Source organism: Sus scrofa, chromosome 1 (genome assembly GCF_054392235.1).
Source record: "Sus scrofa isolate SSC_HxYL_T2T_F1_AM1 chromosome 1, Sscrofa_HxYL_maternal_Yorkshire_Landrace_v2.0, whole genome shotgun sequence".
Lineage (NCBI taxonomy): Eukaryota > Metazoa > Chordata > Mammalia > Artiodactyla > Suidae > Sus > Sus scrofa.
Genome location: NC_139383.1, coordinates 156702670 through 156824565, shown reverse-complemented (window position 1 = coordinate 156824565; position 121896 = coordinate 156702670). Strand labels below are relative to the sequence as shown.

The following is a 121896-nucleotide window of genomic DNA, read 5'->3' as shown; positions in this document are numbered from 1 at the left end:
TAAAACAAAACAGCCCTCCAACATACATCTCAAAGTTAGAACTATTATTAGAAACTAAATCAGGCCAAAGTGAACTATAGTTTATCACTGGAGAAAAGCAGCCATTTGAAAAGGGTCATGAGAGGAAAAAATTTTTTAGGGGGGTGGTCATGTGGCTCACAGGTTATATCTGCTTCTGGAAAAAGCAATACCCTGGGTGTGTGTGTTGGGGGGGGGGGCAGCGGGCCTGCAGGATAGAGCAGAGGACACCTTTTGATTAGCAGCAGAGTTGCAAAAATGGACACTCCTGCGGCCCTCCTCCTTTCCTGCTCCACTCCCCCTACTTGCATGATCCTCGGTTTCACACAGGGGCCTTGGCCATCATTCTCTTGCTATCCAGATACTGGTTTCCTGGGGTGCCAAGACCCTGGGGAAGTTAGAACCAACAGCTAGGAGAAAGAAGATGGATAGGGCTGGTGCTCAGCCGGGCCTGGCTTGTATACCTTCTTTGCTGCAGAGCTGCTCTCTGCCTTGGCCTTGGGTTTACCCCCCACCCGCTCTTCCTATTTTCGCTCAACTCGTGAAAGCTTTGGAGTCACTCACGGATGACTGGCAGGCCACCTGTGCGCACAGGCGTTTGTACGGTGTTTCAGGAAGTTGAAGGACTAAACAGAACGCGTTACAAAAAAGGAGGTTGCCAGTTAGGCACCAGACTGCAAGTAAAAGGCCGCGCGTACACGTGGCCAGGCGTGAGCGGCAGCACCGGTTCCATATGTAAAGGCGACAGCGTTGTGGGTTCTTAGGAGCCTCGCATTTTCCTGACCCTTTTGGGCATCTTTAACTGTGGGGGCTGGAAAACGGTGTTTTCTGTGTTCATTGCTCTTCTGCAGCTGGTTGGGGAATCCAGTGCTCCTTGGATAGCGAGCCCTGCTACCAGGGAATTCCTCTCCGGGCCCAGGCTGCCGGGCTCCGGCAGGACGTGCGCGCTGCAAACTAGGCAGCAGCCCAGTCGGGCGGATCCGCTCCTAGAAGGGGCCTGGCCGGCAGGAGGCCCCTTTAGGCACCTTCAGTAGGAGTGGGGCAGCGTCAGCAGCTCATTGGGACGCAGGTATTGATCTTTGCGCCTGTTTGCGGGTGAGGCAAGCGAGCCCGCCTCCCCCGGACCGGGGTCGGGGCAGCGCGCTTCACGAAGAGCTCCCAGCGGGGCGAGTCTGCCGGAGGCGGGGAGGGGGGTTGTCGACCGCCGGCTGTCATGCCCCAGCTCCTGCCCACCCGGCTCGGGCCGCAGGGGCGCTCAGGCCCCGGGGCGGACGGAAGTGGCCAGTCTCCGTGTGCCCCCCCCACGCCCCCGCCTCCGGCGCACGTCTATCCCCCCCACCCCAGCGCAGACTCAGGGGGCGGGGCGCACTCTAGGGTCTCGCTCGCAGTGGGGCTGCCGACCCCAAGAGCCGCCTGGGGGTCCCCGGGCGCGGGTGGGAAGGGCTTGCCCAGAGCCGGGACACTAGTGAGAGGCGTGCGCTCGGGCTGGCGGGGAGAGTTTATTTAAAACTCGGAAGCCGGCGACCGGCGAGCGGCTTGTTTATGTAAACCCGGAAACAGCGGGGGGAGGGGCGCGGCGGGGGAGGGCCGGGGGGAGGGGCGCGGGCGGGAGTCACGTTACCCGAGGACGCGCGGCCGAGCGCAGGGCGCAGCCGAGCCCGGGGCGGCGCGACCACAGGTGCCCGCGGCCGGGGACCCGACTCTGGACCCCGACCGGACCTCAACCCAGATCCTGACCCCGACCCCACGCCGGGGTCCTGGCCGGGGACCCCGACCCCATCCCGGACCCCAACCTGGGATCCTGGCCCGGGACCCCTGCCCGGAACTCTGACCCCAATACCGGATCTCTACCCCGACCCCCATACTAGACCCCAACCTGACCCAACCCGGGACCCCGACCACGCCCTGAGCCCAGACTCCGGAGCTCACCCGACTCCAGCCCAGAGCCCGACCCGGGACCCGGACCAGGTACCGGATCCCCGCCAAGACTTAAGACCCTGAATCCAACCCTGAACTTGACCTGGGACCCCTGCCCTAGGTTTCGGATCCCAACCCTCTACCCCGACCCTAGCCCCCTGACCTCGGACTCCGACCCCGACCCTGACCTCCTGACCCTCGACCCCGACCCACCATGACGGGGCTGGAGGAGGACCAGGAGTTCGACTTTGATTTCCTCTTCGAGTTTAACCAGAGCGACGAGGGCGCCGCCGCCGCCGGGGCCACCGCAGGTGGGTCCGCGCGAGGCGGGGGCGCAGGGACTGGGGGCGCGGGGGTCGGGCGGGTAGGTTCCGGGTGGGGAGGGGCCGGCCTGGAGGCGCGCCGGGCCCCTGCCCCTCTGCCCGGGGCGCACCCCCTCTCCCGTCCCCACACCTCCGCGGCACCCAGGTCCGCGGCCCCGGGGTCGGGGCAGCGCCCAAAGTCTCCCCACCGCCCTACCCTTCGCCGGATTAAAACAGGTCAGGTTGAGGGGCGAGTGGGAGTGGTGGGGGAGGCCCCCTTGGGGTCGGCCCCCCCAGCCATGTAGGAAGACTCAGGGCTGCACTAGAGCGGAGTCCTGACCACATTCCCGCAGGAGGGGCCTTCTCTTTAGGGTGGGGTGTTGCTCAAGCCAAAGGATAGAGTGTGTCTGGCCCATGAGGCCCCCAAGACTTCCCCCTCTTGCTCCCCGTGTCCTCAGGGCAAAGCCTCTCTCCATCAAGAGATGGTACAGTGGAGCTAGCCTCTGAGACCTTGGACCCCCAAGGGTGCCACACTGTTCTTTCTTTAATTTTCTCTTCTCTGTCAAAAAATAAAAGTTCCCCTAAACAAACAACAGATAAAGGACTCCTCCGGCCCCCCAGGGTGCAGGCTTTTGAAAAAGAAAGAACCATTGAGCAATCACCCCCACTTTCACCGGAAGACTCAGTCTGGGCCTGCGGCCACCGGCCACCCCGAGTGAGTGAAGGGGACCAGGAGCCCCCTCCTTGCAGCCTGGCTCTCCCCACACCTGTCTCTTCTGTCCCTTGTGGGCCTCCTTTTTGTTTCTGTCTTCAAGATCTTCTCTCTGTCCCTCCCCACGTGGCGGTGAAATGGTGAAGCTGAGCCCAGCACACTTGGCACCGGCAGGCGCCCGTTTCTGCAGTGACTGTATAATATTTTCCATATCATTCACCGCCCTTCTTTTAAAAGTGTAATGTCTTGCTTGTTTATAAAAAAATAAATGTTCCAACCAGGCTAAGGCTGCCTGAACCCGTGCCCCCCCAGTGTCTTCCTTTTCCTCTTCCTTGGCTGTGCGTCTCCAGGCCTTTGGGTCAGTGGGGACCATGGTGGCGAGGGTGGGAGAGAAAAGCAGTTGTCTGAACAGATCTGGGGCCGGAAGTGGAGGCCTTCTGCACTTGCTCGGGACTGGCTATCTGTGGCAGATCCCGGCTTCCGGACTTGTTTACACCAAAAGACTTTCTCCCTTGGTATCCAGCCCCCTTTTCAGTCCATTCAGCAAATGTCTTTGAGAGAGGCGCGAGGGGGACGTGTGACTGACTCCTGACCTCTTCGTTGTGTGGAATCAGCCCCCGTCCTGGATCCTCCAGGGCACTGCCACCCTGCAAGGCCAGCCAGCCTGGTTCTGTGCCTGGGACAGACCAGGCGGGGGGAAGGCCTCCCTGTGTCTCCTGGATATCTGCTCCCCGACCGCCAGTTGAGTGACTTTCTCAAGGTGCATTTTCAGCATCTTTGCCAACTCTATGCCCCCACCCAAGCTCCCAGGGATCACAGTGGCATTACCCCTGTGGGAAGGCCTCCGGGGCACCGGCACCTGGGCCCAGCAGTCACCAGGCTTGGGGAACGGGAAGCCTCGGAAGCTGGAGGGAGCTTGGGGAGAGGTGGGAAGCCCCTTGTTGTAGTGTTAGAAAGAAGTTGACAGAAACCATTCCTTTTAACTTTTTTTTTCTTTTTTTTTTTGAGACACGCATTCTTTTTTGGTTTTTCCTTAGAGAAGTTGTAGATTCGCGGCAGAAGTGAGAGGGAGGTACAGAGATTGCCCATGTGCCTCTCCCCCGACAGGCACAGGCTCCCCCACTATCAGCATCCCCACCAGGTGGGACATTTGTTACAGTCAGTGACCTGCACGGACACCTCATCATCTCCCAGAGTCTAGCTTACATGAGCGTCACTCTGCGTGCTGTGCGTGCTGTACGTTCTGTGTTCTGTGGGTTTGGACAACTGCATAGTGATGGTATCCACCATTAACAGTCTCCTATGGAGAATTCTCACTGTCCTAAGAGTCCTTTTTACCACCCACCGCAGCCCCTGATGCCACTGGTCTGTTCTCTGTGTTCATAGTTTTGTTTTTTTTCCAGAATGTCCTATAGTTGGAATAACATAGTAGGCAGCCTCTTCAGACAGGCCTTTTCCACTTGGTGGCGTGCATTTAAGTTTCCTCCGTGTCTTTTCAGGGTTTGATGGCTCCAGCGCTATACTATTCCCGTGTTTGGATGGACCATGGCTTATTTTTCCATCCATTTACCAAAGGATATCTTGGTTGCTTCTGAGTTTTGGCAATTATGAATAAAGTACTTCTTGTTTTTATTAATTATTACATTACATTGTAGTTATTAATTATTCAGTTAATGATTACATTGTTATATTAAATTTAGCTCTTAATAGGTGGCAGAAATGGCTTCACATTCTTTCTGGAATGAGGTTGGATATAAATAAATGAATGAATGACTAATTCTGAGATCGATTGTGAAGCGAGGTAACAGAGCTTTAGCGATTATACTGAACCCAGAATGGGTGCTTTGTCAAAAGGACACAGCCAGCCCTGACCACAGGGGTCACGAGTCTTTCTGAGTCTGCAAGTGGCATCCTCTCAACTGTCACCCTGTCCCTTGTGCCACCTCTTGCTCTTGTGCCACCTCTTGCTCTTGTGCCACCTCTTGCTCCTCCCCAGCATTCAAGGGAGCAGCCAGGCCCTGGAATTCTTAATTTCCAAAGCGCTCAGCAGGTGCAGATAGACAGCCACCATTTGTTGGAAGAAAGAAAAGAGAATTTTTAGAATAACCTGCCCTGCTCCATGCCTGCCGTCTCCACCTGGCCTGGCCCCTCTGGAGAGCAGCCTACAAGGCCTGCAGTTTCTCTCCAAACTCAGGAAATAGCTGCTCTGCTGTCAGCTGGGAGGCGGGCGTGGCCCTGCTTCCCGCCCCGGGCTCCTGTTTTCTAAGTTATTTTGGCTGCCCCAGGCTGCCAGGACTGTCGCCGTGGCAACTCAGGAGGAAACCGGCCCGGCCTCTGGGCCTCCTGGAGTCTCCTCCCACAGTGGGCCACCTCCCAGGCCTCCACCACGCAGGTCCCTCACTGCCATCCAGGGTGGCCTTTCCTGGGTAAGGAGTGAAAGGAGATGTCCTCGGAGAAAATGAAGATCTGGAGGAGTTTTTTTTTCAGCAGCGGCCGTGGTGATGGTCAGGAGAGCCTGTGGTGGGCGAGGTCCTGCCCCACACGCACAGGCTGCCTCCCTGGGGAGGCGAGGAGGCATCACCTTTGCCTTTAGGACAAGTGGCTGTGTCTTGAACACGAGCAGCCCCGCATCTCCCATTCACCCCCAAGTTTCAGAGATGCTCCCACAGTGGTAGTTCAGTAGCAGAGGGCACTTTAGTTCTGGATTGTGTTTTTCAGAGGAGGATCTCGGGTGGTAACAGACAGCCTGGCTGTTTTTAATTCCTTAAAACAGGGAATGAATGTGACCTAGACTGAGATTCTGGCCGTCGGGGCCTGTGCCCAGAGGAGGTGCGGGCGCTGGGCATCAGGAAGCCCTTGTGAGGACAGGCTGCTTGTGTGCTGCCCAGTGAGACCTTTCTGTTTGCCTTTGGAAATCTTCTCCCTGGCAGAAGGCTGGGTGACCATTGCCCTCAAAGCTGTGTCTGTCTGTCACCACAGGCCTGCCTGGCTGCCCCCCCAACTCCCCATGGGCTACCTCCCGCCCTCGCTCAGTAAACAGCTCCCAACAGAAAGGTCCTGGAGTTGAGTGTCTTTGGTTTTGCTTGGTTTTGTTTTGTTTTGTTTCCACTACCTGTGAAATTGTAATCTCGCCCTCTCATCGTGCCCGTTGCCCTGCGGGGAGGTCTGCCAGGCGTTTGGAGGCTGGGCCTGGCCGTCAGGCTTCTTCAGTTCTATTTCTAGCTCTGTGTCCTGCGGTTCAACCCCAGCAAATGCTGAAGGGGATGTTCCTTAAAATGAAAAACAAAAGTGGCTGTGAGTTTCCCTCTCAGAGCCTGGGGAAGATGGGAGGGGCAGGCAGGGCACAACGATTCCTGTTAGGAAACGTGCGTGGACAGGCGTCCGTGGGTACAGAGTGGCAGTGCAGGAGCTTGCTGCCCAGGAAGGGTGGCGGGTTCCCGCCGTCAGTGAGGGTGTTCTGAGCAGTCAGATTGTGCAGAGTCGCAGTTGGCCTTAGTGGAAGGACACAGACAGGCTTTTTGGGCTGCTGCTCAGAAATAGTACCATTGTATGGTTCTAGAGTAAATTATTTTTCTGAAGAAGAGAAGATCCTTGTGACAACTCTGGCTTGTTGGATGTGCTGAGGGTTGAGTGTGCGGTGGGTGCCTGACTAGCAAGGGCGGATCACCTTGTCTCTTGGCTACCAGGCACCCACTCCCACACTGGTCCGTCCAGCTCTGCGCCAGCACCTGCCTCTTAGGGTGGGTGGGGGCAGGGAGGCGGGTGGTTCTCAGAGATGAGCTTCCCCTTCGTGGCTTTCCACTGTATGAACACGGCTCCGACTCCCTCTGGGTGCCCACCTGCGCTGTGAGCTAATGAACCTCCTTGGCAGGCAGCCAGGCTCCTGAGGCCCAGGCAGAAAGTGACTATAATGGGTGCTGAGGTCTTTAGTGGCTCCTGACATGACGGGAATCAGCCTGAACATCTCAGGATGGTTAAGAAAGTTACTGAAAAGATTTTCATTCCGTGTAAATGTAATCCCTTTGAATTGTTAAATATTCAGATTTGAATATGGTTTAGGTGGGAAATAAAACCAGCTGGAATGGAAGCTGGGAGGGAGGTGGGAGAGAGCGTCCCCCAGGCAGAAGGCCTAGTGTGACCGGCTCTGGGCTTGGCCCCTGCCTGCATGTGTTTTTGTCCCAAAAGGGGAACTTTATTGTCAGACTCTGGCTGAGTGTTCACAATGAAGTTCAGGCATTTGAGGCTTTTACTGCGTAATTTATATAATTAAGGAAAACTCCTGCTTATGTGGGTCTTTTTTTGTGTTTTAATAAAGTCATTGTTTTTCTTTTCCTCATGGAATCATGATTATCGACAGACTTTGGTTTAAATAGAGTCTCCTCTTAGAATGTTCTGGGGGTCAGCAGGCCCTGTGCTGCCCCCTTCCCAGTCTCTTCCTCAGGGCCAGGCACTCTTGGACCACCCCCCACCCCCCCACCTCCAAGGGAGGTGACTGAGTCCTGAGGGCAGGTAGAGGAGCCCCAAGACTCTCTGCTAATTGCTAGGATTTTTTTAAAATTCCTGGAATTACCTTCCGGCCAACAGATGGTATCTTAGCTGTGGGATCAGCTCTGTCTCTTAAAATAAATTACAGGTTTGCATCATTTTCCTTAGCTGGGCGGGAAGTGTGGGGATCTGACCATTAAACCCCCTCCAAGTTCCCCCCAGCCTCCGGGTGCTGGGTGGGGGTTGGCCTGGGAGGCTCATTGGGCCCACAGACACCTTGGCCAGGGCTTTGTGGTACAGTTTCTGTGTTTCTCGCCAGCCTCACGCCTGGGCATCTTGCCTGGAGCTGGTGACTTGTCTTTGTAATGAAATTCATTCCTTCTTAAATGCTGGATGATCTTTGCACCTTGCACTGGGAAAAGAGCTGTAAACACGTGGCCATGGGAGAGAGGGTGCAGGCCTGGAAAATGGTCACTCTGCCCAGGGGCTTGGGGCCTCTTCTCTCTGGGGGTCCCTGCCCCCTGGACACGGCCGCCTAGTGGACAGAGTGGAAGGAGGCGCTGGTGCTCATGCTACATGGCTGCTAGCCTGGGCACTTCATCCGAGGCACTGTGGGCCTTTGTCAGTGGGTCCCAGAGAGCGGCATCCAGGCTGGGAAGGGGCCAGGGAGTCCCTGTGGTGACCAGGGGTGCGCATGTGACTGTGGTACTGGCAAAGGTGGTGCCCATGTGTGGGGTGGGGGGCTGGGGGGAGCCCCACCCTCGCTGTGGTGTAGCAGGAATGCTAGAGGGGTGTGATGGCACCGGCACCTGTGTTGTGGCGCTGGCACCCGCGTTAGCAGAAACTGTCTGAAGAAGCACAGGTTCCCAGATGCCTGGATGCTGGGAAGATGTGGGCGAGTGTCTCTAATTTACACTGAGTGGGGACAAGTCACACATGACGAAGCTGTTTGTCAAAAAGTGTCACCACTGAGCTCCCACCCCATATGCGTGTAACACGGCTTAGCGATCCCGCAGTGCTCTTCAAATCTAAACAACAGGCTGATGCTGGACATGCCCCAGTGCAGTCTGCCTCTGGTTGCACTGGTTGGTACCTGACTTCTTACCTGAAGCCACACAGGTGCTGGGATCCCTGTTTTTTGTTTTCTGTGTTTGTCTTTTTGCCTTTTCTGGGGCTGCTCCCGCAGCATATGGAGGTTCCCAGGCTAGGGGTTTAATCGGAGCTATAGCTGCCGGCCTACACCACAGCCACAGCAACTCAGGATCTGAGCCACATCTGTGATCTACACCATAGCTCACGGCAATGCCAGATCCTTAACCTGCAACCTCATGGTTCCTAGTCAGATTCGTTAACCACTGAGCCATGATGGGAACTCCTGTTTTCTGTGTTTTAAACAGCGGTTCTGGTTAGAACGGGGTGGAGAGTGTTGGGCCAGCCATGAAAAAGCCTGTGATGTCATCAATGTAACACTGATGCTGAGGCCAGGAGGCCTTGGTTCCACAGAGGCGTACCTGCTCAAAGTACTACTATGTAGGACGTGTCCCACAGTGGCTGAGGGGAGGGTGATTCCATGTGGACACTGTGCAGCCCCTGAGGGTCCTGTCTTGTGGGCAGACCCTCACTGAGGCCCCATCTGCCCACTGCCCCGACCCTCTGTGTCCACACAGCTTTGTGGACGAGGGCCTCTGGAGCCAGCCCAGTGCCTGCTTGCCTGGATGCGGGAAGTGCTGAAGGCAGGGGTGTCCACACCTGTCCCAAGGGTCACTGCATGGTGGTGGGGCTCTCCTGGGGCCTAGGCTGCCTGGCCTGCTCTCCCCGAGCCACCTCCTTGAGAAATCTTGAGGTCTGTTCTGGAAGTCCCTTTCTAGGGTTATAAAATTCCTGTCTGATTTTTTTCAAAGATTGTAATCTGATTTTTAATGCTCGAATATGGTTTTCGTGTTAAAAGTGTCAGTGAGCCTGTGAGGGTGTTGGTGTGGCGGAGGACGCCTCGGTCCCCAGGCAGGCTGGGCTTGACCTTGGGGTCTGGCCTGCGGAGGCAGAGGCTGCCCCTCGCTCTCCTGTGCATGGGTGCGGTTTGGGGGTGAGGCAGGTTTGCATGGGGACGCGTGAGCCCACCACCTGAGCTGTTGGTTTCCTCAGCTGGAGTCTAGTTTTCTCTTCCTTGTCACGGCTCAGTCTCTCCCTGGGCTGTTGAGGATCTGTACCGATTCTGAGCATCTGGAGCACTGATGCTTTTGCTCCAAAAGCCCGCCCACCTGCAGCAGTGGGGTGAGGGCAGGGCCTGAGGGCTCTCTGTGGGCCGCCCATTTGGGGACTAACAAACAGAGTTTTAATGGGGCGGCGGCGGGAGGTGGCGGATTTAGAGTGTAAACGCCGGAACTTCCTGATAGCAAGGCTTGTAAGAGACTGGGTGACCAGAGGGAGGTTGGCATTTCTGAAATAAGCAACAGTGGAAATAGATTTGCGGAATTGGGGAGCTGGACCGTTTCTGTTAGTAAACACGAAGGAGTTTGAACCTGCACTTGGAGGCCCTTGATTTTCTGGGGTCCATCCAGGCGAGTTTCTGAAGCACAGCACAGCGGAAGGGCCACACTGGCCTGGGGTAAAATATCCCCAGGCTGGTGCACTTGACCCAGGAGGTGGGTGTAGGGTTCCCAGGAGCAGCTTCCATTATTCAGAGGCCTTGGGAGACTTACCTCAAGGCATACGGTAACGAGCTACCAACATGTTATAAAGTCTATTCAAATCTGAAATGGAAGTAGTCTGGCTTTCCTGTTAAAAATTACTAATTATGCTAATAATGATTTTTAAAAAATATTTAACTGAGGCTGTAATTAATATGTAATGATTTGAATATGGCTGTGCATCAATATCATCCATTTTTGTTTTTTTTTTTTTTTTTTGGCTGCAGGGAGCAGCAGCTTGATGTAGGATCTCAGTTCCCAGACCAGGCAGGGGTTGAACCTGCGCTGCAACAGTGAAGGCACCAAGTCCTAACCACTAGGCCACCAGGGGACTCCCTGCCTGGTTTCTTTTTAAAGAAGGATTCTTAGGTCATGAGCCAGAATTAGAATTTACATGAGAGAGACCCCAGAATCCATATTTTCATCCAGTCTTTGAGATGTTTTCTTTGTAGCTGGTGATCAGTCTGTTAAAATGTCTTTTTAAGTGTCCAGGTCCCAGGGTCAAAACCCACCTACCTATTCAGTGAACAAAGTGGGGTGCAGGGCTCAGCTTTCATGTCAGCTGTGAACCCCAGTAGACCAAGGCAGGCAAAAGTTCCTGCCCACACAGAACTCAGTTTCTCCTTGTGAAAGATGACGTGGACATGATGAGTGTTAAGGAGAAAGACACGCAGGGTAGGGGCCATACGTTGGGTTGGGAAGGCAGGTCTTTTTTTTTTTTTTTGTCTTTTCTAGGGCCGCACTCGCAGCATAAGGAAGTTCCCAGGCTACGGGTCTAATCAGAGCTATAGCTGCTGGCCTACACCAGAGCTACAGCAATGCGGGATCCGAGCCGCGTCTGCAACCTATGCCACAGCTCACAGCAATGCCGGATCCTTAACCCACTGAGTGAGGCCAGGGGTCGAACCCGCAACCTCATGGTTCCTAGTCAGATTCGTTAACCACTGAGCCATGATGGGAACTCTGAGGCAGGTTTTGAGTGAAGAGCAGAGGGAGGTTAGGGGACGGAGGTGTAAGTCTTTGGGGGAAGGGCAGTTGGGCAGTGGTGCAGGTCTGAGTGTGAGGCTGTGTGGTACAGAGGCCCCGTCGGCCAGGCCAATGCTCAGCTGCTCCTCCACCAGGTGGCACGAGCTGCAGGGTCTAGGGCCAGGCTACACTGATCCGGGCTCCCCAGGTTTGAGGGCTGAACTTTCCATGACTAGCCCCTCATCCACCTTCTCCTTTTTCCTTCCAGAACGCTACAGTTATGCCACCACCGGCATCAGTTCTGCTCTGCCCCTCCCCACGGCACCGCCCACGCTGCCAGCTCCATGCCACGACCAGCAGGCCTCGGCTGCTGGGATCTCAGCTGTTGGGTCAGCAGGTCACCCTGCGGGGTACGCAGGCGCCGTGGACGGCGGGCCCTCGGGCTATTTCCTCCCCTCCGGTGGTGTCAGGCCCAACGGGGCCCCCGCCCTGGAGAGCCCTCGCATTGAGATCACATCCTACCTGGGGCTGCACCACAACAACGGCCAGTTCTTCCATGATGTGGCTGTGGAAGACGTTCTTCCCAACCCCAGACGCTCCCCGTCCACGGCCACCTTGAGTCTTCCCAACCTGGAGGCCTACCGAGACCCCTCATGCCTGAGCCCAGCCAGCAGCCTGTCGTCCCGTAGCTGCAACTCCGAGGCCTCGTCCTACGAGTCCAGCTTCTCATACCCGTACGCGTCCCCGCAGACATCCCCGTGGCAGTCTCCCTGCGTGTCCCCCAAGACCACGGACCCTGAGGAGGGCTTTCCCCGTGGCCTGGGGGCCTGCAGCCTGCTGGGGTCCCCGCGGCACTCACCGTCCACCTCGCCCCGCACCAGTGTTACCGAGGAGAGCTGGTTGGGGGCCCGCACGTCCAGGCCCTCGTCCCCCTGCAACAAGAGGAAGTACGGTCTCAACGGCCGGCAACTGTCCTGCTCCCCGCATGCCTCGCCCACACCTTCCCCGCACAGCTCGCCGAGGGTCAGCGTCACCGACGACACTTGGCTGGGCAACACCACGCAGTACACGAGCTCTGCCATCGTGGCAGCCATCAATGCCCTGAGCACCGACAGCAGCCTGGACCTGGGCGATGGTGTCCCCGTCAAGGCCCGCAAGACCGCCCTGGACCACTCACCCTCACTGGCGCTCAAGGTGGAGCCGGCAGCCGAGGACCTGGGGGCCACGCCGCCCACATCCGACTTCCCACCTGAGGAGTTTCCGCCCTTCCAGCACATCCGCAAGGGCGCCTTCTGCGACCAGTACCTGTCGGTGCCGCAGCACCCATACCCGTGGGCCAGGCCACGGTCCCCGACGCCCTATGCCAGGTGAGCTGGTTAGCGGTCCCGGGTGGGCCAGTTCCCTAGAGGCCAGGGCCTGGCTGCCCATCCTGGGGTCCCTAGGAGCCCTACCCTGGCTCTGCCTTCCCAGCCTGTGTCCCCTCTGTCCACCTCTCATGAGGCCTGACCTGGACCTCATCTCAGATCCTCTTTTTAAAAGGCCCCTTCCCCAGATGCAGTCATTCTGAGGTGCTGGGGTCTGGACTTTGGGGACAGGAGCCAGCCCCTAACAGGGGTGTACAGACACGTGCAGTTTCTGCTTTGTTTTCTGTAGAACCAGGCGACCGCTGCTGTTTGTGTTCTTGCCTCCCCCACGTACCCACCCCCTTCTCGCACCTAATTGCTGTCACTGCGTTGGTACAGATGGGGCCTGGCTCTGCAATTCCCTGGAGCAGCCAGCCCGCTCCCCGCACCAGCCCCGCTGGCGTTTGGAAACAACACAGCCGCCTCCTCCCAGGAGACTCGCCGGCTGCCTGGCGGGGAGCGCCAGCGCGTCCGGACCCGTGTCTCAGGCTGTTGATTTTTCTTTTTAACGGCACTGGGGCTGCTGGTGCTCCATTGGGTCCACTTACTCAGCCCAGGGTTTTTATTTTTAACTGAACAGCTTTTCCAACAGGTGGGCCACTAATGACCCCGGCAGAGTGCTTTCTGCTCCAGGGTTTTATCCGGCCTTCCCGGGAGGTGTGCACTGGGCCGTGGGCTGTGGCCGCCTCCCGGGAAGGGGCGTGAGACGGGCACACCTGCTTGGCCCATGGAGTCGGGTACTCATGGCTTCATGCCGTTTCTCCTGTTCACTTAGTGTTGGCGGCCCTTCTGGAGGCTGGAGTCGGGTGTGGGGCCGCCGTCTCCCCACTCGCACCCCGCAACAAAAGGGATGCCGGTCAGTAAAGTTATTCTGCTCAGACCTTCTTTATCCGCGGATGAGAATGCATGATGTGGTTGGAGCTGTAAGTGGATAATTTAGTTCTAGGTGCTGAATGAACACGACTAAACCTTTTTGGGAGTTTGTGGCAAAGAATGAATATGAGAGACGACAGTTTCACACTGAATGCTTCCTTTCTCCTGGTATATTTAAGGGCCGAGAGTAGAGAAAAAGCAAGAATTATCAGTGATTTTTCTTGCCTGGCTTTAGGATGTGTCCACATAAAAGTTTCAAAAGCTGCTAAAGTCAAAGTGACTCTCCAAACAAATGCATCTTAAAACCTGGATTTCATTCATAAATGTGTGCCTTTAAAAAGTCCATTTGGAGGCATTTAACAACATGAGAACTGCTTATTTACGCAAGCTGTACTTTCTTTATCACTTTTATTTAAATAAGAGAACATTTGAGAGGAAACCCTCTCAGGCACACAGATTCCCACGCTGTCATTTTCACGGACCGTGATGAGATCTCATGAACTCACACCAGGGCAGTGTGATGTTGTGACTAGAGGCTGAAGGTGACTCTAGCATAAGGGTCTGTAAGGAAGTCCCAAGTTTAGGCAAACCCTGTGTCTCCAGGAGCTGCTGTGACAAAACACCACCGACAGGACAGCTTAGGCAGCAGACCTTTATCCCTCACACTTCTGGGGCTTGGGGTCCGCCATCCAGCGCTGGTGTTTGGTGCTCCCAAGGCCTCTGTGTGGCTGTAGATGCCACCCTTTCCCATGTCTCTTCACGTCATCTGCCTCTGTGTCCACGTGTCCTCTGTTTGCAAGGGCACCAGTCCTTGGACCAGGGCAGCTGGTGTCCTTGCCTTAACTTGATGGCCCCTGTAAGAACCCCACATGCAAGCATGGTGGCCTCCTGAGGTCTGGGTTTAGGACTCCAGCCTGTGACACCCAGTGATAGATGAGGTGGCTTTATCAAGTCCCCAGGACCTCTTCCCTTGAGACCCCCTTGGCAGTGGGAGCCTGCAGGCTCACAGGTATTTCTGCAGGTTGTTCTCTGCATGTACGAGGCCTGGAAGTGGGGCTGCGTCCCTGGCTTTGCACGGGTGTCTTGGCAACAATTTCACAGCCTGTCTCAGAGCCTGGAGTGCAGTGTGGTACTCCCAGCCCCCCAGGTAAACACAGACACAACTCATGAGGCCATCCCTCCAGGGCTTGTGGTCAGCTTTTCCCACGTTTTGATTCCACATCAAAATGTTTCCTGGTCTCTTGAGATATGTTTCTGTGGGATCCCTTTAGCTGGTGATGGGGGCAGCTAGAGGCTGCAGTGGAAGAGGGAGGTCAGGCTGCTCTCTCTGCGGGGATGGTGACCACACTTCCTGCCACGAGTGTCCCATTGTGCTGGGGAAGTTGGGGGCCCGAACAGGGGTGTCCATGCGACCTTGGGCTACGCAGCTGAAGTGCCAGGTCCGGGCTGGGGGATTTCGCAGGACAGGTCCTCTGCCCTCCCGTGCAGCACCTCTGGGCATTTGTGCTTCTGTCATGCCATGCAGGGGCATCTGCCCAGGGAACCTGGTGTGGGCTCAGTGCCCGCTGATGTCTTCCGCCTGTACAGCGCGTGTGGCACACCCTCTGGGCTCAGCGTTCTGACAGCCCCTGGCTCGAAGAGTGATGCTGAATCTTGGCCATGGAAGAAGTTGTTCGTGAAACCAGCAACGTGTTGGGTAGAAGTTCATAGTTAGATGAATTTAGATTTACGTTAGAGCTTAATGGAATGGCACTTCTGTTCTTAAAGCTTGGGAAACGCAGAGAAATTGCAGGGGACCCTCTGGAGTCCCCATAAGGAATCTGGATTTTCAGTGCTCGCTGTTTCCACGTCAACCAGGCCATGAGTCTCTTTGGAAGGGAGAGGGTTTTCCCCCTCACTTTCTGCCGATGAGTGGAACTAACTCCGCTAACGATGGTAGGTGGCGAGCGGCTGTCAGCCTTGGCGGTGAAAGGTGACAGTGGGCGAGCTCAGCTCTCTTTGGATTGTTTCCAGATGGTGGCTTTCAGAGGACTTTATTCTGTCCCCAAGGAGCTGGAGTTTAAATGGCTATTGTTGACTGGAACGTCCTCAAGTGTCCGTTGCTCACCCAGGCTCCTTGCTATGTGTTCAGTGAACTTCTTTCTTTAGAAGAAGCTTGTAGAAAGGTTCAACTTTTGAGGTCTGATGTCTTTAGCTGTTTGTGCCCCGTGTAATCACAGAAATTTCCCCTAAAGAGGCAAAGTGACATGAGGCATGCGGACTTAACGGGAAACTGCTTTTGGAAAGGCAGGGCATTTTAAGGTGAGTCTTTTGTAACAGCAGCAGCACACTCATCGAGTTAAATTCCTATAAAGGATACTTTGATGTTTAGATTTGAGTACTTAAAAAGGTGGCCTTTCTAAGGGGCAGGACCAGCATGATGAACAGATTTACTGGGACCCTGTTTGGTTCAGCCCTGAGGGGTTCCACGGCCAAATCAGTGTTTTTCAGACGTCGTTTCTTTGAGTTTTTTGGCTACAATTGATTTAAAGTAATATCCATAATTTTTATGCCATACAGAAGTGTTAGCTTCCAAAAATCTAACAAAACTACTGCTGACTATGATCGCATTTTAAAATCTTCTCCAAATATTTCTGAGTTTATCCCGATTTGGAATAGGATTCAATAAAGCTGTAGGCTGGTAATCAATGTGCCCGCATGACCTCCCCAGAGTTTCCCACTAATCCACTGGGCAGCCCCAGCTTCCGCCTGGCCCTGGCCCCAACCCTAGCCCAGCCCTGGCCCAGCCTAGTCCAGCCCCAGCCCCAACCCTGCTCAACCCTGGCCCAGCCCCAGTCCAGCCCTGGCTCAGCCCCACCCCAAACCTAGCTCAGCCCCAACCCAACCCTGGCACAGTCCCAGCCCCAATCCCAACCCTGGCCCAGCCCAGCCCATCTGCACTCATGGTTTCCATTGGGCCAGCACACTAGGGGTACAGGACCCATTGCATCTGGGTTATTTTCCCCTTTTTTGACCTGGCAAAGGACGTCCTCTGAAGATCACAAAAGTAAGCCCACTGACAATGAGCTTTAAAAAAGAAGACAGTTTGTGGGGAGGTCTCTGCACGGCTCCCTGAGCACTTATGGGACCTGGGCTCAGCATCAGGCCACGTGTCCCACCCTGTTGGTAATGGGCAAAACTGGTCTCACACCTTTGATTAGCCGCTCCCAGAAGCCCCAACAAGTTTTCCTCCAATCAGGGCCCTGCTGTGGGGGCTGGGCGGGGGGGGGGTGGTCAGGGGAGCCTGGAACCTTTTTGTAGCAGCTGGCCTGCCCCTGGGGGTGGTGGGGGCTGACTTTTGCTACAACCCCTGAGAGGCTTCTGCAGGTGAATCTGCTGTTTGCGGGCAGGACCCAGGGGCTGTATTTTTGCTGGTTGCCCCTCTTTGCTGTAGGAGCACATGGTCCAGACCCAAACCCTTCACTCCATGCAGAATAGGCACTTTCTGGTTCCCCAGGATTCACCGCTGACCCTGGAAAAGATGCTCTGAGTACTGACTTTCGCCTTGAAAGCTGAGCCAGGTGGTTCCAGCTAAGACGTGTGGGTTTGTGGCAGAGGGAGAGACTTCTGCCCACCTTTGCAGCCCTGTCCCTGAGCCGTGTGGGGAGCTCTCGGCCTGTGTTTCTCTCTTTGATGTTATTCTGCGAATTCTATTATTAGCATGAAAAGGAGAAAGAGGAACTCAAGTACTTTTGTGTTCCTGGAGAGGATAATATAATTTGAATCTTTGTGGCTTTACACATAGATTTTTAAGTTGAGCCACAGAGATGTGAAATGTTGGCTGATCTCGTAGGATGATCCAAATGCCAGAAAAGTTATGGCTCCAAGGCTAGTCCGCCTTGGGCTGGTCCTGCTCACACCCACCTGTCCCTCCAAGTGCGTGTGGGGGCAGGGCTGTGCTCAAGCATCTGGTCCCAGGGCCCAGAGTCTCACTGGGTCTCCAATCTTGAGATCTCCCAGCTGGGGGGGCGGGGGTGCGGAAGTCCAGTGACGACACACACCACTGACCACAGACAAAACAGAGGTGATTTCTGCTGAGACGTTTCCTCTGAGGAGGGTGTGGGGCATGCGCGTCAGGGACCCACATGCACCTGCAGCAACCTGGGCTGGGCCGGCTGGGAGCAAGGGAATGGTCCTGCCTTGGGTTGAAGTTAATTGGGAGGCAGGGATTGTCCACATGTAAACTAGGCTTCCTGTGAAAATTAACGGGCCCTTATTTGCCAATTGTTTCCTGGGTTCTTGAGCAAAAGTGTATTTATAGGTCATGATAGGGTTTGCTTTTTTTTTGGCCGAGGCTTAGGCGTGCAGAAGTTCCCGGGGTGTCGTACCTGAGCCGCTGTGGTGACAACACCGGATCCTTAACCTGCTGTGCCGCCAGAGAACTCTTAGAAGATATTTTAGAAGCATTTGTTTAAAAAGCAAACTCTGGAGTTCCCTGATGGGACAGTGGGTTAAGGATCCAGCATTGTCACTGCTGTGGCGCAGGTTCAGCCCTTGGCTCTGAAACTTCCACAGGTGGCAGTTGCAGCCAAAAGGCCAAAGAAGAAAAAAAAACATCTTCCAGCATTGAGCTGGTTTTTGGTGAAATAAGCAACTCCACTGTTGTTTTTCCCCTGAGACTTAACCATCCAGCTTGGTCTGAGCTCCAAGTGCCCACCTGGCACGGCCCCGCCCTCCCAACAGGAGGGGAGGCGCCCACCCGGCACACCCCGCCCCCCAACCAGGCACGGCCACGCCCACCGACCCAGCACAGCCCTGCCACACCCTGAGCTCAGAACTGTCATGGGCGTTGGTTCTGCGTCATGCTCCCCGTGCTCTTTGTGGTAGCAGTTGTGTGTTTGTCTCTCTAGCTGCATGCTTTTATCGGCTTGTTGAGGTGGACAGTCCAGTTCTTTCCTTGCACAGGCTGCTCGTAGGTGTAAGTGGGCTGCTCCCTGGAGCTGAGTGTTTGTCCTCAGCGGTAGGATGACACAGTGGCCTGGTCCACTGAGAAGGCCCTCGCCTGTGGAAATGCAGATTTTCTTCTGACCATGGTTCCCCGCAGGTGAACGTGGCCTCCTGTGGGGCAACCACACCGTGACAAGGCCCAGAGCTCTGCAGGGCTGTTGGCACGCGCTGTGGCCTTAAAGCCTCAGGGTCCCTCCCCAGGGACCTGGGCCCGGAACTCTGCTGTGGGAGGCAGCCTGGGGGTGTGCTGCTTTATAGGAGGGGGAACGAAGGCACCTGGCGTTTCCTAGACACAGAGTGAAAGAGCAAGAGGCTGTGAGGTCTCCATTCCCCGGGCTGGGGGCGCAAGGGGTCACTGCAGGCTCTGAGGCCAGGAGGACCCAGCAGCAGCCTTGAGAGCCTTGTTGCAAGGGGCACATTGCAGGGGCGGGACATGCACCTGTAGGTGGCACTGAGGTCCCACCATTTTACTTCACGTTGATGTTATGAGGAGGGGGCAAGGCAGCAGGTGGCAGGGAAGCTTGTGGAGGAAAGGGGGTGGTGGCTGCTGTCACTCTCGGGCGGTGTCCAGGGGCCACAGTGGTGAGGGGCAGAGCCCGCTGGCTGTACCTGTTGGGCCCGCGGTCTCCTGGCTGAGGGTGGGCTTGGCACAGGTGTCAGAATCTGAGCTTGGTTTCAGCGAGACCCTCACCAGGGTTCTGAGTCCACAAGGAGCAGTGCAGCTGGTTCACAAAATTCCTATAGTTGATTTGAAAACACCTGTGTTTGTCACATCCTGAACCACTGAAGTCTGGTTTAAACTTAGAATTTGGAAACAGAGTCTACCTTTTAATGACGGTCTGGGTTTTCCTGTGGTTCCCATTTTAAAACTGAGCAGATTAAGGCTGAACTCTGGGAGCTGCTCCTGACATTCTGGCAGCTCTGTGGGTAGAAGCCAACCTGGGGTGTTGGTTTCGAGGCTTACTTCTGCCTCATCCTACGTTAACTTGGAGATTCCGAGTTTCTTGGTTTTTATAAGCAAGTGTTGTCAGGTATAGTCTGATTGTCCTCTTCCTAAAACTCTATCTCTGTGGTGACTGATTAGCAGCAGGCTCTGGCAGCATCTAAGAAGACATTTGGGGAGTTCCCATTGTGGCTCAGTGATTAACGAATCTGACTGGTTCGATCCCTGGCCTTGCTCAGTGGGTTAGGGATCCGGCATTGCCGTGAGCTGTGGTGTAGGTTGCAGACTCGGCTCAGATCCTACGTTGCTGTGGCTCTGGCATAGGCCGATGGCTACAGCTCCGATTCGGCCCCTAGCCTGGGAACCTCCATATGCCGTGGGTGCAGCCCTAGAAAAGACAAAAAAACAAAACGAAAAAAACCAAACAAAAAAAAGAAGGCATTTGGTGCCAAGAATCACAGTCAAAACATGCTAAAATCCATTTTCTGTAACAAGAGGGTCATTGGGGCTGCAGAGGGACCATCAGTGCTCTATACCCACAGGGGTCTTCACCTAGTAAACATTCCTCCACCCACCCACCCACCCATCCATCTATCCACCCATCCACCCACGCATCCATCCACCTATCTGTCCACCCATCCATCTGTCCATTCATCCATCTTTCCATTATTCATCCATCCATGTACCCATCCATCCATCTATTCAACATCCATCCATCCATCTGTCCACCCATCCATCCATGTCTCTATCCAGCATCCATCCGTCCACCCGCCCACCCATCCATCAATCTTTCTATCATTCATCCATCAATCCATCCATCCATCTACCCACCCACCTCTCCCTTCCTCCCTCTTTCCTTCCATCTGAGGGGCATCTGACAGGCATAGGCCTTTCCCCAGGTCCTTTGTTCTACTCGCTGAGGGTAACATGCCTCAGACATTTGTCCAGACAGTTCTGGTCCCCGGGGACAGGGACTGGGTGCAGATGCAGTTGTCTAGTCTTGGATCAGGAGGGGAAGCCCCAGCAGTTTGAGAAGTTCCTCCGAAGTCATTTCTTTCCCATCTCAGCTGGGTTTCTGGACAGGAGCTCTTTCTGAGTTGCCTTCATTGTGAATTGTGGGGACGCTGGGGGTCCTTTCTCAGGAGAGGTCCTAGGAGGAGGAGGGCCCACTTTCCTGGAGAACAGTTGACCGCCTGTGTCAGAAGGGTGCCCTCTGTGATGCTGCCCTTGTGCAGCTGGGGGTGGGGGCACCTGGGTGCTATCAGCTCTGGGTGGGGGGGCTGGGCCTGTCTGCCCAGAAGCCCTGGAGGCTGCTTGGCTCCGCATCCCAGGTGCAGGGCCTGAGAGGCTGATGTGAAACTGGCTTGTTGTGGGGGGGGGTGCAGATTGAGGATGACAGGGTTCCCACAGAGCAGGAAGGAGGTCTCTGCCACCTTGGCAGGTGTTCTCTCCACACCCTGTGTGGTAGAGCCGCTGAAAGTGGTGAATTCTTATCAAATTCTTTAATCTGTCATTTAGAAAGGAATCTCTCCATGATGGTCTTGCTGTTCTTATTCTGAAAGTTCCAGGTTTTTGACCGAGTTTGGATTGAATTCCTGACCAGACCAGGCCTGGCCGAGCCTCCCGGAGCAGGGGCAGGGGTGAGCAGGTGCCCCCCCACACACTGAACATGCACCAGGCCCTCCACCCCACCCGTGCCCCCTGAGTCCCTAGGGCACAGGGACAAGTTGCGGACAAGTCAGGGAAATTTGGGGCTGAGGCGGCAGCAAGAAGTGGTCTACCTCCAGGGTAGCTAGGACGGGGCATCCTGGAGGGTCTGCAGGCTCTCTGCCTGCACAGCCCCCCTGCCACACACACCCAGGACGGCGGGTGGCAGGCAGGCAGGAGTCTTCCTAGAGCGGATGCCTCGCTGCCTCCATGCATTTTACAGCCTGGTTCTGTCCCTTGTTCCCTGTTCACCCACCAACGTCTCTGTCTCCGTCAAAGCACATTTCTCTTCCCTGGGTGTGGTCAGGGTGCCTCCTCCAGACCACTGTCCCACCCCTACAGCAGCTTCTGTCCCTGAGTCCTGCTTGGGCATCTGGAGTGACAGTGCAGAGGAGGTGGTTCCTGCCACCCGAGACTCCCAGATGTGCGTCCCGCGGAGGCTGGTCCCCTGCCGTTCCTTCCAGACTCTCATCAGAAGTAAATGTTGACTCCAAGGCTTCCAGCTCATCCCCGAGAGCTGGGAGGGGACACCTGGAGGCCAGATGGCCCCCCATTATGGGGTTGCTGACACCAGGTGGGCAGGGACGCCACCCACGGCCCTTCACACCCCTGGGGGTCATCAGCAGAGAAATGCGGCTTCGCCCCGGGGCACACCCACCTGTCCTCCCCAAAGGCCAGGGCCGCCCTCCAGGAAGGTCGACCTCTCTCGTGTGGGAGGGACTTTCTCACCGGAGCCCTGCCAGAGCGTGTCAGGGGGCACGGGAGGAGCGTGGGTGGACGCGGTGTGTGGTCCGGCGCAGCCTCCGCCCGCAGGAGCCTTTGGGGCCCAGAGACCTGCTTAATGACATAGGGGAGACTGAGCTGATAACCTTTCTTCAGATTAGAGGAGGAAAAAAACCCAAAACAAAGCAACTTGCAGTTAGGAGGCCCTGGTCACCGACCCTGGGAAAACGTGGCGATGTCCCCCCTCCAAGGTCCGCTGTTTTAGAAACAGGAGTCCCTAGAGCCTTCAACGGTTTTCTCCTTGGTGATAAGTCCGCCTGGGGCTTAGCTCTCAGAAAGCTCAACATCGAAGGGACTCCACCCAAACCTTCTGAACAGAAGCTCCCTCACCCTGGGGTCTCCGTGTAAGGAGGTGTCACAGACGAGGGCTGTTCTGAAACTCTGGTCCGTGGCCACCTGGGTGGTGGGCTGTGCTGGGCGCTGGTTTTCAGATGTTGGACGAACACAGCCTTTCTGGGAGAGGGTTCCAGAGGGGCCCTCGGGCTTGGGTGAAGCCCCTTTACAGAAGTCCCCGAGCTCACCAGGGTGGGAACAGAGGGTGAAGAAGTTGATTGGGGGTCACAACTAATGTCCTTCACTGTGAAATATTTTTTAATGTGGATAAACAAAGAGAAAAATGATTCCCTGACAGCTCCCTCCCTGAAAGATCACCGTGCACTTTTTTCAGTGCACTTTTCTAGGATTTGGTCTCTCAGTCTGTGTTTCAGAAAAAAAGCCGAGAGACGAGTCATGGGCCCCCATGTCCACCCCTAACTCAACTGAGTAACTCGTGGTTCCCCCACCACTCCTGCCCCTGTTAGTTTGCAGTAAATCCTAGACCTCTGATAATCTTATCCACTGATGCTCAGTCTGTATCTTTCAAAGATAGGGGCTCATTTTTAGAAACCTATCATGATGGTATCTAGACACCATACTAGATAGCAAAAATTGATTTAAAATAATTTCTTAATATCCCAGGCAGGTGTTCAGATTCCCTGACCCGCCTTTTCTCCCAGGCTGTCCAGTTCGGGTCCGTGCCCACGGTCTGGCCCGGTGCATGGATCACTCTTCCCTGTGCTCAGCTGTAAGGCAGCTCAGTGGGTCCTAGGCTGGGTCATCAGGCACATCCTCTGTCTCTGGTTTTCCCATTGTCTTGAGTCGGTGTGGAATCAGGGCCCTGCTGGGCTCTGGGTCTGAGCTTGGCCTGGCAGTGACTGTGCTTCCTGGAAGGCTGGTCTCTGGTGCTCGTGGTGGCAGATGCAGTGGTTTGGGGAGTCCTGGGGTGAGCAGGTCTGGCTGAGCCCTGCCCCACTGGTGCCTTGGAGCCCATGGAGGGGTCCAGACCGAAGTGAGACCTTCTGGGATGAGCACAGCTGCGACCTCGGGTTTGAATCACTGTGAAGGTCCCTGGTCCCTGCCTCTTCCACGGCCAGCTGTGCTCTGGCTGGGAGGCTGGCGGGTTGGTGGTGCTCCTGGTGCCAGCTCAGGCTTGGCGTCCTGTTGGAAGGTGTTGGGTGGTGCCAAAGACAGAGCTGCTGTCTGACAGGCCCTCTCTGGCGCCACGTCTGCTGAAGGGAGGGGGCTGTGGGTGAAATCCTTTGTGTGACCAATGGACACGCAGGTGAAGCACCAGGAGGGCATCCCGGTGGCCAGCTGGAAGAGGCACACCTTGTGGTCATCCGCACCAGGTGGGGAGAAGCGGAGTTTCTGGATCCCAGGGTGCGGGTGGTCCCCAGGCTGTGAGCTAAGGTTAAAAAAGGCCTGGCTTCACTCTTCATTGCGCCCACCCTCTGAGCCCAGGTTGGGTGATAGTAGCAACGTGAGGGATGGAAGCAGCAGGCTGTTGGCACTGACGGCACCAGCCATGCTCCATGTGGGCATCTGGGCCGTGTGACGTGGCTTCCTGGCCTCCTGTTCAGTCAGGAGCCCTGGGAACATCCTTGGGTCCTTATGTTGCAGTTAAAAAACCTTCTATTTGCAGGAATCCCAAGTTCACAGGCAGTTGCAGAGAGAACCATGTCCCATTAAGCCAGCATCCCCCACGCTGACCAGTTCCGTGATGGCCCCTGTCACGCCTGGAGCTGACCTGTATTCCACACGTGTTGCATCCGTGGTCCCGAGAGGAGTGAGGCCTGGAGGGCGGGTCATGTCCTGGTCTTGCTGTGGTGTTTTCATCACCCCCATTTCACAAGTGAGAACCTCTTAGGGATTCAGGAAAACGCATGATTTTCCATCAGCCACCAAGGTCCTGTCTGGACCAGCGTCTTCAGTCTCCGCCAGCCCAGCACCCTGTTTCTTGGTCATTGAATCTTGACCTGCCGCCTGCAGATTCTGGGCTCTGCAGACCAAGGCTGCCCTAGGCAGCCCTGCGCCCAGGACGGCGTTGTAGTCCTCGAGCACATGCTGGTCTGATCGTGATTTATGAGTCATCCCTTCATGTGAGGTGTACAAGACCCACGCCCCGCTATTTATGAAACCAGCAGCTTTCCCTTTGCAGGTGGATTGTAACAGGCAGGCCCAGGGAACAGAGCAAATGCCCTCTGCCGCAGTTGACGATATCAGGGACAGTGACCATCACCCCGAGTGGCCTTTGGAGACCCTGAAAGAGTAGGCTCTTGGTTGGGGTCAGGGGCCTGGGGTCCCACGTTGTCTTAGTCGAATACGTGCAGGAGGTTGCAGGACCCGGAGAGGCCTGGAGACTTTCAGAGGTGGTACCACTGGGGGCTCAGTGTTTATTTGAGTTGTTTGTTACTGTGTAATTGGGGCTTGTTCCAGAGTTACAGGAAGATGCAGCCTAGAGACCCTTAGGTGGGGGTGTTGGCAAGGCTGTGCGGGGGCCTGACTTTGGGGAGGCATTGGGAGCCTGGGCTGTTTGAGCTCTTTGACGGAGGCTGCAAGTCTGGCCAAGGAAATGACCAGAAAGGCCACCAGGGTCTCAGACCTGCTCACTCACATCTCTGGTATTGATAGTGGCCATGGATTGGGGAAAACCCACAGAACACTGATCAGCCATCATGGGACAGGATGGGATGCTGAGAGCAAAAATATGCCAGATGTTGCCAATATGCTACAATGTTCAAAGTGAGATCTTTAACAAAAGCCAGGGTACCACATTATATATCTTACTTTGTTAAGCTGTATCCCTTTTGTGTAAAAATTCCTGAAGACGTACGCCCGGTAGTGGAGATAATTTGTGTGGATGACTGAGGTGTGTGTGTAATTAATGTAATAGAGCCCCTGCTGTTTGTACAGATCAACTGGAGCTTAGATACGAATTTAACTACCTGTTTTCTCGGTTGCACTGACTGCGACTTTTAAACAAAATCAAGTTGGAGGTGAGTTTAAAGGTCTCCATTATCTTTAGCAGGCAGAGCCCAGCAGCCAGGCCAAGGCTGAGAGAAACTTCTGGTCGTGGTCACTGTCCGGCTCCTGTGTGGGCCGGTCCTGACCTGAGGACAGGAGGGTTGGGACAGCACAGCCCTGAGGCCACTGTCCTCATAGCAGAAGTGGCTGCGTCCTGGAACATTCCTTCCAGTCTTAGGTCTTTGCTCTGAATCAGACACGCGTTTACATTTTTTGTGGTGCTGCCCAATTCATGCTGAACATTTCCAACCCCAAACGATAATTTTAATTGTCTCTACTCCAGTATTTATTGTGTGATCTGTTCCAACTTGAAGCTGCACACGCGGCATTGCGAGAGCAGCTTGTATCTGTGGTCTGTCCTTGCGTCCTCGCGTGCAGAGGGCTCTGGCGTGCCTGCCCTTCCCCCTTCTCTTTCATCTCTCACCCTTTCTCTTTTTAATTTCCTGGAAGTCAGATGAACCTAACTTTTTGCTTGATTTCTGTTTCTTTTCTATTATAGCGAGGGACGGTCTGTACTTAGGTCAGCAGTAGATATAAGGTAACAGAGAAGCATATTTTGGATAATCCAAAGTGGGTGGGTGTGTGTTCCCCTCCGGGAGGGTATGTTTGGATCTGGGCAGTGGTCTGGGGGACCAGGAACAGCCCTCTGAGGCTGTTACTTACCCGAGGGCTGACCTCGTGCTCCCAGCCTTGGCTCACCGGCCCCAGTTCTGGCGGTGTTACCCGAATGAGTGACGCTGATCACCATATCCAGGAAATGCCTCTGACCGCCACAGCCCAGGAAACTGCTGCACGCATCGTGGCGCTTCCTCCATCAGGAAACCACTCCATTGCTGTTGGCGGCGCCCAGAGGCCACCTGGCAGCCCGTGCCCGCATGTCCCTTGTCTGTGCAGGGAGCCCTGCGGCCTCAGCACACACACGTATTTGTCCCATTCTTACTGGTCACGTTCTCTCGCGTTTCCCAAGGCTGTGTCTAGTGAGAACCAGGGGCATCTGGGTGAAATGGAACCAAATGTAAACAGCCACGGAGAGCCCTGTCTTGTCCTCTTGCCTCCTGAGAAACCTGGGTTTTGACTGGCTGTTGAACAGAGGATTTTCAAGTGACAGTGGCTTCTGGAATCCATAGACGGTCTAGAGGAGGGGCCTCCCACGCTGACGGCAGCTTTAGAGCCCAGCAGAGTGGGCCCTGGGCTAGGGAACCCTCTCCAGCTGCCCCCGCTGCCCATTGCAGGCGCTGGTCTCCCTGGCCTCCAGCGTTAGACACTCAGGCCTGTCTCATCATATGTGCAGCGTCACTTTTCTGGCCGCATCCACACCGTTGGCACCTGACGTGCCAGACTGGGATTGAGCACTCGGGCCACTGGGCAGGTTGGCCAGGTGGTGTCCAGGCCAGCGGTGTCCCTCTGGCCCCCTAGGACTTGATGGCGGGATGTGGGGGTGTCTAGCCTCCCAGGCACTCAGCACTGCCAGGTGAGTGCTCTTGAGTGGAGTGTGGCAGGTGAGCTTGCTCAGGAGTAAACGCCCTCACGCTACCCTCCTGTTACTCCAGGAGCCACAAGTCCTTTCAAGGTGTGTTCTGGACATTTTGTGTTTTTAGAAATTACAGATTTGATCAATCCAAGCTGAATCCTGGACTTTTTATTTTTAAACATATATTTTTATTTTAAAAAATGTAAATTTTATTTTATCCATTTTTTTTTTTTTGGTTTTAAAAATAGTCACTGGTTTGTAGTCTGAGCTGAGGTGAGCAGCTTGGACATTTTGGGGAAGCAGTGGGGGTCTCCTTCCAGGTTGGACCCCACAAGCCCCCATCCCTGTGTCTGAGCCTCTACTTCAGCCACACCTGCCCTTCTCAGCCACCTGTCCCAAAGCAGCCTCCAGAACTCACGTTGTCTCTGCTCCATGTGTGGAAACTGAAATGTGTCAGCAGCAGGCAGAGTGAGTGACAGGGTAGCTGGGGCCTAGATGGAGTGTGGAGGGTGAGGCCAGGGACTCCTGTCCACCTCTGGGGGTATCCTCACGCTGCCCCGACCCTGCACCCTCCCGGCTGGGCCCTGTACACTTGGGGTCTCAGATGCCTCTCAGGTCTGACGAGCAGCAACTCTGTTCATCAGGTCCTGCATCCGAGAGGGGACGGGAGGGGACCTTCAGCTTTGGGACCAAGACCCTGCACCCCCCAACCCCCAGCCCTCCAACAGGCTCTGTTGCAGGAGGGCTGAGGGTGGACCAGCCCCAAGCCCCGTGGGAATGTGGTGGCTGCCAGGTACAGACTATGGCTTTTGGGGTCAATCTTTTCTCTTTCTAAAGGGCAGGGCCTGGAGCTGGTTCTGTAGGGGGAGCGGAGCCTCTGGAGTCATGCAGACCCCCGTTTCCTTACCTGGACAAGGAGGCTCTGGGTGCCATAAGGAATCTGAGCCCCCATGGCCCTCAGGCCAGGCGTGGCTCAGGCTGCTCACTCCCTGCCTCCCTCACCAGCTTCGAGGCAGCAAACTACTCACAAACCACCCACGGCCAGCCCCTTGATTTGCTGATCTCCGGCTGCAGCTCATTGACACCCTGGGTGGGTGGTAGTCGATTTGTCCTGCACAAATGGTGGGACTTAGGGGCTGCACCATGCCTGTCAGTTAAGTCCTGCCTCCCCACTAGACTGGCACCCAGTTCCTATGCCACGTTGATTCTGCTGTGATTTTAGAAAGAGCTTTAATTCTGGAACCTCTCTTATTGGGGAGGTTAAATAATTTATAGGCCTGTCTTGAAAGAAGAAAAATATTCTAAGGTTGCGTGTGGGAAATGTTTCTATCTTATTTGAGAACCTTGTCGTGAAGACCTGACAAGGCTCTGGGAAGACATCACGGTCAAGTAGCCACTGGCTTTGCGAAGACTTTAAACCACGTGTCAGTACGTTACCTTTATTGATGGGGATTTCAGGCCCAGGCCAGTGAAGTGTGCCCTGCTCATCACCGCCCCAGGATTACCAGGCGGGGCTGTGCTCTGTGGAAAGCCCTGGGCTTGAGGCTAACTCTCCTTGTGTCCCATTACAGCCCGTCTCTCCCTGCCCTGGACTGGCAGCTGCCGTCACACTCAGGACCCTACGAGCTGAGGATCGAGGTGCAGCCCAAGTCCCACCACAGAGCTCATTACGAGACAGAGGGGAGCCGCGGGGCTGTGAAGGCATCGGCCGGAGGACACCCCAGCGTGCAGGTACCATTTGCTCTGAGTCCCAGGCGTGTCCGAGATGCAGGGGCAGCTGCTGGTGCTGGTTTGGTCCATGCAGCAGCAGCCGACAGCGCCTTTCATTTTCTGTCTTTCCAAAAAAAAAGAAAATCCCCCTCCTAACCTGTTTGGCTAAACTTTTCACATGCACTTAGGTCCTAGTTTTCTGCTCAGGGCATGTCAGGCAGCAAAAAGGTGCATGTCTCTGTGACTTACAGACCAGGGGGAGTTCTTGGGCCTGAGGCCAAGTGGACATGATTCCTCTTCAGTGGAGCAGCTCTGGGGGAGCAGGAGACACCCTGCAGATGGCCGGGGTGACCCATGCATCCTGGAGGCTGTAGGAGGGCTCCCCTGGATGCTGTCGGGGCTGGAGGCTGGGCCCCTGGGGTGACCCCAGTACAGCCTGGCCATTGCTTTGTCCACACGGACACTCCCTTTGTCCCCATGTGTCCCCGAGCAGATGTGTTAGACTCAGAAGAGACAGGAAGAGGGAGAAGAAAAGCTAAGGAGATGCCCTGGGCCACCTTGAGGGGCCACCTTGCTGTCCGGATGGCAGCCAGTGGGCAGCGGGCGGGGGGAAGCTACTGTCCCTATGGCTTAGTAGATTTGACCATGGTGCTGCTTTATGTTAAGGTGTCCTGGAATAGGAAAATTTTAAAACATACGGCCTTGAAATAAAGGTATGTTAGAGGACCATTTCTGTGATAAATCTGAAAAAATAAATGTTAAGGTTTATCAGAACTGAAGAGAGAAGCTTCTGCTGAGAAGATGGGAGGTCAGCTTTGCTGTTGACAGTCGTGCCCTCAACTTCTCATCCAGCTGTCTTGTACCTCATCCTCCGCTCCAGCCGCAGACATTCCAGGGGCCATACCGTGTGCCCCGTGATGCACACGCCCTGCTCCTGTCCTGGGGAGGGGACAGCGAGGGCTTAGGTCATTCAGCTCAGTGGTTGGTCAGGGCTCCAAGGAGGAGGGTACAAGGTATATGCTGGGGTGGCTGGGCCTCTCTAGCCCTGCGGGGACTGGAGCCCACAGCCTCCTCTGCCCTGACCGTGCCCGGCCTCCCGGCTCCCAGAGAGGGATGAACAGCAAGAGTGTGCAGCGCTACTCGGCCATGTTAAGCTTTGTCCAAAGCAAAGTCCATCAGCGGTGCTGCCTCCAGTGTTTTCAGAGGGTGATTTGAGGGACCCTGTTCTTTTCTCTCTGGAGTCTTGGACCCTCTGAGGCCATGGTTCCCAAGGTGTGGCCGCTGGCCTGCAGTGGTAACCTCTCCGGGCACTCTCGAGAGATGCAGTTCTCTGGGCCACCTGCCCCACTGGGTCCAGAGCTGGGACCCACCTGGCAGTGTTGTGGGGGTTGGCGGGTGGGGAAGGTGTCCTGAGGCAGAGAGACCCCTGACCACTGAAGCACAGTGCAGGCGAGGGTCCTGCATTCCACTGTCCTGCCTTGCAGCCCCCTGGGGCTTCAACGTGTTCACAGCTGCTGTCCAGGCTGTGCCTGCCCGCCAGAGCTTGTCACCCTGTCCTACCCAAGAAGTAAATGAGACCTCCCGGGCTGGCTGTCCTGCGGGCCCAGCATTGGGTCACAATCACCTCATCCTGCCCGACCCTGGGATGTGGCCTGTGACGGTCCCGAAGGCCATGAGACCTCTGGGCTGTGTGTGTTAATAGAGAATTTCTCCCTGGTCCCTGCCCCCCACCCCCAATAACCTGGGCTCCAAGCCTGTTATTTAGAGGGTGGTGCAAGCGGAAGGCGAGGCAGCAGGGCACCTTGTGTTTGCATTTTATTCCATTTAGATAAATAAAAATAACGCTTGCGAGGGCAGGAGGGCACAGAGACAAATGGCCGTCTGCCAACGCGACAATCAGGGACAGGGTGTTTGCGGGGTGACGCTGGGTGGTTTTGTGGCCTTGTGCTCATGCCAATTAATACCCACTTGGTCAACTGCTTGACTGTGGCGATGCAGAAGGCGCCTCATCAGCGCACAGCGCCGCTTGCCGCTTCAGGGAGAGCGGGCGGATAATGCCTGCACTTAGCTGAACTGCATTTAAGTCCCTTCCCGCTAGGTTTTCACTGAATGAAAGGGCCTTGTTGCTGAATGGAAAAGACATTACACAGGTGAGGAAATCGGCTGTTAAGTAAGGAGCAATGAAAATAAAGCAGCAGAGAAATAATGGCTGAACGCCCCCATTTCTTGTGAATTATGCCGGTCAGGGGTGCTGGTGCAGGGGCCACATGCCACTTGGAACACTTCTGTGGATATGCAGAGCCCAGAGCTGCTGCTCTGACTGGGAACCATCCCCAAGGAGCTGTGGGCTGGAGCTCGGGCCCACCGTCTGTGGGACATCCTGAGCCCACCCTGCAGGTCACGGCTCGTGTATCCACCTCTACCGTCCAAGTGTTTTGAGCACTGGGCGGTGTGAGCCTGTCAGTTTAGATGATACAGAGTTGAGCTGCTTTGGTGACATTATGACACTAGAAAGAGCACTTAAAATATTTTAAGAATAAATCCTTGAGTGTTATTTCATGAATATTATTTCAAGTTAAATGGTGGCAGAAGGAGAGAGGCTGGTTCTGGGTTTAAACAGGATGGACACCCTTCCCCCCACCGTAAACTGAAAGCAGGAGGAAACCAGGCCCAACAGAAACGTCACCCCATCAGCTTCTGTCCCACGAGAGAAATTAGTAATGGAGAGTTTTCTGATCTCTGTGCGGAAAAGTGAATCTATGTGCGAGTGTGAGGTAAGCAGTTAAAAAGGGGCTTTTGGGGTTTGTTTTCTTTTTCGGTTAGTGGACCACAAATTGGATAAAAATAGAATTTGCACATAATTATAAAACAAATGAAAACAGAAAACTCTCAGTTGCCGCGAAAGCGCAGTGACCACAAAGTGTTATTCTGAGTTATTTCAGCACATCCTCCGTGGCAGTGGCCCCTCCCCCGCAGCCTCAGAGGCCCCTGCCCCAGGCTGAGCCACGCGGGGTGGGGAGGGGGGAACAGTCGCTCCCACTGGCTGGTTGGTCTGTGGCCAGTTTGCAGAGGGCACCCAGGCCTCCTGTTCAGGGCTGCTGTTATGTGGAGTGTGGCTGGACCAAGGAGCTTCCACTGCCCTCGCAGGACAGCCTGCTCGTCGACTTGCTTCTGTGTCCCCAGGGTTTGCCTCGAAGTCAGAGGCTGCAGCCTTACAGGATGAAGGCCCCCGGCAGCGCCTAGCGTGGCTCAATGCGTTTCTCCAGCAACCGAGATGTAGTGGGGGACTGCCCTACAAGGCCCCTTACTGAGTCCAGAGACTCAGCGAAGCGCATTCCCTTCTTTCTGGGCAGAATAAGACTGAAATTTTAGATTAGGAAAAGACTTCTGTGTTCGCATGGTCTCGGCCCGTTTTCATTTGAGGACACAGATGTACGTGCCTTGCCCGGTGTCATACAGGGGCTGGTGCTGTGGGCGTTTCAGACCCTATGCACCACCAAGTGCTCTTTCCGTGGCTCTGCAGAGTCCTGGTGGGACTGTCTTGCAGGTTCTGACTGTGTCCCTGTGACTGCAATGAGCCCAAGGGCCAGGGGTCCACACTGGCCTCTGCTGACTTAGTTTTGATGGGAGCATCCAGGAGAGGAGTGTGGGTTTCCCTGAACCTAAACAGCCTGCCTTTTTCTCTGTTGACAAAGGACTTAGACACGCAGCGCTCTCTCCTGGAGGTGGGTTTCTATCCAGGGACAGGGCAGGATGTCCCGGCTCCCCACGGCCCAGGGCCCCTCTCTCCCGCACTGTCACTGCCATCACTGCACTGTGTGTCTGTGTAAATCCACAGGCTTGCTGGGTTAAGAGGCAGGAGCCCAGTGCTTTCTCTGCCCGTTTGTGCCCTTGCATGGTGTGGGGGAACAAATTGACGGGGAGCCATCAGCGGCTGCGCCGAGGTCCTCCTGTTCCTCCTGAGGTTCATACCACCTGTCCCGCAGGATGACCGCAGGGCCCCAGGCCCGCCTCTGCCCCTGTGAGCGTGGGTCTGCTTGCGGATAAGGGTCTCTGGGTGCTGAGGCCTCCCTACTTGTGTGAGAGCTGGGTGTTCTGGGGAAGACCAGGGGGCCCCTTCCATCCTGCCTCGCACCCCACCACGCTCACACTGCACTGTGTCTGCATGCCCACTGCCGTGCACTGAGTGTGGACGGCAGGCTTAGCTAGTTCCCTCTCTCTATCCTGAGTTTGGGGGCAAGGAGAGAGGTCCCCCACCCACCCTGGGGGGAAGCAAAGGGAATTGTGGGCACACATGGAATTACTTCTGCAGTATTTTCACTGATAAACCCGGGTTTTGTCCCCGAGGGAGTTGCTGGGCTCTGGGCACTGCCTTCCTCGTCAGAGAAGACCGAAGCTCAGGGAGGCCACCTGGCCCCATTTGCTCCAGTTTCCTGATTGCTTTCTCGCTGTGCCCGTCTCGCTGTCACCCTCTCGGGCCCTTGTGTGGCCCGGGTCATCCCTCGTCCCGCCCTCTGCACTGCCCCTGAGGAGAGCTCACATGAGCTCCTGGCGGGTGATCCTCCAGACAGCTCTCCAGGAAGGTCCCCAGCTCTGGCCACCCCACAGGGGCTGGAGGACGACCTGGGGGACGTCAGTGGTCTCTGACCCAGGGGTCAAAGGATTAAGCTCTGTTTACCTAGTTACTAATATAACTGGCCGGATAGCATCTGCCGTCAGTCAGGAGGCCAGGCCTGCGTGAATAATTCATAGGCTGCTGAAACAGGAAACGCGGTGGAGGTCTTGTCAGTTCCTGAACAGCAGTTTAGGTTTGTAATTTGTGTTCTGGTCAGTTATGAGTGGCCAGTGTCAGTCCCGTTTGGCCAGGTGACCCACGGGGGGACATGAGGACCACCGTGGCCCAGGGGAGGGTCCGGCCTGGGCCACGCTCTGTGTGGTGCAGGGGCTTCTGGGGTTGGCCTTTAGGCTCAAGTCTGCCTCCATAGACAAGAACAGACATTCTCCTATCACATAAGACACTGGAGAGCTGACACCAGGAAACAGTCATTTCTTTCAGATCAATAAAGCCAGCCAGCTCAGCTGTTATCATCACTTTTCACTTCATGTAGTGCAGAATGGGGTTACAGAGCGTCAGTATTTCAAGAAACAGGCTTCCTGGGGGTGTCATAACACCGTGGACGAATAGCAGCTCTTCCTTTTATCTGGTTCCACAGCATGTTTTGTTTTACCCAGAGCCCCGCTCCATGTTTTTTGTACTTGATTTATCCTAAGTAGGCATCTCTTTCCACTCTTGAAACAGGATCATTAACCTAGATGCCAAGGTTAGATGCTTCTGGAAGAAATTATGATTTGAGGGCCAACCTACTGAGGCCCAGTGGGCAGCTCAGTGGCAGACCACCTGCTCTGCCCTGGGAATGGTCACTCCCTCTGTGGGAATTAAAACGCAGGTCTGACCCCAAACCAGACCCTGGCCACCCTGCCACCAAATGCTGCCACCCTGCCCGCGGGCACATTAACCTTTCAGAGGTCTACGGGCAGTGGGCACCTGCTGCTCCTCTTTAGCAGCCTCCAGGCAGGCAGCCGCCTCCTTCCTGGCTGCGTACACAGACTGGGCAGTCGGTTCTTCTGTGGACGCTCCTGCACTGAGGGAGCAGTCACTGTCAGGCTGCCTTTTCTGGGGTTCCCATGACACAGTTGGGATACATAGAAGTGCAGGGCACAGAACCTGGGACAAGTGAGGGGCTTGAAGCCAAGCAAAGAGGTGCCCATGTGCATGTGGTCTCGGGCATGGTGTTTAGTGCAGTTGCTGCTCTCTGCTGACACACGCAAAGTCACGTTATCTCAGGTTCGTAACATTGACTTCTAAACACTTGTCTTAGAGCTTCTCTGTCCAGCAGAACTGAGGACGGTGCGGTTTGGTTTCCTTGCAGCCAACACATTCTCTCAGAGTCAGGTCTGCTGAGAGGCTCAGCAGTGGAAACCCTTTCAAAGCAATGAAGGGCATCGTCAGTCTCCAGAAATCTAATTGGAAAGCTTTGGTTTCTGTGATCCAGGCAGCAGAAATTCTAGAATAAAAAGTCATCTCGGGCACAGACCCTCTGATGCTTGTCCCTAGTCCTGCCGTGCCTTCTGTGTCATTCCAGGTGGTTTTCTATCAGGTCCTTTGCAGGCAGAGCCACTTCCCAGGCAGTCAGTACAGACCCATGTTAGCTTCACCCCTATTCCGTCTCAGCTGTCAGAAGACTCTCATTCGGCACAGGTGGGGTAGAGGTTGGTGCTGGACCATGTAACTGGAGAAGATGGTGAGAAGTAACTGTCTGTAATGAAAATGACCAAACAGGGAACCCCGTGTCCCTGGCGGCCCTCCGCTCTGACCAGGGCTCCGTGGTCTCCCTGGCATCATGCCCACGGGAGGCTGAGTCATAGATGCCCAGGGCCAGGTTGGGGTTGGATCTGGTGGGAAATCCCTGCTCTGTTTGCTTCAAGGCCAGGCCTCCCTCCTGCAGGCAGCCCCCAGTCTGTGTTCCCGCAGAGCCTGGTCCCCGGTTTGCAGCCGCCTATCCCCAGAGGGTCCTTTGGGTGTGGCCTCCCTGGAGCACTGCCCAGCATGGGTACGTGGGGGAGGTGGGGCCACTGAACAGTATTGCTCCTTGTGGGCAGAAAGGACGAGGGCAGCGGAGGCCACACTGGCCTGAGCTGTGGGCCCAGCACCTGCATCCGGGTCACAGGTGGACAGACCCAGGTGGGAACCCGGTGTCCGGGTCCTCCTGACACTCCACCTTTGAGGGGGCTCTGGGCTGGAGAGGTGCTAGCTTCCAAACTTGCTGCTGTGTCACTGCTCCTTGAGCGCTGACCTCACCTGGCGTGGACACCCCGCCTGCACACTCCATGGTCAGGTAGTGGGTCTCTCAGAGCACGCATCCAATCCCCCTCTCCGTCTCAGGAAGATGCTGGGCTCAGTCCTGTGGGCAGAGCCATTTGCTCCATGTCAGCAGAGGTGGCCAGCTCATCCCTGCTATGGGCCAGGCCAAATGGTGGCCTTCCCCTCGGCGGCAGCAGTAGGTGCCAAGGTAGAGGCTGGCCTGACAGCAGGCTGACGACTGTTGTGTGGACATGTGGGCATCTGGCAGGCAGTGACCAGGTGCCAAGCAGGAGCCTGTGTAAGGTCTGCAGAGCCCTCGGCCCTCCTATGTCCACTGGTGGCAAATGCCAAGGGCCAGGCATGGCTACCTTCGTCCACCCCCATACCCTGGGGATCAGCCACTTCCCCCTTCCGTCATGCGGTTTTTATAGTTGAGCCCATTAAGGCTGACTGGAGGAAGGAGGGTCAGAAGCATAGTGTCCGGCGTGGCCTGTCCTGGCATTGAGAGCCTCCCTCCTGGGCCGTGGGGGCAGTGCCCCCGTGGGTGTTTGCAGTGAGGACGTAGAGGCTGCCAGTAGAACAGACGAAGCTCACAGTACAGTCTCTTAAATCCGGTGTTGGGAAAATCTGGGTTGAAAACTGTAAAACCAGCTTGTGAACTGGATTTTTCCTTCCTGCGTAGTTCTTTTGGGTATTGTGTAAAGATGCAGATTTTACCTCTGGGTTAAAGGCCTAATTTCCCTTTACATTGCTTGCTGCGGCACATATGAGGATTGCCTTGCTTGCTAGGTGTGCGTTTAGACCAGCTCACACCTCAGTTGACAGTCTTTCCCCTCAATTAACTAACTGGTCCTTCATTTGTGCGATGCTCTTTCCACGGTGTGTGCGCCTGCGTGGCTGGGATTTCAGCGTTGAGTAAGTTTGGCCTCAATCATTCCCATCACCTGTCATGTTGCCCTGTAAGTGCTGAGGTAAGCATAGGAGCTAAAAACAAACATTTTTATGTGTAGAAAACTCGTTGGCTCTTACACCTTGAGAACGGAATAATACATTTTGTTTAGTTTAGGCTGAAGCAAAGAGAGTTCATTGTTATGACAGGTAATTTTATAAATATTATTTTGACAGATAACTATAATGTGCCAGAGGCAGAAACCGATGCAGTGGAACGTGTGAAGTATTTAAATGGCTTTTCTTAAAATGAACTTCACATTTTAAATAATAGATGTTTACCTCCCAGGTTAAACCTTAACTATGCCTATTTTCACTGAAATGGCATGTTTTTAAAAGGGCAGAGTTATACCCACAACCCACTGCCTCTTACCTGCCATCAGAGCAGTGCCCCAGTGTGAGTCCTGTGGGATTTTAAATTGTCATTTTCAAGTCTCCCGCCCCCAGTGGCCGCGTGTGGCCCTGGGGCTGCCTCCTGACACCAGGGACTCACTGTAGCCACAGGAGGTCTTGGTCAAAGGCCTATTTACATATCCCTGCATTCAGTGTCACAGAAGGGAATCCTGAGAGGCAAAACTTGTTTCTGGTTTATTTTTACATTTCCTGTTAGAAAAATGTGTGCTGCGTCCTGCGTCGGGGACAGGTTCCTTAGGAAGTTGGTTAAATTGGGCAAAGACTGGACTCACGCTCTGCAGCCAGGAAGAGGGGCAGTGTTTTCCCACCTAACTGAATGCTGTTTGTGTAGACACTTGTGCTCACAGAAACAAGCTTTTCAGTTCAAACAGGAAAGGCATTTTGTTTCTGCAGCATTAAGCCCTATCAGTAGGACCCACCGTGAAGTGAGTGTCAGGAGCTGGCTCTGTGCCTTGGGGGTGGGAGAGGCCCTGTGGTAGCCTCATAGACTTGACGGGCCAGGAGGACAGCGAGTAGACAGCGAGGGTCTCTCGTTAGACTTGGTGCTGCTGTGAGCTCTCTGCTACCCATGCTCAGGGTTCGGTGGCAGGCCTCAGACGAGCTCCAGTCCCCTGTGTGCATGCCCGTCAGACACACCTCTAATACACGCCTGCCAGATAGCTGTGGATCAGGACGAAAGTGCGTGTATTTCAGTAGGAAAAGGCCACTTTGAAGATCACGGCCATAGATGCTTGGGGCCGTGTCACAGACAGAAAACGATTTAAAAAAAAAAAAAAAAGGGAACCTAATGCAGGACAATCCTGCTGCAAGCCAGGAAATCAAATCTTCCTGTCCAGGTAGGACATTCCAGAGTGATCTGGTGTGTGTGCGTGTCTGCACGTGCTGCGTGTGTGGGTGTGTGTAGACAGCCTGTGCACACCATCCTGTGTGCAGCTTCTCCGTGTCCCCATAGCCTCACAGGTGAGGTTCGGAACCCCCGGTAGCCGCTCCACAGCCTGTGGTGGATCCAGCTGTTAAAATTCATCGGTGCCACAGGATGATCCCCGCAGGCATCTGCAGACACTGTCGTCTAGGACAAGCTCGTGTGGGCATCGCAGAGCTGCTGGAGGTTCACTAGAGGGCTGCAGTCCGGCTGTGTTGGTCCTGGGCTTTGTGGTATACTGTCCTGTGTTCATGAGTGTGACATCGTACAGACTTTGTCAGCCAGGAGACGGGGCCAGATTGAAAGAGCCACTGACTCTCCAGGGCCTTAATGAGGCGCTGCCACAGATTCCCAGTCTGGCCTGGCCCTCGGCCCCATCAGCGGACTGACGCCCAAGCACATCCGTCCTAAGTGGGTGGCGGGCGGGCCCTGGCGCTCCCCACGCTGAGTGCGTGTGAATCTCTTGTGAACGATCTGTCATTGTTTGGGATTCTTTTCTGAGTACTCAAAATTTTAAAGTGACTTCACTTCTTAATTAAGTGAAGTCATCTCAGTAGCTGAGTCTTTTGTCAGCGCGGATTTGATGAACAGTTTGCAGCTGATTAGAACCACACTTGAAGCAGCAGGCGCTTGCTTCTCGGTGTTAATACATTCGTAGGTTAGGTCCCCATTTTCAGTCTCAAAGGAGATATTGTAGCATTTACAGGATCAATGTTGGGTTGAGAGCGGTCCTGTTGATGGCATAGGAAGTCTCAGGTTTTTGATGCAGGTGGGGGATGGGAACGCAGGACCCCTGGCTGCAGAGACTCCCAGTGAAACGGTCCTTTAGGACCAGCTCCCTCCTCCCAGACCTGCCGAGGTCCGCCCTCAGTCACTGTCCAGCAGAGAGAGGACCGTTCCTCCTCCATGCATGTCTAGGGGAGGCTGGGCGCAGGGCCACGAGCATCCACGATGTTTGAACGTCCCACCCAGTCCCGCAAGCGGCCTTTTTAGCTCAGAGGCAGCAGCTCTGGATTCCTGCTGCTGTGGCCTGTGGCCGAGGGGTAGTGACCGAGGGTCATAGGTTGGTGCCCTGGGAGTGAGCAGGGCAGGCTTTTCTCTTCAGCTGTGTTAGCGCCAGCTAGGTGCCACATGGGGCCCACAGGAGCTGATGAAAACCGTGGTGCTTCCATGTCCCTCAAACTCGACACCAAGGCTGCAGTCTGTGCCGGGAAAGTGTCATCGTGCCCCATCCCCACAGGCCTCAGTGGGTTGCCCTCGCAGAGCGCTTCGCCCCCACCCTGTTCTGGGGCCAGAGTTGCCTGTAAGTTCCTGGTGATCCAGGGGGTGCTGTGATGTGGCCCTCAGGGCACCTTCCCCTGGGTGGAGGCAGGGGCTAGATGGTGGGGTGGGGCCAGGACTCATGACAGGGGTAGGGGCGGGAAAGGGCCCCCTGTAGGGCACTTCTTTGGTGGCATCTACCAGTGACTTTTGGTGGCTTCTACTTGTCTGTGGTGCTGGGCAGGGCTCCCTACCCCCAGAATCCTGAGGGGCAGTGGAGGTCTGGGTCTGCAGGTGGCCTTGCTCTGGTTCACAGGGACCAGTCGGGCAGTGTCCTTGGTGACCGTTACCGAACTGCCTGGGCCCCACTTGCTATCTGTCATCAAAGCTGCTAGAATTAGTCCCGGCAGGAGCAGCACAACTGAGCTGACTGGGCCCTTCTGCTTGGTCAGGCCTCAAGCAGGTGGTCCTGTTGGGGGTCACCAGGTCCTGTGGGAGATGGGCCTGAGCCTCCCCCTGAGCTGCGTCCTGCCCTGGAGACTTGGATCTGCCCGTTGAGCATAGTCTGCCGTAATCTGGATGGAAAAGGCGACTGCAGTGTGGCTCTAAGAAGGTCTCACTGGTAGAGTGGCGGCTGGGGGCACAAAGGGAGGTGAGGAGAGGGGGCAGCAGGTCGCTGGCTGCTCCCGACCTCCAGCCTCAGTGTCTGCCCCGAGGGCAGCCAGAACCCAAAAGGCTTCTGTGTCTGGGGCCCAAGCCTCATTGGATTTCGTGCCCTATACAGAACATGCACGATGGGCACAGCCACGCACAGCTTCTGTTGGGTTTGACGCTGGTGGCAGATGGCCACGACCTGGGAGCTTCACGCAGCAGGTCCAGGCGCATGTGGACAGGCACCAGGGAAGCCTGCGCCAAGGCAGAGAAGGAAGTGGAGCCCTCTCGGCATGTATCTGACTGAATTCATTAGGAGAGGGCTTGTGCAGAGGGGGCCCTGGAGTGAGTGTCCTCCTCACCAGCTGCTTGTGTCGCATGCAAGGGAGCAAAGGGAGTTGGAGAGAGAGGCAGCGGCAAGAGAAGCTGGCTTGGGGGGGAGACGCAGGTCACTGTCTTATCCTGGGTGCTGGGAGTGGCGGTCCTGGCCGAGCACTGGCATGTGTGCATGTGCGAGTGTGCACTGCACGTGCATGCGTGTTCCAAGCAGAGGCACCAGGACTTTGGGGCATGAGGCTTGCTCCTCGTCCCCAGGTGTCAGGCCGTGCCTTTTCCCTCCTGAACCAAACTCTGCTAGAAAGTGCCGTCAGTCCAGGTCCATGCGGGCTCAGGGGCTGGGCTTCTCTCTCCACAGCTGCACGGCTACGTGGAGAGCGAGCCGCTCACCCTGCAGTTGTTCATCGGGACGGCAGACGACCGGCTACTGAGGCCGCACGCCTTCTACCAAGTGCACCGGATCACTGGGAAGACCGTGTCCACCACCAGCCACGAGGCCGTCCTCTCCAACACCAAGGTCCTGGAAATCCCGCTTCTGCCGGAAAATAACATGCGCGCAATGTAAGCCACCGGCCGTGTGGCCTCAGGGCTTGGGGGCTGGGGGATTCCTAAGCGGGGGGGGGGGGGGGGGGTCCCTGAATGCCTGCGTCTCTCCATGTTTCCACAGCTCAGGGGCCCTGGGTGCCCTTGGCTTAACACCTGAATAAGCTACAAATACTTATGGCAACAGATTTGTCTCTTTCTAGGGTTTCAGCTGCTTAAAATAAGTATCTCAGCTCACAGCTGTCAGTGCCTCCTCCATGCGTACCTGGCACCCATTTCTTTATCTTTTTAATTTAATTTTTTTTTTTTTTTTTGGTCTTTTTAGGTTTGCACCCACAGCATATGGAAGTTCCCAGGCTAGGGGTCGAATCCGAGTTGTAGCTGCTGGTCTGTGCCACAGCCACAGCCACACCAGATCTGAGCCAAGTCTGTGACCTACACCACTGCACATGGCAATGCCAGATCCTTAACCCGGGGCAGGGATCAAACCTGCATCCTCATGGATACCAGTTAGATTTGTTACCTCTGTGCCAGAATGGGAACTCTGACACCCATTTATTTCTGAATGCACTGTAAAAATTAGAGGAATGGTTAAAGCGAAGACATTGAAACACTGAAGAGAACAGTATGTCTGGGTAGTACTTTCACTGAGAGGGTTTCTGCCGTTGCTGACGTGACCCCCTGGACATGAGGGTCGGATCTGACCCCTTGGTTTACAGGTGGATTGATTCACAATCTGCAGACCCACCTTGCCACACCCAAGCAGGGCCTGTGCTGGTGGCTTCATAAGCGACTCTGACGTGCCTCGGGTGTCATCCTGAGCTGTGAATGCAGCAGAGAAAGGGAGCAGGGTTGTCCTACAGGACTTACCTTCCCCTGGGAGCTTCTGGGGGTGGGGCCAGCTCCTAAACGCCGCGTGTGGATCATTCACACAGGAGTGGGTGGGGGCTTGGGGCCACAGCAGTGGGAGTGTCACCATGGGGCGGGTGCTGTAGCTGAGGGCTGAGTGTGCAAGGAGGCAGCCCTTGCAAAGGCCCTGAGGAAGGTATGAGTTCAGGGTGTCCATGGGGCAGGGAGGAGCCCAGGTAGCTGGCTGTCATGGGTGAAGGAGAGGGTCTGGGCAGTAAGGACGCAGGGCCTCATTGTGTAGGGCTGTGTGTGGGGTTTTGATATGTTATTTGTAACTCAAATCCTCTACATCCGAAACAAAGGGGACACTTTCTCTGTGTGTTGTCTTTTCATGGTTTTGGGGGACTTCATCCTAAACTCTTGCGTTTGCTTCAAGAGCTGTAATCAGAGTTTACCAAGAACCAGGATGTCGGCAGATGCTTTGAGAGAACCTGCCGCTTCCTTCAGCAGCGGCAGCTGTGACCTCAGTGACTGCATTTGCTCCACCAGAGTGCTTTCCAGGAGGGCAGGCCCCGTCCTGCACCCCCTCTCCCGCCCCTCCTCCCCTGCTGGCCTCCAGAGCAAGACTTGCTGGGCCTGCACTGGAGTGTGGTCCCGATCTGCAGACACTCAGGCATCAGTGCCACCTCAGTTCTTTAGCTTCTGATGGAAGGGCTGGTTTCCATCCAGTGATTCACACCTGATGGTTCTGCTAGAATCTGGGGTTAAACAGTAGTTTAACTTAGTAACTGAAATGAAGTTTAATTTAGTAGCTTAAATGAAGTTAAATGAAGTCATATGATGCCCTAGAAACCCCAGGATCCTGAATGAAGGGGAACCTGCCAGAATCCTAAGTGAGGGGGTTTCTGGGTGCCACCTGGAGCCCTGGCCGGTCTTGCTGTCCAAGTCCTTCAGCTCTGCGTCCTGCTCCAGTACAACCACATGTGCCCAGAGCAGTGAAGGGACAGGGGCTGCCAGGACCCTGAGTGTGCGGGTGGCTTCCGCCAGACCTGCCTGAGACCAGGGCGCGTGCCATCCAGGCTGGCTTGGCTGCTGCTGCTTCGCCCACTCACTTGATGGGTGGATGTCGGGCTGATCCTGCCTTTGGCTGGTGCCACAGAGCCTTCAGTGAGCACTTGTCTGGGTGGCAGGGGTTTGGCCGTGGGGACCAAGGAAAAGCATTATGCTTATTTTCGGCAGCATTGACTGTGCTGGGATCCTGAAGCTCCGAAACTCTGACATTGAGCTTCGCAAAGGGGAGACGGACATTGGGCGGAAGAACACCAGAGTGAGGCTGGTCTTCCGCGTCCACATCCCGCAGCCCAACGGCCGGACACTGTCGCTGCAGGTGGCCTCCAACCCCATCGAGTGCTGTGAGTACCACCCTCTCCCACCAGTCTCCCAGGCAACCCTTGGCGTTTCCTTTTCTAGTCACACCTTTGCTTTTCCTGTGTGCAGCCTTGTGAACTGTGCCTGTCCCACTAAACACATACTTCGCAGAAATACCCGTCTTCACCAGGACAAGCCCCCAGCTCTGTGCATTGGTGCAGGGTCTGCTTCTGACTCCTGGCACCTGCAGGAGGGAATAAAAAGGAAAGAAAGTTTGTCCTGAACACCTACGTACTTGCATTGATCCATTTGAGTTAATCCCCTCATGTTTCAGGACACTTGAGAAAATGGCATGTTGGCATTAAGGTCCTTTGGGTGGAACGGGCCTAAGTTTATAAGGCTGCACCTAACTTGGCTCCTGTCTCTGGAGGCCCGGTTTTCACTGCTCTCTTTGCGCATGGACGGGTCTGGTGATTTGATGCTTCTGCCTCGGGCCTGACCGCTAGTCTCCCCCAGGCGCTCGACTGGCCAAGGCCTGGGGGCAGCTCCCTCTTGCCACGACTTTGCTTATTTGTGAGTGGATTAGGCGACTGGTGCAGCTGCAGGTGGACCCCAAGCCCCCTGCAGCAGCCCTTGCTTCCCTGTGGCCCTCCTTACCTGTCTTGGGCACCTGAGTCAGCGGGCTGTCCACTGGTCACTGTCCATCTAGGGCTCTTCCAGCCGCCCCTTGTCCTTCTCTCATCTTAGAGGCCCCACCTCAGGCATGGGCATCTCTGAAAACTCCCCCGCCCACCTCTCTGGGTGGCACGTCCTGCTTTGGCTCCTTTGCCTCTGACCCACACGTCCTTCAGACCTTGGTTTCAGCCTTTCCTCCCCACAGCCCTTCTCTGCCTCACTGGTCCCTCCTTCCTGCTCTGGACCCTCACGTCTAGGCTCTAGACGCCCATCCCCAGGCCATGGGGGCTGAGTAGGCAGCTCCACCTTTCTACCTGCGAGATGGGGGGACCCTCACTCTGTGTCCCCTGGTCATGGGGTGACCTGTGAGGATCCCTGGAACACAGCCAGCCTGCAGGAAAGCCGACCTCATCATCCACCATGCAGATTTCTGCTGCCTCCTTCATCCGTGTCCTCTGCCTGTGTCCCCACCCCCAGCTCCCGAGCCAGATCCAGCTGCAGATGGGCCACGAGTCCCAATTCTCTTGTCCCTTCATGCCAGCCTCCAGAGACCCTGGCCCAGCCCCCAGGGTGTCCTAATTGCCCTCCCCCCCCCAAACTCCGTGGGCTCTGGCTTCACACAGGATGTGCCAGGTGCCCGGTCACCAGCAGGACTCCCTGTAGCTTCCCCAGGCCCTTTGCACAGATGTTCACCCCCACAGAGCATGTTCACCCACACAGAGGCTCACACGTGCAGGGTCACTGAGAGACTAGCTTTTTCTACGTGGATGAGTCAGAAGCGTGACTTGCCTTCACGTGTTGCTCTAACCTGGAATGACATTGTTAAGGCACGGGTGGCATGTGCACTTCTGTCCTGTGTGCGAGAAATGGGCCACATGCTCACCCAGGAGCTTTTAGAAAGTGCAGGTTTCTGATGCACCAGCCGCCCAGGCGGTTGAGCAGCTGAGGGGCTGGGGGTCTCACGCTCATGTTCCTGTCCCTACAGCCCAGCGCTCAGCCCAGGAGCTGCCCCTCGTGGAGAAGCAGAGCGCAGCCAGTTGCCCAGTCCTGGGCGGGAAGAGGATGGTCCTGACTGGCCACAACTTCCTGCAGGACTCCAAGGTCGTTTTCGTGGAGAAAGCACCAGGTATTATTTTTTAAAAAAAAACCTACATCAAGTTTGCTGTTTGGACCCTGGTGGGATATGGGTGCAGGCCATGGGTGCTGTGCTTAGTCCTCGGGGCCACCCACAGTGCACCAGGGCTGCGAGAGGCTGCGGGTGTGGGTGGCCAAGCTCCATCTGCCGTGAGTGTCCGTCTTGGGATCCTGCTGCCCGGCCTCCCCGGGTGGTCGCGATTCTCGTGTCTCAGAACCACAGACTATTAGAGGCAGGCGTCCAGGTGCAGAGTGGCCACAGTAGCCGCAGGGACTCCCTTTCCACACCCCAGCCCGCTTCAGCCCTCATCCTCATCGGCGCCCAGGCAGACCCTCTTATTCTGTCGGTGGCCATGCCCCCAGGCCCCCAGCCACTCTGCACATGTGCCTGGTCTGAAGCAGAAGGGTCCCTGTTCTCTGGTCTCTGAGGAACCGGGACACCCGCCGAACCTTTGTGTTGTGCTGCAGGATAGATGCAGGGGTGGGGTGGCTCCCTCCTGCCAGTGGATGCCTCGCTGTGCCACATGGGTGACAAGGCGGAGTGTGTGGCCCTTCTTCTCTGTCAGGCTCTGGGGTTTGTTTTTGGAGCTGGTTCCTTGCGGGGAGCTGGCTGGGGTGTGGCCCGAGGCCTGCGGGGTGCCATCTCTCCTGGATAGGATGTTGCTACCCACCCAGGAGGCGGGGGTGGGGGTGGGGTGCCTGCAGGGGCTGGTCTGGAGGCCTGTTTGTCACCTGCCCTTTTCCCAGCCAGAAGCCCCCTCGAGAAGGGCAGCACAGAATGCATGCTGATCACCGAAAACTGGAGGCACTCAGCCTCCATAATGGGATCTTGATTTTGTATAGTTTGCGGAAACAAGTATTTCAATCAAAATGGGTTTAAAAGTCTTTGACATTTAACTTGTCCTGCCTATACAATCATGCACGTGATTGGAAACTATGCTTTAGATGGTGGAGAAAACGGGACCAAGTGGGTGTTGAGGGAACGCTCCTCTGTGGAGGAGGTGAATTTTAAAATGATTTAACCTTTTGTGCTTTAAATGTGTGTCCACACCAGTGGAGGGCGGCCGGCCCTGCTCTGAGCCTCCTCACTGAGGACCACTGAGACGTCTGTGACAGAACAGCCGGTTCCCCTCCCTGTCTCACCAAGCAGATGTCTGGGTCATCCTGTGCTGTTTCCTCAACCAGTAGCCTTGATCTTGATCTTGACCTTGGTGCCATGACCTGTCAGTGGCCATGCCCCCAGGCCCCCAGCCACTCCATGCCTGTGCCTGGTCTGAAGGGGAGGGGTCCCTGTCCTCTGGTGCCAGGACTGGATGCTCAGCTTGTGGGCACCCACAGGGCTCCTTCGTCGGGTGGCTTCCCACTGCCTGGCCAAGGGGTCTTCACAGGGAGGTCAGCCACCTGCCTGCAGGTGGGAGCTGGTTCACGGATGTCTGACTCTCATCCTCACTGCAGGCTGAGTGCCACTGTCATGCGCTGTCTCGGCAGGGCCTGTCGTCAGCCCATTCCCTCCTGCAGCCACTCCGAGTCTTGCCCTGTGTGGTGCTCCCACGTCTAGGTAACAAGCAGTGCCTTGTGACAAGTGGGACGCAAACATTACAGCTGTGCGTCCCAGTGACTTCACGTTTGCTTTTAAACAAGGCTGTTAGCACACTTGTGCACACATACGTGCTGGCCGTGCGTTTCCCAGAGGAGGGAGTGGATTCCATACATTTTTTTTCTTTCTTCGCGTTGATTCTTGGCCGCGCTCATACCACCAATGCTTCTTGATGAGTGTTCTGTCAATTGGCTTCCCCTGGTTGATTTTTGGAGAAGCCACTGAAATCAGTTTAGATGAAAAGCAGCATTGTCCTCTTGGTTCCAAGGCGGCTGCCTGCTCTTGGTGGCAATGGGGCTGGTGAGATTCTCATTTCCAGAGCCACTGGATGTGGCCCTGGCCCTCGGCAGAAAGGCTGTCCGGCCGTTGCAGGAGGAGCTGGACGGCAGCAGCTGGGAGCGTTGCCCTCCAGTGCTTGGCGAGTTGGACATCCCCTCATAAGTGAAGGAACTTTCTGGAACTGCCCTGTGGTTTTTCTCAGGTCTTTTGCTGTCTCCAGCAAGAGGCCCCAATGTTGAGCCAGCCCTTCCTTCAAGGTCGACTTGTGGCTTCCCTGTCACATGACATTTCTGACAGTGCACGTCTTTGCATGGAGACCAGGACATGCTCACACCGACAGGGTCTCTGGTCAGCAGCAGGACGCCATGGCAGAGGCCACATGCAGGAAGTGAAATGCTGCCCCTGCCCTGTCTCCTGCTAATGAGCCGGGGTCTCTTCAGATCTGTGTCTGACGGACACACTTTCACACGCGTGTGAGTGTTTGAAACAGCCCGACATATACGTGAAAACACAGAGAAAGCACCCATGTGGAGACGATCTCACTTTTCTGGAGACAGGAGAGAAGGAGGTTTCAGAGCTTTTGTTGCCATAAACATTACCAAGTTCTTGATGCTCCATTTTGCCGTCCCTCTCCGTTCTGTGCAGTTCTTAGAAATTGTGACTCCTGCTTTGGCTTCATTTGCTGCACGATAAACCTCACCAGAACTGGGGCTTCACCAAACAGCACTTTGTTTGCTGGCAATTACGTGTGGCTGGACACCGTGGTTACTGCCTGAGCTGAGGAGTCAGCTGGGGTTGGGCGGTGGTCTCCCTGTATGCAGACCCCTGCCCCCTAAGGCCTCCTGGTCAAGGTGATGGGTGTCCTTCATGGGTGCCAGGCCTTCTCCAGGCCCAGACTGGAAGGGAGCCCCCACCGCACTCCGGGCTCAGGCCCCCCGCCCGCCCAGACTCAGGAATAGAGCCCCACGGTGTAAACATGAAGGTACAGCAAGGTCAGGGTGACCAGCCACCACAGGACTAAACCACTTCCCTGTCAAACCTCTTCAAACCCCTTACTAAGGCCCCAAACCCAACTTGGCCAGACCCCAGCCCCAAACCCAACACAAGATCTCAGCCCCAAACCCAGTACAGCCAGACCCCAACTTGCCTGTGCCGCCGCCCCAGTGGGATCCCCATCTTTGCCCGTCTGTGGGCTGTGCTGGCTTGTCCCTCTACTGCAAGCTGGTCCCCATGCCCTGGCCAGTCACACATGATGGTGCAGTGGCTTCTGCGTGTGGCTGCTGTGAGCACACGCCTGTACCTCCTCTGGGCACCGTGCAGGGGTGCAGGGCCTTGGAGGCTGTGCCTTGACCCTGAGGGGCCATGGTGGGTGCACCCTCTGCTCTGAGCCACTTCTGCTGGTCCCGGGGGCCCTGAGGGCCAGAGTGTGGGGTGTGGGTCATGAGGATGGAGGAGGCAACCGAGAGGTGCCTCCCAGGCCCAATCCCCTGACAGGCTGCGACCCGGCCTCCACACTGCGCCTCAGCCAGCGCTACCTGCCCACCGCACATGCGTCTTCCCAGGCAGCCCCATGCCATTGTGGTACCTGTGTCCATGCCAGCTGTGCTGGGTCTTGATGTCTAGCCTGTAGGCTCATAGGCATCTGGGAAGGGGGTGCAGACCCACACCTGTGGCTAAGCACTGTGGCCAAGCACCTGAGTGACCTGGGACCCAGAGAACGGGCATCTGGCCCCTTAACGTAGGGTCTTTCCTGTAGGAGGCCCTGGTTGGTTCAGTTCTGGCCCTTGGCAGGGCTGCTGTTGGACCAGTGCAGCTGGTGCGGTGTAGTTGCTTTCTTTTCCTGGGAAGACGGCCTGCAGGCTCTGGCGCCTCCACCCCTGCCCTGCGAGGGCTGGAAACCAGTGAGTCTCGGGAGGACCCTGGGCCTCCCTCGGCGGGGACCCCGCTGGGCCCAGCCCCACCCGCAGGCCCGGCTGTGGAAGCCTCCTGGTGGGTGTGGTGGGGAAGCCTTTCCGATGACTCACACGGCAGGGAATTCCCTGATGATTTGGAATATTTTTACTTCTGGGCTTGTGCACAATTTCCTTCTGAGAAGCCCGGCGAGCGCCTGATAAGGCTGGAACACAAGGGCCCATTCAGGGCCCACGGCTTCCTCTCCTGCTAGAGGCTGAATTGCGCACAGCGATGAGGATGAAGACGCCCGGGCCAAATGGCCTCCGTCTGAGGCCAGGAGTCGGCAGTCAGCAGGCACTGCTGGTGCTGTGAAGCTGGGACCCCTTTGGATGACGGGGCGGTGGTATCAGCTGCCCTCCATGGGTATCCCAGCTGCACTGAACGGGGCCACCTGTGCGTTCCTAAGTGGACACTAGCCTTCAAGAGACTGCACCTGATTTGAGACCCCCCAAGGCCTGCCCCTGGCAGTGAATCAACCACAGAACAAAGACCTCTGGAAACGAGTCAGGACTCCCCCCCACCCCCCCGCCCCCACCACCACCATCAGGGCCAGGGCCCTTTGCTCTGTGTTTATTTGCATCTCGGCATTGCAGTGGGCTGTGAGCCTGTGCAAGAAGCTGAGCCCGGGCACTCATAGATGTATGTGCTGCACACAGTGGGGCCGCATGACTGTCCAGCCCCCAGGAGATGCTACAACAGGGGCTGGTGTCCCACAGACCCAGAGGCAAAGACCCATTCCTGAGGTGTATGCCCTTGGCCCATACGCCCCACTACCCACTTCATGCCTGCCTTTCCCTTGGCTTCTGTTGCCAGGGGGCCGGTCTGGTCTCTGGCCTCTCCTGGAGGGCAGAGGGCGGTGCAGTGGAAACTGGGTGATGCCAGGGGACCCTGGTCCCTCGTGGGCCTGTCTTCCCTCCAGCACTTGCGCACCCCTTCCCTTCTGACAGGAAGGCCTGTTTCCTCCATCAACAGGCAGAGACAAGACAGCTTCTGGGTTTTGCACCAACAGTTTAGGTTTTAACACTAAGGCTGTTTGGGGTGAGAGGGACAGTGATGGCTCTGTCGTAAGAAAATCTGTTGTTTTTAAATCTTACCAAGGACGTGGGAGACGTGGTTGCAGGAGGAGTAAATTTGATTTCCTCCGACAAGTGGGGACAGGTGTGGCCTGGCAGTGAGTCCCAGGCAGGTCCCAGCCATGCGGCACAGGTGCCGGCGTCCAATGGCGTGCATGTTGCACGGGCACCAGGACCCACCTGCAGCTTGAGTCAGGGTGCTTCGTGCACACAAGTCCTGAGTTCCCAGGGCTCGGAAAGTTCGCTGCTTTGCAGAACTCTCACTGCCTTGGAGGGCAGGGGGTGTCCTTTGCGCTTCCTGTTGTTTTCCTGAAGGAGAGATGCCCTGGGCTGGGTTGCATCACTGAGTGGGTCTATCTGGTGGAGAACGTGTGCGGGGCCCTCGCCGGCCCCAGAGGCTGGTGTGGTCCTGGCACATTCCCCCTCCCTGTGACTCACATTTCCTCTCTGCTCCACCCTTGCCCCTGGCGGCCAGTGCTGTGAGGGAGAAAAAGGAGATTTTGTCTAACTTATTTATAACTTAGGGTTTGTAACATACAGACGTTTCTTCTCTGAAAACAGAGAATAAGCAAAAGCTAAGCACATCTAGCTGTGATGGTTTGTGTGGGGAGCCTACTTTACAGAGATGCAGAGGAAGGAGGCCTTTGTAGGGAACTGACATCTATTAATTCAGAATAACTTCAAGTCCAGTCCGCAATCAGCGCGTCTGCCAGAGGGGCTTCTCTACACCAAGAACCCAGCTCCCATCACTCCCAGTGAGAGCAGTGAGGGGGTTCCAGGCCTTGCCTCCCACGAGGGCCTGGCTGGGGACAATAAACCCTTTCTTTCACAGGCACTACAGCCTTTTCATTTTTTCAAACATGCAGACGGCCACGGGGGAAGTTTAAAAATACCTTGTGTTGTGCATTTCTGTACCTGACGTGGCGAGGAGTGGTCACAGAGGGGGCTTTTCCATTCACCCAGCAGTTCCCCAAGCAGGGGCAGGACCCAGGGCTCCCAGGTCCTCCCCGTTAGAATAACTCGTCTCCAACACACATGGGTACGGCCCAGCCTCTCAGTGTATGCACTGCAGGCTGCCCTCAAACCTGGGTCCACGTCCCAAGATGGCCCCTTCTTCCTGGGGCTGTTTGTGTTCCTCCTCAGCTGCGACCCCTTGGAGACTTGCGTGTGGGGACACCCTTCTGGGGCTAAGAGTTGGGGTGCTCACTGCCACGTGCCCTGCCAGGTATCTGGCTCCTGGCTGGGCTTTGAGCTTCTCCCCCAGGGGTCTGGCATCTGCTCTCCAGCCAGTCAAGCACAGCAGGCATCCCACTTGTGCCAGTTGATGGCAGGGCTACTGGGCAGGTCTGGGCCCTCTCTGCAGAGGGATCCTGTCCTGAGGCCTGTCTGCCTGTGTCCAGACTCAGTCTTGGTGTGGCACCAGTCAGGACAGAGTAACGGACTTCTCGAACCCCTTTCTTGCAGACGGCCACCACATCTGGGAAATGGAGGCGAAAACCGACGGAGACCTGTGCAAGCCGGTGAGTGAGGGCCGGACGTGTGGCCGCGGGGCAGAGGGTGGACATGTGGCTGTGGGGGTTGTGGTGGGGCTCTCCACTTGAAGGGGTCCTGGCCTGAGGCATGAGGCTCTCGTTTGTGAAAATGAACCACTAATACAAACACCAGAGTAGGAGAGTGAGGAGCAGAAATGGCCACGAAACACTTGCTGAAAAAAGTTGCTCTTGGAACCACAGGCTGCCCTCGTCTGCCCGGGGCCTGCTGTCCCCGGCTGTCAGTGTCACCAGGGCCCCACGCAGCCTGCTGCTCTGAGCATTGGAGCGCAGTACCCTGTCCAGGCACGTCCTCACCACTGGCCAGGACCCGCTTATTCCATTTCCCGGTAGCCGGGGCACCCGCAGGGCTGCACGCGCCCCGCTTTGGCAGCTCAGGGCCTGCTCATGCCCATCCTTATACTCAGCCTCCCGGGCCTGCTTGCTCACACATAGCGCTGCCCAAGAGACAGCAGTTTTCAGGAGGTAGTGCTTGTCTGAGAGGGTATAGCGGCTCCCGCTTTCTCCCAATTATTAACACAGCGCACTTTTGTCCGCCCCATGCGTTCTGCCCACGTCTTTGTCTTTTAAGTGGGTTCCGTCTTGCTTTTCATCCACTCTGACAGTCTCTGTCTTGTGACTGGGGTATTGAGACTGATGGCGTTGAAGGAGATTCTTGACAGGCTGGATCAACGCCACCGTGCGTGCGGTCCTCCGTAGCCTCAGGAAGGCAGTAGGAGCTCAGTAACATTGTGCGCCACAGCTCGCAAGTGAGGTTTTGAAGGAATTCACAGCTCTTCCAGGCTTTGTAGTGCATGCCATGACCGCTGATGGCTCCTCTCCTGGGATGTTCACGCACTTAGTTCTTTCTCAGGCCACTTGTGTGAATAGGGAACCCTGGGCCGTGGGCCTTGCTGGAACCATCCAGGTGATCTCTGCCTGGGCTGGAGGGATAGGTGTTGGGAAGGGGCCTGGGCCGGCCCACCCTCTGCACAGGTGGCTCCTCAGAAAGGAGCATCTTTTACCTGTGACCTAGGTGTCCTTTTCCAAGAGCTGATCCATTAGCTGGAAGCCTTTCCAAGTGTGTCGGAGGAAGAAATCCCTGCCCTCCAGGCATGTCCAGGCCTCTAACCTCATGTTCGGGTCTCCTCCAGGGTCCAGCAGCTCTGCTTCCATGCGGGGACTGCTGGCCCAGCAGGCCGTTAACCAGAGAGCCAGCCCTTGGGTTTGCATGACAGACACCGGCCACCACCACCGCCCATCCTCCACTGCCCCTTCTGTACTGGTCACCCCAAAATGTGGGGCCTCTGCTCCCCCCCCAGCCCTGAGCAGCCGCCCACCTCTTCTTCCTAGGCAGGAAGGAGAAGCCTGCAGAAACTTCATCTTTAGGCATCGAAATAATTGTGCCGGGTTTGCATGTTCAGATTTTCTGTCATTGAGTTTTCATTTTAACTCTGAATAGTGTACGTTTTAAAGAAAGCTTAATGGTTAATAGTTGCACATTCAAAAAGAAACATAATGTGATGAATGATGTACTTTAAGTTTACAATTACGTCTTTCTTATCTCTTAAGTGAAGCTTACTTTTGTATATACTTTTGTAATGATAAAGGAATGCCACATGCATTGTGAAAATTTGGAAGGTAAAACAAATTATAAAAAAGAAAACCAGTAGTGTAATTTCACCACTTAGATGTTACCACCACTAACGTTTGGGCATATTTCCTCCCATTCTTTTTCTGTTGTGGGTGCATGTGCATATCTACATATGCACAAACACACATATGCATACATTATGTTGTGTATGTTTTTAAAACGAGCTGGGATTGTGCGTATGTTTATATACTTTATGAGCAGTTTAGACAATGGATTTTCTTCGAGCAAGTCACGTGGGTGTATTGAGGGCCACTTGTAATCCTTGCTCTTTTCCTAAAGTGACAGATTTGCCAGTCACTGCACTTTCCTGCCACCACCCTCCCTGTGTATTTAAGTACTTGTGCCCTCACGGGCTAGTACTTTGTCACATAATTTCATAATTTGTTTAGAGAATTGAAGCATATCCATCTGTGCCCCCATCAAAACACAACCCTGCCCGATGCGCCTCCCTGCTGGGCACGCTGCCCACCCCGCTGGGCACCTCGCAGCTCCCTCCGTGCTGCTGCTCCTATTGCCCGTGCTGCGTCCCACCTCCATTCTTGGTCTCAGCTAAGCAGGACCTGCTCCTTTCTGTCTCTTCTCCTACTTTCTTCTGAGATTAGGCTCCTTTCACTGTGGACTCACGTGTCCCGACTTTGTTGAGCACCTGCTGTGTGCCAGCACCAGCATTACCCGGCTGTCTCTCTCCATGTAGTTGAAGCCTCAGGAAACAAGTCCTGCGGCAGTGTCTTCCTCTTCCCTGTGCAAATGGTGAAACCCAGATGCAGAGTGTCAAGCAGGGTAGAAACCCAGACCGTATGACCCCAAGCCCGGCTCCTGAACACGGCCACGTTGCTGGGGTGCAGACTCCGCAGAGATGCAGCACCAGGGGGGTCTGGCTGGGCACACTCTCACCCTCAGGTCACCCATCTGTGCCCTGTTGGCGTCATCTCCTTGGGGTGACTTTGCTCAGGCAGATGAACTGTGTGCCGTGGCTTTTTCTAAGAGGAGTTATTAAACAACGGTGGAGCTGGGGGCCGCAGCCAGGTCTGCTGCCCTGGCCCTGCCCTCCCAGTGCCAGCAGAAGGCTTTTCCCTTTGCTGAATTTCCCCTTGGTTTCCTGCTCTAACATTCTTAGGACTTTATTATGAACAGAGTTTGGTCGATTTTACTGTTAAACTAGGTAACAAGCTAATTAACAGGAAAAGTGATGCCATGGATTTCCTTACACATTTTCCCTAGTTGTTCACTGAAATCATCTGACAGAAAACATTGATGAAAACCTTTAGATGTGAAATCTGCCCCCTGCCCCCCCATAAAGCCCACCTCTCTGCTTCTGACTTCAGAGCTAGGCCATGAGGACCGGCCCCGGGCTGTCCTGGGCCCTCACCAGGCATCTCAGCCTGTCTCCTTCTCCTACGGCAACTTGTTCTTATATCTGTACATGAAAGGGCACAGTTCTGTGAAATTGTTGCTGACTTTTAATTTAAAACATAGAAGGGTGAAGTTCCCATTGCGGCTCAGCGGAAACGAATCTGGCTAGCATCCATGAGGACGCAGGTTTGATCCCTGGCCTCACTAAGTGGGTTAAGGATCCAGTGTTGCCATGAGCTGTGGCATAGGCCGGCGGCTACAGCTCTGATTCGACCCCTAGCCTGGGACCCTCCACGTGCCACAGGTGTGACCTTAAAAAGATTAAAAAAAAAAAAAAAAAGAAAGGGTGGCAGCAACTTCCATGACCTGTGCTGTTTGACCGGGGCCTGAAAGTCTACTCCTCCCAAGTCCACTGGGCCCGGCTCCCCTGTCCTCTTCAGTTGGAGGGGCTGTGACACAGCCCCTGTCCCCAGCAAGCACTTCCCCCGAGTCTTTGTTTCCAGTGGCCTGCAGGTCGGTGACTGTGGAGTTTGTCAGCCTCCTAAAGGTCGTGATCTGGTTTGGGGGAGAAGGTATGGGGTCTTGTGGAGACCCCTGCCTGGGAGCCCATCCACTCATCACTGGCCTCTCTCCCAGACTGGGTTGGGGGCATCTTTGGAGAGGCTCCACCTCCTCCCTGCATGCAGCACCCAGCTCCCCCCGGCTCTGGATGTGCGGAGTCAGAGGCCTTCCTCCCCGCCAGCTGCTGGTCAGGCGAGGCGTGCCTGCTGAGCGTCCCCCACTGCTGGAGGGCCCCATGCTCATGCAGGGGGCTCTGCGTGTGACTCTCACAGTCTCCCTTCTGTCTGCCACTTCCGCACTAGAATTCCTTGGTGGTCGAGATCCCGCCTTTCCGCAACCAGAGAATCACCAGCCCCGTCCAGGTCAACTTCTACGTGTGCAACGGGAAGAGAAAGAGGAGCCAGTACCAGCATTTCACCTACCTGCCTGCCAACGGTAACGCTCTCTTTCTAACCTTAAGCGCCGCGAACGGACCCGTGGGGTGCTTTTCTTAAAAGACGCTGTCGCTGTAAAGCAATGCGGTCGTGCTCTGCGCTTCAGCTGTTACCGTCCTGTTGGCAAGATCATCTGTTCCTTTCCCCAAAGGGAAGCTTCGGTGTATTTTTCTTTATCCCTGTTGGGGTGGGGACTGCACTTGGGGATGACCCTGACCATTTGCTGGCTGTCTGCAGCTGTGCAGTGGCCAGGGAGGGAACGTGCAGCCCTCTGGGCCCAGCAGCTGAGGTGGCCTTGGTGTGAACTTGGACTCTGCAGGTGTTTTAAGTGGAGAAACAAATACTTATAATTATTTTGCAGGTGCCTTTAGAAATAAACCCTTGCTGTTAAGCCTGAAGGCTGGTGGCTGATGTGTCATTAACTAACGTGAACGATTTCTGTACTCAAGCTCACGCCCGGCAAGATGCTCTTCATTGAGTAATTATGTCTCCTCTTGACTGGCAGGCTTTCGCTCCCAAACCCCTTTGTGGGACAAAAAGCACCACATAGAGACGGTCCGCTTACGCTAAGAGGGGCTTCTTGTCCTCAGAAAGGCCTCTTTGCCCTTCAGCTTTGTAGGTGTTTCTTAAGGAAAACGCCAGTGTTTGTTGCTTCACCGGGAACTGGTAGGTGTGCTCAGATCTGGTGCCTGTGGGTCCCCATCACCTCCTCTGGGCAGGCAGGGGACGTGTCGGGACAGGGCCACGTCCTGAGTTAGTTGTGTTGTGTGTGAGCGCAGCTGCGCCCACAGTCTGGTTACCCTGTAGCTTTTGTTGTAAAACTGAAGAGATTCACATAATCTCTGAGGCAAGTCCTACACTAAGAACTAATTGCAAGAGCAGCCAGGTTCTTACCTTTGTAAAATCAAGTTATTTTCAAAGGCTTCAGTTTTCTCTGTTAACAGCAGACTAGGTGATAGAAAGCCCCAGAAAACCCACAAAGGTATCAGACAGTTAGAATTAACTGTTTTTCGGGTGTACTCTAATCATAACTCTAGGTTTTGAATAATGTGGTTTTGTTGTAAAGTCACCATGGCGTGAGCGCGTACATGGACAGAACTGCAGCCGGGCCCATGGCCGCAGCCCGTTGGCAGGAGTCCTCCCCCTCCTGCTCCGAGGCTCCTCCTCGACTTGCGTGATCTGTACCATGCACCTCGAGAACTCTCCCCTTTCTTCAGAAAGGGCTGTGTACCATACAAAAGGAAATAATCAGGCTTTATTTGAACATGTAATGATCATGTCCTAATTAAAATGCAAGCACGGTGGACTGAAAATTGAATGTTTTAAAGACCCGGGGCTTATAGAGAAAAACACGCTTCCTGACGCAGTTTAGAAAGTGGCTCTAACCTGGTTTTCTACAGTTCCTGCTCCAATCTTTCCTCACACTCACACTGACCCCCAGCGTCAGGGGGAGAAGGACCGGTGCTGGAGCCATGCCCACCTTTCAGGTGGGGGGACCAGAGCCCCCAGACACATCACCGAGGTCGTGGGTGGGACTCTCCAAGGGCCGCTGTCCCCCTCCCCACAACCGTCCCCCAAGGGTCTGCTCGCCCCCTGTGCTCTGGATGACCCCCGACTCCTCTCCCAGCTCCACCGCATACCCTGTCGCCCGTCTCCGTGCAGTCCGGTGTAGTGGCCCAGCTCTCCCACCAGGAGAAGTTTGCGCAGCCCCCAGGCTGAGGCGTCCACACCGCCCTCCCAGGTGGCCGCGCCCATTGGACTCTGAGCTCCTGAGATGGGGCCCCAGTGGTCCTGACCCCGTTCCTCCATGGGAGCTGTCCTCATGTAGCTTAAAAAATAAATGAGTGAATGAAAAACCGGAACTTGAGTTTCCAGTTTTAGGTTTGGTGTTTTTTCTCGCCGTCTTTACCGCCTCTTCAGCTTTGGTTCTTCATCTTCGCTGGTCTGAGCAGGTGGTGTGGCTTCAGGGCGGGTGGGAAGGGCCCCTCCTTGGTCGCCTTCCCACATCTTGTCTCAGCTCCATTGTCACCTGCCTCCAATGTTTCAAGTTAAATGTTGATTGTTCAGCCTAGAAGAAAGTCCTGCACAGGAGCTTCTGGGCTCTCGTGGCCAAAGTCGTGGCTGCTGGTCTGCACGGGGCCTGGGACAAATCAGTTCCTTTCCCACTCAGGGGCCCGTGTTTGAGGGGGGAGTTTCCGGTTGCATGTAGGACCCCTGAGTGAGCAGCACGGCAGACTGGAAGTTCCTTGCCCCACCCCCCCCCACCCCCCACCAGCCACCAAGGGGCAAACCATCAAGACATTTGGGGCGATTCCAGCAGAGCTGCAAACAGCCATGTGCAGCCCAGGAAAGTTTTCCTGTGGTTCTCGCTTGTCACTCTCTTGGTTTAACCTGCTAACGCAATCTGAAGGAAGAACGTCCCATCTCTCCAGTGGCAATGACGAGCTGTCACAACAGGGACGCCGCCTGAACAGTTGCATTCCAAGACTTCCAGCACAGCAGCTGCGGTTAGACAGCTGGCAGCCTGAGCTGTGGGAGCGGCTCCCGGGTTTGGAGGAGGATGGCCGTCACTCCAGCTGTGTCCCCAGGCTCATGTTCCTAATGCTGCCCAGTGCCCTGTGGACAAGCAAGGCAGGGGTGGGAGGGCACATACCCACTTCTGACTCCAGATTCATGTAGCAAAGCCAGTGTGTTCTTAAAGTGAGGAAACAAGGTGTGGCCAACGGGTCTGTCTCTGCTCCTGAGATGCGGTGAACTATTCCCAGCAGAGCCTTTGTTGGCACCTGGGCCCCTGCCCACCTGTAGCTGTCGGCTGTGAGGGTCCTGGAGCCTGGCCGGGATTGGCCAAGGAAGCCCTGGGGACATGTGTCCGCCCACATGCTGGATCCAGCTTAGCTTAGCCAGGTGGCTGGCGTCAGTGTACAGAGCCCATGTCAGCCCAGCAGCCTCATCTCCAAAGCAGGTTTACCTCTTCCATTGAGCAACTGGCTTGCTTAGTCCCAAGTTCTTTGAGTTGCAATTTAATTCCAGTGTCATTATCTTCCCTCTGTCAACATCCATGCTTGATGGCCACTAGGAAGCTCCTCACTCTGCACCTGCCCGCAGCCCTTGGCCCACACACTGCCTGGCTCCCCTGAGCCAGGCCTGCCTGGATGCCCACGTGCCCATGCCCCCCATCTCGTGGATGAAAGACAAGGCCCTACGAAGTCAGCCACTGACCCCAGACAAACCACAACAACGCAGAGTGGCTGAGAGTAACGTGGAGGCAGGTCCTGTGCAGACCCTCCTGTGTGTCCAGGACACCCCTTCCATTCTGCTTTTTGAAAACGGGGGAGCCCCACTTCCCAGCCCCCCACGTGGGGCAGCAGCAGTGCTATGGCCTTAACTACAGGGAGCAGCACCTCTATTCTTGAGAAGTGTGCCTTTGCGCCCACGAGTATGTGCGTGTGTGTGCTGTGCACGTGCCCGTGCGAGCGTGCTGCATGTGTGCACAGAAGTGTGTGCACGTATGCTCAAGGGTTCACATGTATGGTGAATGTGCCCGTGTGTGTGGTGAGTGTGTATGCGTGTGTGCTCAGCATGAGGCACCTCCACACATCCTCGCTCAGAGCCTGCTGAAGCCATGGCTTCCGAGAACATTGTCGTCTGTGCCGTCCCGTGTCTTTCCACCCACGCAGGCCACACGCGGATGAGTTTTCTCACCTCCGTGCTGTGGCAGGAGCTGGGGAGGAGCAGGGGAGGATTCAGATGAGCCAGTGTCCACACCTGGGCCCCGGGCCCGAGCCTCACCTGGTCCCACAGCCCCCATGTATGTCCTGCACCCCCCAGAAGGATACCTGTGAGCGTCTGTTAGATCCACCTGTTGTCGTTCCCTTTTTGCAGTTGCCTGTACCTTGTACAACTAGATCAAGATCAATAAGGTGAGGGTGAAGGAACAACCGGCCTCCATGGTCCAGCTCCTCACGGCGTGTCTGGTCTGCACTCACCCATCTTGCGTCAGGTGTCCAGACTTAGGGGTGGGAGAGCCCCAGGCATGGGGCCGGGGGGGTGGGGGGCAGTGGAAACGCCCTCCCCTCTAACGGCCCACCTGGCGCCACACGACAACACCCACCTGGGATCCCCCGACCCAACCTTGGATCTGCAGGGAGAAGGTTGGAACAGAGATGAAAGAGGGAGCGAGTCATGGGTCTGAGCTGGCGGCAAAGAGCAAGAATGCGGTGCCCTTTCCACACCCCAGGCCTCCCTCTCAGAAACCACGGCAGCCCCCAAAACAATGGCACAATGAGTCAGGGGTGAGGCTGGACCCCTGAGAAGTCTGGGCACAGTCTCTTGACTCCCCTCCCCCTGGGTACCCTGGGCCCAGGGCTTGCTCAGCTGGTGGTCACACTGCAAGGCTCCGTGGCCTCCCAGCAAGTCACAGCCCTGGATGCACAGCTGCTTGGACACAAAGCACATGAGGGCAAGTCGTATACTCTTCAGATGCAGTTTGGGTGAATTGGGTGAAACCACAGCGATGCGTCCGTGGGCCTGCGTAATCTGTTCTGCCTGTGCTCGGCTACTAGCCTGAGCTGGGAGAGTCACATCCCCGCATAGGGCATCCGTACCAGCCGGCTGGCACCACAGATGGGGAGGCCATTCCCCTCACTCCCATGAGTGCCTACATTGGAGCCGGCCCATCACTTCACCACCTGAGAACCCTCTGCCACGTTGCCTCTGGTCCACCGGACACTTCTACAAAGGCTGCCAGCCCCTCCCCTTAGGGCTGCAGTGGGGCCCTGCCGTAATGCGCCCATGCCATGTCGTCAGGCTGGGCCAGTGTTGCCGTCACAACGGAGCTGAGGTCTCAGCAGAGCCTGTGCTGTTACAGCTGGATGTCCCCTCCTGGAGCCCAGAGCCTCGGCACCTGGACACCTGAAGGCTGACGCTGCATGGGGAAGACAGAACTTTTCCCCCATGGAAGAAATGCCATCCCTGTCCCATCACGCAATTTATGGCTCTGTGAGGCCCCTCGTCCACTGAGCCAGCCACCCCACCTGTGCCCTCTCAGCTCTGGCCATGGACAGAGTGGTTCAGGTGGCTGAGGTCACCACGCTTCCCGTCTCGTTGTTGAGCACATGCCCTGAGGTTGTCGCTGCTGGTGTTTATGTCTGCGGCTTGAGTGTCACGTCAAACAAAGGTCGGAATGATCCTCTTCTGCATAGGACGTACCCAGAGCTAGAACGGTTGAGGCTGTAAGCGAGGCCCTGCCATCCAGTGGGCTCAGCGCTCATGATATCCCCAGACGTCACTGCAGGGGTGCCCAAGGTGGGTGCCCAGACACCACACCCAAGTCTCGAAGCAGGAGGCAGGTCAGGTGCTGGCAGCGCCAGGCTGGGGGCAGCCTCCTCCTCCTGCTCCCGTCGCCCTTTCCTCACTGCGTCCCCCAGGACCTCCCCCTCTTAAACCCTTAGCTTCCTGGTGTCAGGGCCCCGCCGACCTCCCTGAGCCCGAGTCCTCTCCTCGTGGCCCATCTCCAGTCACACTGGGGGCAGGGCTTCAAGCCCCGCACTTGGGGATTGGTTCATCCACAGCAGTGCCCTGGGCTCCACTTTGCCCTGCGCCAACCCCAGGCCTCTGAGTGGGAAGAGGGGACCCGCGGCTACTGCTCTGACTTCTCCACTTTCCGTCTCTTAGGTAGGGGTCACTTCAGGAACGCAGGCCTGGCAGTCGCAGATGGGTCTCAGGGCCTCGCCCAGTGGGTGCCTGCGGGGCTCCGACTCTGTTCCCACCTGAGGGCTGTGGACACCCCCTCGCCCCAGGTGTGGCCGCGTCTACCTGTGTGCGCAGGAGATTTGCCCCTTGTTCAGAAGGACATCTGCTTTCTCGCTGCGGCTTCGGGTGGGCCTGCTTTTCTGTGTTCATTGCCTCTTTATTTCTCCTCCGTCTGTGTCTGGATGCGGTGCTAGTACTAGTCTGTAAGACACTGCACTCTGGGGACACAGAGTTGCTTGGTGTGCCAGTTGTGTGAGGTGAATAAAGTGGTTGGGTTCACGAGGTGCTGATGCTCCAGGACTTAGTCCCAACATCTTCCAGCTGCCTTCCCAGGGTTGGAGGCCTGGCCCAGATGACGCTTATGGCTGCACCACTGGGCCTCACCCTTCCGATTATGGGGGACCCCGGCTCCCCCTTTCCTGTGTGGGTCTCTCTCCCGGCGCAATCCCAGGGCCCAGGTCTGCTCTCGGGTCCACACCCTCTGCCTGGGTCAGGGCCCATCCTGGAACTGCCCTGCCTGGTTCAGAGTCGCTGGGGTCCATCCACCTCTGGCCCTGGTTGAGCAGAGCCCCTTGGCACATAGGGTGGGCATCATCTGGGTGAAGCGCACACAAGTTCTCTCCCCAAGGGAGCCTGTCGAGGTGGCCTTGTGCAGACAACTTCGGAAGCGAGGATCAGGCCCACCGCGTGGGGGCAGGGGATGGGGACAGGGGTTGCAAAGATAGGGAGGATGTCTGGGCTGAGGAGGCCCAGCTGGGCAGGTCACCCAGAGGTCATTCTGCCCGCACAGTACCCCGAGGCTGGGAGGGTAGAGTCCGGTCTGCTGTGACTCCTGCCCCATTTTGGCAGGAACTCTGGGAAAGGTGACTCTCCCCTCGAGACATTGGCTGGGTAGGCCCACAGAGGTCCCGCAAGACAGTTTTGCCGAGACTTTCCCAGAAGGAAACCCCAGGGCGACGTGGGAGTTAACGCCGGTATCACCGGGTGGCTTTAAACCGGTTGCAAATGACAGGCGCTGAAGTGGCCGGCCTCCCCCGCTTGCGCCTCCACTCTGCTAGCCTCCCAGGCCGCTGAGCATGGCCTGGGCCGCTCGCTCTGGCCCCTCGTGGCAGGTAAATCACGCCCGCTGGCATTTCCCGGCAGCTGTGCTTGCGGCTGCACCTCTAAAGTCGGCAGAGCAGACAGGGCAAGAGTTTTTACAGAGCTCAGGGGACCCTTTACGAAAGAGGCGAGTTGGCCCTTGTGCTGGAAACCCAGTGCAGTGCAGAGAATCCCACTAGGGTTTTAATTTAATCTGCCAGACACATACATTTCTTTAAGATCGTGAACTCTGAGTGTTAGCACGCTAATTCAGAATTTAACCTTTGCCGTTCTGGACACCAGGTTCTGCATAGCATCTTTCAAATGGGAAGGACTTCTGTTCCACCAGGGAATGTTGGTTTGTCGGGGCCGTTGTTAGCAGCATCTGTGCCCCGTCAGGAAGCCCTGCCTCTCAGAGGTGGGGTCTTCCAGGTGCTGCCTTGTCCACTGTCATCTGTGGATGGTTCTGGTGGGAGCTGCATCCTGGAGGCCCAGACTTTCTGCCCCAGAGAGCAGGGCTGCTTCTGGGAGAGGCTGTCTTGCTCACGGAGCTTCAGCATCAAAGATGATGGCTGCCTTCAGACACTGGGCTTTGCGCATTTTCTGTTACACACGAGGGCACCATCTCAGTCATGGCTTCCTGGGCCCATTTTCCCCGCCGCTGCCTGTGGTTGGGGGCCATGTGGGGGCTACACACAGAACTTGGGCCTGGCGGGACCCTCTCCCGGAGGTGGGCTTGGTGCAGGTGGCTCCCAGGCTAGGATGCAGGAAATCTGGTCTCAGGTGTACAGATCACAGAGGGAGTGCCTTAACTTCACAGGGGCCACCAGATGAGCCACAAGTGCTTCTGCACAAGCTCTCTGCTGGGGGCTCAGACTGGCCATGCTCCCTGTGCTGAGTGCATGCTCCTCCCCTGGAGCCTGCAGTCACTGCGACAGGACCCATTCGGATGGGGGTCCCCACACCCCTCACAGGAGGAAGGTGGGCCTCTTCCAGACCCTGCCCTGGTAGGCACGTGCCTCCAGGAACTCATGTGGCTGTGCCGGGAACCTGGCCCATGGGTGTTGCCCTGACAAGTGATCCATGCAGAAATCAAATGCCACCCTGAGGACCCCTGGCTCGTGTCGGTGTCCTGCCTGCGGCCATTGGTATTCCCCCAGAATGCAGTCCTACTAGAACCCGAGCTCTCAGGCAGAGCCCTGGCCAGCGGTGCTCTCGAGAAAAAATCCCTTCCTTGGTGAGGACCACAATGTGGCGTGGGCACCAGGGCAGCCAGGCCAGGCACACACACCTCCCCGACTGTTCATGGGGCTCTGGGGAGTCAGCCCGGCTGATGGAACCTGCCCCCCCACGGGATACCTGGTGTGAGGACACCCTGTGCACTCTCCGTAGGCGTGCCTGGCCCCAGCCGGGCTGGACTCGTCCTGTCCAAGAACAAGGGGACACCTGGGCTCTGGGCCATGAGGCGGCATATGTCCTCCAGTGCAGGCCCCAGTGACGTTGCGGCAGAGCTGAGCCTCAGCAGGTGACAGAGAGGGGCTCTGTCTGCGAAAGGCAGGGCTGCTTCCCTTCCTACTTTCCAGCCATCCATGGCGCCTGGGAATCCTGGTGCCTCCCTGCTCAGAGCAAGGAGGACACGTCAGCAGCGGGAGGACTGATTGGGAACAGGGACGACAGAAGTAAAGAAAGCAGTTCTGCTGGGAATCCCTGCAGGCTGAAAGCTCAGGACCTGGAGGTTCTAGCAGGTTTCGTGCTCTTGCATCAGTTGGAGGGTCCCTGGGTCCCCACCACCAGCTGCCGTGCTGCCCAGGCCCTGCAGGCGTGCTTCAGGAGGGCCCACATGGGTTGTCTGCAGGCATCCCCGGCCCTAACAGGGAACAGATGTGCCTCCTTGCCAGCATGAGACCTTTGTTAAAGCAAAGCAGCTTTCGAAAGAGTCTTTATTTATCTAAGGGGGAGACCACGGCCACATGAAGGCCCACAGGCTGGGCTTAAGGAGGGGCGTTCCCTCCACATGGCAGCCCTGCCACCAGGAGTCCACAGCACACACCCACAGAGAGGAGGAAACGTGGGCAGGAGGGTCTGAGGGCAGCTCATCACCCACCCTGTCCTTCACAGCAGCACTGCTGTCGTGAACTTAGACGTGCTCTCGTTATCACTCTCAGAATTTGACCACCAAGGTGTGTCGTGTGAGTGGGCGTGGGAGGCAGACCCAGCGAGAACACATAGGACATCGGCGGGGGCAGGAAGGGTACGTAGTCGACATGGAGCCTAAGGCCCTATAGAGACCGCAAGGCGCACCTGCTCCTCTTCCTCCTGACATGCCTGGAGGAGAGTCAAAAGGGACCCCATCCCCTCACCCGCCCCCAGTCAGGCTCTCTGCACCTCACTCCCTAGCGAGGGCAGACAGGAGAGCGTTCTGAAAGCATTTCAGGAGCTTCCGAACGTGCCCAGAGCGGATCTCGGGGTTGTGCTGTTTCCAGTGGAAACAAAGCAGGAAGGAGGAATGGCATTTTTGCTCATGTAAAAGTGTTTTCCCTGTCTGGTGGCTGAGGGCTTCCCTCCTCCACAGACAGCTGCTTATCTGTCCTGCTGGACTGCTGTGCCTGCTCACTGCCATCGCACTGTGTTCGCGCTCCTTAAATGTGCAGACGTTTATCAGATAGGGAGTCGGTAGCAGCAGAAATGCAGTAGAGCGTCCAAGGGAACATTTTCGCTTTGATTACTACAAATCCACGGGCCCTTGGGTCCAAGGCTTCTCCTGCAGTTTGCAAGTGGGTTTTTACAGCACATTAGAGCTGGGGGCGAGTCCAAGGAAAATAGTGCTCTCAGTATCAGAACCAGCTGCAGCTTTCTGGAGCCGATGACTCACGCCTTCTTTTTAATTGGGTGGGAGCACCAGGCGGGAGACATAAGGGGCCTCTGAGGGTATCAAAGCAGCAGGCTCACCCCTCGCGTCCATCTGCAGCCCCTGTTTATCTAACTGTCTTCCTCCCGCAGCTCCAGTCATAAAAACGGAGCCCAGTGATGACTACGAGCCTGCCCTCACCTGTGGACCAGTGAGCCAGGGCCTGAACCCGCTCACGAAGCCTTGCTATGGCCCGCCACTCGCCCTGCCACCCGATCCCAGCTCCTGCCTTGTGGCCGGCTTTCCACCCTGTCCACAGAGAAGCGCCGTGATGTCTCCGCCACCCAGCGCCAGCCCGAAGCTCCACGACCTCTCCTGTGCCCCCTACAGCAAAGGCATGGCCGGCCCGGGCCACCTTGGACTTCAGCGGCCAGCCGGAGGGGTCCTTGGAGGCCAGGAGGCACCGAGACCCGGGGGCCCACATCCCGGCGCTCCCCAGCCACCACCCCCCGCCCTGCTGCAGCCACAGGTGAGTCCACAGCCTAGCAGCGGCTGCTCCCTGGGGCGCCAGCCAGCACTCTGTCCCCACAGCCCCTCCACTGCACTACCGCCTGGTACCCACGAGCCAACCTGTCCGCAGCCCTGCAGCCCAACACACGCCCCCGGGATGGGCCACCAGCAGCACCAATCTTCGAAGGTTCTGAGAAGTGAGCCAGCCGCCCGGCCCCCACCGCCCGAGGTGCGTGAGGACAGTGATCATAGTCTGGCCCCCATTCCCATAACGGTCAAGAGAGAGCCGCGGGAGCTGGACCAGCTGGACCTGGATGACGGTAAGTGCCCGCGGGCCGGTGCTTCGTGTGGCCAGGAGTGTGCCCAGCACCCCGCGTGTGGAAAGCACCTGCTGCTGTTGGCGGCACCCAGTGGCCGGCAGTGTCAGCCGCCAGCCAGTGTGATGCATGGCCTACCTGTCCATTCGGCGTGGGGACTCTCAGGGAGCATTGTCCCCATGCTGACACCATGGAAAACCCAGGATGCCCAGGTGTGTGGACGGTCGCCATACAGGTATGGCCTCGCGCCAGACAGATGTCCTGTTAGGAGAGGGGCCACCCTGGACATGGCCTCAGCACTGGCTGTCCTGTGTCTTAGCATCTGAAGGGCTTCTTTAGCTGAGGGAACAGATTTTATGTGGCAGTTACCTGAAAGTGAGAGCGTGTCACCCTCACATCCTGTGCAACACCCAAGCAGGTGGTGGTCTTGCTGGAGCTCAGGGGCAGACAGTGAGGACCAGGTGGCACCCTGGCTGGGACTCAGATCCTACCCCCAGCCCCATACAGCCCCGGCCCCCTCCCTGCAATGATGTTTAAGGTGACATAGAACAAGGGGCCAGGCTGAGTGGGGAGAACACCTGAGTCCTCCCTGTAAGTGATAGCTGGGGACACCTCCCTAGAGTGACAGCCAGGGACACCTCCACATAGAGTGATGGCCGGGGTCATCTCCATGCAGAGTGACAGGCAGGGACACCTCTATGAGAGGCTTATTCTCTTTCCTTTGGGACAAAGAGCCATGGGCCCCCTGACCAGCTTATTAAGAGCTGGATCAGTGCTCCCGTGGGCCTAGCCTCCTGTTGCGGCACAGCCTGTTTCTCTAGGTGTGGGTTGTTTCTTGGACTCGGGTACAAACCAGTGCCATGGAGCTGGTGCCCAGGGACCTGGGTGCAGGACAGCCCTTGGCCTCCAGCCTCTCCGGTCATACCACTGCAGTGGCTTCCCCAGGCATGTGGTGCCTGACTCTCTGGAAACACCACCTCGGCCTCCCAGCCTCCATGGCTCAGGCAGCTGAGCCTCCTTCACTTTCCCTAAAATTACAAGCATGTGTCGTAGGTGATTTCCTCCTGACAGCATCTCAGTAAATGTCACATTTTCCCCATGTTTGTGTTTCACAAACTCTCTGGTGGCCCTTGTGTTCCAAGGATGCTTTGGGGAGAGGTCACTTGTGGGGCCACTGTGTCTGATGGGCAGCAGGTACCAGGGCCCCCCTCTTGCTGTCAGTACCCTCGTCCCACTTGAGGTGCAGATGAAGGCTGGCTGGGGAGCAAGTAAGCAGTTGTGGCGGTGGAATCCTAGCCACAGGCTCTGAATATGGGCGCTAGCCCCCAGCCTAGTGCAAGGGCTGCCCCCCTTTCCACTGTCACCTCGTGACTGCGGGGGTTCACAGACCCCATCTGCTTGGATGGAAACGAGGTCCCAGCAAATGGCTGTCCCACTGGCTCCTGTCTTGAGGCTACAGGCTTCCCAGTATTCTTGTTCATAAACATGCACCCCTAAACTGGGCAACCTCTCCAGGGTGTGCTCGAAGGGCAGGCTCCCAGGGCACTGCCCAGAGCCTAGCAGTTCCTCCCCCATGAGCCATGCTTCAGGCCCCCAACTGCTCTCAGCACCTTGAGGACGTTTCTGCTAGAATCAGGTTCTCCTGACCAGACCCCCCAGCCCACCTTAGGACCAGGGTGGCTGTCAGGACAAAAGGAGGCCAGGCCCCTACCCCTTAGCACCTGCAGACTGAGTGGATCTGCCTTCGGTCCTCTTGTCTGGCTAAGGAGGCCCTGTACCCAGGGTTGGACAGTGACACACCCTCTGCTTGTCTCAGAAGCCCTGCATAGCCCTGTGGGGCAGAGGCGGACAGAGGTCAGAGGGCACACGTCTGCCCTGTCTAGCCCTGCCTGTCCAATAGCCCTCGGGTGACACCCTCTGGCCCCATCCTACTGCCCTGGCCCTTTGCGTGGTCAGACCCAGCCTTGTGTGCTCAAACTCTCCCAGTGTGTGGTGGGAGGGCACCCAGGGGTCGGCAAATGCTGGTTCTGCCCTTGAGAAGGTGCTGGCCTGGAAGATGAGGGGAACGCGGGGTGCCAAGGCCACGGCAAGTCTCTGGGCCCCTTGGGTCTTGGCCAGGAGGTCAGTGCTGAGTCAGCACTCCAGCTTGAGACTCCTTGATCTGGGGGCAGCCGTGACAGCAAGGTGAGATTGCTCAGCCTGGTGGCCTGGCCCTGCTGCACTCTGGCACCACCAATGGGCCCCCTTGCCACACCGCCAACGTGGCTCCCGCTGGTACTGCGTCAGACAGCCATCCATCAGGCACCTGGGCAGTCTACCCCAGGGCACAGGGCTAACTGTGTCACTTCCTGTTCCATACCACCTGGGGCAGTCTGTCCGACTCTGGCGGAAACACCCAGCTTCCCGCCACTGCATCCACGTCACCACTGTTTTCAGGTCACATGTGTGGTCCTGGGGCCCTTTGTGCAGCGGTTCTGAAACTCAGCCCAGCGTGGACCCCCTAGGAGATGGTTCTCTCAGCCTCTGTCCTGGGATGGATCTGTGGGCCCTTGTTTCTACCAAGGGTCCCCAGTCCCCGGCCAGCTGCAAACACAGCTTTCCGGTTGATCAAAGCGGCGTTCATTTATTCAATCAGGATTGGGGTCATGGTTAAGGCAGCCATGCCAGAGGCTGGCCCGGAAAGTCCTAAATGCATTTTTAAGAATATGCATGTATTTCCATGCACATACCCGTGTACATGATATTTCATTGCTGCCCAACTCACCCTCGGTTAAAACCTGCCAGGGTGAAGTTGTGAGTGGCAGAGAGTAAGCGCTGCTCTGATCCGTCTCCCCTCGGTCAGTCCTGCTAGAACTGGGGGTGAAGCTTCAGGCGAAGACCCCCAGCGCCCCCCTGAATGACCTTTCCTAGAGCGGAGACCCTAAGGTGAGGGAGGCAGCCCTACACCAGCCCAGGCATCCGTACACAAGGCTCTCAGGGCCAAGGGCTGCTGGACCAACTGCCCGGATGGCACCTGCTGAAAACTGTGGCCGTGGGGCTTACCTCCTGGCTCCAGGCATCTGTTCCCTCTCAGGAACTGGGTCCACGTGTCCGCCCCCCCATCAGGAACCAGGTCCAGGCGTCTGTCCCGTCAGGAAAGCAGACTGAATGCTCATTGCTTTGTCTAAGCAGCTGAAGATGCACAAGTCCATGGCATCTGGAATGTAGAAGGGGCCCGACTCCAGCAATCTTGCAGGGGAGCCCGGAGAAAGCACCTCTGTCCTCATAAGATAGTAAACAGCAGTGTCAGCCGAGCGTCAGGGGCTCATGGAAGGATCTCAGGGCAGGGTCTTGGGCTCATCTCACTTGCTCAGAACCAGGGGCTGTGATTGTGGGGGGCCAGCCCCTCACTAGTCCCCGAGAGACTGTAACACAGAATAAAGCTCCATATTGTGAGCACAGGGACCTGCCCCCAGGGCCCCTGGCCTGAGTTCTGAGGGAGTCTGGGGGTGCATTCTTACGGGAATGGTAGGAGGGGTATGCGGGTGTTGTGGGGAAGGCATGGGTCTTGCAGGGTGTTTGAAATCGTGGATGACTTGAGTTGGCATCATCTGATCCTGGTCCGGCCCTGCCGTTTAATGTTCTGTGCGGTTGGGGTGTTTGAGAATTAATTTGTCGGGAGGGCCAAGGTCAGAACTCCTGTTGGTTCAGGGCAGAGGACAGATCGGAGAACGCCTGTCTGCATGTGTGGGGTGTGGGGCTGGCCTGGGCCTGGACAGGGGTCTGGCCGTCCCCTCTGCCGCTCTGCCTGACTTGCCGTGGACCTCGGGGTTCTCCTCGGAGCGGCGCTTCCTCAACCCTCAGGAGTTCTCTCTCTCCACCCAGTTCCATCCCTCTCCCCTCACCCCCACCCTGCTTATGCGTAATTAAACTGAGCTTGATGGAATTTCGCTCTAGTATACATTTTGTGTAGTTTCACCAGGTCTCTCAAAAGAGAAGGGGGGTGGAAGGAGCATACTTCAGAATCGCCGGCCCCGTGAGTGCGTCGTGGCTGATGGCAGGCCAGCCCCTGTGGAGCGTCGGCAGCGTGGCCGCGGGAAGGGTCTCAAACTCACCCAAGGTCTGTCTTTCCCTGTGGGCCTGGGTTATGAATTTGCAGCCCCACTCAGGAAGGTGTGTATGAAAGGAAGTAGAAACCAGAAGGAAAACCTGAAGTAGAAAGCTCGATGCCATTGATTTCTGGCAGCCTTGACATTAAAAAGCAAACACTTATCATTTGCACCCAGGGAAAAGCAAGAAGCTGGGGTGGGCTGGACTAGGGACCCTGGACCAAGGGTGCAGGGGTGGGGAGCGGGCTAGATGGGAAGCAGGCCCCTTACCACACACTGCTGAGGGGTCTCTAGGCTTTGCCCGTGAGCAAAGGAGCGCCCTGCCCAGCACTGCGATTCTCACTCCGCTGCTTCTCACTCTGGTGAGCAGTGAGAAGTTGGTAGTGTCCCTCCATGCTTCACCTGCAACCAGCACTAGCTGGTCCCTGGAGCCTGGGCTGTGGTTAAGTCTGGCCCTTATTTTCTGTGTCGGGTCTTCTCTACTTGCTTCCAGGGAACAGCCCTTCGAAGCTGCTACTGGGGGCCTCAGGCGTGTCTGCGATGCTAACAGTGCTAAATGGTGCTGGCCTGGAGGAGTTGGGGGCGGGGGTGTGTGTGCAGTTAGAACAGGCTTTTCGTTTGGGTTTTTGTTTCCAGGCACATAGGATGAAACAGGCAGTGGCAGGATGTTGTCCAGTGCCCAAGAGCCTGGGCCACAGAGAGCTGCCGTGGTGGCCGGTGCTCTAAACGGTCCTCTGTTCAGGGTGTCAGTGACCATGCCTCCAAGCTCCAGGGAACAATCCAGGTGCCCCAGGACTTGCCTCAACATGAGTCCCACCTCCTTCAGAGGATTTCTTTGTTCCTCAGCTGTTTCTACTCTCAGGTGTTTTTCAAAGATATTTAGCCCATAAATAAATTTCAATTATCACTTATTTAATAATACATTATACTTTATTATAATTATAAATTAAAATTATAATTATAAGTTATTCTTTGGTTCAACAGTATTCATAAAGCTTAAGACATCTTGATCGTGGCAGTGCCACGGAGTACCTTTCTTTTAAACTTAGCTTTATGGGCCTCACTTATTTCAAGTTTAGATTCAACGTGTCATAAAAGCTATGCCGTGAGCCAGTTCCCCGCGTGCTTTCTGACCTGCCCTGCACACTAGCAGGGCAGCACCCCTCCTGGTGACGAGCTGTCCTTGACTTCCATATAAATGTGGGCAGTGCACGCACATGCACACAGTGGCTTGTGGCCATGGGACACGCTCCGGCTTATATATGTTTGCTGAGAGCACACTGTAAATGCCTCTGAAGCTCTCAGAGTTTATTCCAGGATTTATGTAAAGGGGGCCCTGTTTGGCTGAAACGGAGACCTTCCCTTTGAGCTTTGCAACCAAAGGAATCACTCCCGAGATGTCTGCCCCTGCCCCTGTCCCTCCACTCTGGCCCCCTCGCCCCTGCCCGCGGCCCCTGCCACAATCAGCCCTTTCAGTGCCCCCCCCCCCGCCCCCTAAGCTCTCAGGTTTCCAGAAGTCTAGATGTCATTAAAACAACAAGCAGGTGGGCCTAGGCAGCCAGGATCGTGTCTGCTGAGTCTGGCAGTGAGTCCCCCACAGTCTCCCTTCCTTTCCTGAGCCGGGGCTGCTCTGGGCGAGAACAGGAGCTTTCCTCATGGAAAGTTTTACTAACCTGGCCCCAGGCCCAGGGCTGAGGCCTCCCCCGTTCCTAGTGGTGATGGAAAGAGTCAGAGCGCCCGAGTGCGCTGGGCTTAGTGCTGGGGACGCGGCTGCTGCACAGCCGAGGGGAGGGGGCATGTAGCCATGCACACAACTCCTGAGGGCCGTCCCGCGTGCGCCTCCCAAGACGCCAGCGTCTGTCTGCCCAGACACGGAGCCCAGTGTCCAGGGATGTTGTGCCTCCAAGTGGCTCAAACCAATATGCAGACTTTGGCTCGAGTATCTTAGTCCTGGTCTAGATGAACCCATGTGTCAGCCAGTAACGGGCAGGATCTGGTGACCAGCCTTAGGCTGCCGGGGGAGCAACAGGCACTGCCTTTCTGCTATCCTGGAGGGTGTGTGCTTTCGTTAGGACCCGCCCCTGTGTGAAGGAAGAGGTGGACCAGCAGCGGCACTGAGATGTCCGCTGAGTAAGGGCCTCTATAAATAGGGTGCTGCACTTGGCCCCCCGGGACGCAGCTCTCTGGGCCGTGACGTCTGAGCACCATCCTCCTGCAGCTCATGTGACACTGCAGCTTAGGTGTCTGGGCCCTGGGCACCTCCCAGTTGCCGCATGTAGACATGACTATGAGCATCAGGTGCTCTGAACTTCTCATCAGGGTTTCTGCAGTCCAGTTATTTTCTCTGCACTTGGGAATTTGGTGGTTTGCTTTCAGCTAATATTAACCTTCTCCCTTAATCCCAGTCTTAGCTCATTTCCTTCTTTAAATGGAGTTTTCTGATATTGATTTGAGGGAGAGAACAGGTGGCGTCGGGGAAAACAGAGGGAAGAGCTGGAACAGGTCCCGCCACTAACGTCTACTTAGTGCCGAGCAGGCGGTGGCCGAGGACCAAGGAGGGAACTGGTTGTTCAGATGTGGGTGCGTGCTGCAGCACGAGCTTTTGGGGTGCTTGCACCCTCATGTTGCGGGTGAGTCTGTGGATAGTCAGGTGGCACTGTGTGCGCATGTCAGGCCTGTGCGAACACCCTCCGTGTCCTCCTGCGGGGGGTATGTGCCTTCCCGGAGGCACATTACTCAGCCCCGTCGCTGTTTCAGACCAAACTGTACAGCATTGGCCTAGTCTCTGTATTTTCTTTCTCTGATGCTGTGCATTCAAAGTGCCTCTTCACTTAAGAACAAGGGCACTTGACAGATCCTTTCAGATCTATGAGCCAGCAAATTGCACACTGCTATGCTCTGTCCCCAGAACAGGAAGCCAGAAAGAAGGGTTTTCAGAAGCCTAAGAGTCACATTCAAAAGCCCAGAGCTGACAGACCATCGACTGGGCATCTCTTAGGGGAGAGTGGTGGCCAGGGCAGTGCAGGGCTCTGTCTACATGTGTTGGATGACTGTGTTTCCCAAAAGGGCCAGGACCCTGTAACTCAAGCCAGGCCCCACCTGGCGTGCAAGGGGACAGCCAGTGCTGTGGCTCTTCTAAGCGCTCTTCCTGCACAAAAGTATCTTCTTTGTGTGGACGCCCAAGGAAAAGAGAGTGACCGGCTCATGGTTGTCCGTCAAGTCCAGCAGAGGAGAGCATGGATGATTGGTATTGGAGTCATGTCTTCCCATCAGAGCTGAAAAAGTGGTCCCTTTTTGACGTGACACATCATTACCAACAAACGGAAAACCCAAACAGCAATCATAGTCTGCTGTATGGCCGGAGTGACTTTTACATACAGTCTCTGCATATTCAGCATTACAGCAATCCTGTGGGTGGGCAAAACTGCCAATGTGACCCCACCTTACAAAGAAGGAGGCTGAAGCTTAGAGAGGAATGTTGTTCTATTTGCGCAGACTCACGGCTGGTGAGTGACAGAATCACAGACACCAGCTCTGCCAGCTCTGATTTCAACACAGTCTTTTTGTTCTACCAAGGCTTAGCTGGATTGTTGAACTTTTCTACGCACTAGAAGTGCAGAGAGCAAAGATTCTTGTGCAGAAGTCTAGTGTGAGCAAGTGTGAGTTGCAAGCGAGAGAAGGGTGGTGTGTTTTTTCTTCATCAGAGAATCTCTGGTTATTAACCGAGGCCCTTTTTTTTTTTTTTTTTTTTTTTTTTTTTTGGCTGTGCCCACAGCATACAGAAATTCTTGGGCCAGGGATCAAACCTAAGCCACAGCAGTGACAACACTGGATCCTTTAACTGCTAGTTACTGGGGAACTCCTACATGAGGCACTTTCAGTAGCTCAAGGTGGACTGGAGACAGGCAGATAGAGGGAGAAACATGGTGAGTCAGCACTCCCCAAAAAGCAATAAAAATACTGACAGCACTTTCACATCAATTATTGCAGAATCTGAAAATTAACCAGAGGCAGAAGAAACTGAAAAGCATTTATTCAAGAGAAACTGGACCTTATTAAGAAAAGCGGGTGCCTGCTTCTGGGGGTATAGCTCAGCAGTAGAGCATTTGACTGCAGAAAAGTGGGCTCCGTGGTGTTATAACTTGGGACTAGCCCTGCCCCTCCCCCAGCTCCATGGGGCATAGCCATGAGGAAGCAGTGGCTTCACAGACAGTGGAGGAGACAGCCTCTTCGGGGCTTTGTTGGAAAACCCTACCCCCAAAGTATAGTCAGTCCTTTGGGTTAGAGTTAAGGGTTAGGGTTAGGGTTAGACGCTCCTGGGAAAGCCACATCCAGGGTAGGATGAAAAATAGCAGTTGTTATCTGGAACCCCCTCTCCCCCGTGGCTGTGATCACAACAGGGACAAAGGAGCCTGGCCAAACTAGGTGACCACAGGGAGTTTGCAAAGCCCCGACATGATCCTGGGGGTCTGGAAGACTGCACGCGTGCACATGGGTGTGCTCACACTCAGGAAGCCCTAGGCACGGAGAGGGCCCAGCCATTCACTTCTGACTCCTTTACTTCAAGGCGCTGTAGGAACAGGAGTGAGACCTAAGCTGACTCTGGACCGAGGGCAAATTGAAGGTGGGCCTTCGCACACAGACCCCCTCAACAAAAGGTGCCTGATGGCTCTGGGCATTTAAAGAAACCCGATACCTTTTTTTAAAGTATGGGTAATGTACAATGTTGTGCCAATTTCTGCTGTACAGCAAAGTGATTCAGTCATTAAGTGAATATATATATATATATATATATATATATATATATATATATTCTTTTTTAATATTCTTTTCCATCATGGTCTATCCCAGGAGATTGGATATAGTTCTCTGTGCTATACAGTAGGACCTCATTGCTTATCCATTCTAAATGTAATAGTTTGTATCTACTAACCCCAAAATCCCTGTCCATCCTCCTCCCTACTCTTCCCCCTTGGCAACGACAAGTCTATTCTTCATGTCTGGGAGTCTGTTTCTGTTCTGTAGATAGGTTTATCTGTGCCATACTTTAGATTCCACATATAATTGATATCATATGGTATTTGTCTTTCTGATTTATTTCACTTAGTATGAGACTCTCTACTTGCATCTATGTTGCTGCACATGGTGTTATTTCAATTTTTTAATGGCTGAGTAATATTCCATTGCATATATGTACCACATTTTCTTTATCCATTCATCTGTCAATGGACATGTAGGTTGTTTCCATGTCTTGGCTAGTGCTGCTGTGAACATAGGGGTGCATGTATCTTTTTGAATTATTTTGGAAACCTGACTGATATTTGACTGACTATTAAATGATACTAACTTGAGGATGACCCCTAGGAAGCCAGGTTTAAAAATAAGAAACAAGACTTTTTAAAAAGGGGAACAGAGAACTTAGCAGCCACACACAGCAGAGATACAGAGTCACTAATCAAATAAGATGCAACTAGGGCGAAAAGAACCGGCACTGTCAACAACCCTGGGTGGGGGAAATGAAAGGGGAGCTGATTCCTCTGTTGCTACCATATATCACCTATGACGTTCAGTTTTCAGCCCCACAATTAGGAAACATGAAAGTATGTCCTATATGCCAGTGATAAAACAACCCACAGGTAGAGAACAATGTCCCCCTGAGGGCCCAGGTGTTAGACTTAGTAGCAAAGTAAATCAGCTGCCATAGAAATGCTCAAGGAACCTAAAGAAACTGTGCCTAAAGAATAAAAGTAGGACAACTATGTCTTACCAACTGGAGAATATCAATAACATTTTGGAGCTGACAGAGAAGAAGAATCAACAGACTTGAAGAAAAGTCCATAGTTTATCCAGTCTGAGGAATAGAAAGAAAAAGATTAAAGAAGAATGAACAAGAGTGACACCATAAAGCATACAAATATGTGCATAATGGGAATCCAGAAGGAGCAGAGAAAGGGGCAGAAAAAGTATTCAAAGATGTAATGATCAAAATCGTCTCAAATTTGATGAAAACATTCTGCACATTCCAGACCAGTTCCAAGAAGAATAAATTCAGATTCTCACATCATAGCCAAACTGTCAAAAGTTAGGCAATTCTAAAAGCAGCAAGAGAAAAACAAGGTGTATGGAATTGTCAATAATTTTAAGATGAACAGCTGACTTCTCAATAACAATCATGGAAACCAGAAGGTAGTGGGGATAGCATACTGGAAGTGCTCAAAGAAAAAGATTGCTGACCAAGAAGTCTGTATCTAGCCAAACTAGCCTTAAAAATGAAAGAGAAATAAGAAAAGATGCAGGGCATTGTTGCCAGAAGACCTGCCCTCTAAGCGATACCAAAAGGGAGTTCTTTAGGCTGATAGCAACTCAGGTCCACATGAAATAAAAAGCACTGGTAAAAGAAATTACATAAATAAGTTTTTAAAAGCATAAGCATTTTTACAAATTTTTTTCTATCCCTAACTTATTTAAAAGAAAATATGTGAAACAATAATAACAAAACTGTGCTGATGGACTTATGCAAAAATGTCATTCAAGTGACAATGATAGCACAAAGGAAGGGTTAGGGAAGGAAACTATATCAGAACAAAGTTTCTATATATGATTTAGAAATAAGTATTAATCTGAAATAGATGTTTTATGTTAGACATGTATTAAACATTGTAATCTCTAGAGGGACCACTAAGAAAATAAAGAATATGTGCAGTAAAAAAAACAAGACCAGAAAAAGCAATGCAGGATCCAAGCCATGTCTGTGACCTACACTGAAGCTCATGGCAATGTTGGATCCTTAACTCACTGGGCAAGGCCAGGGATTGAACCCACATTCTTATGGATACCAGTCGGGTTTGTTACCGCTGAGCCACAATGGGAACTCCCATAAATGTTCTTAACATCATTATTTATAATATTCAACAATCTCAAGGTAAAGTGTGATATATCCATACAGTGGAGTGTTTATTTTTCAGCCATAAGGAGGAAGAAGTACTGATTCATGGCAGGGCATGGATGAACCTTGAAAACTGTGCTGAGTCAAAAAGCCAGACTCAGGGAGTTCCTGCTGTGGTGCAGCAGGTTAAAGATCTGGTGTGGTCACAGCTGCAGCTCAGATTCAGTCCCCTGCCTGGGAGTTTCCACATGATGCAGAGACAACGAGGGGGAAAAAAAAAAAAAAAAGGCCAGACACAAAATTTATATGAAGCTGTCCAGAAAGGCAGCTCTCCAGAGGGTGCAGGTGGCCTGGCCTGGGGATGTTCCTAGGTCTCATCTCTCGTGTGGCCTCACTGGTGTTGAGCACGGTTTTGTTAAAACAGTCAGCGCCAAAGGAGAAATGTGCTTTTGAAGCAAAGGCTTGAGTGTGTCATGCGTGTTTCCTGTGTATGCAGAGCACGCACAGCCCTTTTCCAGGAGCGTTGGGTTTTATTTTTATATGACACGAACACAGTGCTGATAGCAGAATTTCTCTCAGGGAATAGAAACGTGTGTTTCTCCATTACTTACCGTTTAGCTAAATTAAGGATTCTTTCTAAAACACAGGTTACTCATAGGACCAGCACCCGTATGTTTTCCAACCAAGGCCAATGTGGGTTCAAAACAAAATTCTGAGCCCTTTACCTTTTTCAGTCTGAATTTTGTCCCAGGGTTCTTCCTTCCAGATTATAGTGTAGACACTTCCAAGAAAGTCGATCCCCTTCTAAAACATCCGCCCTTATCAGACCTGGGGGGCCCCAGCTAATCAAAGCCTGGTTCTTGGGACAATAGGCCACGGTGGTCCGTCCCTCCCTAAGGACACAGTTATCATTCCCAGAACCCAGTGGCTGCTTTTCTTTTGTTCCAGAGCAGGGCAGACAGGCAGAATGCAGTCATCAGCCGGCATGGGGGCGGGCCTTATCAGCACCTAGCCGCCCTCTGGCCCAGGGTGCAGGCTTCCCCGACTGGCCTGGCTGGCCTATCAGGCCCCGGCAGCTGCCGTAACCCAGATATGGCAGGAAGTGTGCCTGGGAGACCCGGAGCCCCCGCAGCAGCCAGGACCCTCTGTGCTTCCCCAGGCTCTGGCTCCAATCCCAGCCGTTGCAGGGGAGGGGGTGCAGCAGAGGCACTGTCTGGCCGCCCAGACGTGGGGGCAGGGAGGGCATCGCTGTGAGGCTTGGCTGTGAGGGCTGAGGCCCGACAGCTCCTTTGCCGCCCTGCCTGGACGGGACAGCCTGCGGGCAGGCCCCTTAGATCTCAGGGACAGCCCTATTCACTGGCTTCCTCTATCCTTCCTGGCCCTGAGTGGGCTGGCTTGCAGTGTGCTCCTGTGTGTCTGCAGATGGTTTCAGCAGAGTTTTGAGTCAGGCTGTGGCAAGGCCAGGCTGGAAAACCCAGGGCGGGCCTCAGAGGCCAGCATCTAGCACCAGAAGGGGCTTGAGGTGGAGCAGTTCTGTGCAGACACATCCTCTCTCACTCCCGGGTCTGCCAGGTCAACCTGCTTGCAGAGCCGAGCCTGGCTAGCGAGAAGTCCAGCCTGTGGGCACCGGCGCCGTCCCTCCCTCTCTCTCAGGGGTTTGCTCTGGAATCGGCTCTTAGGAGTGACTTGGCTAGCATCAGCAAATGTTTAGCAAGAGAAATTACATTTTAGGACATTTCCTCTTAATTACTGTCCCCAGACGAGATTGGCCGGGGGGGGGTGGGGAACAGACGGGTGGTCACGTGTGGGGGCCGCCGTCCCGGGTGGGGAAAGCTGTGCCGTTTGCTGCTTTTGGCGCAGCTCCTTGCTTTCACAATGTCAAACTTAGAGTCGCCTTTATATGCACTTTCCATTTTTTTTCCACAGTAGCTGTTGCCAGCAGGCTGTAAACTACCGTATATCACTCAGATTTAAGAACCTAAACTTTAAAACAAATTAAACTCTTGTTGACATTGTAATAAAAATCAGAATGGAACCGAGCAGCTCAGTAGAAGCAAACTTCAATTATTTCTGTGGATTTAAGGTTGTTTTCTGGGATTCCCAGACCTCTAGGGCAGCAGAGTTATTTCCTCTTGGCAGATGGCTGGAGAAAAAGAGGTGGTGGACGGGTGGGGTGAGGTGGCAGCGCTGGGCCAGCCCGTCACCTGAGTGTTTGCTCTGGCGTCAGCAAGGGCGGCTGCGGCCCCAGCACGTGCTGGGGGATGGGGGGCGGTGTGCAGGCGTTTTGTTAATGCATTTTAATTTAAGAAAAGGGCTCAAATAATGTTTGTCAAAGTCTTGCGTTAATTAGGTGTTTATGCTGGATTAAAGGCAGTGCCGAAAGCACACGTCCACTTGTGGGGAGAGCTGTCCAGGCCCGCCTCCAGCCCGGTCAGCGCCCGACTCCTCTCAAACTACAGTGTTTCACAATCTCTTTCACTCGCTGAGATGGAAATGGGTTTCCACTGGCATGAATGCCAGCTTTCCATCCTGCGTGCAGCTTCCCGTGGTGATGATGCAGAACTGAAGTGTGGCAGGGAAACATGTGGATGGAAACTTGGTGATGGACAGATTGGACAGCCCCGCGGGCTCGCTGGAGATGAGCTTTGACCCCGGCAGCCTTCCCCCACCTGCCGCTTCCTGTTTCTCTCTGCTCTCAAGGCCAGGTTGGCTGCGGGGTCACAACCTCTGACATGCAAACGTGCTGCTATCCACCGTGCACCAGAAATTGGCCACAGTACTCTGGATGCCACTGCTAAGTCTTTGGAGTCACCCAGACCACCTGGGGTGGGTGGGCGCTGGCGTGGCTCCGACCTGCCCCGCCAGGGACACAGGACACAGTGGGGAGTAGCTAGGCAGTGGGCTCTGAGGCGAGAAGGTGAGAAGCGGACAGAAATGCAGGCTTCTGGAGGACTTGCCTTCGTGGAGCCCTATGCCTCGCCGGGTAGTCAGAGGTCACTGTGGATTTAGAAATACTCACTCCTGCCCCATCGGTTGCAGCCTTGCCCACCAGGGATGTTTACAGACACTGGTGGGATTCTTTTAAGCAGTTTTGATCACTTTGGTTTTGTCAGTGATCTCCACTTGACCAGGGCTTGCTAAACTCAGAATGTTTTGAGAAAATGTCGAATTGTGCTCTTGTGCAGGAAGCTTGTCTGGCAGCTCTTGGAGAAGACGGACAGTGGTCAGCCGGGAAGGTGCTGCGCTCTGACCCCACTTCCCCATCTGTCACTCCTTCTGGGGTCTTCGTCACTCCTATGATGGAAATGGGCCCCAACTGATCCTCAGGCTCAGTCCGAATCCCACACGGAGCTCCCACAGAGCTGGGGTGTAGAACGCACCCACGGTGCCACTGCGATGGGTGTGGTTCTCAGCCTGGGTGAACCACCGTGGACACGTACCCTACGCAGCTTGCTTTCCCCATGCTGTCTCTTTTTGAGGACATATTTCAAGGCTTCTTCAGAAATCAAATCCAGATAAACAGAGAAGGGATGATGGTGAATTTCCAAAAGGATAGTTCTGATCCTCTGGAGGAAGAAATTCAACAGGCAGAAGACAATGTGCAAATTACTGCAGGAGTGGCTTCACTGCTGCTGGCAGCCAGTGGTCAGAGGCCCGCAGGGGAGAACCTGCTCAGACGCCAAGTCTTGGTGAAACTCCTGGAAGGGACCAACCCACTTTCAAAGAGGATGTGTTGGCACGTCCCTTGCTCAATGAGGCTTTGTAGGGCTGTCAGGACCCCTGACCCCTGGGAAGTCTGCAGGGCAGGGGGGAGTGCGGAGAGCAGGCTAAACACCCACACAATGTTCAGAACTTAAACGACAATTCAAGATGACAAAGCAGTGCTCCAAACACTGCCTGATGAGTGAATTACAGAGGCCGGCGAGTCTCAGCGCGCCTGCTTCTGGCCTGGAGAGACTTAGACACGGCGTCGGCTCCAAGGAGCAGACGGGAGCTGCGTCTTAGAGGCCATCTGGCATCTTGGTTTCTCGTGGGAAGTGCAGCGTAATTGGGCGGGGCGAGCCTCTGTCAGACGACACTTTCCCAACCCCAGGTCCCGTGTCCGTCCAGCCTGGGAGACCCTTCCCGGCCCTGCCATGGTCCCTGGTCCACAGCCCCAAGCATCCTTTCCATGTGTGGGACACACAGCGGCTCCCCGGCCTGTTCTTTCAGGTGTTGCTGGAAAGGGCTGCTGCACTGCTCCGGCTGAGGCGGTCTTGGGGCCCAGGGTGATTCGGCAAGGCTGCTCATGTGGGCAGTCACCAGGGCAAACTGTTATTACACAAAGTCAATTAGCGTGTGCACAAGCCGGTCCTGTTGATTTGATTTAGAGCTAAGGAGGGCTCCAGTATTGTGCAATTACAAGAAACCTAATGGCCCTTTGTACTGAAGGCAACTTGCATGGCACCTAATATACTTTGATGAATTACTCATTATGTGCAATGTTGGAATAGCTTCTATAGAGATTAATAATTGGATAATCAATACAAAAATTCAATCTTGGTTTTGCTTTTTTCCTACTCCAGGGTCAATATGTTCTGTCCTCTTTCATTCGCCCAAATTTTCTGACTCCCCCTCCTTCAGATTATTTTCCAAATTAGGAGTTTTAAGAATAACTTGCACCCTTTTTTCTTCATGCCTTGCATGATTTTTTGGTGCAGATCTTTATGGTTCTGCTATGGGTCAGTTTTGTCAACCCTCAGAGGTACAGTTTTGCCCTCAGGTGGGCTCTGTTCAGCAGAGAGGGGAGCAGACATGAGCACTAAAGACCCCAGGTGCATGGGTGGCCTTTCTGGGGTTCTGCGTGCGTAGGGGATGCTCTGGACACCCTCAGGGGCAGGGGGGAGGCACACCGGCTCTCAGCACAGACGCTAATTCTTCAGGTTTCCACCCTGGAGACACTGACCATGGGGCTGTGGGGCCGTGGGGTGGGCCTGAGACAGTGGTTTAAGGCTGGCAGCAGTGCTGGTCCTGGGCTTGTGGCCTGGAAGTAGTGGAACGGGCAGGAGTAGTGGCTATGGTGTCCAGGGTCCACATCTCGCCACGTGGGTCGGCGAGATGCGGACCAGCTATGAGAGGCAAAGTTGCCTGGCTGCTGTGTGAACCCCAGGAGAAGGTCTCAGGGCCCCACAGACATTCGTGGGTGTGAATCAAATCCTTGAGGTCTTGTTAAGATGCTCAGGAGGCCTGCCTGGGTGGGGCCTGAGAACCGGCAGCTCAGGTGTCACAGTGGTCCACGGGGGCATGAGGCCTGGGCAGTGGGCATGAGACTGAGGGGAGGGCCAGGCAGAGTGCAGAGCCCCTGTGTCCACCTTGCCATGGGTCAGTGGGTGCCGGGGAGCTGGCCGCCAGCTTCTCCCTGCTCGTGGTGTTGGTGTTGAACTATGAAAGTTCCAGATGCATTCAGGTAGAGTGAATACACACAGGCCCCTGTCCCCTCACCCTGATTCCTGGCCGGCCCAGTGGCCAAGACATAGCAGGGTCACTGCATCTGCCCTTAGTGTTGTTGCCAAGAAGGAAGTTTAAATGCAGGCCCAGACCCACACCTTCACCCTGTATCCCTCAGACACATTCGTCTTTTTTGACAGCCGTTTCCTACAAGATCATACCTAACAAAATGACTGCTACTGCTCTGGCCAGGCCAGGATTTAGTTCCAAGTCATGCTTAACCTCGAGATGCAGCTTCACTTGCCACGACCCCAGCGTCTCCTCTGCTTCCTCAATGAGCAGTGTCTCTGACCCAAACTGGCACCTGGTGGCAGAGTCAAGGGTCCCGTCCAGGTGGCCCAAATGCCCCACACTGGGAGCAGTGATGTGTGGCTTCCCTGTCCCCCCTGTGGCCACCAAAGAAGGAACAGCCACTTGGTTGGTGTCTTGGGACTTCAGCGCCCTGACGTCAACGTGCCAGCAGCCAGGGAAGGAGTTTGTGTTCCCATGGCAGAGTGACAGAAGAGCATGCCTTCCACACCTTTATTTTTTAAAAAGGGGGCTTTGACACTTTCTATTTTTCCAATTCCGACCATTGTGTGAATAGGAATTTCATAGCGGGGTGGGTGGGGGGTGTTTTCTGGCGGCACAAAGCAGGCCCTGGAAAAATGCTTGTTGGTGGTTTAATGAGCCCAGTGAGTAACGGGAAGGAGTTGGGCACAGATGAGATAATGGGCCAGGTAATGTGGAAAGCACACGCCCGCACACATCAGCAGGAGGCGCGGGCCTGGCCGGGGACCCTCCCAGGCACGTGGCTGGCCTGTTCCCCACGGACGTGGAGTTTCCACCCGGAGAGTTCGCATTATTGGGAGTTTTCGGGCTAAATAAGGAAGCAGCCACCGAGGTAGGACAATTATTCTGTTTTAATGGCTGGCAACCCCGCGTAACAACAGTGTCCATCGGCACCAGCCCCACATCCAGCTGGGAGGGTCATGTTTTATTAAAACCTGACTTGTTGTCATCCAGTCCTCTGCTGTCCCATCCTCTCCTTCCAAAAATAGCAGGCCTGGTGGCAGTGGCTTATTATGATTAAAAGATAAAAATAAGTGAAGGCTGAAATAGGTCCAGGATGCCCGAGGTAACACGAGAACTTACTTTTTAATGAAACTTGAGAAACTGTCTTATTTTCCACTGCTTCACAAAGCATCTCTGAAAAAAACCCCAGGAAAGTAAAAAAGCACTTCAGCGATGTTGCAGCTCTGCATTTTCAGAATCACAGTGGTCCCGAAGCCCTCATGGCAACATCGCTCTTTCTAGCCCAGAGTCTCACAGACGCAGTGCCTCCCGTGTGGAAGCCACGGTACCTGGAGAGGAGTGACTCACAACTCAAGAGGTGGCGTCTTCTCCACAAGTTAAGAGCCACACAAGAGCCCCCACTTCACTTTGCCGCAGCACCTGTACCTGAGCAGACATCCCCTGGGAGCTGCACCCCTCCTCCTGTGCCCTGGTCTCAGCTCTGTGGCTTTAATTGAGTCTAGTTGTGGCCCAGCTCACATCCACTGAAATACCTTAAATGAGAGCTGAGCCAAAGTGCAGGGGTCCAGCAGAAAACGGGGATCTCACGTCCACTGCCCAGGCCTCATGCTGCCATGGACCGACGTGTCACAGGAGCTGCTGGGATGCAGATTCTCAGGCCCGACCCAGTCCCCACCCAGGCCCCCCTGAGTATCTTAACAAGACCCCCAGCAATTCCTTTTGCACCCACGAACATCTGCGGAGCCCTGGGCTGGTCCTTTCCCTGCAAGGAAAGTCACAGGAGTGACAATCCTTACATTCGTTAGACTTGCAGCCACCATCAAGGGCTTCCTTATCCTGAAATCATTAGATTCACAGGTTTAGCAGAGCAAATATAATCTGGAGACTTCCTAGAAGTTGGTTCTATAAGAACAGATTTGGCCTGAGATGTTTCTGGTTCGTTTCTGTCTGCCTAAATTATTATCCTCTTAGTTTACAATACTAACTTTAGTGAAAGGTGAGTTTTCTGGGAAAGTTAGCAGATATTTTTTTAAATTATTTTTTAGTTATAGGAGTGGGAAAGAAAGCCCTTCCTGTTTTGTTTTGCTCTTCACAGAGCTATTTGGGCTTTCCCTTAAAAAGAAACCTGTTTCTGATGACTCGTCCTCTGTAAGGACGTGCATTTTTCTGTCCCTCAAAGAAAAACGGAGTGAACAAGTAACAGTGGCCTTTGTGCCACGTATTTATTTATGTGCAGTGCTTCATCTGGTCATGGGCTTGATGGAAGAGCCGAGGGGTGTGATGCAACATGAAGTGCTGTGTTGGAACTGGGGTGGGAACAGGGTTCTGTGGGGACCCCACGGTGGACTCATCAAGACTCTCTTTGTCTCCTACATTGCTTTTGTCAAGAGGACAATGATGGCTTTAAACAAATAGGTCTCTTCATGAAAAGCAACGTCGTAGCACGTTGTAAAATCAAAAACGGAGAAAATGACAGTAGCCCCACTGGGCTGGCTAGTTGCCAAGTCTCAGCAGATAAATGTTGTTAATTTTGAAAACTCATAGTACAGTTAGTCTCCTTATTGGAAAAAAATGGGGGGGGGACTTTAAAGTGTGTCATATGTCGTTAAGTGGGTAACCTATGGAATTAGGGCAATTTGATAAGCTGTATCAACAAATACGGTTGGTTTTTCACTGATGCAAAAGTATTTGCAAAGTATGGACCTTATCGGAGTTAATTAAGCTTTTTTAACAGTACCGATTAAACAGTGTGGCTGAGTTAACATCGGAACTAGGTTTCTCCTCCAAGCCCAGAGACGGCCCCGAGAAGCCAACATGATATCTGTTTGACAGCCAGCCGGAAAATCCCACACTTCTGGTCCTTTCTTTCCCCAGGCTGGGTGTTCAGGGCCTCAACACTGGCGGAGTCCCCCCCAGCAGAGGGGGCAGAGCCCACCACAGGTCCTGGCATTGGGCCACGCAGAGACTATTCCCGTTGTTTTTCCCAGTCACAGCCGCTGCCGATTCTCTGTGGCAAAGGAAGGGACACGGCTGGTATTTGCATTAGCCTGAAAAACCCACACAGATTCTACTTCTGATAACAAAGGGGTCCACACGCGTTGTCGGAAATATGGAAACAGAGAGTAGAGGTGGCCCCGTCCTCGTCCCATTTTGTGCCTTGTGGTTGAGCCCAGACTTTGCGTCAGCTCCAGACCTGGACCATCTCACTCGCACCCCCGGCCGGTTTCTCTTTTTCCGACAGTCAGTAAACGGAAAGTTCGCCAGAAAGTGCTCGAGTGCTTCTCTTCCCCTTAATGAAGGCAGTACGATGCCCCCCACCCACGGAGCAGTCTCAGCAGCTGTCCTGCTGCGTGGGAACGGACCCCAGGAGCCGGCCCTGCTGTGTGAGGACCGGCACATTGCCTGCCCTCTCTGGTCCTGCCCCAGACAGGAATCAGATGAGGGGCCATCTCCCGGGGAGCTGGGGGCGATGCTGCCGTCCTCCCCTAGCACACAGCTGTCTGGGGGGACTTCTCCCCAAATCACAGAGCAGACAGGGCGAGTCCCACCTCCCGTTTTCACAGCCGTGACCTTCAGGCCCCAGGCAGGTACAAAGTAAGCCCAGGCCGGAGGCAGAATGGGAAGAGGCTGCCTTCGTCCAGCACTTTCTCCAGCTGCACCTTCCTGGCCTTGCATTTGTGTTTCCTTATAGGAAGGTTGCAGGCTGCCCCCAGTCACCCCACTGATGTCGTGTGTGCCACCGATGCAGCGTGGACTCGGGATAGTTTTGGTCTCGGGAAAACTGGAAAATTGCAGGATCCTTAGGCTTCAAGGTCTCTCACAGCTATGGGAGGCCAAGTCGAGTGGCCCAGGCGCTGCCCTGGCAAACGGGTCAGGCCGTCTTTAAAAGCAGAGCCACCCGCGTTCTCTTCCCGGCTTCACTCCTGATGGCTGCTTTCCTCAGGGTTTTGTATTTGGATTCTGATCACGGATGGTCCTGTATTTCCTGGGGTCTCAGGGACCTGCTCATGCCAGGACCCTGGGTTTTCCTTTGTGGCCCCTCTTTTCCTCTGATGTTATTATTGCCACCCTCAAAGCCCCTGTTATTTAGTCAAACACAGAAGCATCTGTATCGCTTCTCCATTGAGAGTAGGAAGTGGGACAGCCAGTGATAAAGTCTCGGGCGGAAAGGCCGTGACACTGGCGGTAAGCGGCCGTCCTGGGCTGGGGGTGGGTAGGAGGCCCCCATAGGCAGAAACCCTGGGGCCCCTCAGAGGTCAAGTCCTAGAAGGAGGCCGAGCGGGGATGGTGCTTCCCCAAGAGAGAAGCAACTGTGACAGCCCCCAGCCCTGCTTGTGAGACAGGTTAATGGCCTCTGCTGGACCACGGCGGGGAGGGGGGCCTTCTGAGATGGCGGCCAGCGGGTCCCCCTGGTATTCAGCCTGTAGCGCGGGGACACTATCTTCACAGTCCACTAGGAGTGGGGGCCCACAGACCCTGGATCTCCTCCTTTAAAAAAAAAATTTCTAAAGCACATAAAAGCTAGTACAGGAGAAATGACTGGAAAAAAAAAAAAGATCTTTTTAGCTCAAAGAGAACACTGTGTTTGTATGTGTGGCGGTGGGTGGGTGTGTTGGTTTGTTTTGTTGTAAGAGAAGCATCCACAGAAAAGGAAAGTCATACCTGTGCCCTTGGCCTCCCCTGGCCTCGGAGACTGTAGGGGAGGCAGGTGAGGCTGGGAACAGAGGACTCAGGGGACCGAAGGACCCAGGTCCACCTGGCTGGGCTAACTGGGACCATAGCGCCCAGTGTCCATCCACCTCCACAACCAGGCTGCTGCTGGCTTTCCTAGGAAGTGTTAAGAAGGATTAGTTCAGGCTGCCCTATGGAGGGGGGACCACGAGGGGGCCATCTGGACACTCACAGGACCACAGTGTGTCCAGGTTGGGAGTGGGGCAGTCCCCGCTCTGGTTGCCAAGTCATGACCTGTGGTGCAAGGGCAGTGGGCCCCCTTCATGCCACTGCCTTCACTTTCTTGTAGGGTCATTGCCAGGATCAAGAATAACATACGTGAAGGTGCTTAGAAGTGAATAGTGAAGGCTGCACACGGGTTAGGTAAAGAAGTAGTTTGCTCATTCCCTAAGATTTGATTTGAGATCCTTAGTTGCATTCAGAAAAGCTAGGCATGGAGAGGGGAGAGCCATACCAAAACTATTCAGAACCACAGTTCCTTTTAGGTTTGCCCTGTGCTCAGTGTGGTCATGCAAGACACATGAGTGCAGCCTCGGAGATGGGCTATGGGCGTCTCACGACAGCCAAGGGCTTGCTGTCAGCTCTTTGTGAAGTCGTGGGCAAGGAAGAAACCCATATGTGAAAGTGCAAATATTTTCCTTTGCAAGAGACATCTCACCTTGCTGGTGGGCTTGTGTGCTCGTTATTAACAGCAGAGCCATCTTTATGGAGTGTCAGGAAGGATAGAGTTAAAACTGACAAGTGGAATGCAGGTACAGGTGAAAAGCTGCGCCTGTACATGCTGGGTTTTATATTTTAAAAAATGCTAACGTCCTTTTCACTCAAATCCAGATACACACACACACACACACACACACACACACACATCCTGGGTGTATATCCCAGATTAAAACAACAATTCAAACTGCCACATGAGTTCTAGAAAAAAAAAAGTTTCCACCTTAGGAGCATTTTAGAGAAAAGTTAAATATAAGGGAAAAAACCTTTCTTATTAAATCGAATTGTGGTATAACAGCTCACCACATCCTGTCACAGGGACATCTGACAGTAAGCAAAGCAAAGGTTCCGCTTTCAGGTCCCCGGCCACCTCTGAGTGTCACATGTTACCTGCAGTTCAAAATACTTCTGTAGAGAAAAACCCTCCATGTCGGTGGAAAAGCTGAATAAGAAGATGGAAATTATCAGTCGAGAGAAGACACTGTGGGAAACGTAGGTGTCATCGGCACAACCGGATCAAAGAAAGAAAAGCCACCCCCGAACCACCAGCCCAGGGCCCAGAGGGCGGGGCGGACGAGGCCTCGGACCCATGACCTCACGGAGGAAAGATAGGAAGTCGAGGCCGGGAAGAGAGCGGGGCGGGGGCGCAAGGCTTCCGTTCCCAGCCTGAGCCGAGGCTGCCCAGCCCACCCTTCCCGGCTGCCCAGCCCTCAGGGAAGGGGGTCTGTCACATCACCCCCTGTAGGGCCCCTGCCCAGACTGAGCCTGAGGCCTGAAGTCGGGGCTGTGGACAGGCCTCCATCAGCGGCTGCCTGGCCTCCGGGGCCCAGACTCAGGAAGCCCCAGGCAGAGGAAGGAGTGTGCCGTGCTGGTTTGGGAGCCTGAGCCCCAGAGGGACAGGCATGGACCCCACCTGACAGTCCAGGCTTGGGCGGCTGGGTTGGTGTGCCAGGCGGGAGCCCCCTCCCCTCTCCCGGGGTCTCTGACCCCCAGTGCCAAGGAGAGAGGGTCGGGCGCCTCCCCGAGGAGCCAGGCCTGGATCCCTAGGGGCCCGGGACTCGCTGAGTGACTCAGGGCTGCCCACCTCCGCACCTCTCCAGAGTTCAGGTGCGGGTGGGCAGCAAGGGGAAGCCCCTGCTGATGCTCTTCCCCTTTCATCTTGAAGAGCAGATGTTCTTCTCCTGTGGTCTGAAGGCCCTGAGTAACTAAAGCTTCTCAGCTCCTCTGCCTCCTGCTTCTTACCCCAAGAGACTTTCTCTCCATCACTGTCACCCTCTGCCCGCCCCCTTCTCCCCATCATCATTACCCTGCGACCTCCTCCTTCTCTTCATCATTGTTACCCTCACACCTCCCCCTTCTGTCCATCATTGTTCCTCTCTGACCCCTTTTCCAGCATTTCTGGTATTACTAGAACCAGATTTCTAGGACCTCAATTGTCTCATAACAGAATGAAGGGCTCCCCCATTTCTGTGTCATTGATTGAAGATCTGTCCCTCTCCTTCACATGGTTTCTGTTTACACCTGTCCCCATCATGAAATCTCTGCTTTGAGGCTGATGGCTGCTTTTTTGCACCTGGATGCTTGCAGCTGGGCTCCGAGTCCACCCTCCCAATAGTGCCTGCCGCCCAGTGGGAGGAACACTGGCCCCTGTGTGGCCCCAAACCTGTTGTTTAATCTGAAAGCAGCTTAGGCAGACCTGCTGGGCCTGTGGCCTCGGGTTCCTTTGGGACCAGAGGGGTTGAGGACCACAAAAGCGTCCTGTGCAATGTCAGGGGTGGAGTGAATAAGTGTGCTAGGCCGTCCCCACAGCCGTGGGTCTCTGTACGAACGCCCATGTCTTTCCAGCACGTTCCACACGCCTTCCCTGGTGCAGAGATATTCTGACAGCAGGTCAACCCTCTCCTTACCCAGACCAAACCCCAAAGAGGTGGTGGCCAGGTTGAGCCCAGGGCCTTCAGAGAACATGTGGCTATGTGTCAGGTGGCTGTATGGGGTCCGCAGCACCCACAGCCCTCCCTCCCCCCCCGGCAGGCAGCCCGGCGCCACCCCAAGTGCAGATGGTAGTGGTGCTGAGAGCCAGCCACACAGGCGGCCCTTGGTGACAGTGGCCCCAGCACAGCCCCGCGGGAGGAGCCAGGGCTGGGGTCCACTGTGCGGGTTAGCGGCTGTGAAGTGGTGCCAGTGAGTTCTGTTATCAGTTCCCAGGACACAGTTCCTGGTTCCCCCACTGGTTTTGTTATTGTTATTCTGCAAACTAGGTGGGGATGTTGGAAGGGAGTTCAGGGAAGGGAGTGGGGTGGGAGCACACCCGGCCAAGTGCTCCAGGAAGCGCCCTCGGACAGGCCAGCCTTTATCTGGGCGGCAGAGGGAAACCCGGGCAGTTCCATGACGCCAGCGCCAGCCCCCACCTCCGAGTCCCGTTAGCAAGGCAGGCGGTGGTGACAGCCTCCCGTGACACTTCTCCTCTGTGGTGCCGCTCGGTAGGCGGAGGGCGGGGGGTCGTGCAGCTCGCTCCCCAGGGTCTCTGCCAGTTCGCTCATTTCCTCTCCAGCTGCCAAAAATCACACACTGATAGCGCACAGGGACACGGGACATAAGTGAAGGAAGAACCTGAAACGGAGGCTCGGGCCCTGGTGTTGCCGTCCTCTCTCTAGACCTGGCTTGTCTGATTCCAAGGCCAGGGGCAGGGTTTTTTGGGGCTCTGGTGGCCTGGGCCGTGTGCGAGGCCTGGAGACGCTCAGGGTGCCAGCACTTTTGAGCCTGACTCCTCATCAGACCTGAGGCCGATGCTGACAGTGTTTCTGGCCCAGCTCTGTGATCAGGGTCACCAGCCCCATGTGTCCTACCAGTTCAGGACGCCGTGAGGATGCTGGCGGGCAGCAGCGGGGACACCTTTGTGCAGGCTGAACCTAATGATGGAATCTCGGGTTACGGACATGACCTTGCATGCAGAGTGCTGTTCCTCTAATGCCCATCTTTGTTTTCTTGCAGTAAACGAAATAATACGAAACGACCTCTCCAGCACCAATATCCACTCATAGTTGGCAACGTGGGACTCTCAGAAGCTCCGCAGCATGGACGTGATGGCAACAACTTCTGAGTAAACACCCTGAACTCACACGGGCACCTGGTACCTCTCAGAACTGCCCACTGCAGGCTGACGTCATGTGTACAGAGAAGTGACTCCGGGCAGGAAGGGATGCTCCACCTCCTAAGGGAAAGTGTCTCAAGAAGGAGAAGAAAGCGGGTGGCTGGGGTGAGCGTGGGACAGCCCGCGTGAGGCTCCCCTAAGCCACCCCCCTGCCGAGGCAGCCTGGTCCCAGGCCTCACCCTTCCGGCACCCCTGAATTTCATGCTGGAAGTGCCTTAATTACCCCGACCACACCATCAGGGTGTCGCAGAGTGGAGCAGTGAATTTGCTACCAGGAAAGTATTTGTAGGAGCAGAAGCTAAAGACGCTTGGCCAAGAGGCTTTATTCTTTGTACAAATTAAGGGAATCCTGGGGGGCAGAGCATCTGGAGGAAGCCCAGTGCTCGTTTCCTCCTGTCTTCAACCTTTCCTGGGCGGGAGCATCATGCGATCCCGTTGCCTTATTCAGTGCATTTCAGAACTGCTCCCAAGTGTCATCTCAGCTCTTTTATAACCTTCTCTCCCCGCCCCCGTGGTACGCAAACCATAGGGCTGTTCATTGTAGCATGTTAAGATTTTGTTTTTAATCTGGCTTCAAACACAGCACAAGTAAGTTGAATAGCACAAGACAGGTTACTGGACAAAAAAAGAAATCTCTCCGCGTCAGGGTAGATTTTGCATTTGCATGTGTGTACATATATAGGCATATATTTATGTATGAACAATAACAGAGGTGGTGATATACAGCCTTCGCCCAGCAAGGGCGTCCGCATTAGCAATAACCAGTGTCCATTTTGGAAAGAGCACCCATGGCCCCAAACCTGGCTTCCTAGCCATTCCCGTGGGGGAGCCCCGCCCCCTCCTCCCCCGCATCTGCGTTTCGTCGCCTCCTGCAGTTAACCAAGCACTTTAGAAGCCAGGAGAGGTGCGTTCACAGTACCGTCTGTTACCAAATGGCAAAATTGGAAAGAAACTGTAAATAGCATTACAGAAGGAGTGTAATATATTTGTTCAGCTGTAAGATGGTTATTTCACAGAAGCCTTATAACCTCGCTTCATGTAAGAAAACGATTACCAAAAACAGCATTTTCATATGCAGCGACTGTAGTGTGTTTCCAGACTAGTTACTGTTAATACGTAGGTTAGTGTAAGCTTTCTGCTGCATTCCGTACACTTAACAGCTTATTAGATGATTGCCAGCAGTGACCCGTTGTCTCACGTAACCAAAAAGCATGGTGTGACGAACACGGTTAACCTAGTAACTGTGCCTTAGGAACTCACGCCCCCTCATGGAGCACGGGGGAATCGCACCCTCCGGCGAGGTGACAAGCAGTTCCCCTCACTCGAGAGCTCTCCCACAGAAAGAATCACTTAAATGTCCTTCTGTCCAATCATGTCTTACTTTGTAAGTCACAGAGGCGAACATCTGAAAGCCATATTGAACCATTTGCACATTACTGTGAAGAGCCGAGGATCCATGGCTTCGTGTGCGTAGACCTGCCCGCATTTAGCTCTGTAGGACTTGCATGAGACATTTCTTGGTAGACTGTCATGGAAGGGACACGTTTGCTCCTGTGTCAGCTATCTCTGTAGTTAGAAATAGGTCCAATAAAGCAATATTTTTTTGCTGGACCATCTTAGCCTGAGAGTGATTCATTCCATGTATGGAAACCCATCCTTGTTCTTAAGCACCTTTTCTGCTGTCCGTCCTTTACTACCATTGTCTGTGAGGGGGTTGCGCTGGCGTGAGGTGCCTCTGCCACTGGAGCCTCTTTCCCCCTCAGCCGGGGAGAGCTTTCACTCAGGCCAGAGTGTCTGCTCCGAGAAATACCAGAACAAGGATCCCATGCTCCCACGCAGCCATCCGCCATGGTACAGGGCCAGGCACGTGGCCTCTGGCTTTGGCCATCTCTTTCTGTTTCCTAAAGCTCCCCCAGCCCTTGCCCCGTCTTTGGCTTCAAGCTTGGGTGGAAGGTTATCTATATTCATAAATTCACTGACACCTGGGGCCTCTCCAGTACGGCGTGTTCTGAGTTGTGGAAGCAATATTTTGTTTTCAGGACTTTTAAAACACAAGAAGGCCTGTTTCTTTGGCTAGAAGGTTGACGGATGGAGGTAGAAGACTAGAGAGATCTGATCAATGTCATTAGCAAGCGTGCGTCCCACCCAGTCTCTGTGCCCAACAGGGACGTGCACGGAGCTTCAATACGAGGAGGGTCTGGCGGTGACATGCAGAGGGGGCCTCAGCTGACCATCAGCGCTGGGTACCTCTCAAGTCCCCAGGGGGCACTGATTGCAGGCCCAGAAAGCTGGGCCCCAATGGGCATCCCAGAGCCACAAGGTGCCGAGACGCTCAGAGCTCCCCTCCACCTCACTGAAGAACCTACTGGATGCTGTTGGTGTCAAAGTGAGTTTTTATAACCCACCCTTCCCAACAACAGAATTTTGTATTCCAGAAATAAAAATTAAAATTTATAAAATGATGGTTTCTGCAAAGGAGGCTGGGCTTCTGTGAAGACCGTTTACTTAGTTTTCGTTTATTCCGTGTTGATTTTGAATAATAAGGTAACTGCGCCCGCTGGCTTACATCCAGCCAGGAGATACCATGTTTTGTCCTCAGGCACACAGACCAGAACTAAGACTGCATCCTGGGAAGCCAAGGGCAACGTCCCCTCTCCTCTGGCACTGTGCTGTCCTCCGTGACCACCACCCTGCAGGCACCTAGACAGGGTGGCCCCAGAGTCAGTGATGTGAGACCAGCGAGGGGCCTCTGGGTGGGGGGTGGTCCTGCTGACCCCACCTCACTCCCCCTCCTGGTGGGCAGGGTCCAGCCCCTCCCAGTCTGAGCTTGGGTGTGCAGGAAAGTGTGATAAACGTCACATTTCTCCTCCACGTGTGAGCACCCATCATTGCTGTCTGAGGGGTATCCCCTGATCCGAGCAGTTAGGGTCCCCCGCTGGTTGGACACTTTCCCACAGCCGCCCCACAAACCGCCCCTCACCTGCTTCAGGGAGGAACTGTATAGCCAGCTGCTTCTGCCAGTCCTATGGCATCTCCGGTGCTGTGTCCCAGCCAGCGGTATCAGACGGAGGGTCTTTGCACAACCAAATTCCACATTTCTTCAGAAATATGTTCCATGTGCAGTAAATAAACTGTTTCTCAGTTGATGTGTCTGGAGGGGAAAAATTGAAGGAAGGCAGGCAGGCAGGAGTGGGTTGGAGCTGAGAAAGAAGGGCCAGGTGTGAGAGAAGTCCTTGCTCCATTTAGTTTTGTTTTTTTTTAATTAAGGTAAAATTCATTTAAGATGAACTGTTTTAAAGCATACAACTCATGGACATTTTGTACATGCCTTGTCGTACCACCACCTCTATCTGGTGGCAGAGCGTTTTCTTCACCCCAAAAGGAGACCCTGTGTCCACCAGCAGTCACGTCCCCCTCCCCCAGCCCCTGGGGACCGCTGTGCATTTGTGTGTCTGTGGATTTGTGTTCTGGATGCACCACGGAAATACAGTCGCACAGTGTGGCCTCTTTTGCCAGACACAGTGATACCAAGGTTCATCCACATCATAGCATTTATCAGAACTTCGTTATGTATGGACACGTATAGCCCACTGTGTGGCTGGACCACACTTTATCGGTGGATGGACATCCGGGCTGTTTCTGCCTTTTCCTACTGTATGAATAATGCTGCTGTGAACATCCGTGTGTAAATTTTTGTTTCAGTCCTTGTTTTCAATTCTTGGAGTACATGCCTCGGAGTGGAATTCCTGAGTAATATGGTAATTGTGTGTTTTAATTTTTGAAAAACTGCTTTCCCTCGCTCAATTTTTAGATTATACATCCCTAAGACAGTCTCTGGATCACTAACTTAATTTGGAATCACATATGTGAAGCACATCACATTTATTATTCTTTATGCCAAAAAAATTAAGTTAGCCGTCAGATGACTCAACGTTCATTTGTGCCAAAGCATAAAGCAGCTCTCGCCCATGCTCGCCCCCAACTTCTTGGGTGGAATCAACTTGCCCTGGGTTCCTGCCAGGAAGTGGAGGGGGTGCTCAGCCTGTGAGGCTGCATCTTTCAGGGGCTGCCCAGAGCCCCGATTCCGCTAGGCTTTACGTCGTGTCTTTTACTTCGCATGTACAAGTCAAAATAGCAAAGAGCCTCTCAGATACTCTGATGCTGCGAGAAGTAAGGTCTCTTAAATAAGGCGGCCGCTGTTGGCCTTCCCACAACCGCCTTGCAGACAGTGGGATCCCACCTTGGAGCCCTTGCAAAGACAGGACTGCCACCAATTGTCTGATCTTCCATGAGGCCGCCCTGCTGTGACTGCAGTTTTTCCAACACCGCAGCCTCTGCACGGAGCCTCCGCACGGCAGTTCTTTCTGTAGCTCATGGTAACAAGCTTAATAACCCGGGGCCTTTGGTCCTCTTTATGCTGAAAAGGAGGAGGAAAAATCCTAATGAGGATCTCTTTGGGGGAAGTTTATGTCACATCCGGAAGGAAGGCGTTAGGGTGAGGCAAGCCCCTGTCCCCAGCCATCTGTGTAGTCACTCATGGCCTATCCTGTCCTGTCCAGTCCTGGAGTCTGACCTGGGCCGAGACACCCCACCTGCCTGCAGTCCCCATCACCACTCTGAGGGTGCAAGTTGAATTGTGTAGTGCCTGTGGCTGGAATGTCCCTGGGCTGTGGCTGTTGCTTCCTGCTCACCTGTGCAGCCCAGATGCTGGACTGCCTGTGTCAGGAGCACTGGGGCCCCAGATTCAACATTAGAGCCCTTCCTTAGGGGGCAGACGGCGTCCACCATTTGGAGTGAATGCCCTTGGGTTGGAGGGAGCGGGCTGCCTGGTGTGAGGCCCGCAGGCTCTGGGGAACAGGCTTTCCTGGGATCTAGGTGACTCGGAGCCTCTGCAGGAGGAAGGGAGCAGGACTGCCCCTACCTGAGACCCACAAAGCCACAGTGTCCAGCTGAGCCCCTTGCAGTCCATGCTTGGGCACAGGGAGGCTGGATCCCCTCCCCAGCCTCTCCCACCCCCATGCCCTGGGGCCGAGGGTCCCCTCCTGGGGAGAAAGTGAGGTCATTATGCTTCCTCTGTATGGTGGGGTCAGTGATGGGCCACAGACTTGCCACCTTTGTGCCGGGATGTTCTGGGGGTCAGCCAGCAAGGGCTCAGGCCAAAAGGCTGCACTGGCTTTACGACCGCAAGGAGACAGAGGCAGGGCTCACATCTGTGTCCCCACCTAGGATTTGGGTGGAATTTCCAGGATTTGGGGTACTTCAAACTTGGGAGTCACTTGGCGGGTCTTGGATCCATCCACAGACGCTCCTTGAGCAGCTGGCACCAATTTTCCTCCTGGAGGGTCCACCATGAAGAGCTCCAGGGACTCCACAGCCAGTCCCTGCCAGGCACGTGCGCAGGGCAGTCCCTGTAAAATAACTTGGGGTCAATCTATTTAAGGAGGCAAAGCCATTTTAAGCTGGTCAGTGTTTTCCTTGGATCCAGAGGCTGGTGTGTCCCAAGGCAAGGCCTCCTCGCAGGCAAGGAACCAAGTGGAGGCGCTGTGATCCTTGGAGGTGGGGGGCCATGGAGACCCGGGGGTGCTGGGAGGGGGCTGGACTTGGGGTGCACATCAGGGACACCTCACTGGAAGGGGACAACCGAGCCAGCAGTACTCCTGAGAATGCCTGGGCCGGAGGCCCCTAGTAAGACAACAACGACAACAGCTGGTCAATGACTTAAGGCAGAGCCAAGTGTTCCAAGCAGCTAGGAGGCCGTGGAGGTGCTGGGGGCCCAGAGGGACCAAGCCAACCCTTCTGGACCCTTCTCTTCTTGGAACTCACCGTCCCTGGGCTGTGGACTCCGTGACCACCTCAGAAGACAGTGCAGTGGACATGGCTCTCCCTGAATTCTCGGGCTGGGTCCGGAAGGCCACCTCCACCCAGTTCTCACTCAGAAAACATCCTTCATAGGAGTTTAGTTTTCATATTCGTTATAATCACTGCTTTATGGCCCAGAATGTGAGCTATCTGGAGAAGGTTGCTGAGCCTCTGGTAAAATGTGTGTTCTGGGCTGCTGGGCGGAGGAGCCATCTATAGATTCCAATTAGGTCATTCCAATGAATGTTCAGCCTTCTAGATCCTTCCTCATTTACTGTCTCCTTGCTAGATCAGCTCCTAAGAGAAGCTTTGACATCTCTGACTCTAATCGTGGCGTGATTTACTTGTCCTTTCAGTGCCATCCGTTTTTGCTGCAAATATTTTAGTGCTCTTTAATTAGGTGTGTTTACGTCATTGAGAATTGTCGATCCATATATGAACGTACCCTCGTGATCCCTGGTAATAGTTTTGCTCCCAAACCTACCTGATCTGATTAGTATTAACATTTATACTTTTGTTCGCTGTTTAAAGTTTGCCCTTTTATGACAATATATAAAGTGGGTCTCTTGTGGGCCTATGGGGTGGTCTTACTTTCGAGCACCTTGTTATTTATTTTCTGTTCAAACCTCCTACTCCCCTTGTCCCCTCTCTTGTCTCCTTTTGGGTTGAGTATTTGTTATTACCCCACTTTCCTTCCTTGTTGACTTACTGGCTGCAGTGTTCGTGGTATCACTTTAGCGGTTGTTTAGGTTTTATAAGGTGACATCTTGTGACATCGTGTGACATCTTTGATGTCAATGTTTCCTCAAGTGATAAGAAACCACCTTGTAGGGTCAGGTGAGACCCTCAACACCTTGTGCTCCCACCTCTCTGCTCCCAGCCCTGGTGTGATGTGTTCAAACACCTCCCTCCTATGCATGCCACAAACCCCACAATCCATGGTGGTTATTCTGCTTTAAAGAGTGGATTATCTTTTAAGAGAGTCAAATAATAATAAAAAAAAAAATTAGAGTTGCTTCCCATTTCCCTGCATAGTGCGCTGGCCATGACTCGTCACGGATCGGCATTTCCTCCTGCAGGACTTCCTTTGGCATCTGTTACAGTGCGTATCGGGTAGTGAGCTGTTTCAGCTTTTGTTTGTGTGAAAAAGCCTTTATTTTGTTAGTTTTTAAAACTTTTTGTTTTAAAATAATTACAGATTCACAAGAAGTTGCCAAAAAATGTTTAGGGAGGGTCCCATTGAAACTTTAACTCATTTCCCCCCAGAATAGGAAATTGACATTGGTCCAATTTATAGAATTTATTCCAATTTTACTAGTTTTACATACACATATTTGTGGGTGTGCGTGCCTGTGTGTAGTTCTGGGCAGTGTTTTCTCTTGCGTGGATTCATGTGACGGTCACTGAAAATGAGACAAAACTATTCCACCCCAGCTTTACCTCGTACCCCCTCTGCAGACATCACCACACCCTTTCCTGCCCCCCATCCATACCCCCTGCAACCACTAATTTGTTCTTCAGGTCTACCATTTCATCATCTGTTACCATGTTTTTATTCCTTAAAAATGGAATCACACAGTCTGTGTGATTTTCTTGCTTTTTTAAAATTAAAGTACAGTTGATTTACAGTGTTGTGTGTAATCTTTTGAGATGGGCTTTTTTCACTCAGTGTGTTTCCCTGGAGTCACCAGGTTGCTGCTCTGTCAACAGTTTGTTCCTTTTCACTGCAGAGTAGTATTCCATGGTATGGATAAACCATACTTTGTTTAACCAGTTACCCACTGAGAGACTTTTGGGGGTTTTTTTCACCCTAGATTTTTTTCTACTGTGAATGAAACTGCTAAAAACATAAATATTATTTTGGGCTTAAGTGAATACGAGTTTTTCACTTTTCTGGAATAAAGGCTCAAAAGGGCAAGGGCTGGATCACATAGTAAGTGCATGCTTAGTTTTTTAAAAACTATACAACATTTTCCTGAGTTTCTATCATTTTACATTCTGACTAGCAATGTATGAATGATTGTTTTTGAATCTTAGCCATTTGGATAGATATGCAATGATATTTTCTTATGGCTTGAATTTACATTCCCCTGATGGCTAATGATGTTGAACATGTCTCATGAACTTCTTTGCTGCGTCTGTGCATCCTCTCTAGTGAAATGTCTTATACCTTCTTCCCATTTTCCAGCAGTATTGTTTTTCCTCTTTTTTATTGTCAGTTTCAATAGTTCTTTATATATTCTAGATGGAGTCCTTTGTCAGATGTGTGGTTTGCAATATTTTCTCACAACTATAGCTTGTCTTTTCAGCCCCTTAACAGGATCTTTAGGTGAAAAAAAACCCTTTAATTTTGATGAGGCCCAATTTGTGGATCTTTCCTTTTATGGTTTGTTTTTGGGGATCAAGCTAACAACTTCATACCTAACCATAGATCCTTAAGAGTTCCTTCCTTTTTCCTTAAAATTTGATAGCTGGTGTTTTACATTTAAGTCCATGATCCATTTGTAGTTAGCTTTTTTGTACAAGGTGTGAAACGGATCTAGGTTTTTTTTTTCCTCCCATGCATGTCCAGGTTCTCCAACACCATTCGCTGAAAGGCACCCTTGTACTTTTGAACAGATCTGTGTGGGTCTATTTCTGTGTTCACCCTTATGATCCGTTCCACACTGATGTTTACAGGAAGGCTTGCTGGGGTGGTTGATAGGAATCGGATTGACTCTATAGATCGATTTGGGAAGAATGTTACATGTTTACCATGTTGAATCTTCTAATCCACAACCACAGTTTGTTTTATAGGTCTTTTTAATTCTTTTTATTCTTATTAAAATCTTTGAAAAATTTTTAACTGCCTTTTTTTATTTTTAGCACATATATAGTGTACTTTCTAAGTTTTACCTTAGTTTTTAATTTTGTTGGCTTCAATTATAAATCGTATTGCGTCTTTTAAATCTTAATGTCCATGTGTTAGTATATAGAACTATATGGTATATAGTTAGTATATGGACATGTAATCCATTTTTGTGTGTTGGCTTTTGTTCTGTGACCTTGCTGAATTTACTTATTAGTTCTAGAGTTTGTTGTCAATTCCTTGGGATTTCCTATGTAGATAATCATGTCCTCTGTAAATAGGGACTTTTTTTTATTTCTCCCGTTCCAGTATGTATGGCTTTTATTTCTTTTTCCTGCTTTATTGCACTAGTGAGAAATTCACTACTGAGTTGAATATGGGTGATGAGAACAGGCATTCTTGTTGTGTTCCAATTTTAGGGGTAAAGTATTCAATTTCCCATTAGGTGTGTGAGCAGTAGGGTTTCATGGATGTTCTTTATCAAGCTGAGGAAGTTCCTCTCTGTTCCTACTCTGCTGAGAGTTTTTATTAGGTATAGGTGTTAGAATTTGTCAAATGCTATTTTCCATGAATTGATAGGATCACATGTTTTTTTCTTCTTTAGGTGTAGATATGCTGGATTACACTTTATTCCGGAGAGATTTTTTTTCTGGCTACTGAATTCTCAGTTCATGTTTAAATTTATTTTTTCTTGAGGTTCTTTAAAGATGTGGTTTCACTGTCTTCTGGTTTTCATTGCTTTTGATAAGAATCCTGCTGTCTTTCTTACCTTGGCTTTTTCATATATAATGCGTGTTTCTTCTCTCCTTTCCAAGATTGTTCTCTTTGTCACTAGTTTTAGGCAAGTTGATGATGTAATTTGGTATAGTTTTCTTCATGTTGAGTGTGCCTAGGGTTTGTTGAGCTTCATGGATCTGTGGGTTTATAGTTTTTTATTTTTTATTTATTTTTTTTAGGGTTTATAGTTTTCAGCAAACGTGAGCAATTTTAGCCATGATCTCCTCCAACGTTTCTGCCCCTTCTCACATGCGAAGTTGTGTGAGGTTGGCCCCCTGAATTAATGAATGCTCACTTTTTCTGACTTTTTCTCTATTTAATTTTACATAGTTTCCAGTGCTATGTCTTCTTCTGCAGCATCTAATCTGCTGTTAATCCAGTGTGCCTTCCATTCTGACACTGTAGCCTTTAATGCTGGAAGCTTGGTTTGGGTATTTTAAAAATATTTTCCACATTCACTCTTTCCTCTGACTTGTTGAACATGTGGAAGATAATTCTAATAACGTTTAATCCCCTTGTTTGCTAATTCTATCATTGGTTTAACTTTCACTTGATTTTCCCTGGTTGAGTTTTCATCTCTTTTTGGATCGTATGTCCTGCTTTTTGCACCATCAGAGGTCAGATACTGTGACCTCTCCCTTGCTGGGTGCCACGTGTGCTTTCCCTGCTTAGAAATGCTTCAGCTTGGCTCTGGGTGCACTGAGGTCACCTGGGACGTTTTGCCCCTTTGGGGGTCTTCCAAGTTTTCGAGCTGGGCAGGTAGGGCCAGAGCAACTTTTAGCTCTGAACTCCAGGCCCTGGGCCCTGCCAGGCCCTGCCCTGGTCCACCTCACCGCACCACGGCCGGAATCCTTCCCAGACCGCAGGCTGGGGCCGCCACAGGCTTCACTGCCTGCTGTCTAATGTCTAACACATGTTTCATATGTTTTTTCCACTTTTTACGTTTTTCGTGGGAGGGTAAACCTGGTCCCTGTTAGTCCATCTTGGCTGAAAGCAGACGTTCTGATGCTTGATTTTTCAAAGCTTCTTTGGTAGGCCAAATTTTAGTCAGAGAGGCAGTCAATCTTCCATTTTCCCCGCATTTTATGTCAGGTAACAATAACGCTATTCACAGAAAACTGCCAGCCCAGCCAAGAGCATGGCTCACGATCACCAGGTGTGCCTGGGGGCCCCATTTAATTTTAATCGGAAGGGAAAGCGTCAAACAGAGGCTGAAAAACAGCTTTAGCTGCCAAATATGCGTTTTACCTGGAGGAAGAACAAAGGAATCCTGCGAAGAGAGGTTTTCCTGGTGTCTCAAAAAGCAGCAGAGAAGACCAAGTCTGTGTCCAGGTGGCTGACGCTCCACACCGCCCTGGCACCCACTGTGCCCGGGACAGGCAGCCTGGGCAGAGCTCCGGTCCTGTCCCCTGGCTCCTTCCTGCATAATGGCCCGTATCCAGGGTGGCTCAGAAACTCTCGAAGGTCATGCAACCTTACAGGGCCAGCCTCACCACTCCCACCTGAAACCACGGGACCCAGGGCTAATGCTGGGTGTCGGCGTGGCTACTTTTACACCCGGAGAAAGGGGGTGGCCAAATTTCATGGGTACTACTCCCTTTTGTGTTTTCATGGGCTATACCTGGAAAGTGCCCTAGTGCAGGCTCCTACCTTAATTTGGAATTTGGGACAATCAGACATTAATGATATTTGGCTGGTTCAAGTTCACTTTTAGACTTTCTGGTGAGAAAGGGGTTGGCTGAGCAATTTAATCACTTAAGAGTGCTAGCAGCTTTAAGGTCTTTAGGAAAATTCGTTGTTTGCATGCAAATAAGGCTACTAATTATGAGATTTTTTCCTATTCATTGTAGTAGGCCCAGCAGGACTTTGACTTGAAAATGTACTATTAGCAATTAGTTCCTGAAAGTACATATACTTGAAAGGAATAAAGTAAAATTTTTAAATCTGTACCCTCTACTCCAAACTTCTAATTTCTACTCACTCCACTTAATCTACATAATAAGAGTAGTGGCTCATGTTCATGGTTCCACTAGTTTTCAAAGAATTTTTCTTTCTTTCTTTCTTTTTTTTTTTTTTTTTTTTTTTGTCTTCTGTCTTTTTAGGGCTGCACCTGTGGCATGTGAAAGTTCCCAGGCTAGGGGTCGAATCAGAGCTACTGCCACCAGCTTACACCACAGCCACAGCGACGCCAGATCTGAGCCGCGTCTGTGACCTACATTACAGCTCATGGCAACGCCGGATCCTTAACTGAGCAAGGATAAGGAGATTGAACCCATGTCCTTATGGATACGAGTTGGGTTTGTTAACCACTGAGCCATGATGGGAACTCCAAAGAGTTTTTCTTTTTAAAATTTTCTTTTTATTAAAGAATAGTTGATTGACAATGTTGTGCCAGTTTTTGGCACAGCAAAGTGACTGTACAGCAAAGTGACTCAGTTATGTTTTTTTTTTTTATATTGTTTTCCATCATGGTCTATCCAAGGAGACTGGATATAGTCAAAGTATTTTTCAGATGTGCTCTACGTCATTTGATCCTCAAAGACATCCTGTGAGGGAGACAAAGCAAATCAAACCCCCAACTATAGGTGAAGTTACTGAGACCCCAGGCAAGTTATCTCTTAACTTGTGAAGCAAGAGGGCTTTCCCACTGTGCTGGTGCTTTGAGGAGAGAGAACCTGACATCCATCCACCCATCCATCCATCATCTCATCCATCTGTCTGTCCATCCATCCATCATCCGTCATCCATCCATTATCCATCAATCCAACATCCATCCATCCATCTATCCATCATCCATCTGTCCCTCCATCATCCATCCATCATGCAGGCATGCATTCATCCATCTATCCATTATCCATCTACCCTCCCACCCATCATCTCATCCATCTGTCCATCCATCTATCCATCCATTCATTCATCCATCATCCATCAATCCCTCATCCATCATCCACTCATCCATCCATCTGTCCGTCCATCCATCCATCCATCCATCCATCCACCCACACACACACCCATCTGTCCATCTGTCCCTTCCCACTGAGTTGACATGTTTTGCACACATTCCTTCACTTACGGTGCACCACAGGGCTGATGCTAATGTTTTCTCATCATGTTATAGCAGAGTTTGTAATGGCTCAGCAAGGCCTTGGTGCACAGGTTGGGCCGGGTGGGCCCTAAGAGAAGCTCTCCTTGGAGCTCAGTTCTTCCCTGACACCTTCACTAGTAAAATTAATCTGGGCCCTACCTGAGGCACAGACAGTAAACTCAGGGGGACTGCACATCACCCAGGTGGCCAGTGAGAGCTGAGCCAGGATGGAAGCACCCAGGACAGCCTAAGGTGAAGGTCAGGCTTTGGTTGTCTCAGGAAGCCGCCCTCCCCATCCACATCCAATAGGCTGCCTGACCACAGGAATCCCTAGAGTTCTCTCTGCCCCACCCCCCTGTGCATCACCACCCCAGTTTCAGCAACCCCCCTTTGCTGGGGTCAGGGACCCCGCCTGCTGCCCCCTCACCCCCATCATGCCTGGATCCACGTTTCTGTTGGTTGCAATTTCCTGGCAGATGTGCATCCTGGCTGGGGCAGCTGGCCAGGCCTCCTGCCCCTATGTCCCATGGCCATGCTCCTGTCATCGGGCCCCCTCAGCCAGGCCGTTCCCCTGCCGCCCCAACTCTAGATGCTGGTGATGGACGGTCTGGTTTTCCCCTCACAGGGATTTCCTAACTACTCCTGGAGCCAGAGCAAAGCAGAAGATGGAGGCAACACCTGTGTGTCCTGCTGACCCAGCCACCCTGGCCTGGAGCCTCTTTGCCGCCAGGCATCTGGATGGCGGCCCAAGAGGGAGAGGCATCAGGGGAGGGTGTGCTCGTATTGTGTGATTTGTCAAGCTGCACGTGTAGGACGCATGTGCTGTTGTGATGGGGACACGGGTGCTGTTATGACGGGGACACATGTGCTGGGGTTGAGAAGGGAACTGAGTGAATCAGAGCCCCATATTCGTAGCACTTGAGCTTTGACCCTGAGTCACAGCCATGGGCACTTAGGCTGTTTCCTAGTTTTCTGTGTTGTTATACTGGACCCAGAGGCTCCGTCTGCAGGTGTCTGAACCTGCCCTGCTCTGGTGAGATGCACTCAGAGCAGGTCCTGGGGCGGGGGGCCCTGCTTGCTTCCCCTCAGAGCCGGGACCCCCGGGGTCTCCCAGCCTGGGTCTGCTCTGGGGCTGTCACCCCCGGAGCAGGGAAGAGGGTAGGCAGGCAGAACTGCCCTCCTGCCCAGCCTGTGAGGCCAGCCTCGAGAGGCTTGGGTTAGCACTGCATCAACACCATTTCTGCAGAGGAGCAAAGCCAGGCTGAGCCTCGTCCTGCAGCCACCGCCATGAACGCCAGGTGGAATCCACACCCTCCGAGGGACATCCTCACGGGGCTGAGCTGGGTTACATTCGCCATGGTCCACAGAGGTGGAAGCAGTCCACAGAACCAGCACCACCCGTGCCAGGCTGTCCCAAAGAATGATGACAATGTGTCCTACCCCAGAGCTGTGAACGGCCGCCTCTGTCCCCAGGTTTGATGGGATTGGAGGGTCCGAGACAGTATGGAGGTGAGCACTGGGGCCGTGGTTAGCAACACATTTGAGGAAATCTCCAACAAAAGAGTTTTCAAGCCCCATTAGCCAGGAAACTCATTAACCAGATGATTTATTTCCTGATTATTCCATTAACCAAAAATTTCTGGATTATGTTTTGAAGGGCTTGTGATGAAATTCCAGGCAGTGTTTTTTAAATGAGGGGGTGGGGTCTGCTCTCCGGGAGAACTGCAGCACCACCTGCAGGCACCGGCAGGTTAAGAACTGTGTTTGGGGAGTTCCGGTGGCTCAGTGGTTAATGAACCCGGCTAGCATCCATGAGGACACAGGTTCGATCCCTGGCCTCGCTCAGTGGGTTAAGGATCTGGCATTGCCATGAGCTGTGGTGTAGGTCGCAGACGCGGCTTGAGTCCCGAGTTGCTGTGGCTGTGGTGTAGGCTGGCGGCTATAGTCCTGATTGGACCCCTAGCCTGGGAACCTCCGTATGCCACCAGTGCAGCCCTGAAAAACAAAAAGACAAACAAAGCAAACATTTAAAAAATCAAACCTGTGCTTGGGCACAAATCTGCTGGGGAAGGTCCAGGAAGAAGCTTGGACTTGAGAGTAGCCAGGGGGCTGCTGACAGTGAGGGGCCGCTCTGGTGGAGAGGTGAGAGGGGACGTGGGGTTTGAACACCAGGACGTGCCCGGGGGTGGACAGCAGTCAGCCTCTCCAGGTAATCTCCTGGGTCAAGGAAGTTTCATCTCAGGCCGCATCCTCCTGAGAAGCAGTTGTGTTTGCCAAGACCCCTCTGGGCTCCAGAATAGTCTGGTTTTGCTCAGACTGGGACCACGCATCCCTTTTCCTCATGGCCATGCTGGCGGATGGCCCCTGGAACACCTGGAGGAGGCCATGAAGGTTGCTTAAGGAAGTTGGAGGGACCCAAGGCAGTGGCTGTGCAGACCAAGTCAGCATACCCCACGTCCCGCTCCCACTCCAGGTGAGTCCTGAGCACGATCTGAGCACCGACTGGCTGGGGCTGGACATGATATTACGGAGAAGACGCGAAGGCCCCACCCTCATGAGCCTCAGCAGCAGTGGATAGGCCCAGGCTGCCAGGGAGGGCTGCACACCCACTGCATGGATCCCACTCGCCATTCCTCTTCCTCCATTTGCTGGCCTCCAAAAGCTTCAAAGTCGCAGACACCTAGCGACGGGCCATGCAATGGGCCACACAGCATGCTGCAATGTGACAAGTGTTTCTGTCTGTATTTAGAAGTCATACCCTTTAGGCTTCCTCTCTGCTGGCCAACACAGCCTCACCCACACTCAGGGGGCCTTAAAACAGTTGGTGCCTCTAAGCCAAGCATCAAAGTGCTCTCTCCGTCCTGGGTCCTCCGCCCTCTGACCGGATCTTCAGGTGCAAACCAAGGGCTCAGTTCTCCTCTTTTTGGTGCCGCTTTGCCCATTCTCACCAGCTTGTTCCTTCCAGCGCCTCCTGCAGGGAACCGCCCAGTAACTCTGGCAAAATGGCTGCAATGAGCATGGTTGTAAACTACATGGGCACACCGTGCCCCACACCCAGGTGCCTGACAGATCTTTAAAGGGTGGTGAAAAGGCAGGAAGAGGGACTGCTGGTCTCCTGGGGTCGCCAGCAGTCTCCAAGTCCCCACCCTGCACAGCTCAGACAACTCTGATGTTCAGTCTACAGGCCCAGTGTGGGTGGGTGGGGGTGGAGGTGGGGCAGACCTGCTCCTCCTGAGCCGTGTGGGACACTCTTGTCCAGGCCTCTGCCGGTGTTTGGTAGCCACCTGAAGTCTTAGGGCTCCTCCATCTTTGTCTCTGTGGTCACAGGGCCACGCTGTGCAGCATGACCTCCTCTGAGCGAGTCCTGTTCACAGAGAAGGGTGCCTCTGGGGCCACAGGGCAGAGCCTGAACGAGTGCCTCTGGGGAGGTGACCCTCCGCCCCTTGATGGAGGTCAAAGGGCGGCCGGTGGCTTTGCTCACCTGACATCCAGTCGGTCAGACCAGCCAGCTGGTGTCCTGCTTGGGTCCTCTCACTCCCTCCACACCGGCCCTCCTCTGCCCAAGCCTCACTGGGTCAAGGTTCTACCAGCTTCAGCCTCGGCCCCTCTCTAACCTTCCCTCCTTCTCGGCACCCAGACAGAAGAGACTGACCCTTTCTTTGGTAACAAGACTCTGCACCTGTGGAGCAAAAGAAAACCCTTCCCGCTTATGCAGCAGGTGATGGAACAGAAGCATGTTCTACCTTGTGGTCTTCCTTTAAAACCCTCATTTTACCAGAGGAAGTGGACTGCAGCACAGGATTATCTTGCAAATTCCACAAGGAGGGCTGGGCCCTGCTGGCTGCCTGAGGCAGGTCCACCCAGCCAGCCTGGGGCCTGAGCCCACCCAAGGGTCACTGCAAGCGCCCGGTGTTTAGAGGGGGATGGGGGTTCCGTGCTTGAGCACTGGCTCTTCTGGGCTAGAAAGTACAGGGACATCCTTGAAACTTCTGGTCACTCAGCTGGATGCTCTCGCTCTAGGGTTAGAAGCCAACCTGGCCCCCACTGCCTGGGGCTCAGCACAACAGCTGAACACTCCCTCTTGCTTTTGTTCTGAATCCTTTTGCGCTGTGCCCTGGAAGGTGTGGTCTGTGGTCACCAGGCCCCATGCAGGTCTGCCTGCCCTCGTCCAGAGACATGTCAGCCACAAAAGAGTCCAGAAGCCTGCCTGACCGGCCACCCAGGGAGAAGTCCCGCCCGAGGGCTCGCTGACCGTGGGAAGGATAGGTCTGCAGAGGGTGGCTTCCGCCTCGGCTGCTTGAGCCCCACGGCTGAGGCCGCAAAGACCCCAAACTGACTCTACAGGAAAAGCTGATCAATAGCAGGTAACCATGTTTCCCTGGTCAGTCCCCGTGGGGTACCGCCGCTCCCCCGCAGAGCCCCCAGCACACCCCCGTGGCAGACCACGAAGTGTCGAGGAGGCGCTGGGTCTCAACCAGGAGGAAGGGCTTCTCTGGCGCCAGCTCGGAGGAGCTGGACTGGGCGTTGCATCTGGAAGCCCTCTGCGCGTGCGTGGGTCCAGGCAGGCGGCGCTGCGTCTGTCACCGGAGGGGGGAGAGCGGTGAGCAAGGGGGGCCGTGCGGGGCGCAGGGGCCCTGCTTCCCCAGGGCTGGCGGAGGAGCTGCTTTCACGGGATTAACAGCAACACCTGGGGAGTGGAGGGAGCAAGAGGCATGGAAATTCACCGTAATTTTGCCAAAGGCCCTTTAGACTTTTGTCTCGTGACTTTAACATCAGGCCAAGGAAGTGCTGGGCCTCCCTCCGACATTTGTTGGGGCCGAGTTTCAACAGTCACACCTCGGGAGCAACCTTTAGCGGATGAGACTAGCGCCACGTGGGGCGTCGGCTCCGTGACTCAGGGGCATGGGCACCGCCCACTGAATCACCCTGTCCAGCCCTGGGAAACCCTCTTCTTCCAAGCCGACTTGGCCCGACCCATCTTCCCACGGAGACGCAGAAGCACACAGGTGCTGACTGCCTTGACTTTGGCTTCCGCGGTGAGGGCCCTGTGTCTGTTCAGACAGTCCTCCGTTATTGATCGCTGAATGAGTGCATGGATGAACAAGCTAGTAAGGGGATGGCGGCTGTGAAAAGCTGCCGTAACTGATTTGGAAGAAAGCAGGGCTGGGAGAGAGGCCCTGCTCCAGCCCCTTCCTCCGGGGGGGCGTGGCCTGTGCCGCATGACCACGTTTTCCTGTTAACTGCGGTAAAGTTTCATGCCTGTTTCAAGTGAGGGTTGACACCCTGAACCTTGTGGCAAGTCTCCGGCGTAAACAAGAACACACTTAGGGCTTATAGCCCCAGCCTCCTCCTGTCCCTTCTGTTCCTTCGGGTGCCCTGTGGCCTCCCAGTGCTGTCCTCACTCTGTCAAACCATTCAGACAGTGTGGAGCACAGTGGCTGGCAGCTTCCCAAGGCCTGCTGCTCCCAAGAACAGCTGGGTTTCCACCGCATGCTACCTACCCCCTCCTCCTCTGTACCCACGGCAGACATCACTAATTGATTCCAGCATCCTTTCCCATTGAGCCCAGACAATCGTGAACCTGGCGCTGTAGGAACCACTGCCAGTCAATCACGTTAAGACACATGAGGTGAGGCCTCTGCCTTTCTGCCTTCCGCTAAAGGCTGGAAGATGCTGATGGTGGAATTTCAAGCCTCAGGGTTGAACATCCTACTGTCCTCACCTCCTTGAAAACGATGGCATCCGAGAGAGCTTACTTTGCCTTTGAGGACCCTGGGAAATTCCAGTTTCACTTTAATGTGTGGGTTGAAGTGGATGACTCTCCGGGTTACAATCCCTCCCCATACTTGAGTGTCTGGCACTGTGGCCTCCACACTTGGAGTGGAAAACAGAGGCCGTGAGCATGGCAGCGGCAGCCAAAAGCAGAGCAAGGCCGCTTCCCCACGTTTGCTCAGTAGTTTCATGTGTCTGACAGTTTGGCTTGAAAACCAAGGGGCTAGCCAAGTCCAAAGGCAGCGCAGGGTCCCGTTTAACTGCGAGTCCCTGACCGGCCAGGTGGCCATTTCACCTTCATGGCCCTTTGGAAGGTGACGGGTTAACTTCAGAAGGCCGAGGCAGTCCCTGGACCAAGCCCACCCCTCTCTGAAAAGTTACTGCCCCAGGGCATCTAACTGAATCCTCTGTGAAATACTTTGAGGGACCCAGGAGTATTAAAACTGCTGTTTAAACCACACCTTGTTTATCTTCCTAAATGCTAAGTGGCGGGTGGAAAGCACGTTTCAGAACACTTGCTGTTCCTGCAAACACAGAGCCGTTTCTTGATTTATTCCCAGCTCCTGAACTGACAGTTCTTTTGAAGTTGCCAGGAGATGGGATCAGACGGGGGCTTCCACATTGGAGCCCTGCCACCCAGGGGCAAATGATGTCTGCTCGCCCTCCCCCTCCTCCCCCTTTTCCCCTTCTTTTTTGCTGCCAAAAGAGCTGCATTGTTTCCACTTGGTCCGAGGCTTGGGAGGCCTGGTGGCTGGAGAGAGAAGTGGGCAGAGGCCCAGAGGCCTGGACTGGGAGGCTCCTGTTGGCCTGAGATCTGGCCCAGCCCAGTCTCGGGTGTGTGCTGGGGGAGGGTGTGCTGCCTCCTTGAAGAACCTCCCCGCCTGGCTCAGGGAGTGGCCTTGGGGAGCCACGAGGTGGATCTGCAGGCAGAAGTGGGTTTCCGACCAACAGGGCCTGGCTCGGGATCTCCCTGGCCAGGGCAGCTCTGAGGCTTCCAGGGTGAGGCCTCCTCACCCCGAGGCAGCACTAATTGGGGGTAGGGGGAGGGTGGGGAGAAGCGCTGAGGGATGCTGACTGGCCAGCTCCCTGCGGGCCTGAGATGGGGCCTGGGAAGTCCCGCAGGCGGAGCTGACCAGGCATCCTCCACGCCTGTAGAGGATAATTCCCAACAATCTGGGTGCCCATGAGTGGTGACCGCCGGCAGCCAGCCATGAAAAGGGGTTGCCTGGCTCCCGAAGCCAAGAGGACACCTGGAGCAGGATGCTCAGAGACGCCAGATCCTGAAGGCTCTGTCGAGTGACTACTGGAACCAGACCTGCCTTTTCTCTGCCTGGTCAGGGCTGGACGCCACAGCTCTTCCTGCTGCCTGTGGGGCTGACAGGCTCCCCCTCTCACCCTTGACTGACCTCGGCATTCATTCCCTTCTCTCTGCAGCCTGACTTCCTAGCTTGGACAGTCAGAGTCAGGTTGTGCTGCTGTCGTTTCTTCCTTGATGGAAAAGTCATATCTCCTGCACTTCTTCACAGAGGCACTTTTAATAACCTAGAGACTCTGTTTCACATGGAAATGGAGCTCCCCGAGATGTTGGCTAAAATCATCCAGAGAATCTGAAAGTGCGTAGGAAATAGAACATAACCCTGAATCAAATGGATGTTGTTTAACTGGATTTTCTGGCTATTTGTAATTGACTGGAGAGTCTTTTTTTCTTTTAGATCTTGTTTAAAACCCTTTTCGAAAGTGTAACCATTGTCCTTCTTAGTAAGTTGACAAAAGCAAAGGCCAAAAAATGCTTCCTTCTCTGACTGCTAGGGATCATAGCCTGGGTTCCTCCTCCAAAGCAGAGCACAGGACAGGCTTTGGAAGGTGGTTCTTGAGGAATGTGAACCCATGGCGGGTATGGAACAGGAGGGGGGCCAGAGCAAGGTCCTTAACGTGTTGGTTAGCTGACTGTCACCAAGGAATGGTCTTCTTGCTTTACCAGCTTAATCTCCCTGGTTCTGGAGATAAGGGCCACCTGGCTCTTGGGTCCTCACGGACTGCAGGTGGGGTGCACTCAAGGCTCAATCCAGTAGGCCTCCTCTTTCAGGCTCATGTCCCTGCTGCTGTTGAAAGGAGACCTTGGCTTCTTGCCATCTATGTCTCCCCAGGAGGCCACCAGCTTCCCTCAAGCTGGAGAGCAAGGGAGGATGCCCCGAGACATTGTCCCACTTAGTCTCTGCAGGGACATCTGCCACTTTGATGTGTCCTAGTCCTTCGGGAAGTTACTGAGCCCAGACCACTGCGGGGAGGGGGGGCGGGGGGCTGTGAACATGAGGGAGAGGGACCTCAGAGGCTGCCCAGCCATGTTAGTGGGCCAGCCACCCCACAGCGAGGCCTTCTGAGAAGGCACGTGCAATGTATCGGGGCTACTCGCTCAACAAAGGCAGAGCCCTGCCTCTGGCTCGCAGCTCCGCCAGGCTGGGTGCTAAGGCTGCGGTCAGGCTGAGGGCTCCCAGGCACATCCCTGTGGATTTGGGGAAGCCTGGGCAGCAGCAGGAGCTCCAGGCACAGACCATGGTGAGGCCCCTTCAGGGAGCCGTGGCTGAGTGACCAGCAAGTCAGGGGGAATCCAGGTTCAAGGGGGAGTCTTGTGGTCCTCACCCCAAACACCTGTGTCGTGAGTCCAGACCGCCAGCTTCCAGACCCCCCAAGCCTGGCCCTGCTCCATGAGGTGCTGCAGTACAGACCCAACAGGAGAGTCCCCTCTTCTCTACCCAGCACTTATATCATCTCTGCTCATCCCAGCCTCCTTCTCCCCTGCCTCTCAAGGATTCCAATCCTCATTTTGGGAGAAAGCCTCATAAGACCCCTGTTGCCTCCCTATTTCCAGCCCAGTCTGGCTCTAACTGAGCCTTGCACCCCAGCCCCACCCCATCGCTAGTCTGGGCTCTGTGGATCTCTCCTCCCATGGGCAGAGCCTGCTGCCCTGGTAGGCGCTCCAGCTGCCCTGCACATCCTTCCCTCCCACCTCACACTCCTCCACCGGCCCATGTCCCCTGTGCCAATCAGCAGCCCCTCCGTCCCCCTCCTGCTGGCATCTGCTCATCCTTGTCCCACAGTCCCTTCTGTACTGGCCCTTGTTTCAGCCATATTGGCCCCAGCAGCACTGAATTCCCTGGACATTGACCTGCCAGGGTCTCCCTGCCAATAAAGCCAGTCAGCGTGAACTCTGTTGTCATCAGACACCTGCCTGGTGGGTTCCATGTGCTGCCAGCTGACAGGAACTGCTTCCTTCTTCAAGCCCGTTTGTCACCCCAAGTGACTTCCCAGAGCCTTCACCAAGGAAGCCGTTTCTCCAGGCCCCTCTGATCACCGGGCTTAGGCCCCCAATTGCTTCTCTAACAGTTCTCTGTAGGCGATGTTCCCTAACCAACATCTGAGCCATGTGGCTCCCTCCATGCTCCTCTCAGCCCTGGTTTGTGTGTTGCCTCTTCTTTGCTTCTCTGAAGAACCAGGGGCTTAAAGAGCTAGTCAGTCAGCAAATTCTTCTTGAGCACCTGCTTGGCATCTGGCAGGGCAGTAGGGCTGTGGGAGAGACAGAATCAGCAGTGGGTCCTGGCTTCGGGCATCGCTGCAAGGCAGCCTAACTCCAGTGTCAGCCACGGGGGTGGATGGCAGGCACCAGGACAAGGCACCTCGTGGGGCAGAGAGACTCGGTGGGCAGAGCGCTATCAGAGGGTAGGGTGGTTTGGAGACCAGGTGCATGCCAGCTGGGCTGGCTGGGCCCTCCCCTCTGGAGTGTTCCAGAACCCTGGGCATGACAGCCTCGCAGATGGGCACCAGCTCACTCACTGACTCACAGCCATCTTCACCGGCCGTTCTGCCGCCCTGAGGCCCTAGACAGGGATGCCTCGCCTCTCTCCACCCAGGTGACCGTGCAGCCTGTTCCCACATTGGGCGGTAGCAGCCTAGTATTTCCTTGGCTGCTGACCCTGGCTTGTAGCTGGTGGTTGGGACGGTTGGGCAGAGAAGTGCCCCCGCCCCCAGCTTTGCAAGGGCCCACACATCCTACGCCCAAGTATTGAACAGTGTTGTCAGCCTAACACATCGTATAAATATGTCTTTCCACTAAGTTGCCAAATACACATTCATAACCACGTGGAAGCCCAGCTCTAAACTTGGAGTACTTGATTTTCCTTGTCAAAAGAGCGGCAGGACAAGAGCCAGGCCCAGCTCTCTGTCTGTCTTCCTTGTCCTCCCTCCCCGACTCTACCCCAGCCCACCTGCCCAGGCCTGATGCTGCTCTGGCTGTGTGTGCCCTCAGGCTCTGGAAGGAGGGCGTCTGGGGAGGGACCGGATCACAAGGAGGTGGGTCAGGGCGGCCGCTCTCCCCAGGGGAACCCTCCCCCCAGAGTCCCAGGTCCTGCAGGGGCCTCTTGCTCTGTGGAGCCAGGTGCCCTGGGCTTGCAGTGAAACCGAAAGGGTGGAGTCACTGGTCTTGGTTCCCTTCTGGCCCCAGGTACACAGCTCAGCAAGTTTTGCTGGGGACAGTGCAATGAGGGGGGCCGGTGTCTACAGGTCTGGAGGAGGTGGGCTGGGGGCTGCGCATGGGCACAGGGACTCCCGCCCCGTCTTTCTCTTCCACCTGCCTGTTGTCTCCTCATTCCAGTTGAAGGGAGCGCCAGCCCCTCTGAGCCCAGGGCAACACCTCTCCCCATCCTATCCCAGTTTCCTTGTTCCACCTCTGACTGTCAACAGATCACTCTGTCCAGACGTTGCCTGCCTGCTGCACTCCCCCTCCTGCCTCCTGCTCTCTGTCTCCCACCCAGCCAGGAGCCCTGCAATGCAGGGCAGACTCCAGGCCAGACTGAACACTGGAGACGCTCCCTGGGAGGGGCGGGGAGGGACAGGTTCAATTCCCAGCACTGCAGCACCCATCTGTGGGCTGTCCCCGAGGCCCAGGGGCCGCCATTTCTCACTGCTGGGAACCAGACATCCAGGCCGCTTGAGATGGAGCCCGCGAGACAACTAAACAGAGCAGCCCGGAGCTCCTGGGTGTGGGGCGCCGAGATGCTTAATGGTGTTTAGCAGGAGGTTCCTAATTAGCTGTGAAATTGAGGATCTATTTTCAGATAAAACTCCAAGAAGTGATTGCACCGAACCAACTGAAGACATTCCTTCTCTCCATCCCTGGGTGAGGGGCTGGCTGGGTTCTCACAGACCCCATCGGCATCATGGGCAGCCCTGATGCGCTGGTCACCCCAGCCTCCCAAGACCAGTGCAGACACAGCAGAGCATTCGAGTGGGAGGCAGGGCCCTAGGCTTGATCACACCCAGGCCTGAGGCCCCACCAAGGGCACAAACTGCCCCAGAGTCTGTCACCCACACAGTACCCTAGCAGGGACCTGCTGCACATCCTCCTGGGTGGCCAGGGGCACACAGACACCTGGACAGGGTCCTGCATGGCAAGGTCCCCGCGGCTGCTGTAACATCATGAGTGTGGGGATGGAAAGCACACAGGATGAGCTAAGGGTGGGGCCATCCGACAGCTGCGGATGCAAATTTAGTTCCACAGAAAAGCTAAGAAGAGTCCCTGCTGACCTTCACATCACTTTCAAGGGCCAGAGAGCACAGCCAAGGCTTCCGGCTGACCCTCTGATCTCCAATGCAAAAGTCCCTCCGGGAAGGTGGCAGATGATGCTTAGGCAAGATAACGGCTGGGTCCTGTTGGGGCAGGGGGCGGACCCCTGAGGAGGAGAGGGCTTAGTCTGGGGTCTGAACAGGTCCTATAGCACCTCCCGCGTTCCAGCTGCCCTCATCTCACAAAAGCCTTTGCTTTCTTCTCATTCCGTCCGCCCATCCCTCCTCCTACGAAGGCTCACCTGACAGCCTGACACAGGCAGCCTCTGAACACTCCCCTGTAAGCCAGGGCTTCCCAACCCTTTTTAACCAAGACCCAGTCCTGCCATAGTAAGTGGCCCTTGCATCACAGCAGAGCACATGGTACAGGCAGGAGAGAGACCAGCCTCACTGCGGTGAGTGGCTCCCTGAGAGAAATCAGTCTGTGTTACAAAGGTACAAATGGATGCTATTGGGCATCTCTCAGCACTTTAGGAGCCATAAAACTGACTGCACAACCAGCTGACGGGCTGTGACCCGCAGTTTGCAAGCAGCCTGGCCGAACTCACGTGGGGGCTCCGTCTGCACTGGCCTGATTGCCTCCCGCAGCTGGACACCCACTTTGCCCAGGTCTGCTGACCCCAGGGCGGCCTGGCCCACTCCTCTGGAGGCACCTGGAGGTCCCCTTTGTTGTGGCCAGAGACCAGGAGCGACTCAGTGTCACAGCAGAGCTCGGCTGCCCTTGAAAGTGTTCATTTTTAAACTGCATTTTCCAAACTATCTCCAATGGATCATATTACTTTTAAAACCAGAAGGAAAATCAAAGTTAGGATGAAAACATAGTAAAACGGATCCGTGTGGAGTCTGCCTATGTCCAGCTATGCCTCCTGGGGGCTGGCCCCCACCCTAGGCAGCCTGCTGTCTAAGAGGAGGTAGAGGAAGGGACCCAAGCCAGTGGCCCCTGCCCATGGCATCTGGGGCTCCCGGCAGCCTTCATGTCTCGGCTGAAGCCCAGGCGCCACCTCTCCTCCTACAGGCAGGTGTGCAGGGCACGTCCTCACCTGAGCCAGCACCCCTGCCCTGTGAATGCCTGGCTGGGCCTGGCTGAAGCTGTGGAAGGAGGGCTGAGGCCTTGGGCTGGCACCCCCAGGCTGTGCCTGGGCCCCTTCCCAGCTAGCGTTTCAGGTCTCCTGTGGCCGCTCTGCTGTGGGTGGCAGCGGTGGGGTCACCCATGTCCCTGGTGAGTTGGCCGCTTCCTGAGCTGGGCTCTCAGGTCACTCCCCAGGGGGCAGACGAGGGGCTGACCTGAAAGCTGGCCTCAGGCCCAGGGGATGAGGTTGGACGCAATGGAAGCCCTCAGCCATCCTTGTGTCCCTTTTCCCTTCACTTTGGTCATTGCCAAAGTGGACTGAGTGCAGCCCCAGATGGTTCTAGACCTCAACCTGGACTGTGCAGAATAGGCTTCAAGGGGAAAGAACAGGATTTCCTGACTAGGACACAGAAAATCCTAACAAACAAAAGATTGATCTGGTGCGATTTTGTTAAAATGAAAAAGCTTTGTTCACTGAAAGACGCCACTCAGAAAGTGAGAGGCCACAGACGCAGGGAAATGCTGCTGACACCAAGGATGTGAAGACCTCTACACATCAACATGCCAAGGCTAAAATTCCGTTTTTCAGCGGGTGGAAGGTTTGAGTGGCCCTGCAGACACATCCAGGGTCCAGCCAGAATCTGGAAAGGCTGACAAGCCGAAGTGTCGGCTGTGGAGTAATCACAGCCCCCACACAATCCTGGTGAGAGCGTAAACGGCAGGCACTTTGGGGAGCATCTGACAGGTCCTGTCGCTGAGCCCACGGAGCCCTGGCCCGCGACACCACCCGTGATGTGCTCCCCGGAAACTGTGTGTGTCCCTGGGGTGTGTTTCTAGTCTTGTTTATAAGACCAATCTCTTGACATGACCCCGTGTCCTTCGACAGCAGAACAGAGCAGGACACTGCCTGGCAGTGAACCTGAGCGGCCCACACACACTTCGGGGGGGTCTGCCGGGGACATGCACTGCGGTGACCAGGTCAGAAGGGCCACCACCTCTGGGAAGGGTGTGGCCAGCTTCTGAGGCTCTGAGGACCCTCCCGCCTCAGTCTGGGTGGCGGTTTTAGGGGCGGACACTCATGTGAACATTCCTCAAGCGGCAGGCCTGGCTGTGTGTTATTTGTACCAAATTTAAAGAGCCACAGACCCTGGAGTCAGGCAGGCTTGGGTTTGAATCACCATCTGCTTCTTGTCTGCTCCTGCAGGGCACAGCTCAGCCCAGGGCCCCTCGAGCCTCGGTTTCCATCTGTGAAGTGGGCTGATGGCCCGCTACCCCCAGCCACCCCCCGCACCCCCATCTTGGTGTGTGTGAGGATTTTGTGCCTGGAGTCCCTGCTGGCTCCTGTGAGGCTCCTTCAATTGCTCATTCTCTGCAGGTGGTCAGACGCGTCTGTCCACGGGCTGGCGCCATCTCCACCCTGTTTCACATTCCTCCCCATCACCTGGCCTCCTGACCTTATGGCTCACTCGTGCCTCCCAACCAGGTCTTGGGGAAATAGCCCTGATGAGAGCTTTCTTTTCCGTGCAGGCTTTAGTCGCTGCCACCTACGGTGCATAAACATTGCTTAAACACTCCGCCCCAAGTGTGCTTCCACATGCTAAAAGATTAGGTTGGAAAGGATCCCACAGAATGTGTACACATGTGTGACTGACTCACTTTGCTCTACGGTAGAAACTGGCACAACACTGTAAATCACCTCTAATAATAAAGTTAAAATATGAAAGGATCCCAGTAAATATTAGAAACTGTACACAAAGCTGAGTTATAGGATGAGATTTTCACTGAGAGCTTCTTGTTATGCTAATAATTTTTTTTTCAGCCCGGGACGGAGAAGAACCCTAAATCTGAAAATCAAATTGTATCCATCTCCAAAAAAACCGTCACATGAATGCTCCTTCAATAATTAACAAACCAAGATCCAAACCAACACCAAAATCAGTCACCCAAACCACAATGAACCTAGCTAGCAGGAGTTCAAGACTCCTAACTGGGTTCCTTGCATCCTCCTTCTGCTCCACAACCATGGTGGCAGGGCATGCACCTGGTTCAAGTGGCCATACCAGCCCACCGAGGTCTTTTTGTGGGATTTGCAAAAGCCTTATGTTGCATGTTCAGGTGTGTTTTGACCAAATGGCAAAGAAGTTGGATGAGAAACTTTACTGTATTTCTACACCAGGATTTAGGCAGAGTCACCCCTGCAGCCCTTCCTCTTGCTCTTTGGGGCACTAGGTAATTACTCTAAATCCTCTGGGGTGAATAATGCTAATGTGTCTGTGTAAACACACACACACGTTTCAGGAGAAAGATCTACCGTGTCCTTGTACTGAAGCTGCAGATGAACAGACGAGAACAAGCGAGAGGGAGAGGCACCTTGCTGCCGTGACTTCTGGCTTTTTAGTCTTCATGGCCTGGGAGCTATCCAGGGACAACTGCCGTGTTTTCAGTGTGGTGCCTGAGAGCTCTGGGATGGGCTATTGGGACAAAGTAAATTGGACTCGGCTGGACCAGAATCAGACCTGCAAAAGACAGACCAACCCTTCCCTTAGCAGGGACCCAAGAGAGTGGGGAGGCGGCTGCTCAAAGTCATCACCACCCAAGGTTGTCACCGCGGATGCAGGATGTATTTCAGAGATACTGATGGCAGAAAGCACACCCTTGGCCTGTCAGGCTTTTATAATAGCTTTTGGAAGCCACAGTTCATTTCAGCAGTTCACAGTTTTATACTTATTAGGATAGCAGTTAAAGCTGTCATGGTCACGTCAATAAGACTAATGGGAGCAGGAGGGTGAGGTGGGGAGGGATGGGAACGGGGGCTTTCCTCTTCTTGGAAGCTGATGTGCTGGAGGCCTCAGCAGACATCAGGTTCCACTGCCTGACTCCCATGGGAGCTGAGCTGCGAGGACCATGGCCCGTGTCCAGGACAAGCCATTCATGGCATTCACTTGAGGCCAAGAGCTGCGTCCTCCGAGTGAGGGCTGTGCATACAGGACAGGGTGTCAGGGACTTGGGAGCCAGAGTCAGATCTCAGCGCATCTAAACTGAAGGGGAAAGTCACCACTGGCTGGAGAAGAAAGGGGGGAGTGTCTCCAGCACCCAGAGGGTCAGAGGTGGTCATCTTGGGAAAAGGCTCTGATGTGAAGTAGAAAACCCAGAGGAATGGACGTACATGCCAAAGAGACTCTTCAAACTCATCTCATTGGTGCGAGTCACCACCAGCAAATGAGGAGCAGGACTAACTTCCAAGATCCCTTTGGGGAACCACTGTGGGCCGGGCATATCCCCCTTTGCTGCCTCCTGAAACTCTACTGAAATGGCAGTAAAGCAACTCCACAAGGACAAAGAAAAGGGGAGGAAGTGACAGTTGACAAGGAATGGCCACAAAATTTTGGAAGCAGGTGGGAGAGGGGGAACTAACTTAAGCATGTGAGGTGAAATGCTGGAGAAACTGGCGAGTGACACACGGCTTGGTGTGCCTCAGAATAACCAGACATCCCGAAGGCATGAGGATGGGGTCCTTAGCTTTGAAAGCGTTGGTAAGACCCTGGATTCTACCTCCCATCATGCCCACCAGCAGCAGGATGCTTTTCCTCTCCCCTGCAGAAGTGGGAGTTTTGCCCTCTGGAGGCATTGAGTCAGGAAGTCTAGAGCAGGGATGTATGAAAACTCAGGAGTAAATGATAGTCAGCACAGCACTGAGACCCCATGCCCTCCTCTCATGTCTCCCTGAACAATAACAGCTCTGCTTGCTCCCCAGGCAGGAGATGAGAGGGTTTCACTCTGGGAAACTGACCACCCTTGGAGATAAGTCCAACACTAGGGCTCTGCCAATGAAAAAGCAGGGCTCTCTGCTTGTCTTATAGTGGACCCAGCAGTTAAAAGCCCCACCTATTGGGATATCCACATGCCAAAAAAAATTAAGTTGGAGCCCTACCTCACATCATATATACAGTTGACTCAAAATGGATCAATGGCCTACTATAGAGATAAAATTATGAAGTCTTAAAATGTGGGTGTAAATCTTCATGATCTTGGATTAGGCGATGCTAAAACACAAGAAATAAAAGAAAAAATAGATTGAACATCATCTAATTAAAAAGCTTTGTGGTCCAAAAGACACTATCCAGTAAGTAAAAAACAACCCACAAGAGTTCTCTTGTGGCACAGCAGGTTAAGGATCCAGTGTTCTCACTGCAGTGGCTCAGGTTCACTCCCTGGCCCGGGAATTTCTGCACACCTTGGGCAAGGCCAAAAAAAAAAAAAAAAAAAAAAAAAAAGGACAACCCACAGAATGAGAGAAAACTCTTGAAAATCATATATCTATTAATAAATTTTGTCTTAATTATATAAAGAAAAATTACAATTATTACAATGCAACAAGATAACAAGATAGTCCAATTAAAAATGGCAAAGGAGGAGTTCCTGTTGTGGCTAAGTGAAAACATACCCGATTAATATCCATGAGGATGGAGGTTTGATCCTTGGTCCTGCTCAATGGTGTAGGTTGCCGACATGGCTCAGATCTGGTGTTGCTGTGGCTGTGTCATAGCTCTGATTTGACCCTTAGCCTGGGAACTTTCATATGCCACACCTGCACTCCTAGGGGGAAAAATATGGCAAAGGATATGAATAGCTATTCCTCCAAAGAAGATACACAAATGGCCAATAAGCATATGAAGAGATGCTCAACATAATTAGTCACTAGGGAAATGCAAATCAAAATCATAATGGTATGCCACTTCGTATCCACTAGGAAGACCAGAATCAAGAAGGCAGATGGTAGCAAGTCTTGATGAGGATATGGAGAAATGGAATCCTCATACCCAGCTCCTGGGAATGTAAAATGGTATAGATACTGTGAAACAGCCTGCCATTTCCTCAAGTTATCAAAGATAGAGTTACCATATGATCCAGAAATTCCACTCCTAAAAAATATACCAAGAGAATGGACACCTGTGACTTCACAAATACTTTCACATCAATGTTCATAGTAGCATTATTCACAATAGCCAAAGTCGAAATGACCCAAATATTCATTAACTGATGACTAGATAAACAAAATGTGGTACATCTACACAATGGAATATTATGCAATTATAAAAGGCAATGAAATACAGGCTATGAATGAATAGCACAGGCTACACCATGGATGAATCTTGGAAACATGATGCTGAGTTGAAAGAAGCCACTCAGAAAAACAGCCTACTATCAGTCAAAAATTCTACAGGTTTACATGAAATATCTGGAACAAGCAAATCTATAGAGACACAGAGGAGTGGATGCCTTTGGCTGGAAGGAGAGTAGGCATGTGAGGGGACTTGGGGGTGATGTCTCAGGGGTGCAAGGTCTATTTAGGGTGATGAAAATATTCTGAAATTTATTGTGGGATGGCTGTGTAGCTCTGAGACTAGACCAGAAGCCATCAACTTGCATACTTTACATGCATGGATTGTATGGCTTGTGAATTCCTTCTCAATGAAGGTGTTTAAAAAGAAAGACCTAACCACGAACCCTGTGTTTCCAATCAGCACTTTAGACTTCAGTTTTAACTCTGAATGCACAATAAAGTTTTAACTCTGAATGAACAATCAGGGGCCAATCAAGAACCATCAGACCTTGCAGAAAGTCTACAACCAACCACGTACTAAAAATGGCTTTTTTTGGTTCTGACAAGCCCTTTGTTAAATTTTTAGGAATTTGAGGAGCCCGTTGTTGAAAACTTGAAATTGTCTATGATGAGAGAGACATGGACAACTCAAGACTTTTTCCTACAGGGTGTCGATTGTTGTGCTCTGCACTGCCTGAAACATGAGGGGAAAAGAGACAGAAAAGGAAAGGAGAAGGAACACAGAAAATATCAGAAGCATAGGAGGGGGTACCCTAATGTATATTCAGAGAGATAGAAGGAGACATTACAGTCATGTAAAAAAGAAGGGCAAGGTTAAAAGTCTTACTCAGAGTTTAAGAAAGAGCTCTTGGAAATCAGAGAAGATAATAGCACAAATAAAAATCCAATGATCACTGTACAACTATAAGTGAAATAAAATTCCTTTAGTAAAATAAATAAACAAACAAACAAAATGTTGGAAAAGAAAAAAATTCAAAAGAAGAGTTGAAGGTAAAACTGAAATATCCTGAAAAGCAGAACAAAATATAAAGAGAGAAGTAAGAGATTACATAAACTAAAAGATCAGACCAAGAAGCCAACATCTAACTCAGGTTCCAGAAAATGAAGGACAAGATACAGTCAAAAAAACAATGCAACCTGTTTCCAGGATTGAAGTGTTTGCTTTCTAGTTCCTGGCCCTCTGCCTGAAGCACATCTGCCTGGAGACTCACCTTCAAGACATATTGGAGTTGAGAACTCTGAGATATAGAAAAGACCCTGAGACCTTCCAGAGAAAACAGGCAACTTCCAAAGCTTCAGGAACAAAAATGACCCTAAATAGCAACGTGGAAACCAGAAGATGATGAGCAAGGCTTTGCTATTTTTTTAGGAAAAATACTTTTCTACCATTTTAGGAACAACTTTATCAATTAAGCATGAAAGAAAAAAGGTATTTTTGGACACGTATGGAGGCCCCACCAA

At 54.1% G+C, this 121896-nt stretch overlaps 1 protein-coding gene across 1 annotated transcript; it reads left to right on the top strand.

Moving 5' to 3' along the window:
- Positions 1-2050: 2050 nt before the first annotated feature.
- On the top strand, positions 2051-64879 carry NFATC1 (nuclear factor of activated T cells 1; the record flags this gene model as incomplete). The annotated part of the gene is given in 9 exon segments (NM_214161.1): positions 2051-2246; positions 11356-12454; positions 28167-28326; positions 40057-40259; positions 42330-42502; positions 44119-44259; positions 50634-50689; positions 54569-54701; positions 64532-64879. Coding segments are annotated over 9 exon segments (2410 nt in total), but the record flags the coding sequence as incomplete, so codon positions are not given.
- Positions 64880-121896: the final 57017 nt, after the last annotated feature.